Genomic DNA, 144,179 nt, shown 5'->3' with positions numbered 1-144,179 from the left:
TCGGGACCTGGATCGATCCACGGATCGATCCAGAGCGCCAGAAGAATCCGGATCGATCCAGCGATCGATCCACGGATCGATCCAGATCTTGGATTTTGCCCAAAACCAAGTCCCAAACCTCTAACCAACATCCGGTCAACCTTGACTGTTGGTACATCATGCCTCGCATCCGTCACCCTTGACTGCTAGGACTCCCCACCAAGTGTCCGGTCACTCCCTTGACCCACTTGGACTTTTACTCGTCGTGCCAAGTATCCGGTCACTCCATTGACCTACTTGGACTTCCACCAGATGTCTGGTCAACCTTGACCCATCTGGACTTCCTTCCTTGCCAAGTATCCAGTCAATCCTTTGACCTACTTGGACTTCCCAACACCAGATGTCCGATCATCCTTGATCCATCTGGATTTCCTTCCTTGCCTGGCTTCACTCACCAGGACTTTCACCTAGCTTCACTCACTAGGGTTTTCCATCTGCCTAGCTTCACTCACTAGGACTTCCCATCTGCCTAGCTTCACTCACTAGGACTTCCCATCTGCCTAGCTTCACTCACTAGGACTTCCCATCTGCCTAGCTTCACTCACTAGGACTTCCCATCTGCCTAGCTTCACTCACTAGGACTTCCCAGTCAAGTATCCGGTCACTCCCTTGACCTACTTGACTCTTCTTCAATCAGTATCTTATTGTCAAACATCTAAACCCAAACCAAGACTCAGCTTGGTTAACCAGGTCAACCTTGACCTGAGGGATGTTGCACCAACAATCTCCCCCTTTTTGATGTTTGACAATACCACAATAACACTTACAATCCCACATGTAAGTTAGGCTAATCCTATAGCCTCCTTCTTCATGCCACTAGGTAATGAACACATAAGTTAAGCTTTTCATTCTCCCCCTAAGAGGGCAAACTCCCTCTAGGTAATGAAAACCTAACTTACTTCCTTTCATTCTCCCCCTATTGGCACACATCAACCCCCTACTCATAAAACACATCAACCCGTCTTTGGACACACATCAACCTATGCTCCAATTTTGGGCACACTTCAACAACTTCATCTGTTGAAGACTCTCCCCCTGAAGAGTTGCTCATCGTGATCACAACTTCACTCATTGTGATCAACACAATAATGAAGGTCTCATACCCTTCATTTATCCTTAACTTCTCTCTCAATGTAGACAAATACCCAACCTTGAGCATTTTCTAACCACTTGAGTTCCCCCTTGAGTTCCCACTTGAAATAATGAGGATATCCACTCCCCATTTCAAGTTCAACTGCTCATCCATGAGCATTCTCTTAACAGAAGGTTAACCACCTTCCAAGGTTTATGAAAAATAATTTTCATGTCTTTAAAGAGTCCCTCCCCCTAAAGACATGGTGGTAACTTCTGTCATTGCACCAACAATGACTTGGAATCCCTAAACCTTTAGGAAACCCAGATTTAGAAGTTTTGAGGTTCAAATGTTCAAAATTTGAAACAAACCTCAACCTAAACTTCAATGAAGTCTTCCTTAACCATTCCATCCTTGTTTTCAACACGAAAACACCCTTTTTATGTATACAAATGTATTTTAAGGGTTTGGAATGAGTACCTAGACTAAAAATAGGTTTAAAGTGCTGAAATCAGGCTTTCCTAGCCAAAATCAGCAACTTGGATCGATTGGAGTTGGGTTCCAATCGATTGAACCTTTCTGAATCGATCCACTGATCGATTCAGAATACCTGGATCGATCACTGCTCGCGAGATTTGCCTTCTGAATCGATCCATGGATCGATTCAGGCACTCCAATCGATCCATGGATCGATCGGAAGTCTGATAGTTGCTGAAATTCCATTTCAGTCAACTTCAGAAACCCCCTAGAAAATTCTACAAAAATCGAAAAATTATGAAATTTCGTGTAGACATTGTTTAGGTCATATATTATCAAGAAAAAATAGTTTTCTATGAAAATACATCATATTTTCAAAGATTGACACAAACTTGAAAACTTGCAAAAACTTTAGTGTTTTCTTTAAGTTTGTGTCTAACTATTCAATGGTGATTACTATCAAAAGATAGCCTTCACCAAGGTTTTCCAAAATCATTTTGAAAACTTTTTCAAACCAATATCCCACCATATTCCTTGGGCTTAATGCACATGACTTGTACATTAGCTTTCCCAATGATGGGAAAACACATATCTATGTGTTTTGATGAAACTAAAACTCAAAAGAATGCACTAAATCAGCATCTTGAGTTTTGTTCATCATCCTAACATCTCACTTGTATCTAATGTGCACTAAAACACATACAAGTCATCTTATAGGTCTTTGTGAGATGTAGATTTTGGTTTTGCCCTAATCTAGGGATCATGCATATCTATCTAGGCATTTTGGAGATATTAGACACCCACCTAGGATGTCACTTGTTAATAAGTGTTGTTAAATGCCTTTTGTCCTTAATTACAAGGAATTAAACTTAATGCATGATAATGTTATGACATACATCAAAAAGAAATAATTTTCAAAAGAAAATATCCTATAATTACATGATGTATGAATGTCATGACATGGTATTTTTGGATTTTTCATAATAAAACATGAACGCAAAAATAGACATGATGTCATGACATATGATGAGCAAACAATCATGGCAAGATTTAGCATAAATAAAATATACCTAGATTAACTATCTAAGTATCCTTAAAACCTTAGCTAAACTTACAACTTAAACCTAGATTGCCCTAAAGTGCTTCAAGAAAATGTCAAAGCCTAAATTGGCATTTCTAATTCCCTTGATTAATTTATGCCAGTCGAAATTAAGCATATCCTCAAATGTTGGCATATTTCATTTTTCCACAAGAGTAGCACTTTAAAGTTAAGGCCCGGATTGCCTTAAATTTCCTAAGAACATACCAAAATCCCAACTTGGTAGCTCTTATGAATTTCCCAATATGTGCCTTTTAAGATTAAAATCAAATTTTCACCACTAGGCACATTTTACTCTTTCAAGGAGTAAATAATAGTTCCATTTCATTTTCAAAGGTTAACAAAAACCTTGAAAATGCTCCTTGAGTGTCAGTTTCCTCAAAGTTGGGTTAACTACCCTTCTAATTGGAGTTGACACTCTCTAACCCATCTATGGGGTAGAGAAGATGCTCCTAGGAACCCAACACCTATTGGTGCTCCTTGGATGCTCTAGGTACTCACTAGGGATAACTTCCCTAGATACCTTCCTAGTGACCTTGTTGGGCTTCTTAGAAGCCTTGGTCACATTTTCTAGGTCAACCCTAGGGATAGCCTCCCTTGTGACCTTGTTAGTGACTTTCTTAGACTTCTTAGAAGTCTTAGTCACTTTGGTTGCAAAAATACTCTTAGGGATGACTTCCCTAGTATTCTTGACTTGACCACTAAACCTAGGGTTTGTTCCATAACTATATGGAACCCTATGATAACTAGGCACATCCTTCTTAGCCTTTGGTTTGTATCCCAAACCTCTATTGCTATTTGATGGCTTTGACTTTCCTAGCCCTAGGTTTTGCTCATTTTCCCCTTTTAGGATATTTTCCATCCTTTTTAGGGTCTTTTCCATTTTATCAAGTCTTGATCTCAAGACTTGATTTTCTATCATTAAATCCTTAGAATTTGGTTTTTCATTAAGTCCATGAGCATTTTTGTTTCTAGGCTTGTATCTACAATCCTTAGAGTTCTTGCCTAGACTTTTACCTACATTCCTAGCCTTAGGTGTAGTAGTTTTGGCATGTAGGGCCACATGCTTTTCCTTAAAGCCCTCATGCTTCCTATTCTTATGGTAAATCGCATTAAAATGATAAAAATTAGAACTATCATGCTTTTTACCATAATGTAAAGGAGTAGGCTCAATAAATGTTACCTTCTTCTTTACCTTGGAGGCTCCCCCTTGACTAATGCCTCCTTGAGCCTTGACCATCTTCTTCCCCTTGAGGCATTGACTCCGGTAATGCCCCTTTTGATTGCAAGAGAAGCATATAATATGCTCCTTACTCTTCTTTGTGTTGGGGATGGTCTCCTTGGTCTTCACCTTGCCCTTTTGTGCCACTTGGCCCTTCTTCTTGGCTAATTTAGGGCACTTGCTCTTGTAGTGCCCATGTTCCCTACATTCAAAGCATATAATATGATTTTTATTATTAATTGAAATATTTATACCTTTGCTTGTAGGGGTGGCATCTTTTTCTTTGGATCCGGAGGTAGAAGCTTCCTCTTGATCGGACCTTGATTCTCCTCCATTTGATTTTTCTTGACTTGTGGAGGTAGAAGCTTCTTCCTCCTCTTCTTCTCTTGACCCGGATGTAGAAGCTTCTCCTTCTTCTTGATCCGGTGTCACCAAGGATTGCTCCCCCTCAATCCTAGAGGTGGAGGCTTCATCATCTTGAATATGAAACAAGGAGTATGCTCCCTCCTTGTTCCCTTTGTTGCATTCCCTTGAGGATGAAGCTTCTTGGATTTCCTCTTCTTCGGAGGTTGAGCATCTCTCAACCTCGGAATCCTCCTCTTGGTCTTGCTCCAAAGAGTCACCCTCTCTGGATTCTGCTTGCTCTTGTACAGTGGAGGGGATCTCTTCATGTAGCTTGGCCAATTTGCTCCATAAGTCCTTTGCATCTTCAAATTCTCCAATTTTGCAAAGGATGGTGCTTGGCAATAAATTGACCAAAAGCTTGGTCACTTTTTCATTTGCCTCGCACCTTTGGATTTTCTCCGAGCTCCATTTGCTTTTCTTGAGAAGCTTGCCCTTGGAGTTTGTTGGAGCTTCGAAACCTTCCATTAGAGCAAACCATTGCTCTATCTCCATCATAAGAAAGGTTTCGATTCTTGATTTCCAAGAATCGAAGCTTGTGGATGTGTATGGTGGAGCCACCCATGTGTCAAATCCAAGTCCATCTTGGAATTGCATCTTGAAGTTGAGCTTGATAAAATCTTGAACTTGAAGAATTTGCTCCAACTTCTTCACCCTCTAGCTTTTCTTGATATGCTTGACCCTTCCGGCGATGATTCCGGTGAAACCTCTGATACCACGTGTTAGGACCAAAAGTAGCTAGAGGGGGGGTGAATAGCTCGTCGCGTTCGCTCGGTGCGCTTCGTTGCTTGGCGTTGCTTGTTTCTTCTTGGATGTGCAGCGGAAAATACAGAAACAAACACAAGCACGCTAACACTAGGATTTTACTTGGTATCCACCTCACAAGAGGTGACTAATCCAAGGATCCACACCAATGCACACACCCTCCACTATGAATAACACTCCTTTATGGTAACTACCAAAGGCGGAGAAGCCCTACAACACTCTCAATACAAGAAGAAGAAAGGGAAATACAAGTTAAGCAAAAGCTTACAAGATGTGCAGTAAAAACCCTAACCCTAACTTCTTCCTCTTGCAATAGATCCGCCTCTTGACTTGGAAAGCCTCCAAGAACCTTCAAGAACTGGCGATCACGTGCTTGTAGAGAGCTGTGGAGGAGCTGGAATGAATCTGAGAAGAGCTCGTGAAGAGATGCCGAAGACCACGCTCGCCTGCGGCTTTAAACCCGACGCAACGGTCGGATCCCGATCGATTCAATGTTCCGAAGGATCGGGCTGGATCGATCCACGGATCGATCCGAGCCATTTCACGAGAAGCGCTGGATCGATCCACGGATCAATCCATCGCTTATCGCGCGAAGCCCCGATCGATCGGCCGATCGATCGGGACCTCTGATCGATCCATGGATCGATCCGAGCTTCTGATGAGAAGAATCTGGATCGATCCACGATCGATCCACTGATCGATCCACGGATCGATCCGGCACTTGGTTTTTGCCCAAAACCAAGTCCCAAACCTCCCTAACCAACATCCGGTCAACCTTGACTTGTTGGTACATCATGCCTCGCATCTGGTCACTCCCTTGACCTGCCAGGACTCCCCACCAAGTGTCCGGTCAATCCCTTTGACCCACTTGGACTTTTACTCGTCGTGCCAAGTATCCGGTCACTCCATTGACCTACTTGGACTTCCACCAGATGTCTGGTCAACCTTGACCCATCTGGACTTCCTTCCTTGCCAAGTATCCAGTCAATCCCTTTGACCTACTTGGACTTCCCAACACCAGATGTCCGATCATCCTTGATCCATCTGGATTTCCTTCCTTGCCTGGCTTCACTCACCAGGACTTTCACCTAGCTTCACTCACTAGGGTTTTCCATCTGCCTAGCTTCACTCACTAGGACTTTCCATCTGCCTAGCTTCACTCACTAGGACTTCCCATCTGCCTAGCTTCACTCACTAGGACTTCCCATCTGCCTAGCTTCACTCACTAGGACTTTCCATCTGCCTAGCTTCACTCACTAGGACTTCCCATCTGCCTAGCTTCACTCACTAGGACTTTCCATCTGCCTAGCTTCACTCACTAGGACTTCCCAGTCAAGTATCCGGTCACTCCCTTGACCTACTTGACTCTTCTTCAATCAGTATCTTATTGTCAAACATCTAAACCCAAACCAAGACTCAGCTTGGTTAACCAGGTCAACCTTGACCTGAGGGATGTTGCACCAACAATATACACCTATGCCAAGAGTATAATCAACGTAATACTTCCAACAATTCATAATAAACACCAGTGTACCCATAAACCAAATATAATCCACAAGATACTGTTGGTGCAACCTTAGGTCAAGGTTGACCTGGTTGACCCGACTCGAGGTGACGTGACTCGAGTTGTATTTTGATGTTTGACTTGGGAAGATTGTCGGTGCAACATTAGGTCAAGGTTGACCTAGTTGAGTTACATGTTGATGTTTGACACTCGTGAGAGAGTTCTATTCTTGATGTGAGACAAAAATAGATGTTTGGGAGATTATTGGTGCAACCGTAGGTCAAGGTTGACCTGGTTGACCTGATTCGGGAAAAAGTCCAAGTATGGAGACTTGGCACGGAGAAGTCCAAGTAGGGAGCTTGGCACGCGAAAAGTCCAAGTGTGGAGACTTGGCACGGGAAAAGTCCAAGTATGGAGACTTGGCACTGGAAAAGTCCAAGTATGGAGACTTGGCACGGAGAAGTCCAAGCAGGGAGCTTGGCACGAGGGAAAGTCCTAACTGGGATGTTAGGCAGGTGGAAAGTCTGTGAGTGAAACCAGCGGGGAAAGTCCTAAGCGGGATGTTAGGCGTGTGGAAAGTCACGTGAGTGAAGCGGTGGGAAAGTCCTAACTGGATGTTAGGCGGTTGGAAAGTCCCGTGAGTGAAGCAGTGAGAAAGTCCTAACTGGGATGTTAGGCAGTGTGGAAATCCTGGTGAGTGAAACCAGGTGAAAGTCCGGGTGAGTGAAGCCAGGCAAGGGAAAATCCAGATGGATCAAGGATGATCGGACATCTGGTGTTGGAAAGACCAAGTGGGTCAAAGGGATTGACCGGACACTTGGTAGAGAATCTTAGCAGGTCAAGGGAGTGACCAGATGCTAAGCATGAGATACCAATAGGTCAAGGTTGACCGGATATTGGTGTGGAAGGCGTGGGAATTGGTTTAGACAAAAACCAAGAGCTGGATCGATCAGTGGATCGATCCAGGTCATCTGATCGGTCTGGAGACCGATCAGAAAGCGATCAGTGTGCCTCTGTGAGCTTACTGATCGGTCTGGGGACCGATCAGGGTACGCACAGAAAGTTGGGCGCTTTTATATAGAACAGCTGGATCGGTCTGGAGACCGATCAGCATGGAGCCTGATCAGTCTCCACGACCGATCAGAGACGCAGCCACCTCTCTGTAAGAGAGGTGGGATCGGTCCGGGGACCGATCAGACTGAGGCCTGATCGGTCTCTCGGACCGATCAGGATAGCTCCAGACCGATCAGGGCGATGCCTGATCGGTCTGGCCCTAGCCGTTGAGAGACAACGGCTAGGCTATTTTTGGCTCCTGTGTTTCTGGCTTTTTGGCTTGCAGGTTCGCAGGTTATATAAGGGTTCGAGCGACTCTACAGACAACATCTCTCCGAACCTTCTTCTTCTTTCTGCTGCTGAGCTCTGCTGAGTTCTTGAAGCGTTGAAGCTTCGCGTGAGCTTCCCTTTGGCTGGGTCACCTGCTGTTGTAGGCGCTTGGAGCTGCTGCTTCTTCCAGTCGAAGAGAAGGCAAGCAAGAGTTCTCTTACTGTTGTATTTCTTGCTGTCTTTCCTTGTATTTCTGTACTCTCCTTACTTGCTGTTGCAAGAGTGTGTTGTGGCGAGGTTTCTCCACCCAGAAGGAGTTTGTATTAGCCGGTTCTCCGGGGACTCATCCACCGACGGATTGACTGGACTCGTCCACCTTACGGACACGCCGAGGAGTAGGAGCCCTAATCTCCGAACCTCGTTACATCCTTGTGTTAAGGTTTGGTTTTCTTCTCTTTCGTTTCTTTGTATTTTCCGCTGCGCTAACACGTTTTGTAGAAAGAAATGACAATTTGGGGTCGGCTATTCACACCCCCCCTCTCTAGCCGAGTACGAACGATCCTAACAAGTGGTATCAGAGCGAGGCCGCTCTTCGACGGATCAACACCCGGGGGAGCACGGGCTAGAGATGGATCTCTATGGAGAAGATGTCACGATTCAACCCTTCTACGAGTCTCACGACAACTTCACATATTGGAAGGTAAGGATGATGTATTTTCTTAGGACTAATATGTTAAATTGGTTTTGTGTACAAGAAGGGTTTTCCCCTCCGATGGATGAGGAAGGAAAACCTATCAAGAAGAAGGAGTGGACGAAGGAGCAAATCCACCAATCAACCATCAATGATGAGGTAACGAAAATCATTGAATTCTCTTTACCTAATGATGTGTTGTGTAGGATAGGTGGATACAATAATGCCAAGGAGTTGTGGAACAACTTGGCCAAACTCCATGAGGAGAGCCCCACTCCAAGCCATGAAGAGGAGCCTAGTGAGCCAAGTAGCTCACATCGTGGAGGTGAGAAATTAGAAGTTGAGGGCTACTCAACATCTAAAGAAGAAGAGGAGGTGAGTTCTTCTTCAAGATTGGAGCACGAAGAAGAAGCTTCTACCTCCGGGAGGGATGAAGAAGAGAGCATCCATCTATCCTCGACCCTAGGTAACTCAAACACTTTAAGTTCAAGTAAATTGCATATAATGTGTTTTGAGTGTAGGGAATTTGGACATTACAAGAGTAAATGTCCAAAGAAGACTAAGAAGACTCCACCGGCGCCAAAGATCAAGGAAGTCGGAGTCCCAAAACGCAAGGGGAAGGAGCACGTGGTGTGCTTCCAATGCAAGCAACGGGGACACTATAGGAGCCAATGTCCGAAGGGGAGGAAACCTCACAAGGACAAGGGATGCACATCGATAGGGGGAGCTAAGGCAAACCCTAAGGTATCTTTTAAGGCTCATTCGTGCAATTCTAGTAGGATACATGCTAGTAATTTTATTGCATTAGTCAATAATGATAAGCATGTTAACACTAAAAATCAATACATGTGCTTAGGTGCTAAACATGTCAACCTAGATAGGGATACTACTATGAATGCTAACCCTAGGATTAACACCTCTAAGGTTAAGGAAAACCTAGGTAGAAACCCTAAATCAACTAGACACATGCCTAGGAACACCTCAAGAAAGAATGACAAATCAAAACTTGAGGTATTAGAAAAGGAAAATCAAGTCTTGAGGTCAAGGCTTGATACCCTAGAAAAGGCCCTTAAAAATTTAGAGAAGTCAACTCTAGGGCCTAAGGGTCAAAAGTCCCAGGACAAGAAAGGTTTGGGTCACAAATCTAAGTCCCAAGTGGTCAAGCCCACTTACCACAATGTTCCATTCGATTATGGAACAAAACCTAGGGCTAGGAAGACCATTACCAAGGTTACAAGGGGAGTCACCCCTATAGTTGACCTTGATGAGACCCAAATGACCAAGGCTTCAAAGCCTAAGAGGGTTATTAGGAGGGTTGCTAGGGAAGTCATCCCTAGTGAATATTTAGTGAACCCAATGAGCTCAAATAGGTATTGGGTTCCTAGGAGCATCTTCTCTACCCCATAAATGGGTTAGAGAGTGTCAACTCCAATAAGAAGGGTAGTTAACCCAACTTTGAGGAAATTGACACTCAAGGAGCATTTTCAAGGTTTTGTGAACCTTTGAAAATGAAATGGAATTATCATTTACTCCTTGGAAGAGTAAAATATGCCATTATGGAAAAGAATGATTTTAATTGGCACAATTTGGGAAAATCTAGAGAACTCTCGAGGAAAAATGAAACATGCCCAGTTTTGAGGATAAATTTGATCTTTAAGTGACATAAATTAATCTAGAGTTCAAGAAGTGTCAAAATTAGGATTTTGGCATTTTAGGAAAATCAAGGGTTAAATTTTAGGTTAGCAAAGTGGTTAAGGATACTTAGATAGGTAATCTAGGTATATTTATTTATGCTAAATCTTGCCATGATTGTTTGCCCTCACATGTCATGACATCATGGTTAGTTTCATTATCATTTGAAATGTCATGATAATGCTTAGGCTAGTTTATATGTCATGCTTTATTTAAGTTTTCAAACTTTATGCCATGACATCATGACATTGGCACATGTTTTTACTTATGATATCATTATATGCCATGTCATCATCTCTTGCATTATAATCAATGAAATTGATTTAAGGACAAACATATAATTTGATATTGAGATCAAATTGGTGTTTAGAAAATGCATGAGAACTTAGCCTAAGTTGACCTTAATCCATATCTCACATCAAATTGACTTGAATGTGGTTTGATACACCTTAGATGTGTGTGAGATATTAGGATCATGAGTTAGGATCAAGGTGCATAGTCCTTGTACCTAGATGACCCTAATTCAAGAAATTAAGGTACATAGGGAAAGCTTGTGTACAAGTCATGTACATCTAGCCCTAAGATTATGGTCCTAAATTCAAATGGTTTTAAAAGCATTTTAAAATTGTTTTGAAAAACCTTGATGAAGCTTTCCTAGTGATAGCATTCATCATTGAACATTGTGATACAAAGTTGAGTTAAACTTGAACTATTTCAAAGTTTTTGAACTTTGTATCAAGATTGAAAAATGGAAACTATTTTCATAGAAAACTATTTTTCCTTGATAGTGTATGATATGAGGAATGTATCCTCAAGGTTTTATAATTTTTGAAATTTTCTGGAATTTGTTGTGAGTTTCTGAATTTCGGGAGAGAAGAAATCAGAAACCGCCTGATCCAAGGCTGGATCGGTCACTGGACCGATCCAGGGAAGGCTGGATCGGTCTGGGGACCGATCCAGAGGGGTTCTGATTGGTCCAGTGACCGATCAGGCGTGCTGAATTTCGACTGTGGTCTGAAATTTCAGCTGTGGGAGTTGAGTTTCGGGTTTCTAAAAGTTTGAAACTCTCCAAGACATTGTTGGTGCAATGGTCAAGGGGGAGTTGACCTTTAGGGGGAGTTTTTAACTAATTGTCAAGGGGGAGTTGACTTTTAGGGGGAGTTTTTACTCCTTAAGACTTTGAGGTTTAGTGATATGGGATTATCACTAAGTTGATTGTTGAGTTTAGTATCAAGGGGGAAATTAAGAGTTTCAATGAAAGGTATGGGACTTTCATTAGGAAGAAACTCTTGACCTTGATTCTCTCTTTTTGATGTGTGTCAAAAAGGGGAGAGTGTTCATTGGAGAATTATTGGAGAACCCAAGTTAGGTTATCGGGTTAACCTAAGCTAGGGGAAGAATGTCAAGGAATGTTCGAGGAAGAACATTGGAATTCTTTTTGATGTGTGTCAAAAAGGGGGAGAATTATTGGAGAACCCAAGTTAGGTTATCGGGTTAACCTAAGGGGAGAATGTTCAGAGAATGTTCAAGGAAAGAACATTGGACATTGGAAGATGGTTGGAAAACTTAAGTTAGGTTATCGGGTTAACCTAACTTGATTATGGGTTTTGTCAAACATCAAAAAGGGGGAGATTGTTGGTGCAACCTTAGGTCAAGGTTGACCCGACTCGAGGTGACGTGACTCGAGTTGTATTTTGATGTTTGACTTGGGAAGATTGTCGGTGCAACCTTAGGTCAAGGTTGACCTAGTTGAGTTGCATGTTGATGTTTGACACTCGTGAGAGAGTTCTATTCTTGATGTGAGACAAGAATAGATGTTTGGGAGATTATTGGTGCAACCGTAGGTCAAGGTTGACCTGATTCGGGAAAAAGTCCAAGTATGGAGACTTGGCACGGAGAAGTCCAAGCAGGGAGCTTGGCACGCGAAAAGTCCAAGTGTGGAGACTTGGCACGGGAAAAGTCCAAGTATGGAGACTTGGCACTGGAAAAGTCCAAGTATGGAGACTTGGCACGGAGTAGTCCAAGCAGGGAGCTTGGCACGAGGGAAAGTCCTAACTGGGATGTTAGGCAGGTGGAAAGTCCTGGTGAGTGAAACCAGGCAGTGGGAAAGTCCTAACTGGGATGTTAGGCAGTGTGGAAAGTCCTGGTGAGTGAAGCCAGGCAGTGGGAAAGTCCTAACTGGGATGTTAGGCAGTTGGAAAGTCCTGGTGAGTGAAGCCAGGCAGTGAGAAAGTCCTAACTGGGATGTTAGGCAGTGTGGAAATCCTGGTGAGTGAAGCTAGGCAAGGGAAAATCCAGATGGATCAAGGATGATCGGACATCTGGTGTTGGAAAGACCAAGTGGGTCAAAGGGATTGACCGGACACTTGGTAGGGAGTCTTAGCAGGTCAAGGGAGTGACCAGATGCTAAGCATGAGATACCAATAGGTCAAGGTTGACCGGATATTGGTGTGGAAGGCGTGGGAATTGGTTTGGACAAAAACCAAGAGCTGGATCGATCAGTGGATCGATCCAGGTCATCTGATCGGTCTGGAGACCGATCAGAAAGCGATCAGTGTGCCTCTGTGAGCTTACTGATCGGTCTGGGGACCGATCAGCATGAATCCTGATCGGTCCCCGGGACCGATCAGGGTACGCACAGAAAGTTGGGCGCTTTTCTGTAGAACAGCTGGATCGGTCTGGAGACCGATCAGCATGGAGCCTGATCGGTCTCCACGACCGATCGGAGACGCAGCCACCTCTCTGTAAGAGAGGTGGGATCGGTCCGGGGACCGATCAAACTGGGGCCTGATTGGTCTCTCGGACCGATCAGGATAGCTCCAGACCGATCAGGGCGATGCCTGATCGGTCTGGCCCTAGCCGTTGAGAGACAACGGCTAGGCTATTTTTGGCTCCTGTGTTTCTGGCTTTTTGGCTTGCAGGTTCGCAGGTTATATAAGGGTTCGAGCGACTCTACAGAAATATACTTCTCCGAACCTTCTTCTTCTTTCTGCTGCTGAGCTCTGCTGAGTTCTTGAAGCGTTGAAGCTTCGCGTGAGCTTCCCTTTGGCTAGGTCACCTGCTGTTGTAGGCGCTTGGAGCTGCTGCTTCTTCCAGTCGAAGAGAAGGCAAGCAAGAGTTCTCTTACTGTTGTATTTCTTGCTGTCTTTCCTTGTATTTCTGTACTCTCCTTACTTGCTGTTGCAAGAGTGTGTTGTGGCGAGGTTTCTCCACCCAGAAGGAGTGTGTATTAGCCGGTTCTCCGGGGACTCATCCACCGACGGATTGACTGGACTCGTCCACCTTACGGACACGCCGAGGAGTAGGAGCCCTAATCTCCGAACCTCGTTACATCCTTGTGTTAAGGTTTGGTTTTCTTCTCTTTCGTTTCTTTGTATTTTCCGCTGCGCTAACACGTTTTGTAGAAAGAAACGACAATTTGGGGTCGGCTATTCACACCCCCCCCTCTCTAGCCGAGTACGAACGATCCTAACAGATACCTCGAATCTTACACTAAACACATATGCTCATATCACAATTCAAATTAAATCGACCAAATACTTCCAATATGACACTCACACCCATGTGCACATACCACCACACAGATTTAAATCGATAAGATACCTCCAATATGTCAATCAGACACGTACAGCTAACAAAAAAAACTATAATCCACAAGGAACCTACAATAACCATATCTAGATGTGACTACTCACACTACCTGCATATGAACTATCATCATAGAACTCTTACAACTCATAATAATCATATGTACCTACCACATAGATATGCAAAATCAGCATATTTAATCCAATCCACCTTGCATTCTAAAATGGCAGGTTTACCTTCTAAGTTATCCAACTAGGTACATGCAGTTAAAATTAACGTACCCATGAAATAGGATACATCGATACTCTATCGACTGACCAAATCGTCAATAGTGTATGGCTAATTCAATCCTTTCACACGTCAGTATAAGCTAGGTACTCGATGTGCTCAAGATATCCAACTAAGCACGAATAACCCAAGATTCAAACATCTAAAAGTAAAGTAGGTCAATCCCCTACTAATCGGATCAACAAAACTAATCGGTCATCTACTAACTAATCCAGAATAAATAAAGCCTCTACAAGCATCTAAGGTAAATCGATCACGACTACCCAAGTCGACAAACGTCAATCTATCTTCTACTGACCGATCTAACAAGAGTAAATCTATTATCTACGGATGAAATTAACTAAGATAACATGGTATACTATTGGCTAGATCAACATAAAGATATAGATACTATCCACTACGCAGCTAATAATAGCAGAGGCAGGTATGTGCCTCCATCTGCTAACCAACTAGAAATAACAAAAACTAAAAACTACAGGTGTATGATATGAAAAATCACTAGAAACTGTAACCCTTAATCTCTATCAAAGTCTACCATAATCAGTGATTTACCTAACACATAAAATATATGTTATATCAACTAGATAGGTACTAATAAAGAATACTAATACATGTCATAGACTGTAATAGTGAACAGGGCATAAACTAATCAAAAAGGTAGGATAACATATACCAACATACCTCCTATAGCTTGGAGATGTCCTGCTGCTGCCAGGTCCCAAAACCCGAAAAGTCACATCGAGAAGATCAAAACACGAAATCCGAAATACAGGGAAAATAAGACTCATAAGTCGATCCCTGATACCAAATAAATTGATATCAGATAAATCTCAAAAATCCAGAACACATAGCAAGTATCGTAACCTGGCTCTGATACCACTAAATTGTCACGCCCCAGAGGAGTCCCTGTCCGAAGAAATTTCGACAGCACCTCCCCTGTACGGGTGACAATCTAAAGCATTTCTACAGGCATAATATACATCAGCCACAGGCGGCTGGAATATACACACAACCACGCAGTTATATATATATCATCAGCCTACACGGTTGAAACAAAACTAATACAGCGGATAAACATAAAATACAAGCCCATACAAAACCAAATAAAACACTGCTAGCCGGCTAGGCTTACACCACACAACCAAAACAACACTCCAAACACAAAACCGGAACACAATGCTAAGTACACAAATACATATACCAAAAATAACAATAAACAAAGGCAGAGACAGGTCTTCTGATGTGACGTGGGGACCGGCAGCCAGGATACTCCAAGCTTCTCCATAAATAACCTAGTACCTGAAAAAAGATAGTGTCCACGGGGGTGAGTTCAACAACTCAGCATATACCTAGTTGACATGTATAGTAACTATAACAAATAGTAGTAACTATGGAGTACAATCTCCTGAACAAAAGAAGGTAATGCATAATAAAAAAAAGGCTGAAGAGTACTGTACTCACCAGGGCCACCTATGAGAATAATCAGGTCGTCAGACCAGAAGTGTCATAAATCTTGTATGCATGTCAAACATATGCATCTATCCAAATGCAGCATATAAGTGCAGTAAACACAAGCAGTAAATGCATAAATGTGTATGATGCCAATGATGCGACCTGGTCACCCCTGACGCCAGTCAGTCATCTCACACACAATAGTGAGGCCAAGTGGGTAGGGCTGTGACAACCGTGAACTCTACCATCACTACACCTGATGAGTGAGTGAGTGGACGGGATGCTGTCGGAGTACTCTTGTCCTGTGACCCCAAATCATAAATGGGGGAGCTCAATGCTCTCATCTCCCGGTACACGATGACGGGGAGGTATCTTTGCCAGCTACCACGTTGAGTCACCTGACCAACGGAGCCAAACAGAGTCCACCGTCTGCCGGCTACTACGCTGCTACAATAGAGCGGAACTGTCTGCCGGCTACCACGCTGAGTCACCTGACCAACGGAGCCAAACAGCAGAACCGCCACACACCTGCCTGATATACCACTAATCCATGAGTGGTGGTGTGTGCAGTATATGTAACTGGCGATGTGCTCTACCATAGTGGAGCCGACAATCGTGCAGCATGCAATCATGATGCATGACACTAAGCATAGCAATAAACTGATCAGCATAACCATATCCATATATATAACATGAGTATCGTAGTATCGATGGTCAAATACGAAGAACTAAAGTACACAGGTCAGATAGGATATCAAAAACCTAAGTCCTGAACATAACAAGCATGGTATGTCACTACCTCATTGAGCATATATATAATCATATGGATACTAGCATAAAATGCATAACAAGTGAGCAAACAAACAGGTAACGAGTATCCGGTACTGACGTACCGAAATAAGGACGAACATAATTATTACTAAAGGTTATAACCTACTAGACATATCAACAAGACATATCAAAAAGATAAGTCAAGGTACCCGCCTCCAATAGCAGGTCCAATCCAATCAAATCCAACGTCGAGATGCTCATCTCGAATCAGAGTCCTGTAATACATAATATCCAGATTTAGCTAATTTCATATAAATAAATTAGCTAAATCAAATCCTCGAGAAACTATCATAAATCCAGATCCAATTATAAACCCTAATTGGATCATCTAACTCCTCAATTGAATTGACTAATCCATTCGAATTTGGACTTGCAATAAGCATAACCAATCATAGTAATTGACCCAATTTAGCCCTGATTCAACACATATATCAAATTCAAACCTGAATTCAAACAACCTTTAAACTAACTTACCCAAATCCAATCGACTTTGCTGTTGACTCACTCGAAGATACTTGCCGCCATATGATCGAGCAAGATGGTGTTTGTTGTCTTCCCAAATCAAATACCCAAAATCATCAATTGTTGGTCGGCATTCAATAGGTCCATAATGCTACTAAATGGATCTGCAAACCCACTGCAAATCAGATGAGTACAACCATCGATCAGGTAGGAAGGAAAACAAAGACAAAAGAGCCTCACCATACTTACTGAAAACCACCTACCTCACACTTACAAATCGGATCATGAAGAGGAAGTTCTAGCATCGATCCTTCTCCGTCGACCACAACACCCGACGACAGATACAGGTGTTGGTGTGTCTCACTGGTGGTGTCAGAAAGTGAACAGAATCTAGGGCACGACCAAGTGGAGGCTCGGATGAGGCATCGACGCCAGGGCAGAGCAATGGTGAGCCTCAAGGAAAGAAGAAAAATCGACCCTGCCGCCGGCTCTCACTCTAAACGTTGTTGCATGGCAATCAATAGAACAACCCCTCCACTACCGACCCGGTATCGCGTGGAGAACACCAGACGACGATCGGCCGAGAGGAGGAGAAGGGAAGTGACACAAATGCTTCGGCCTCACGAGGGCTTCACCGGCCGAGAAGATATGCCCCGGCAACGAAAGGACGAGAAGTGGAAGCAGACGAGAATCGGCAGAGGCTTGGACTCCTTGGCTGATCACCCTTGTACACGAAGGAGAAGGAAGAGGCGTGAGGCTTGGCCACCGCTCTTGTACCGGAGGGGAAGGAGATGAAGGCTCGGCGCCGCACAGAGGAGAGGATCGGGATGGTGAGGAAGGGAAGAGGAATCGGCGTCGGCTAGGTCACGCGGGAGAGAAAAAGAAAAAGCTAAAAGAAAAAGGAAAAACAAAAACAAAAATTAATTTTTCCTCATTAAAATAGGGTAGCCTAAACAGGCTTTCCCGGGACCCAATATCTATCCCCGTAACTTTTTCCATACGAGTTCCGAAAAATTCCCAGAAATTCCGAAAAATTCCCTTATCATTATTCGCCATTTTCCGGTATTTTACAATAAAACTCTCGTTTAAGACGCCTTGGAGCTTGTTTAAGGCGCCTTGAACACTGTTTATAAAGGGGGTTCGACCAGCAGCTCAAACCAACGAATTCCAAGTCTTCTTTCTTCAATGTGCTGCTCCGACGACCCAGAGCTCCAAGATTTCTCTTTTCGTCGTCGGTATAGATTTCCTGTATCGCATTTCTTGTAATACTTAGTTTGTAATAATCGAGCTTATAGTTGTTGCCCACCGGAAGCGATCAAGGATCGCGGGCCTTCGAGTAGGAGTCGCCTTAGGCTCCGAACGAAGTAAAAATCCTTCGTGTCTGTGTTTTATTTATTTTATTCCGCTGCATTGACTCTTACGCTTTTTACGATTCCGATACGAACGAAATAGCCGCGAGCGCTATTCACCCCCCCTCTAGCGCGTCTCGATCCAACAATTGGTATCAGAGCGAGGTTCTTTTGAATTGGCGCAACCACCATTCAAAACAGTTTTTTCTTCGTGGTATTTTATTTCGGAGTCAATTAGAAATTAGCTAATTAGCTAAAGTTCTAATTCTTTTCTAGTCAGTGTTGCTCAAAGTTGGTCAATACCACTTGAGCTCGTTATTTTTTCTTCTTCCACCCGCACTACTAATCCAAGACTCAGTCTTGGAACAGATCTCTTTGTTTTTTTTATTTGTTTAGGTCTAAAATGACTCAACAAGAAGGATATAGCACTATTCGTCCCCCACTATTTTTCGGAGAAGACTTCGGATATTGGAAGGGGCGAATGGAGATATATCTGAAGATCCAGTTCGACACCTGGATGATAGTCAAGACAGGACTTCAACTTCCAACTGATATAGACGGTAAGCCTACATCCTGTGAGAACTGGGAGCCAACCTTTATCAAAAAGGTGGAAGCCGACGCCAAAGCTACCTGCACCATCCAGTGCGGTCTTACCAAGGAGGAGCTCAACAGAGTCGGTCCCTTTTCAACCGCAAAGGAACTCTGGGAAAAGTTGATCGAACTCCACGAGGGCACCACGGACACAAAAGTAAGTAAAAGAGATTTATTATTTAATAAATTGTATAATTTAAAAATGCAGGAAGGTGAGACGGCGAGCCAGGACATTCTCAACTCTCTTCATGCAATTGGACAGAGAGTCAAAAACCGGGACGTCATAAGGTACGCATTAAATTCGTTTCCAAGGAGTACATTGTGGGCATCAATGGTAGATGCCTACAAGGTCTCCAAAGACTTATCTTCTTTAAAGTTAGACGAGTTATTTTCTGAATTTGAACTTCGTGAACAAACTAATGCACAGCCATCCGAGAAGGGTATTGCTTTGGTTGCAGGTACGAGTCAAACACGGGAATCAAGAGTACGGCGAAAAATTGAATCGGAATTAGAAGACGAACCCGACTCAGAAGATTCAGAAGATGAACTGACCAGCGAACTCGTAAATCTTGTGAAGAAGCTCTACAAGAAGAAGAAGGGCTTCAACAAGAAAGATCTGAAGAAGGCAGTTCAATCCAGGGAGGCCCAACCGAACTCAAAGGTAAAGTTCGAAGTCACTTGTTCCGGGTGCAACCAGAAGGGGCATATCAAAGTCAACTGTCCCAACCAAAAGGAGGCCAAAAAGAAAAGAAGAAAGAAGGCCCTGAAGGCAACCTGGGATGAATCTTCTTCGGAAGACGACGACGATGAACTTGATCAAACAAGTCTACTCGCACTGATGGCCCGGGATCAGATCATCGAGAGCGAGTTAGAAGCCGAGTCCGAGCAAAGCCACAGATCCACATCCGTTTCAGAAGGGCCAGACTCCACTGTAAGTATTCCAAGGCTTAATAATTTAGTTAATTACCTACTTTGCAAACTAGCTAAGTCAAACCTTAGAATTAAATCACTTCTAAAGGAAGTAGCCGTCCTTAAAGAAGTGACAAACACTAATTCTTTACCTGATCAAGTTCAAACTGGAAATTCTACTCAAGTTCAAAATCTTGAGGAAGAAAATTCCAGTTTGAAAAATCAGGTAAAAGATTTAAAAAATACTTTAGAACAGTTTTCTCTGGGATCTAAAAATTTGGACCTAATTCTTGGGACACAAAAAGCCGTCTACAACAAAACTGGGCTGGGATATAAAAGTAAAAAGAAATATAGATCTTATTTATCCTTAATAAACAAACAAAATAGTAAATCAGTCCAAGCATGGGTCCCCAAGTCTAAATTGATCAATCAAGTTGGACTTGGCCAATACTGGGTTCCGAAGGATCAAATACACTACCTCGATAGACCAGATCGAGGCTATGATCCAGGGAAAGCTAAAAGGAAAACGATCTTAAAAATTTAAAATTCAAAATTCAAAATCAAAATTAAAAATTCGAAATTAAATTATAAATTCTAAATTCAAAATTAAAAATCAAAATTAAAAATTAAAAATTAAATTAAAAATTAAAAATTAAAAATTAAAAATTTGAAATTAAATTATAAATTCTAAATTCAAAATTAAAAATTTAAAATTAAATTAAAAATTCAAAATTCAAAATTAAATTAAAAATTTGAAATTAAATTATAAATTCAAAATTCAAAAATAGATGGTGGATCCAAACTAGCTGGCACCTCCAACTGAACTACCCGACAGGGTAACTGAACCTAATTTACCCGAAATGGGTAAAACAAGAGTAGATTACCCGACAGGGTAATTAAGGCTAGTTTAAAAACGGGCTAAGTTTAACTTGAACCACAGTACCGGTGACATTTTTGGATGAAAGTACGTTAGGGAAACTTGGGCATCGCATGTTTAGGAAGATATGGCTTCGACCTGGTGCATTTGGCCAAGTGGAACTGACCGAAGCTACCCTTAAATGGATCCTAACTAGTTAGACCAAGGATTAGTATTAAGTTCAATGGGTAGGACTATTTGGAAAACCTCGAAGGCATGGTTACTTTAATGAGCTCCGTGTGACTCACCATAGCCCAGAAGTTTATCCAAAGAATGCTTACTTGTTGAAACCAAAGCTAAACCTGAATCTAACACAAAGTTAAACCAGAACCTTAAATTCAACAATAATTCATCTCACAACAATTATAGGATTCCTTGATTGACAATCTAGATCGGGTAAGATGACTAAGAAATTAAAATTGAGTTAATTATTTTAAAAATTAAATTTCAAAATTATTTTAAAAACTAAATTTCAAAATTATTTTAAAAACTAAATTTCAAACTTATTTAAAAAAAAAACTAAATTTCAAAATTATTTTAAAAACTAAATTTCAAAATTATTTTAAAAAAATAAATTTCAAAATTATTTAAAAAACTAAATTTCAAAATTATTTTAAAAACTAAATTTCAAAATTATTTTAAAAACTAAATTTCAAAAATTATTTTAAAAAACTAAATTTCAAAATTATTTTAAAAACTAAATTTCAAAATTATTTTAAAAAAAATTACCTTAAAAATGTTAATAACCATAGGCTTAAGTGTTTGCTAAATTACCTTGAATACAATAGATTAAAATAAGAAAATCTAAGGACTCTACTTCAATCACGCTATCTTTAAATCCATTAAAAGGAAACCAATTCAACTAATTCATGTGTAGGAATCGAATCAATGGATGTTGGATAGTGGATACTCCAGACATATGACTGGAGATAAGATGAAGTTTACCAAACTCAAGTACAAAAATCTAGGATCAGTTGCATTCGGCAACGATGGTAAACTTAAAGTAATCGGAAAAGGTAATATTGAACTTAGTTCCGATTTCATTATTCGAAATGTTTTATTGGTTGAAAATTGTAACTTTAATTTACTAAGTATAAGTCAATTGTGTGACAGCGGATATCTAGTTAATTTTGATAAATCTGGATGTCTAGTTAAAAATATTGAAAACCCGGAAATTAAACTTAAAGGACTTAGAAAGCATAACATCTACACAATTGACTTATCAATATCCTCAATAAAGTGTCTCCTGACACAACAAGAGGAAACTCAACTGTACACTCACACTAGACTCATTTCAAAAATGAGTCAAAATGGTCTAGTTAGAGGTTTGCCCAAATTAAAATTTATTGAAAACTCAATCTGTAATGCGTGTCAAAAAGGAAAACAAACCAAGTCAACCCACAAGTCAACCAATCTAGAAAGAACTAACACCATACTTGAGCTCCTTCACCTTGATCTATTTGATTCACATGGAGCCAAATCACTAAGCAAGAACCAATATTGCTTAGTAATAATTGATGACTACTCTAGGTACACATGGGTAAAATTTCTAAAAACAAAAGATGAAACCTATGAAATATTTAGTAATTTTTGTAATTTAATGGAAAATGAAAAAGATACTAAAATTAAAAGAATAAGAAGTGATCACGGAGGGGAATTTGAAAATCATAAGTTCACCCAATTTTGTAAAATAAATGGATACCAACATGAATTTTCATGTCCTAGAACCCCCCAACAAAATGGTCTAGTGGAACGTAAAAATAGAACATTACAAGAAGTCGCTAGGACTATGTTAAACGAATATCACTTAAATCATCAATTTTGGGCTGAAACGATAAATACTGCAAATTATATTCAAAACAGAATTTTAATTAACAAATTTCACAATAAAACACCATATGAACTCTACTATCATAAAATTCTCAATTTAAACTATCTAAAAGTATTTGGGTGTAAAGTTCACATTTTAAATACTAAAGATTACTTAGGAAAATTTACACCCAAGTATAACCAAGGAATATTCTTAGGATACTCCTCTACTAGTAGGGCCTTTAGAGTATATAATCAAAATACCTTGAAAGTTGAAGAAACAACTAATGTAATATTTGATGAAGAAAACAGTTTACCTTATATAAATGAAAATACTGATATTAATCCAAGAGCTATAGAAGATGATGAAATCCAACCTAATCTTAATGAGTCAGAAGAACCAGTTTCTGACCCACAGATAAGACCACCTAGAGTAAGTACCTCTCACCCACCTGACCAAATTTTCTGTGACCCAAACCTAGGAGTCAGAACTAGATCATCCTATAGAAATCTTAGTCAGATTGCCCTTATTTCTAAAATTGAACATAAGACTATAGAAGAAGCCCTGCCTGATCCAGACTGGATCATTGCAATGCAGGAAGAATTATCACAATTTGAGAGAAACCAAGTCTGGGACCTTGTATCTAAACCCATAGATAAATCAATAATAGACACCAAATGGGTTTTTAGGAACAAGTTGGATGATCACGGTGATATAATACGAAACAAAGCTAGGTTAGTAGCCAAAGGGTTTAGTCAAGTCGAAGGCTTAGACTATGATGAAACCTATGCTCCGGTAGCTAGACTCGAGTCCATTAGGATGTTATTAGCCTATGCAGCAAATAAAGGGTTCAAATTGTACCAAATGGACGTTAAGTCAGCCTTTTTAAATGGTTTTATCAAGGAAGAGGTCTACGTAAGCCAACCTCCAGGGTTTGAAGACATAGACTACCCTAACCACGTATTTAAATTAAAAAAGACATTATATGGACTAAAACAAGCCCCTAGAGCATGGTATGAAAGATTATCTAATTACTTAATATCCAAAGACTTTAACCAAGGACAAATCGATCCGACTTTGTTCGTGAAAACTATAGAAAAAGACATCTTTATAGCCCAAATCTATGTTGACGACATAATCTTTGGCTTAACTAATTCAAAATTCTTAAAAGAATTTGTCAAATTAATGGAAAGTGAATTTGAAATGAGTATGGTTGGGGAACTTAATTTCTTCTTAGGCTTACAAATTAAACAAACTAAAGATGGAATCTACATTTATCAAACTAAATATGCTAAGGAGTTAATTAAAAAATTCTGTATGGAAATTCAAAAATCATAAATACTCCAATGGCAACCAACATAAACATTGACTCTGACCCTGAAGGAAAACCAGTTGACCCAAAATACTATAGGAGTGCCATAGGTAGCCTACTTTACCTAACTGCAAGTCGACCCGACATATTGTTTGCAGTAGGTATGTGCGCAAGATACCAATCCTGTGCAAAAGAGTCACACCTATCATACGTTAAAAGAATACTTAGGTATATTAAAGGAACTCTAAATGTAGGACTTTGGTATCCACGAACTTGCACCTTTGACCTTTATGGCTATTCTGATTCAGACTATGCCGGGTGCAAGTTAGACAGAAAAAGTACAAGTGGTAGCTGTCAGATTCTAGGTCAGTGCCTAGTAAGTTGGTCAAGCAGAAAGCAACATTGTGTTGCTATATCCACCACAGAAGCTGAATACATAGCTCTAGGAGAATATGCATCTCAACTGTTGTGGATGATGCATACGTTAAAAGACTATCAGCTAGAATATAAAAATACACAAATCTTTATTGACAATATCATCTCAATTAATCTCACAAAAAATCCTATTCACCACTCCAGGACTAAACACATAGAGGTAAAACACCACTTTGTAAGGGATCATGTAGCTAAAGGTGAAATTGCACTCAACCACGTTGAGTCTAAATCAAACCTAGCTGACATCTTTACAAAACCCTTACCTGAACTTGAGTTCAGTGCACTTAGAAGGCAAATAGGAATGTGTTGGGTAGAGTAGGTATCTCATTTTGGTGTCTTGTTTTTTAAATTCTAGAAAAAATAATTTTCAAAATTCCCAATTTCCTAGATTTTTCAAAATTCTGGAATTAGCCTAAGCTTTCCTCTAGAAATCATGTTCCCCTAGAATTAAGCCAGAGCATCTCACAAACACCTAGGTTTACCTTGATTGTGTTTAAAAGACATAGAACGACGTGAGATGCATAGGGTATAGCCTGGACTCAAGAATGCTTATATCTGTGCATCGATATGAGTCTGGGCGTTAAATACGCAATAAACATTAATCAAGTTGAGTCTTCCAGCTCTAGTCAAATTTAACTGGATCAAATCAACTTGACTTGACTAACCATGTGAAAGCTGTTACCCTATAGGCAGTCAGCAAGTAGCTAAAGGTTAGACAGTTGGTAAAAGGACACTCAGTTTTCTGCTTAAGCATGTTTTGATCTTTAGGGCTCTGATACCTAGTAAGTTAGTCTACTGATTATAACTCATGCTTGGACTTAAGGACCAACTGAACTTGAATAAATAACCTAAACCAACTTTAAATATTGTTCAAACTTAAGTTTACTATTAACCTAAGTTTTCAAATTCAATACTTCTAAAGATCTAAGCCAAGTTACAATCTTAATGATCAAATCCTTGCTGAACCTAGCTAACTTTGAAATCTAAATACCTGCAAAGTTCTTTTTATTACCCTCAAAGATTACTTTTCTCCTAGCCTTTAAAATCCCTCAAAAAGATACATCTTTTCACTTAACTATAAATAAGAAATGAATGTTAAGTATCTAAGTTATTCAAAAGTCTATTATTTTTGATATATGGCAAAGGGGGAGAGTAGTAAAATTCAAATTTAAATAAAAAGGGAGCATCAGTTAAGGGGGAGCAATAGTTAAGGGGGAGCATATAGTTTAGCAAATTTGCTTTGGTTAATGTGTTCACCTATGATTAGCAAATTTGCTGCAAAGAATTCAAAGTTAAGGTGTTTTCTAACAAGTCTACTTGAGGATTTCAGGAAAGTCCTAGCTGCGGTTAGGCAAAGGGATAAACCCTAGGGGGTGGTAACCCTATGCGGAAAGCCTGGGCAGGTCGATGACTTCAGGCAAAAAGTCCTAGGGGGTGGTAACCCTAGGTGGAAAGTCCTGGTGTCGCGAACCAGGTGAAAGACTGGACTAGCCGGGAAGCGGATGTCCAGCAGAAAGTCCGGAAGTATCGAGTGCTGAGCAAAAGTCCAGTCGATCTGGAGGATCGTACTGGCAACAGGTAAATCTCCTGAGTGGAGTATGTGAGGACGCGTTCCCCGTAGAGGGAACAGTAGGCGCGGTAGGAAATCCGAAGTCAGACCCGGACAGTCCGGAGACTGTCTTAAACATTCTTTATTATCCATACTATTATTTTGTGCTAACTTTGTGTTGCGGGATGTTGTTTGGGACTAACATGTCTTGCAGGTACAAAATAACGAAGATTTGCCTCGGATGAACAGTGTCCGAGGTGCCTCCATGGGGCTTGGAGGCGCCTCGGGTTCAAAATCCTGAGCTGGCGCAAGGAGCAGGCTTAAGGCACCTTGGATGGGTTGAAGGCGCCTTAGACTGATTGGAGGCGCCTTGAAGAGGTTGAAGGCGCCTTCAAGTCGCGGCAGTCAAAGGGTTATCACAGCGAGCAGATCGGGATAAAACTCTCGTTTAAGGCGCCTTGAACATTGTTTATAAAGGGGGTTCGACCAGCAGCTCAAACCAACGAATTCCAAGTCTTCTTTCTTCAACGTGCTGCTCCGAAAGACTCCCGGAAGTGCTGCTACAAGTCTCTGACGACCCAGAACTCCAAGATTTCTCTTTTCGTCGTCAGTATAGATTTCCTCTATCGCATTTCTTGTAATACTTAGTTTGTAATAATCGAGCTTATAGTTGTTGCCCACCAGAAGCGATCAAGGATCGCGGGCCTTCGAGTAGGAGTCGCCTTAGGCCCCGAACGAAGTAAAAATCCTTCGTGTCTGTGTTTTATTTATTTTATTCCGCTGCATTAACTCTTACGCTTTTTACGATTCCGATACGAACGAAATAGCTGCGAGCGCTATTCACCCCCCCTCTAGCGCGTCTCGATCCAACAAAAAAGTCCAGATGACTGTAGTTAATTTGGGCGACTAGAGCATACGGGCAACCACAGTTGTTACCAAGAAACTAGGTGATGATGTTATCCAGTGATTCGAGTGAGTCGGGTCAAGATTAGATTTGACCCCTTTTAAGGAGATCGGAGGGTCACCAGGTGACCGAAGAACGTGGTTAATGTTATCTATCAGATAAATATTGTAGCCACATTAGTAACTCTAGGTGACCAGGAAGGTTCCAGTCAACTGGGGCTTATCGTGTTAGCCATAGAGAATGACTATATAAAGAATCTCTAAACATATCTTTCAAATCACTCATTCACTGAATTCATTTCATTCTTGTGCTCGTGTTTTAGTACTCTCGTGCCTTCTATGCTATCACAATAACACACTGCAACTCGTACTTCATTTTCAATTGACAACATCTAACATATATTCTTTAGTTCTTTTCTATTGTCATACTTGTTTAATTTTTGTACTTCTTTTTAGGTTTTTTTTCTGTAAAAGTTCTCCACCTTTCCAAAGTTTTTTTTAATAGAAAAATTAAGAAATAAGAATAACTTTTTATAATTATTGTGTATGTCTATATCTTTGATTTTGTTGATCAATTACTTACATCCATGTTGATGGGTTTGGGAACGAGGGAATGAAATGATAGTAAAAGATAATATTTGGAGTGTGGGTTTGAGAATGACAATTTGGGAATGATTTCTAGATTTATGGGAATCAACAAAACCTATATAACTAGGTGGGTTTCATTTCCATTTACATTCTCATTCCACCTTACTATCAAACTCATACCCATAATTATTCCTATCATTTAATCAAACACCACCTTAGTGGAGTTCTTTGCATGAGTATATTGTCTTGTTGCACTTGATTAAATTAATGTTTCTTATTTTTACTGTACTACTTAGTTTAATTTTAAATTATTTTTAATTATTAACTCATAAAATGTATAACGTTATTAACCATTCTAGCATCGTATTCGTATTCCATACTCTAGTTCTAATTTACTCTTCTCTTCCATGTTGCTCATCTAAATTATCTAGTGGATAGAAGGCGAAACCTCCACCAGTGTCCGTGAACATAAAAAAATTGATGGTGGCGGGCGACAATGGTCGCGTTTGAGCATCGGTAGAGCGTTAAAAAGTTGATGCTGGCAGATGGCAACGGTTGAGTCGGAGCATGAAGCCAACATTTGTGAGAATCGGTGGAGCTCCAATTGGGCGAGCATGCATTAACCTAACACGCTTTTGCAAATTCTCGCTCTCATACCTGGTCTAACACCAAACACATAAAAGTAGTCAGTATGATTTTATAACATTTTCAAAGTAATCTAGGATTTATATATACATATTTTTCCTTCAGCAGAATGAAGACTTTCAATTTGCAAGCTCTGACTTACTTAACGACTAATTAACCAAAAAAAAACAAAGAATTTCTAGAAAACCATCACATTCCAGACCCCGTCAATGTTTTTATTTGAAAAAAAGGGAGAAGACCCAATCAAAGAATAGAATGGTCTCCTTGTTCCGTTTAGCCCATCCATCTCCTAACAATTATACATCGAAAGGTCTCTAAAGTCCTACAACTGTAGAAATCCTGTGCTTTTGCAGAGACAGCCAGCATGTGGCGGTGGTGGTGTGGGAGAGGAAGCGTTAGGAGCATTGTCGTCAAGGAGGGTGAGATCGGATCGGCTCTCAACCTGAGCTCATTGAAGAAATCAAAGAAGAAGAAGAAAGCAGCGAAAGAGAATCCATACTCGAGCCTAGGCCTCGATAAGTTCTCCTCGTTACTTTCTATCCTCGAGGCTCGAAGGACAGGCATCGAAGCCGAATCAGAAGATACGCCGACGACGATACTTTGGTTCAGGTTCACTGAGTCAAACGATTGCGTGCCAATCTTTAAAAACTTCAAAAACGACACCAAAGAAACTGGTCGCCGAGAAATGCCGTCGGAATCGCAGCCAGCTCCTGCCGAGCACGCCCAAGACAAAAATGTCAACGAGGTTAGTAAAGAGATGGGGATCAAGAAGGTCAAAGCATGGTCATGGAAAGATTGGGCGTCCGAGTCTCATCCGTTTTTATTGCTAGCTCTGCTCCTTCTTAGCTTGATGTTCTCAAGGGTGTTTGCTATATACTGCGCTACGATATGGTGGTATTTGGTGCCAAGAATACAAGGCAAAGATCCAAGGAGAAAATCGAGAAGGTTAATGAGAAAGAAGAGTGTAATCGTGTAAATATAGTTTTGCAGAATACATCATTATGAGTTTGATTCGGGACAAATCTCCAAGCTTAGATTGTGTGTGTGTGTGTTTTTTTTTTCCAGTTGATTTGGAGCTGATTTGTTTCTCCCCTAATCCGATGAGATTCCAATGATCTAATTGAAAAGTTGACGTTTGAGAGTTGACTTGCACCAAAAAGAAAGAAAGTGATTAAGAGAAAACAGAAGGGAAAAAAACAAGTTTCAACAGTTTATGTGGTCAATCAACTGCACCCTCTCGCGATGATCTCAAAACAATCTCTCGATCAACTCAAGGATGCAAGTAAATCCAACTAAAGGAACAAAGAAATGTCCAAAAAAAAAAAAAGTGTGTTTCATGAGTGCCATTATGAATGTGCTTTTCCTAAAATATAATATTGAACTTGAGATAGCAATAGATGAGAAGTGGACTTGACCCTGTTGGAAATTAAAGTTAATTTTTAAAAATTATAAAATTGCTCTTTATCTTTCCTTCATTGTTTTAGGTAAATTAATTACCTCCTTTTTTTTTTTTTGTTGATTTCATCCTTTTTATTTTACAATTTTATGTAAAATATTCTCTATATTACATTGTATTAGAGTCATAGAACTTTAGTATATTTATGACAAGATCTTTTGGTGGATAATTCTACTGGCGCCTCAAAAATGGAATTGTGATTTGGTTTGGAGATATTAAAGCAATCCAACTACAAAATGGGAAGGACTTTTATGAAGTCTTACCTTGTTGGTGAAGATTTATGAGTTATTATCAATTGAGAAAATATTGTTGTTCCATCTACCAGAAAATGTTATTGATTTCAATAAGTGAAAATAGCTAACTGCAAAGACTTAATTAGATTTTCTCATGGCTTGTTCAATCAATATCATGATGTAAATTAAATAATGAAATTTGACAAACTCTTAATAGATTATTTAATAAAAAGGATGGGCTCGACTATCAATTTTGGAGAATGAATTCTCAAATACTGCACCAAGCAATCTCTTTATATTAGAGTGTTTTATGAAGATCAAATATGAATGTTTAGTGATTTCTCTAATCCGGAAGAAACAATATAGCCTTACATAAAGAGAAACATTATTCGGGATTGAAGTATAATATATCATCAAGAGTCACTAGCTTAGTCTAGCTACACAAAGGGTTAATTTTTCTATTAAAAGACATGGAAGCGCTCTTGTAGAAAAAAAAGTTTAAGGAAAGAAAAAATGTTATATTTGAGAGGTATCCTACAAAAAATTTAAGAAAAGAAAAAAATGTTATATATGAGAGGTATCGTAAGACAATACTACCTTAGATATTGTATTGTTTATTGGATAAACAAAATTCCTTATTTGAGTATGCATTTTATATGTATATGATATTGATATTAAACTCAATTAATGAAGTTCATAATATAATGTATAGTATGAGAGAAATTGTGATTAGATCATAATAAGTGGATATTTCTCCATGTATAATTATGTATGTATTGAAATATTTCTCAGTCGATGAATTGATAAGATTGGACATTATCAATTTTGAAGACTAGCATATGTTATGCTCCCTGATTTATCCAAGCAGTCAGTCCTCACTGTCTAGATACATTGGGATGTTGAGAGTTAACATATGGATGTTAGTTGGGGGTAACTAGTTCATTGGAAGTGACCTGCATGAGACTTCATATGATTTTCTACATGTCAATGAAGATCTCATTGTAACTCGAGTGTAAGTTTTCTTATACTTGAGATATTCAAGTCATCTTAGTCATGGATGCTTATACTTTGACATCTTGGCAATCATCTCCTTGAAGGTGCAAATCTCGGATGATTGGGTATAAGTCAATATATCCGAAGGTATTTGAATAGCCCATAGAAAATTTACCACTCTTTTTATAAGGAGACGTATACCCTACGATCTCTTATCAGAATTATTACCCGTAAGTCTTTTGCCAAAGCATTACACGTCAAGAGGATGGTCTTCTTAGATACGTATTTGAGCAATTTGAATCCACAGGATAAGGAACTACTACTTGGGCTAGGTGTGATGTAGTCATCCTAGTAGGGTCTGACACATAGACCATGTTCTATACCAAGTGGATATAAGATGAATGAAAAAAATATAGCACTGATAACCGTAGCTGTTGAAGGTTTCAGATTTAGTTTTGGAATCAACTATGATTTTTTGATTAATTGAGGATCATGATATACTACTAGGTGTCACTCATAATCGTTCCATAATTAATAGTTAATTATGTACGACCAACATAAATCGAGAACCTATTGGGTCACACACACTATGAATATATCCGAAAAACTTAAAATAAGTTTGAAAATTAGATTCTCATATTGAGAGAGACTAAGTCTGATAGGACCAGACGAGATGCAAATATGGAAGATATATGTTGGAACAGAAGCGATGGTGAACTATGCCTATTATAGATAAGGTTGGATTTCTTTTGGTTTATTTATGAACTAAAATTTGTTTAGTTTAATAATGAACCAAGAGTGTTTTGGTTTTGAACCAAATTGGTTTGGTTTTGAACTAAGCTTAATGATAGTGGATCGGGATACTAGTGGATTTTAGATTTGGAAGATGACTTGCTCTCAAGTCATTGTGAAGATGTATATATATACCCCCCTCCATGAGAAGAAGAGACAATTAATTAATCCAATGGAGAAAAACTTAATAGGATTAGACATCCCTCTTCTCTTCCTCCCTTCTTTCTTGCACTGCCACTAAGGAGGACTTTCACCCGCCCTTGCTTGCTGCCAATTGCACTCAATTGCTAGCCAACCTCCGGCGACCACCTAGCCACCTTTACAGCCATTGGGCAATAGCTGTGTTGTTGTACCACTGGATAGCAATAAGAAGAATTTGCCCTCTGGGTTACCACCACCCAAAACTCTGCTCTTACTGTTGTCGGACCTCTGGCTACCTACCAATAGAATTGACCACGGTTCAGAACCGATGGTTCGATGATTTAGAACCGCCGGTTCGACGGTTCCAGACAGGTCAACCCTTAATCTTAACCACTCAAGATGGTTACTGTTCACGGTTCGGAACCGCCGGTTCATGGTTCGGAACCGCCGGTTCACGGTTCGGTTCACGGTTCGTCACGGTTCGCCACGGTTCAAGATTATTATGTTAAAAAATTAAAAATTACAAATTACAAATTACAAATTAGAAATTAAAATTTATTGGAAAAAAGGGCTTGCACTTATTTAAGTTTCCTATGTATCCCTTTAAGAGAATCAAAACTCACGTAGTTCTTTTACATTTTTATCCTTTTACATTTTCACTCACTTCCATTTCTTGTTCCTGTTGTATTTGTTCATTCAGTATCAAAATCTTCAACTTTGACATCTGAAAGTTGCATTTTTTGGATTCTTTTCTCCGCTCTGGTCCAATCGTCCAGTAATGCTTAGGCTTCCAATGAGTCAGGAGATAAAGTTGATCGTCGTTCATCTAACATGTTGCCGTTGGCACTGAATGTCTGCTCCACAGCAACAGTTGACACTGGACAAGCTAATATTTCTTTGGCGATCACGGAGAGAACGGGAAAGCTTTGAGTCTTCTGTGACCACCACTTTAAGATATCGAAATTTTCGCTATATGCTTCATTAAAATCAAAAGAAGTCGTAAAATAATTCTCAAGTTCCTGTGTGGAACTTGAGGATCCTCGTGGACGTTTTGTCCGTTCTTTTAATAAGAGTTGTGTTTTTGTATGTTTTAAATTAATACTAGTAGTTTGTTGTATTTCAGAAATATTAATTTGTGTTCCATATTTTGCATAATATTAATTATAAATATCATATAAATAAATTTTAACATTATATATAATATTAAATGGATAAGGGGAAAAAGAATCTTTAATTGAAATTAAAGCGTCATAATATAAAGTTAACATTTCTTGTAGAACTTCTAATTTAAATCTAGGATCTAAAGCGAATGCAATTAAATAAATTTCAGGAGTTAAATAAAAATATTTTTCCCATTTAGTTTTCATAGCTAAGATGCAAGAAGATAAAGATTCATTTATTAATATGTTCATTTAAAACTAATACTATATTAGAAGAATTTTCTTAAACTAATTAAACAGTGGGGGTAATAAACACCGGAAAGTTGTTCGGTTGCATCATTAAATACTTTTAAAATTTCACAAATACTACTACAAATATTCCATTGTTGTGAAAATAAATATATATTAGTATTAATATTTTGTGCAAAAAATGAACATAATAATTCTTTATATTGAAATGAATCTTGTAATAATTGGTATGTTGAATCCCAATGTGTTGGTACATCACGTGGAAATTTTTTAGGTCTCATTCCATTAATTTTACAAAACCTATCCCATTGTTTCATTATAGATGGATGAGACCATAAATAAGAAATTGCAATTCTAATTAGTTTAATATAACTTTCTAAAAATTTTAAACCATCTTGAACACATAAATTTAAAACATGGCATACATAACGAATATGAAAAAATAAACCGCTAATAATAGGTTGACAAACAAATTTTAGATCATCTATACAAGCGGTATTGGAACTAGCATTATCTAATGATATTGAAAATATTTTATGAGTTAAGCTATATTCTTCTAAAATTAAACATAATAATTGTGCAATGTTATGAGCATTATGTGATTCATCAAAAACTCTATAAACTAACAATCTTTTTTGGAGGTTCCAAGAGTTATCGATCCAATGGCAAGTTACACTCATATACAAATGTGTTTGTCAATGATCACTCCAAATATCGGAACATAAAGAAACATTATTATCTAATTTACTAAATTCATCAATTAAATTCTTTTTTCCTTGTTTTACTAATTTTTTAATTGTACGAGTAAGTGTAGTCCTAGGAACACGTTTAGCACATGAATTAAGAGATTCTTTACAAAAATCTTTAAATGTGCATTTAGATCCAAAACTAAAGATGTTCTATGGAAACAAATTTAGCTAATGATCTTCTTAATTTATTATCCGAATATAAACATAAATCAGAATTGGTACTACCGCTAGTTGAAGAAAATCTTAATAATTATGTTTAAGAACGGTCGAGTCCATATTCCGTCCGGTGCTTCGTTTCTACATGTTGTTTTAACGACCCATAGCCACCGCCTGCTTGGAATTTGTAGGAAGCATTGTAGTGCTTACATTTTGCACGCATTTCTCCCGACGGAAGAGTAACATTCTCAAAATGTTTAGTGAAAATAGAAGACTTTAGCGGAGGAAGTTACCGAATTTTAGAAGTAATTGTATCGGTACTTCCTTGTGTTTCGGGTGTCGTATTCTGAAGATGCTCGATTTCATCATCGGTGGATTGAATGTTGGGGTCCTCCTCCCGCGGATTCATTATTTGCTTTCCCTTCTGAGCTCGAGATGATGCACCTCTGCTGCCTCCTTCCATTGTAATTAAAAATTGAAAACGAAAGCGTGTAGAGAATATGAAATTGAGATTAAGAGTAAGAGTAGAGAAGATATGTGTGAAAATGATGAAATGAGCTCTCTATTTATAGAGTTTTGATAGTAACGGACACTAAATCATAGTCATTGATCAAAAAATGATTAAATAATCCTAGCCATTTAAAAAAATACCCAAAAAAAAATCCCCCCAACGGATATGAACCACCGGTTAACCAGCGGTTCAAGCCGTTACAAAAAAAAAAAAAAAAAATTTACGGCTGAACTGACGATTCACCGATTTTACAGCAACTGAACCGGAACCGACTCGGCAACTTGCCAAGCCGGTTCCAGTTCGACCCAGCGAACTGGGTCAATGAGCAACTAACCCGTTGACCCGATTACGGGCCCGGGCCGGGTCCGGGCCAGATCCAGGCCGGGTCCGGACCAGACCCGGGCCGGACCCGAGCCAGACCCGGGCCGGGCCCGAGCCAAACCCGGGCCGGGGTCGGGTCTACCTACTAACCACCATCTTCCAATCTGCCAATCGCTAGATAATAGGCACAACTGCCTGACAGTGGGTAAGTGGCTACTGTCTCTTCATTGTGTGCTTTCGGCCAAATTGTTTGGTCAAACCTTGCTTGGTCAGAGCCTTTGGTGTGCCTTCGACCCTCTCCTTTTGACTTATGTCATAATCTATGCCATGTTAGATGATATGATTAATGTCATGATTTATGCCATGTTAATCAATGTAAATAGTTTATAACTTTTTGTATACTTTCTTTGCATGTGATTAATGAGATAGTGATATGAGTTATGATAAGTGGACCCTTTGCAGGAAAGTAAAGGGGATGATAAGGACAGGGAAGACTGAAAAGGGCGGGGTGAGGGGCCGCTTGGAAAAAGTATGACCAAGTAAGGGGGTCGCTACACGTATGACAGACAGAAATCGATCGAATGTAATAGACCGACCGAGCATATAAGTTCGACAGGCAAAGGCCGACCGAGGGAGGGTCGACCGAGCGAGAAGGCTTATATACGCCCGACTGATTAACTTCGACCGATAAGGCATGACCAGTCGAGCTCCCTAGACCGATCAAGCATAGTGGGTCTGCGGAGCATATGAGACTGGCAGACGGAGTCCGACTGAATATATAAGACCGATTGAGTATGTATGGTCGGTCGGGTATAAAGGATCGACCCAGTATAAAGAAAGTTTAACCTTAGGCGGTCCGAGGCATGATAGGGTCATTCGAGCATATGAGTTTGGTCAGCAAAGACCAATCGAACATGAGTGCTCGGTCGGGCATAAATAGCCGATCGAACATAGAGATTCGGCCGAGCATAGAAGTTCTTAACCTTGCGCACAACAGATAAGGATCGGACGAATGTAATAGATCGGCTGAGCATATGAGTTCGGTAGGCAAAGACCGGCCGAATGCAAGAGGAGGTGGTGAGAGTGAATAGTTTTATTCGCTTCTTTGATGATGATTTTCAGAGAATGCTCGAAGAGAAAACTCCACAATGATAGCACCTCCTATTTATGTGGTCATCACATCCTTGAAGTGACTAATCCAAGGATCTATACCGTGCATACAACTCCACTATGAACGCACTCCTTCTTGGAAACTTTTCAAACGCGGAGAAGCCTCGTACAATTTTGAACATGATAAATATACAAAAAATGAGTATCACAATAAAATTTTTAAAATAATAAAGAAATCTTGATATAAAAAATAGTAAACCTACAATTTAATTTCAACAAACCAAAGAGATAATAATAAGAATAAGAGATGAATAGTAAATATTAAATAACATTTAGTACAAACATTTTTGGGCTAGTATAAAGGTTTACAAAATAAAGGTCCTGTAAAGATTATCAATTAATTTAATAAAAACCTTAGTTTAAAACAAAATGCCACTAGTATTGTATACCATGTTAGAATATATACTAAAAGCTTAAATTTTTGTATAAACATTTATTTTGAAATAAGAATCACATTGGTCAAATGTCTGCATTTAGTTAAATGCAGTTGTCCATTTAATTTATATTATAGATAACATGGTGTGTGATGTCACACAGAAGATTATGTTATCAGTTCCTTATAAATTATAGATAGAAGCTCACAACCAAAATGGATTGGAGCAAACCATTGGAATGATTGTAGTGTAATTTGGTACTAATTTATCTTGACTATAAAATTATACTAGTACGCTATGTGTGTATAAAGCAAGACCATTTGAGATTATTCCTTTTATACTGACTGCATAAAAGAACAGAACCTCTGTTATTATAGATCTACATACTCTTAATCCCGATATAATAATAAGCACGTGTACTTAGTATTTATTTCTTTAATTTATCAAAGGGTGAGATTTATTCGTTAAATCAATAGACCCGATAAGTTGAAAAATAATATTATTTATATGGGGTGTTGTTGATTATAGAAGGAAACTGTATCCTATTTATTAGAATGATGATGTCCTCTTGAGAAGCTCATAAGGATTGTCATGTAAACCCTGTAGGTGGACTTAGTTCCAACATGATAATGAAGTTGAGTAGTACTACTCTTGGAGCTAGATATTAATTAAGTGAGTTATCAGTAACTCATTTAATTAATGGGCATTCGATATCTTAAACACAGGGAGATTAACGCACTCATGATAAGAAGGAGCCCGTAAGGTAATATGGGATTGATGCGGTAGTTCAATAATAACTCCTTAGTGTTATGAGTTATTATTGATGAACTTGAGTTGAGTGTTCGGGTCAAACACAGGAAGCGCAAGCTCATCAGGAGGTCAAAACCAATTCCTCCTCTAGGTCCCTGTTGTAGCCTCTATGTATAAAATCTCGCATCCACCCAAGTCATCCTTATGGCCGGCCACATCCTTACTTGGTGCCCAAGCAAGGGGTCGGCCACCCCTTGCTTAGTGCCCAAGTAAGGGGTCGGCCAAAATGGTTTTAAAAGTGGATTTTTAATTTTTAAAATCTTTCTTTTTGTAGCCATCTACAATGTTTTAAAAGAGGATTTTTAAATTTTAAAAACTTTTCTTTTTTTGAAGTCATCCACATGGTTTTAAAAAAGAGTTTTAAATTTAAAAAATCATTCCTTCTGTAGCCATCTACAATGGTTTAAGAAAGATATTTTATTTTTGTTAAAACTTTTCTTTTTTGTAACCATGGTTTAAAAGAAAGGTTTAAATTTTAAAAATCTTTTCTTTTTGAAGCCATATACAATGTTTAAAAAGGAGATTTTTAATTTTAAAATTTTCTTTTTATAGTCATCCACAATAAGAAATTTAAAAGAGAGATTTTAATTGTTGTTAAAATCTTTCCTTTTTAGCCATTACCAAGGATTATAAAAGAGGATAGATGGTGCCTTAGAGGAAATAATCATCTACACTATTTCTATTCCTCTTCTATTCTCCTTGTGGTCGGCCCCCTCATATTCTTATTCTCCCTTTGCTTTCTCACTTAAGGCTGGCGACATCAAGAGGCTTCAACCATCTTGTGGCCGGCGGGTTGCAAGGAAGAAAGAAGAACAAGAGGTGGTGTTCCTAGCTTTGATCCCTTGGTGGATGAAATTCTTGGAAGAAAGAAGGACTTGGGTGGTTTTTGCATCTTGGTAGATCGTCGCCCACACGACGTCCAAGAGGAGGAGAGAAATACAGCAGAAGATTAAGAGGTCTTTAAGCTACAAAGAAAGGTATAACTAGTTAATTGTTTCCGCTGTGTACTAGTTTATTTTTTCTTTGTATGGATCATGAAGTACCAACACAAGATGCTAGCGATCTTGTGCTTTGATTGAGGTCTCTGTAGTTTAATCTAGGGTTTACTGTAAGAAGTTTAAATATTCAATTTCTTTGAAAGGCTTTTACTAGAAAGTGGTGGATGATCACATACCCAAGAAGGTCGAGTGCCTCGCCAACGACCTAGAAGTCAATACTTGAAATAGATATTTAATCAACTTCTGTAATATGATTTAAATTCTGAGGAACACAAGAGTTGAACTTGGATTAATAATGTTAAGTTTCGTTTGCAATCCAAGTTTAACTTCTGAAAAGCACATGGGTTGTTAGAAAAAGTTCTGTGCTTGTATAAATTTTTGTATAGGGGAAATAGAACGAAATTCCGAGTAGCACCAACAATTGGTATCAGAGCTAGTTTTCTGCCTCTGTATGTTTAGTTTTCAGTTAAATTATGCACTTTTCATATATAAATTTAGGCAGGATAATAGTAGGATGTGCAAATAGATTAACTCTTTGGTTGCAGACATCCTAGTTCCAACTATTATGGCTCTATTGTGTTTGTGTGTGATTTGGACCCTCAGGCATGTCAAGGGCATTTTATGTGTGTGCATGATTGTAATTATTAAATACAGCAAGAGCTGTAATAGTTTTAGGATTTTACATTCTATTCGATCTAGATTGCATGTACATTCTCTTGTGGAATATAGGATCGATAAATATAAAATTTTATTTTTATCGCGGATCGTATCCTTGCGAGGCGTGGTGCTATTTGAGGACCAGAGGCGCAGCGAAAAAGGAAGCAAGATAGTCGTGACGACATAATCCATTAGAGATGGCTAGGGTTAGTGGCACACGGAGGACAGCTATGGATGAGGCCATAATAGTTGGAAAATTATTTTTCATATTTATTGTCTTTTATGCTGTTTATATGTGTTGTGTGTGTGTGCATGTTAAAATTCCTCATTTTATATAACTAAGTGGGAAAGGAATTTTATAAATGTCACAATCTCCATTACTAGTTTGTTAGTGATGCATTCAAATTTGCGCGTTGGCTTTGAGTGCCTTCCTCCACATCGGATGAGTTTGTTTATGGATCACTAGATCAAATTCCCTTTATGGATGATTATAGGAAATTATTTAGGTTTGTGTGATCTTCTCCATCTGAAGGGGGCACAATTCTATTTAATGGACTAAGTATTAAGTAATGGTATACACTTAGGCACATTTAATAGTATCCTCCCCATCGGAGTCACTGATATTATTTGTGTGACTGAAGAAAAATCAACTATTAATTTTATTTGTCATAAAGTTAGGTTGACAAGATAATAAAATTAATGGGTAAAACCCCCTCTTACAAATGTTTAAATTTGTATATGTCGACATTATCGTGACATACAAAATTCACGGTGTTTTGAGGTGTTGGTGAATTTAAATGATATTGTTTGAGGAATTAATATTATTTTAAATTCTAAAGTTTTGACCAAATATTTTATGATTATTAGGATTTCAAATGGCTTTCAATCCTCTTGCTGTTATATTGAAAGAAAACAAACTTACTGGTCCCGATTACATTGATTGGAAATGGAACTTGGACATTATCTTAACTGCTGAAGGTTACAAGTTCATACTTTTTGAGATCTGTCCTAACCTGCCTAATAGCGATTCTAGTGAAGAGGAGATTGAGTATCATAAGAAATGGGTCAGGGCAGATGAGATGACGCGGTGTTACATTTTGGCTTCTATGTCAAATGTACTGCAACATCAACATTAGGCCATGTCTACCACTTATGACATAATGCACAATCTCAAGGAACTCTTCGGACACTAGAATTGGGTTGCTGGGCAGGAGGCTATGAGAAACTTGATGACGACCACCATGACTGAGGGGACACCCGTAAGGGATCATATCCTCAAAATGATGGCTCTTTTGAATGAGATGGAAGTCCTTGGAGTAGAAATCGATGGGGAAACCCAAGTCGATATCATTCTCCAAACGCTGCCTAAAAGTTTTGAGCAGTTCCGCCTGAATTACAACATGAACAAAAAGATTTATTCGTTGGCAGAACTTCTGACAGAACTTCAAGCAGCAAAAGGGCTATTTCATCAAAGTTCTCAAATTCACATTTCTGAAAATATTTTTGCTTCTAAGCCAAAAGGCAGAAAGAAGAAAAAGAAACAAGTTGGTTCAGCAAAGAAAGTGAATTGATCTCTAGGGACTGGGCCGCATGCAGGTGTGAAGAAGCCAAAGGGGAAGTGCTTCACATGCAAGCAGTCTGGACATTGGAAATGTTGGGTTCTTCGGGCCGTGAAAATCGCTTTTCGCGTCGCAGAAACCCCGAAACCCCGAAACCCCTAGCCACGGATCCGTGCGAAGTAAAACTTTCGAAAAACTTACGAGTACGAGTTTCTAAATCTCGATCTATAGTAGATCTACAAAGGGAAACAAAGAATATACCCTTGATGCGCGCCCTACGCGAATCCCGCTCGTCCAATGGTACCGGATCTCAAGGTTGTCAAAATAGACAACCCTCTAGAAGTATCCACACGAACATAAGAAGGAGATCACCAAACTAAAGTGTGCTAGCACCTTAGTTGGTTTCGGCAAGATGAGGAGAGGGAGAGAAGAAAATAGAGCAAGGAAGAATATGAAGGAATCAATGAGAATAACTCACAAAATGAAACTCATTCCTCCAATTGATGTGGTCGGCTACATTAAGAGGATGTGTAACCTCCATGAAATGCCAAGAGTCACAATTCTTGGTAACTCCCATGAGATGGCATCCCACTTAAGCAACCATGATGATGTGGAGCATCATCATTGGCCCACTCAATGTCAACTCATCAATGAGGTGACATAAAGTCAAGTCAAACTTGACTCTTCATCTTTCTCTCAAGTCAAGTCAAACTTGACTTAATCTCTCTCATGGTTGATCTAATCCAACCATTTAATTCAAGCCAATTTAATATAATGAATCTAATTCATTTAATTAAATTGATTCAATGAGTCATAATCTAAATTAGACTGATTGAACACATGAATCAACTTGAGTCCAACTCAATTAGCCCAATTAGGATTACTCTTAATCCAATTTGATTCATCAAATGAATCTAATCCTCTTGGTTCATTATATGAACCTAATCTCCATCTAATTATCCTTAGTGTGTGACCCTATAGGTTCTTGTAACGTTGGCAATGCCCCTAAACCCATTTAGGGGCATAAGTAATGAGCGGTATCTAGCAACACATCATTACTACCCAATGTTACAAGAATGTTGAGATCCAACATCACCTTGTAACTACTAATCGTGACTCCTCACAATATATGACAAGTGTCCTTCTATCCTAGACATCTAGATTGATCAATGTGAGGTATAGACCGTGTCATCCTCTGATCAAACTAAATCTTGAACTGTCACGCCCCCAGAAGAGTCCCTGTCCGAGAAAATTTCGACAACATCTCCCCTGTACGACGGACAATCAAAAATTTTCTACAAGCACTAAATACTCAGCCACAGGCGGCTGGAATCATAACAATAATAAAAATCAATCACCACGCAGTTTATATATATATTCAGCCTCTGGCTGACACAACCACGCAGTAATAATACTCTGACTCAAAAACAACCCTACTCAACTACACTCGTAAAGCTCAAAACCGACGAACTCACCTCTTCTGCCATCCAGGCAGGCATGTAGTAGAATAAAAACCAAATCCAAATCCATCGATATAATAAAAATCTATACCATGTCCATAAGTAAATAAATCCAGAACATAACAAGTTCAAATAGTCTAGAACAGAAAAGGAAACCAAAACGAAAAACCAATCACATCCTCGAGGTCTGCAGGGACCAGCAACTGGAACTCTCTCCTGACAGCATCAACCTGAAAATATCAACAATGGAGGCGGGGTGAGTCCAACACTCAGCAGGTACAATTGATATGCAAAGTAAAGAAATAACACCTAGCACTAATCATGCGTACAGTCTCCTGATAAAGATAAAAGTAACTACAAACCGAAGAAGACAGGAGAGAATCTGTACTAACCAGGACCCGGTAAAAGGACAAACAGTCCGAAAGGTATAGAAGACCTGTATGCATGTCAATCAAGGTATCCAAGCAAATAGCATATAAGTGCAACAAACACAAACACAACAATAAATGCATCATGCATATGATGCCAATGTCATGGTCACCCCCGACCAACTCACAACAAAAGTGGGACCAAGTGGGTAGGGTCGTGACAACCGTGCACTCGGCAACACTACTCGATGAGTGATCGAGTGGATGGGATGTTGTCACATACACTCCTACCCCAAATCATAAATGGGGGCGAATGCTCTCAACTCCCGTACATTGTGACGGAGGAATCTCTAACGCTACACGCGTCACACTACCCCGAGCGGATCAACGGAGCAGGAAGAGTCAAACTGACGTGCTACTACGCTGTATCTCGCTACCCATGAGCGTCACAACGGAGCACCGAACAGTGATGAAACTGGCAATGTGCTCGACAATAATGGAGCAATCTATCGCACAGCATGCGATCATGCAAATGGTGCATGTCACTAAGCATGGTAATATACTAATCCAACCTCTGGACATATCATAATGTGCACCAAAGCGAATGAATCATATCAAGATATACTGATCAATAAGGTATCAAACCTAGGTCCTGAACATGTGAAACGTGGTTATATCACTACCCATGAGCATGATAGATCAGGTATATATCCATACAAGATGTAAACAAACAATCAATCAACAGGTAGCATGTATTGGGCAGTGATTAACCGAAACAAGTAAGAAACACAATTAATGCATCTTGTTAATTTAATTACTAAGCATATCAAAGACAATAAGTCAAAAGTACCCGCCTCCAATAGGAATGTCCAAATCCGACATCGAGATGCTCGTCTCGCGTCAAAGTCCTGTGGTATCAAACATAATATCTAGTTTAGCTCATTTCTATCATACACCCATTAGCCAAACTAAATTCTAATCCATCGTCCAACTAGGGTTAGCTTCATTAACCCTAATTACACCTTTAGATTTATTTCTAAACTTAAGTTAACAACTTTTGCTAATACTACTAGAAATCATCTACAACAAAGACCACAACCCCAAACCTTACCTTAAGTTCCACAGCTTATTCAAGAACAAGAAGATGCTGGAATGAGGGCTGCCGTTAAGGGCTGTTGGCTGCCGAAACTCCTCACTGTTCGGATCAAAAAGACCAAGAAATCAACTTCCAAACCACAACCAAATTTCCAAAATAACTTGAGCACTTTACCTCTTCCTTTACTGCCTGAAATGACCAAAAACCGGACAAAGCTGCCACTGGAAGCCCTAATGCCAGAAACTCAAGCCGATAACAAGGTGTTTTGCTGGCACTCACGGCTAGCCGACCGACGCTAGATCACAAGGGCAGCGGCGAGCGAAAGACACTGCAGGAGGGCAGTGTCAGTGATGGCTAGGGCAGAATGGGACGGCGGCGCTGCAAATCTAGGGCGCTGTGCAGAGGCGCTCGGCGTCGCTGGCGGCAATGGCGGCGGCAAATCTCTGCTAGGGCACGACCACGACTGGCTCCGTGCGTCGGGGTAAGGCGCTAGAGTCGGCAGTAGCCGGCGATCTGCGTCGGCGCGCAGGAAAAGAGGAGCCGGCGGTGGTGACTTCGGTGTCGCGGGGTGAGGCGATCGGCGCAAAGAAGATGAGGAGAAGAAGAAAAGGAGGAGCCGAGGGGTTTAAGGCTTCGGCCTCGGAGAAGAGGAAGAAACCGTCGGGCCGGCGGTTAGGGCTCGGCGTCGGGCTTCGGCACGCGCGGGAGAGGAAAGGGAAATGGCACGAGTTCGGCGTCGGGGAAAAAAAAAACAGAGGAAAAGAAAAATAAAAGAAAAAGAAAAAGAAAAGGGAAATTAAAACTTTTCCTCATTAAAACAGGGTATCCGAAACAGGCTTTTTTTTTCCGAGCCCCGTTTTTGTCCCCGTTAACTCGTCCATACGAGATCCGAAAAATTTCTGAAAAATTTCCAAAAATTCCAGAAAATTTCCTTAGTAATATTCGCATATTTTCCGGTATTTTACATGAACTCCAAGTAGACTCACTAAATCAAATGAGCTCAATATCTCATATTGACTCATTTGGGCATGGCCATGCACTTTGTGGTCTCACTCTATCAAGAATATCGATGTCGCTCCCGTCATATAGGAGGGATAGATCTCATCTACATCACTCACATCCCTCTGCATAATTCGTTACATACCCAGTAATCGCCTTTATAGTCCACCCAGTTACGAGTGGCGTTTGACGAAACCAAAGTACATAACTCCTTATGTAGGGATCCATGGTGACTTTAGGTCCAATGACTAGTAGTCATACTAATAGCCACATGAGAAAGTATATGACACTCATATAACGATCCATGATACTTTCTCATGGCGGGTCATTCAGTATACATTCTCCAATGTATACCCATGTGTCAACTTGATATCTCTATATCCATGACTTGTGAGATCAAGTCATCGAGTTGACATACATGCTAGTCTTATTGCATTAACATTGTCCCTGAATGTTAATACTCGACTAGGAATGATTAAGAGTAGTGTTCCCTATATCATCTCACTATCGGTTCAATTAACCGATTGATATAGGTGAGAACCTTCTACTCAAGGACGCTATTATACTTAGTTTATTTGGCACCAATACAAGTAAGTATAATAACCAAAACAATAAATGTCTTTATTTATATAAGAATATGATACAACAAGTCCATAATACAATTATCAAATGATTGGCTCTAGGGCTCTAACTAACAGGAAAGTGGGCTGTCCTTGCAGAAAGGAGAACAATAAAGGTATATCTTATTCATTAGTTGTCGAAACATGTTTAGCGGTGTTATCTATCGGTACCTGATGTGTAAATACGGGAGCCACTGATCATGTCTGTAATTCATTGCAAGGGTTCCAGGAAACTTGACGACTAAATGAAGGAGAGATTACCGTCTACATGGGCAATGCTTCAAAAGTGACGGTTGTTGCATTGGGAGATGTTTATTTATCTTTTGATAGAAATAAAACATTGATTTTGAGAAATTGTTTTTACGTACCATGTTTTAGAAAGAACTTGATTTCAGTTTCTAAACTATTTATGGATGGATATTCTGTTTCTTTTGATGACAAAGTAGTTGTCAAGAAAAATAGGGTAGTTATGTGTTCTGGTAGTTGGTTAGCAATTTGTATATTCTAAATCCAATAACTCTCATGCTACAACAAATGAAAATTAATAACACATCTTCTAATTCTAATAAGAGAAAGAAACATTCGGAAATAAACCAAACATATCTTTGACATCTAAGGCTTGGTTATATTAACTTGAGTAGAATTCAAAGGCTAATAGTCGATGGACCTTTGGGTTCATTAGTGATGAAAAATTTTCCAACCTACAAATTTTGCTTGGAAGGAAAAATGACCAAGAGATCTTTTAAGACCGAGGGGTATAGAGCCAAAGATGTGTTGGAATTGGTTCATTCTTATTTGTGTTGACCTACGACTATCAAGGTAAGAGGTGGTTTCGAATATTTTGTCTCTTTTATAGACGACTATTCGAGATACGAGTATATTTACTTGATGCACCGCAAGTCTGAGTGTTTTGATAAGTTCAAAGAATACAAGGTTGATGTGGAGAAACGTCATGGTAAAGGTATCAAGGCACTACGGTCTAATCGTGGTGGAGAGTACCTCTTAGGAGAGTTTAAGAGTTACTTATCAGAGGCCGGGATTCAATCCCAACTATCTACACCTGGTACACCCCAACAGAATGGTATGGTAGAACGAAAGAATAGGACTCTTATGGAAATTGTTAGATCAATGATGAGTTATTCAGAATTACCAAATTTGTTTTGGGGATATGCTCTGGAAACGGCAGTGTACATTCTGAACTTGGTACCTTCTAAGTCAGTAACCTCTACTCCCACAGAATTGTGGAATGAGCGTAAACCTAGTCTGAAACATATTCAGATTTGGGGTAATCCAGCACATGTGCTGAAGGGAGACGCTGATAAGTTGGAATCACGTACAGAAGTTCGTTTGTTTATGAGTTATCCTCAAGGAACGAAAGGTAGTTTATTTTATAGTCCTAAAGATCATAAGGGCATTGTTAGCACCAATGCCCGATTTTTAGAAGAGGACTATGTAATGAACCACAAGTCCATGAGTAAATTTGCTCTGGAGTAAATAAGAGAAGACACGTCTACTTTAGTACCAACGGTACAAGATGAGATACCACAAGAAACTGCAACACATGTCACAAATGATGCACAATTACAAGTAGTGTCTCGTCGTAGTGGGAGGGTTGTTAGACAACCTGATAGATTCATATTTTTGGGAGAATCTTTGGACTTGATCCCTGGTAAACATGAACCTGATCCCTGAACATATGATGAAGCACTTCAAGATAAAGATGCAGCATCTTGGCAAAGTGCAATGAACTCTGAAATAAAATCTATGTACTCTAATCAGGTTGGGAGATTATAGAATCACCAAATTGTGTAAAAGTCATTGGATGTAAATGGGTCTACAAAAGAAAAAGAGGGACAGACGGAAAGGTGGAAACCTTCAAAGAAAGGCTTGTTGCAAAAGGGTATACTTAGAAAGAGGGAATCGATTATGAGGAAACCTTTTCGCCGGTAGTCATGCTTAAGTCTATCCGGATTCTTTTATTTATTGTCGCTCATATGAATTATGAGATTTGGCAAATGGATGTCAAGATAGCTTTCCTTAATGGAAGTCTTGAAGAAAATATCCATATGAAGCAACCAGAGGGATTCATTGCGAAGGGCAAAGAGCATCTTGTATGTAAGCTCAATCGGTCTATCTATGGACTGAAGCAAGCTTCGAAATCTTGGAACATCCGGTTTAATGAAGTGATCCAATCTTATAGATTTATTCAGTGGTCGGATGAGTCTTGTGTATACAAGAAGAGTGACGGAAACGTGGTGGTATTTCTTGTACTATACGTAGATGACATTTTGCTCATTGGCAACAATGTCAAAGTATTGTCAGACGTAAGGGTATGGTTGTCCAAGCAATTTTATATAAAGGATTTGGGAGAATGTGGACATATTCTTGGGATCAAAGTAATAAGGGATCACAAGAAAAGAATGTTGTGCTTATCCCAAGCTTCATACATCGATACTATTTTAGCTCGTTTTAGCATGCAAAACTCCAAGAAAGGTTTTCTACCTTTTCGGCATGGAGTACCTTTATCTAAAGAGATGTCTCATAAAACATCAAAGGAAATAGAGGACATGAAGGCGGTTCCTTATGCTTCGGCTGTAGGAAGCCTAATGTATGTGATGTTATGTGCGAGACCGGATTTCTGTTTTGCCGTAGACATGGTTAGCAGATATCAAAGTAACCCAGGTTAAAGACATTGGACTATCGTAAAACATATATTGAAGTACCTGAAAAGGACTAGAGATTATATGCTAGTTTACCAGGCAGACGATTTGTTCCTTGTGGGTTACACGGATTCGGACTTCCAATCAGATAGGGACAATAGTAAATCGACCTCAGGGTATGTGTTTACTTTGGGAGGTGGAGTCATAGCATGGAGGAGTGTTAAGCAGAAATATGTTTCGGATTCCACTATGGAAGCTGAGTATGTGGCAACCTCTAAGGCAGCCAAAGAAGCTGTATGGTTCAGAAACTTCTTGATGGACTTAAATGTGATTCTTGGTTTGCCCAAAATTATCACAATTTATTGTGATAATAGTGGTGCAGTAGCAAACTCGAAAGAACCATGAGCCCATAAGGCAAGTAAACACATTAAGCGCAAGTACCACCTGATACAAGACATCATAAAGCGAGGAGAAATTGTTGTCGCCAAGATTGCATCAGAAGATAACCTGGAAGATCCTTTCACTAAGGTCCTTCCTGCGAGAGCTTTTGATGAGCATGTTGAGAAGATGGGGATCAGATATATGACAACATATATGGCAACATTGTCTTTTAGTATAAGTGGGAGATTGTTAGAATGTATACTAAAAGCCTAGCTTTTTGTATAAATATTTATTTTAAAATGAGAATCACATTGGTCAAATGTCTGCATTTAGTTAAATACAGTTGTCCATTTAATTTATATTGTAGATAACATGGTGTGTTGTGTCACACAGAAGATCATGTTATCAGTTCCTTATAAATTATAAATAGAAGCTCACAACCAAGATGGATTGGGACAAATTATTGGAATGGTTGTAGTGTAATTTGGTACTAATTTATCTTGACTATAAAATTACACTAGTACACTATGTGTATAGAGCAGGATCATTTAAGGTTGTTCCTTTTATACTGACTGCATAAAAGAACAGAACCTCTGTTATTATGGATGTGTGTACTCTTAATCCCGATATAATAACAAGCACATGTACTTAGTATTTATTTCTTTAATTTATCAAAGGGTAAGACTTATTCGTTAAATCAATAGGCCCGATAAGTTAGAAAATAATATTATTTATATGGTGTGTTGTTGATTATAGAAGAAAATTGTGTCTTATTTATTAGGATGATGATCTCCCCTTGAGGAGCTCATAAGGATTGTCATGTAAATCCTATAGGTGGACTTAGTTCCGACATGACAATGAAATTGAATGGTACTACTCTTGAAGCTAGATGTTAATTAAGTGAGTTATCAGTAACTCATTTAATTAATGAACATTCGATATCTTAAATACAGGAAGATTAACATATTCATGATAAGAAGGAGCCCATAATGTAATATGAGATTGGTGCGGTAGTTCAATAATAACTCTTTAATGGTATGAGTTATTATTGATGAACTTGAGTTGGGTGTTCGGGTCGAACACAGGAAGCTCAAGCTCATCAGGAGGCTAAAATCAATTCCTCCTCTATGTCCCTGTTGTAGACTCTATGTATAAAGTCTCGCATCCACCCAAGTCATCCTTATGGTCGGCCACATCCTTGCTTGGTGCCCAAGCAAGGGGTCGGCCACCCCTTGCTTGGTGCCCAAGTAAGGGGTCGGCCAAGATAGTTTTAAAAGTGGGTTTTTAATTTTTTAAATCTTTCTTTTTGTAACCTTCTACAATGTTTTAAAAGAGAGATTTTAAATTTTAAAAACTTTCCTTTTTTGAAGTCATTCACATGGTTTTAAAAAAGAGTTTTAAATTTAAAAAAATCTTTCCTTTTGTAGTCATCTACAATAGTTTAAAAAAGATATTTTATTTTTATTAAAACTTTCCTTTTTTTTGTAATCATGATTTAAAAGAAAAGTTTTAATTTTAAAAATCTTTCTTTTTTGTAGTTATCTACAATGTTTAAAAAGGGGATTTTTAATTTTAAAATTTTCCTTTTATAACTATCCACAATAGGAAATTTAAAAGAGAGATTTTAATTGTTGTTAAAATCTTTCCTTTTTAGCCATTACCAAGGATTATAAAAGAGGATAGATGATGCCTTAGAGAAAATAATCATCTATACTATTTTTATTCTCCTTGTGGTCGGCCCCCTCATATTCTTATTCTCCCTTTGCTTTCTCACCTAAGGCCGGTGACATCAAGAGACTTCAACGATCTTGTGGCCGGCGGGTTGCAAGGAAGAAAGAAGAACAAGAGGTGATGTTCCTAGCTTTGATCCCTTGGTGGCCGAAAGTCTTGGAAGAAAGAAGGACTTGGATGATTTTTGCGTCTTGGTAGATCGTCGCTCATACGACGTCCAAGAGGAGGAGAGGAATACAGCAGAAGATTAAGAGGTCTTTAAGCTACAAAGAAAGGTATAACTACTTAATTGTTTCCGCTGTGTACTAGTTTATTTTTTCTTTGTATGGATCCTAAATACCAACACAAGATGCTAGCGATCTTGTGCTTTGATTGAGGTCTCTGTAGTTTAATCTAGGGTTTACTGTAAGGAGTTTAAATATTCAATTTCTTTGAAAGGCTTTGACTAGAAAGTGGTGGATGATCTCATACCCAAGAAGGTCGAGTGTCTCGCCAACGACCTGGAAGTCAATCCTTGAAATAAATATTTAATCAACTTCTGTAATATGGTTTTAACTTCTGATGAACACATGGTTGAACTTGGATTAATAATGTTAAGTTTCGTTTGTAATCCAAGTTTAACTTCTGAAAAGCACATGGGTTACTAGGAAAAGTTCTGTGCTTGTATAAATTTTTGTACAGAAAAAATAGAACAAAATTCCGAGTAGCGCTAACATACCAAAGATCCACTACAACAGATAAAGGTTTGCATGTATGTTAAAGTCTTCTCCAAGGTAAAGCTATCTGCATTCCATATTTGTACGGTGTGATCAGATGCAGTAGTAGCAAGATACTTGAAAGTAATATAACACATCACATGTCAAGATTTAAATCATGAATCTCTTAGAAATGGTGCTTAAATTGACTATTGATAAATAAGGCAACTATTTCAATGAGAATAATATTATCGAATCTAATAAGAGTAATCATAAACAACCATCATGGATTTATTTAATAGTTAATAGCAGAGTAATGACAACTAGTAGTTACTAATTGGGACTACAAAATTTTAGGGAAAGTAAACACTTCAAAATATAGTCATTATGTGCTTGTAATTTATGTAGTGGTTCATAATAGGTCATTGTCTACAAAAGAAATCCTAGACTGATAAATTAAATGACAAAAAATGATATCAACTATTGAAACAAATAAAACTTGATACCTGGGTTCCTTTTAGTAAGCGTTAGACATAACATCCATGATTATTTACAGCAACAACCATGCTTCCATCCCACATCACAATCAGACTAAACCTACAACCATGTAATATGTGTGGGTGAATTTGAGTCATATCCATTTTAATTTATTACTAAATAATAGTATTTCAAGTAAACATTTAAATACCTTTTTTTCAACCATATCTCATAACAAAACAAGTGTACTTACTAACTCACAGTTGTAAGAATTTGTAGTGAGATCCCATACTCTAATGTTACCATTTTGATCACCAAATTTTAGTTACGTTCCTTCTGCAAGATAGTTAAACTTGAAAGTTTGTAAAATAGTAACCCAAAATTGGTAGGAGGATCCGTTACAAACTAATCAAATCTTCAATTGAACAACAAGCATTGAAAACTCTAAGCATTTTATTTTCAAGAATAATGAATAATCGAACCTTGTTGAATTTTAAAATGATTGCATACTAAATTTAACACTCATAAATAAAGAACTATACCACAAGTGAAATTCTAAGTATAATAAGAACTGTAGACTACAAATTCAAGTATAAAAAAAATGCAATATACTATTTCAATAAATATGTGAATCCACAAAGAAAGTATACTTTCCGAAACTTCTAGTAAAGCTGCTACCTTAGCTTCATGCCCGAAGATGGTAATCTGTGTTGTTCTATGAATATTTATGTTCATATTACCAATTTCAACCAATAAATAGTAGTAAATAAGTACATAGTAGAAACAAAAAGAGCGAGAACTACTTGAGATAAAGCAGTAGGTAAAAGCAAGACCTTTAAAGAAGAAAACGAAAGGGTAACAAAAAGAGTGAGAACTACTAATTCTGTTTTTCCATGATTCACTTCCTATTACCTAATTAATTTTGTGCAAGAATTAGGCAAGACCTTTAAAGAAGAAAACGAAAGGTAACAAGGAAAGACCTTCAAAGCATGCATCAGGACAGAGAGAGGCAAATACAATATTTTTTTATTTACTCTCTTGAATTTCTAATGTAATAATTTTTTCTTACCAATAAAATTTAAAAAAATAATAAAAAGGATGAGGCTAATTTTAAAGTTGAAAACATCAAAGCCCTAAGTGTCAACCCGATTGAAACTTCTTCCAAAACGCTGAAGCCCCAAGCACCAGTGGCGATTGAAGCTTCGTCCAAAACGCCAAAGCCCCAATCGACGATTGAAGCTTCATTCAAAACACCAGTGGCCAGTGGCACAACCGAAGCCCCAAATCGCGATTGAAGCTTTGTCCAAAACGGTGAGAAGGAAAAAAAGGAAACCCTAGATCAAATTTCTCCTCTCAAATTTCATCTCTATTCTCAAATTCCTACAGTTGCAATTTCAAATTTCGATGGATAGTAGCGGAGATTGAGGAACACAAGGAGACAAGGACACTAGAAGCCTTAAATCAAAGTTTTCGTCTCTATTTCTCAAATTCTTGGTTTTGCAATTCAATACCGTCTTCATCTTGGATTCTTCATAAGCTCGACAGTAAGTTTTATGTTTTATCAATATAATTATTTTATCGATTTATATATATGATATTTTCTATACCAATTGATTACTTATCAATATTTTTCACATAAGTTCCTTATGAGTAAGAAAAAAAATTGATTTCTATTCCAAAAACAAGTGTTCAGAAGATAGTTCTTCTAATATTGGTCATGACAATATTCAGTCTGAGGTTCTCAATCTTATTGAAGATAAAGCTCCAACAATAGAACTTTCTCCAACTAAGTTTCAAAAGATTGATAAAGATGATGATATTGATATTAAACGAGATCCTGGTATACGTAAATCCATATGGAGTTATCCACCTGATAAAAGAGATGAGATTGGGTGTGCTTATTTGATTGTTGGTCCTTATCAAGTAATCCCAGATAAGTCTCCTATCAATAAAAATCAAAGAAAATTTTTACCTGCTAATGAGCTTGAATCTGGAAGAGGAAAAAAATCAAATTGGGGCATTACAATGTTCAAGAGATACACAATGGGGTTCTCACTTAAGGGCACTTCGTAGTTTGCTTATTTTGTTTGATCCCGTTCTACTTGTTTTAAGTGATATAATCAACGACAAAAATAGTTTATCTGGTAGGGCAAGAGTTGATGAGCTTATGATATAATGATATCATTTGAATTTGTGTTTATATTACATTTTGTTCTTGATTTGTTAGAAATGACCGACAATCTTTGTCAAATTCTACAATACAAGTGTCAAGATATTATAAATGCTATGGATGTAGTTGGTAATACAAAGGAACTTATTAGAAATTTAGAGAGAATGGATGAGATCAATTATTTGACAAGGTGAAGAGTTTCTATGATAAACATGAGATAGATGTACCAGACATGCAAGCTCCTCGTCGATCAGGTAGAGAGCGACTGAGTAAAGGAAATGTTATCTTAGAGCATCATTATCGAATTGATATATTCACAAACACCATAGATTCAATATTACAAGAGATGAATTATCAATTTGATGAAAATATAATAGAATTGCTTCAGCTTAGCTCAGCTTTGGATCTAAGAGATGGATACAAATCATTCAATATCAATTACATTTGCAAATTTGTTGAAAAATTTTATCCGGATGATTTTACAAGTCAAGTTACATATAAAGTATCAGTTGGAGCTTTTTGAGATCGACATTCAGCGTAATCAGTGTTTTCAAAATGTGTCAACACTTTCATAATTGTGTCAATTATTGTCAAAGACAGGAAAGAAAGAGAATTACTATCTTGTGGATCGATTGATTAGACTTATTTTAACTCTTCCAGTTTCTACTACAATTACGGAACGTGCAATTTCATCTATGAAGATTGTCAAGACACGATTGCGAAATAAGATGGAAAATGATTTTTTGGTTAGTTGATTGCTGATTTACATTGAAAAAGATATTGCCTAAACTTTCAATGTTGAATCAATTATTGATGAATTTGAGACAATGAAAAAACATAGAGTGCGACTTAAAATGGATCAACATAATAAATAAATTGGTAAATAATTATTTTTTTTATCTTGCTAATTATATTTTAATGATTAAAGTAAATTTTTTTTGTCATTTTTGTAGGTTTTATTGCTATCGAAGATGCTATGGATGAAAAATTGAAAATTTTGAAATTGCACATGCTCCTCTTTTGTGTAAGTAATTTTAAATTACAGCTTTATTTTAGAATAGTACGTGAGTTATTTTACATTATTATTTATTTTAATATTTTTCATTATAGTAAGTTAAATTATCATTATTTTTTTTAAAAAAAATAAAATATATGTGTCTAAAATCTAAATATTAATTGTTATTATTTTGTATATTCATATCAATGACTATATTTTTTTTATAATTGATTATCTAAAAAAAATTTCGCCCCCTCATATAATTTTCCGCTTCGTCCGATCAGGGAGTGCTGCTCTTTTTATACAAAACGTTTACATTAGATGGGTGTTTCAGAAATTCCATCTCAATCATGTAATACCTAAGACACAAGTAAGAGAAAAAAAATGCAATATACTATTTCAATAAATATGTGAATCCACAAAGAAAGTATATTTTCCAAAACTTCAATATACTAGTCAAGCTGCTACCTTAGCTTCAATCTCGAATATGGTAATCTGTGTCATTCTATGAACATTTTTGTTCAAACTACCAATTTCAACCAATAAATAGTAGTAAATAAGTACATAGTAGAAACAAAAAGAGTGAGAACTATCTGAGAGAAAGCAATAGGTAAAAGCAAGACCTTTAAAGAAGAAAACGGAAAGTAACAAAAAAAGTGAGAACTACCAATTCTGTTTTGCCATGATTCACTTTCTATTACCTAATTAATTTTGTGCAAGAATTAAGCAAGACCTTTAAAAAAGAAAATGAAAGGTAACAAGGAAAGACCTTTAAAGCATCAGGGAGGGGTGCTCTTTTTGTTAAAAAAAAGTTTATATTAGATGGGTGTTTTAGAAATTCCATCTCAATCATGTAATACCTAAGACACAAGCAAGAGAAAAAAAATGCAATTTACTATTTCAATAAATATGTGAATCCACAAAGAAAGTATATTTTCCAAAACTTCTAGTAAAGCTGCTACCTTAGCTTCATGCTCGAATATGGTAATCTGTGTTATTCTATGAACATTTATGTTCCAATTACCAATTTCAACCAATAAATAGTAGTAAATAAGTGCATAGTAGAACAAAAAGAGTGAAAACTACATTTGAGAGAAAGCAGTAGGTAAAAGCGAGACCTTTAAAGAAGAAAACGATAGGTAACAAAAAAAGTGAGAACTACTAATTCTGTTTTGCCATGATTCACTTCCTATTACCTAATTTATCTTGTGCAAGAATTAAGCAAAACCTTTAAAGAAGAAAACGAAAGGAAACAAAGAAAGTCCAGCTTCAAGGAGTGCTGCTGAGGAATCGTGGTTGAGACGCATGATGGAGGCCGACGGCGACGACAGGGACAAGGATGCGTGAGCGTGTGTGGGAGCGGCGACGGCGAGAGCAAGTTAGGGAGGAGAAAGGGAGAGGAGCGGCGACAATGATGTGAACGTGGGTGAGAATAATAGCGACAGCAAGAGCAGAATCGACGAGAGTAGAAAGAATCGGCGGCGTGTGTTATAGCTAGGGAGGAAATCGGCGTGTATGGGAAAAAAAGTATCGGCCCTTAACATAATTAGATTAGGGTATGTAAAGCATTCACATCAATTTCTTTATTACTATATCTAAAATTTAAAAAAAATAATTCACTATATTAAATTTAGACAATCATTTTTCACTACACATTATATCAATTATCCTAAAATTTTCATTATCTTTAATTTTTTATTATTTTCTTATCTTTCTTCTATTTTTTATTATTATATTTATAGAATGAGTGAAAGGAAAGAGATTGAAAAGAAATATTATTATATATTTAGGATAGAGTTTCATTCCCTAAATTTAGAGAATCATTATTCATCAAATCTAAATTTAGGGAATTAATAAAGTAGCATGCAAAAATTTTTTAGGTATCCTATCCAAAATTTAAGATAAATTTTTTGGATAAGATAACTATATGCACTTATAATATGGTGACATTAATTAAATTTGTCATCATAAATTATCTAATATGATCTTTTAACATTTAAAATAATCCGTTTGGATAAATATCATTAAAGATATTTATAATAACATTTTAAAATAAATGTCATTTTAAAAATATCGATCATATTTGTAATAGTGGAAGAAATAAAAAATAACTAAGGGTACTTTGAGCTTCTCCGTACTTGCTACCATGAGGGATGAACTCTTATGGTTGCGAAGAGGAAAGAAAGAAGGCGGGACTACGGAGAGGAATAATCTTGGTGCTGTAGCAGGGAGGGAAGCAAAGGATTAGCGGTATGAAAGAAAAGTTTAAGTTATAAAAGAAATAATTTGATTGATTAATGTGTTTATATATTATATAATAGAATGATATTTATAAAATATAGTCTAATTTGATATTAAGTTTTAAAAAATAATTAGATTTAATAAATGTCCTGATATTTATAATTACATTGTGAAATAAGTATAAGAAAAAATCAACGGAAGAAAATTTCATCGTTAAAAGTATGACATTAATGATCAAAATAAAAAAAAAATATGATTGTTGATGACAAAGTATATATCAAGGACAAAATAAAATTCCATTATTAATGTGTATATATATCAATGATAAACTCTAGCTCATCTATCAATCTGTCCCTATATTCAATTCGTCTCTAGATCAACACGGAAGAGATAAATTGTGAATCACTACTAGTCATTAATATAGATGGTAAGGTATAAGGAGAAGACATCTTCAGACACACCGAATTTTAACCTAAAACTATATATGATAAGTCTTAATCATTGCACTACCAAGGGGACATTGTTAGTTTGATATACGATCCATAGAAAGATGTAATTAATTTTCAGCTGATGAAAATTGAGAGGAAATCCAATCACGTCATTGTTAGGACGACTAATTAAGGGGCGGTTGATTTGTTTTCAAAATTTTAAATATCAGGGTAGATTTTATATGATAGATTCGACCACAAATTATCGAATCACGTTGATGGAATTACAAAAATATCTAAATCACATGTCCATTTTATCATTCCGCATTTATCCTATAGACATGTCTCCGAAACTATGATATCATGATAAGATATTCGGATTATCACCTGGTATTTGTAGTTTGAACTCTAAGTACAGTATATTTATAAAAAAAATTCTTCCAAATAAGGAGTGTAACCAAAGGATTCTGGATTTCTGGGCTGATAGCTGCATGCACTTCCTGATTTACCCTAGTAATCGGTGAGAAACTTCCGTGAGACCGGACAAGGTTGATCACCCGAAAGATAATCAATGAGGTTAACTGAGATTATCATTTATCCTAGTAGATCTGGGTTTTTTTTTTTAAAATTGTTTTTTTAAATGATGGATTTTATTTAAAAAAAATATTATTCTCAATATATTTTAATAAATTGATATTTGAGGCATTGATATAATAAAATAATACATAAGATGTAATTTTATGTCACTTTTTAAATCCATTAACTGATTTTTGATTAAAATAGACTTATAGAATTTTGAATGACATAAAATGAGATTATATGTGTTCATTTAATTTTCTTAATTATATTTATGCTCTTAAACATTAATTTAATAAATTATTCTGAGAGTAATAATTTTTTAAATGCAAATTGATCTCATAAAAAATTAATTTTAAAAAAAATATTATCCAATCAGTTTGAGACCCTATTTGTTGATGAATAGTATCTTAATCTATTGTTATATGATAGAAATGGATTAAAAAGTTTTATTTAAGTTTTGAAAATCATTATTTTCAATATAATATGTCAAATTGATGTTTAAGAGTATAAATATAATCAAGAGAACTTGATAAATATATATGACTTAATTTTATATCATTATGAATTCTTTAAGAGAATTAACTGATATCATTATAAAGCTTAAAATGACATAAAATTATATCCTATTTATTTGTCTGATTTTTCTATTATATTCATGTTTTTATATATCAATTTGAATAATTTTTTAACACAAATTAATTTTTTTTAAAAAAAAATCCTTCGTTAACAAAAATTAACCCCAATTAATTGCGACACAATTGGAGTAAATACTGAAGGCTAAAATAAATATGAGATTAGTAATTTGATAATTTTAAATTTTAAGTGCATGATATAAATATTTGGAAACTTCATCACCTTGATTTGGTAATTTGCCTTACATTCAAAGATGCATACAGAAATAAATTAAGATTGTGATAGATCAACAATAGATTTTGATACTCACATTTAATGTGCTTAAATTAGGTATTGGACCGCTACAAAGAAAATGAAGTAATTTATCGCCGCCTTGCAATTGTACTGTGGGGCGTCTACTTAATTGTTGAGACATCAATCACAATTTTACTTAATTTTGAAATACCAATCAAAAATTATTAAATTGATAAATCATCCACTATGAGTACTTCATGATTTATTTTAATAGAGAGTAAAATTTTTTATGAAATCGAATCAATCAGAGTAGAATTAATCGATGTAAGCTAATGATCAATTTAAAAAAAAAATTATCAAAATATATATTTTATAATTTAAATTTTATTTTAAAAATATTATTAATCTTCTCAAAATATTTTAGGGTATAATAAAACAGTTTACTATTAAATTTTTTAATCAAAATAAGTTTTAAATAAAAACATTAATATTCTTAATATTCTGATTAAAATATTTAGGGGTTTATAACATTTTTATTTTAAAAATAAAAGTTGATTTATAAATTGATTAATATTTTAAAAATTAATTTACAGTTAAATTATCCATATTCAAAATAAAATTTTCGGACATAAAAATCGAATATGTTTTAGTCTAAAAGCTCGTGAAAATAAAAATTTATAATTTTTAGTGAAAGTTGATTAAAAGCTCGTGAAAATAAAAATTTATGTGATGCATGTGTAGTGTAATCGTAATTAGGTCCTTTTAATATGCCTATCAAAATTCGGTACTCACTACTATCTCGATCAATTGTAGTCAAGTTTTGTTAAAATAAAGTGACTCAATTTATCTTAGTAGAGTGTGATAGGAAAATTGTGATGTCTGACTATTAAACTTTGGGTTCAACTTAACTAAGTTACATTAATTGGATTAAGAACTTAGAGGCATATCCCATATGATGTTATTCAAATTATACTAGTCTTGGGTGATTAGCCAAAACTAACTCAAAATGAGTTATAGTATGGATTTCATACGATGGACACACAAACAAATAGTCTTATTCACCTCATTGAACAAGAGTTTCATATGATGTAATTGGTAAATATTGTGTACCTAACTTATATAAGTCTTAAACAATTAGTCAAAGTAAACTCAAGATGAGATATAATATAAACTTTGTCCCACTTGAATGTCATTACTTTGGGGTTTGAAACTAGTAGTGTGGGTAAAACCATATCCATAACTTATTCCTAACAAGCTTTATAATTCAGTGGGAGAATCATTTGTAAGTACCCCCATGATCGTTTTGATATAATCAATCAAATCAAGTTAGGTCCTGTTGTATTTTGATGCCCTGTGTCTAAGTGTGCAGGAACTTAGGAGCATAGGAGGTTGAGCGAAAGAAGCAGCTAGTGAGAAGGACGACATGAGAGAAAGTTGACGGGCTCGGTGCATCAGAGGGACGAGGCACAGCGGAAGAGTACGCTGGCGGATGAGAAAGAAGCGCGTGACGGTTCCAAAGGATGAGAAGCCAGAGCGGAAGGTTGCTCGAGAAGACAGGAAAATGGGTTCCGGTGAGCCCTATTTCGGATGGTTGAAATCACTCAAACGAGTAGAACTGGAGCAGAAGAGCCAGATAAAAGTCAATTGAGAGTTGACTCTAGTCCGAGCGCCCGGATCACCCGGGGCAACTAGGGCACCCCAGGTGCGAGCCATGGTTGCGGGCTAGTTCAGCTTGGTCTGGGTGCTCGGACCTGGTCCAGGCACCCAGAAACCCTTCAGGCACTTGGATCAGACTGATCCTAGTAGTTCAAAACAACATTTGTAAACGATTCTCTTTTTGTTCTACTACTTTGTTTGTGAGCTGTCAACATCGTAAGAGGTTACTCCACCCAAAAGAGATTTTTAGTGAGCTTTAATTGCCTTAGATTAATAATCCTCTGATTATAAACCAAGTAAAAGATCTGCCTCTACTTCCTTTTAATTAGTTTCTTAATTCTTTTATACAGGTGTTTTAATCAAGCTATAAGATCGAGAAAGGTATTTGGTTTCTTTTTACAGGATAATTCACCCTTCTCTTGCCGGTCGCAAGGGACCAACAAGTGGTATCAAAGCCCAACATGTCACGCCTTGGAGGAGTCTCTACCAACGAAAATTTGGCAGCATCTCTCCTGTATCGATGACAATATGAATCCTGAATACATAGCTCTCAGGGCCTCACAATCTTCAGCCAACACAGCTGGAACATATACTGTAAAGTAAATAAAACATTCCATGCAGTTTAATGAAAACAGCCTTCGGCTGACAACACAATACGAAAAGAAGTGAAACGGTATTAAAACATCGCAGATATATATAACCTACTCCACTACAACGAGGGAAACACAACCCGCCAAGAGAAACATTCGCAGCGGAAAAACAAGGGTAGCATACCTAAACTCAACATAAAAATCCATGAGCGTAAGAACTACACATCACCAGTTACAAGTCACATAGCAAGGAAACAAAAGACCAAAAATAGAAACCATTGCAACATGGGGAGGGGACTAGCAGTTGGAAGCTCCTAACGGCTTCAACCTGAAATAGATATAAATCAACAAAGTGAGTTTAATGAACTCAGCAGGTATCTAGTAGACATGTATAGTAATATAACTATCAGTAATAATCATGTTGTACAGTCCCTTGAACAATAATAGGTAAAGCAAACTAAACAATGGAAGAATTGTATTAACCAGGACCTCCTATCCTGACATAAGGGTGGGAACCATATAAACAGATGCAGGTGTTGGTGCGGGTAGCACTAACGGTCTAACCCAGGTTTTGATGAATGACAAATAGGTTAAGTTAGTTGTGTTGTTGTCTGACACTTTGATCAAGTGTGCAGGAAAAGTCCAGCTAGGTCGACGGGCTGACCGGATAGCTGGCGAGAAGTCCAAGCGGGTCGACGGGCTGACCGGACGCTTGGCGAGAAGTCCAGCTAGGTCGACGGGCTGACCGGATAGCTGGCGAGAAGTCCAAGCGGGTCGACGGGCTGACCGGACGTCTGGCAGGTAAGTGAGGTAAGTCACTGGAGGGGAGTGACTACGAGGACGCGTTCCCGGGAAGGGAACATTAGGCGTCGATCCGACTTTGCTAAGTCAGATCGTGACTAGATTCCGGTCTCGGAAAGACTCCATCTGTTGAACTTTAACTGTGCTAACAATCTGTTTTACAGGATGTATATTTGCCTCGGACTAACTTTATTTTGCAGGAAAAGAGAGTTTTCTGGGACAAGGTGGTCCGGGCGCAAGGCGAATTCTATCCAGCCAAGTCGTCGCCACGTGGAGCATCTCGATTTGAGCAGTTTCGTCACATTCCAGGCGCCCGCAGCATATAAAAGAAGCCCCAGACAGGAGCTTCAGATCAATCAATCAAGTTGAGAACTCTTCTACTGCTGGACGCTCCTGCGACGCCAACAAAGCTCCGACACTACGCCCGCTCTTTTCCTTTTGTCGGTATTTGTTTTTCAGTTTCATTCCTGTACGATTCTTTTGTAATTATTATTCGAATTGCTAGTGATTGCCAACGAAGTGGTCAAGGACCACGGCCTTCGAGTAGGAGTCGTCACGAAGTAAAACCATTGTGTCTATTTTACTTTTCCACTGCAACTCTTGTTTTTCAATCGATATTCACCCCTCTATCGAATCTAACGGTCCTACAAGTGGTATCAGTGCCGCCTCGATTTGGTGCAACCACCAATCAGGTGAATTGTTTTTTTTTTTTCAATAATTAATTTTAAAACTGGTGTTTTTTTAACTTAATATTTCTCTAATCAATTTAAATTAGTGCAGCACTAATCAAGATTTTTTTTCTTTGTTTCTCTTCCCGCACTACTAATCCAAGACCAAGTCTTGGGATATTTTTTTGGTTATTTACCTGTGCACAGAATGTCCCAACAAGAAGGATTCAGCACAGTGCGACCTCCACTCTTCAACGGGGACGACTTCCCTTACTGGAAGAAGCGCATGGAGGTCTACCTCAAAACAGACTTCGACCAGTGGATGAGCATTACGAAACCTTACAAAAATCCAGTGGACAACGCCGGGAATCTAGTGGATCCTGAAGACTGGACAGCAGATCTCAAGAAAAAAGCATCAACAGAAAATAAAGCGATCAACACTCTACAGTGCGAGAAACTGAACAGAGTCGGTCCACACAAAAACGCTAAAGAGCTATGGGACAAGCTGATCGAACTGCACGAGGGAACGAGCGACGCTAAGGTAACAAAACGAGACCTGCTTCTAAATAAAATTTTTAATATAAAAATGCAGGAAGGAGAAACAGCGAATCAACTACACGCGAGGATCAAGGACATCCTCAACGGGCTTCATGCGATAGGCCACCAAATGGAGAACAGAGACTTAATAAGGTACGCATTAAACGCCTTTCCACGTAATAGTTTGTGGGCATCAATAGTGGATGCCTACAAAATTTCTAAGGATCTTTCTAACTTAAAATTAGATGAGCTTTTTTGTGAATTAGAATTACACGAACAAACTAATGCTGGAGCCGAGAAAGGTATAGCTCTATTTGCAGGTTCCTCCAAAGAAAAGAAAAGCAAACCTGAACTTGAAGAAGACTCCGATCAAGATTCTGAAGACGAAGAACACCTGGTGAACTTGGTAAGAAAGATGTTCACCAGGAGAAAGAGGAGACCTTCAAAAGATCAGCTCTCCCTCAGAACAAAAGAACGTGACTTGCTACGGCTGCAACAAAAAGGGACATTACAAGAACGAATGCCCAAAACTGAAGTTCGACAAACCAAAGCCAACCAAAAAGAAAGCACTCAAAGCAACGTGGGACGACTCCTCGGACGAATCGGAGGAAGAAGAGCAGAAACATCAGAGCCACCTCGCACTGATGGCCCGCGAAGCCGAAACTGAAAATGAGTCGGAAGATGAAGACGGGTCCGAACCCGAAACAAGCCACGAGTCCGTACTCGTTTCCGAAGGCTCGAATGAGGTATATTTTAATTTAAACAAAAAGTTTTTTAGAATCATTTCTTGTTTAAACAGTAAATTAACTAAATTAGAAAATGAAAACAAATCACTTCTTGAGGAAAATCAAAACCTCAAGGAACAATTAAAAAATTCGAATCCAACTCAAGATCTAACACTTGAAGAGGAAAATCTATCGTTAAAAAATGATGTTAAAGATTTAAAAGAAATGCTAGAAAAATTTACAACAAGATCAAAAAATCTAGACTTAATCCTAAATAATCAAAAAGCATGTTATAATAAAACCGGACTAGGATATAAGTCGAATTCAAATAAAACCTTCAAATTATTAATAACCCAATACAAGTCAACCAATTTAGCTTGGGTTCCGAAAGCGTGTCTGACCACGCAAGTAGGACTTAATCAATATTATATACCTAAAGAAAAAATACATTATATAAATAAACTAAACCAAAATCCAAAATACAAACCTAAATCAAATTCAAAATCTAAACAGTTTAAGAAACAACAAAATTATCACCAAGTTAACTATAACTATAAAAAGAATCGACACAAGCCTAAAATTAAAACTTAAATTAATGGCCAATAATTCAGGGGGAGGCTCCAACTAACTTACCCGACAGGGTAACCCAAAACTAACAAACCCGGCAGAGCAATTAGAATTAGAGACCAAGTTTAACTTGAATCATGGTATTGGTGAAATTTTTGGATGATAGTACGTTAGGGAAACTTGGGCATCGCATGTCTAGAAAGATATGGTTTCGATCTGGTGCATTTGCCCAAGTAGAACTGACCGAAGCTACCCTTAAACGAATCCTAACCAGTTAGACCAAGATTTAGTACTAAGTTCCGTGGATAGGACTATTCGGAAAACCTCGAAAGGTTGGTTACTTCTAATGATGTCCTTGTGACTCACCAAGCTTAGAAGTTTATCCGAAGAATGCCTATTTGTGGAAACCAAAGCTAAGTCTGAATCTAACACAAGTTAAACCAAAAGTCTGTAATCAAACAAATTTCATCTCACAAAATCATAGGATTCCCTGATTGATAATATAGTTCGGGTGAGATGAATAAGGCTTTAAAAATTAATTTCAAAATTTTAATTTTAAACTTAAAAATTAATTTCAAAATTTTTAATTTTAACCTTAAAAATTAATTTCAAAATTTTAAATTTTAACTTAAAAATTAATTTCAAAATTTTAATTTTAACTTAAAAATTAATTCAAAATTTTAATTTTAACTTAAAAATTAATTTCAAAATTTTAATTTTAACTTAAAAATTAATTTCAAAATTTTAATTTTAACTTAAAAATTAATTTCAAAATTTTAATTTTAACTTTAAAAATTAATTTCAAAATTTTAATTTTAACTTAAATTAATTTCAAAATTTTAAAATTAAAATTTTTTTAAAATAATATTAATTAAAAATTAATAAAATTAATTTTAACTTAAAAATTAATTTTTTAATTTTAACTTAAAAATTAATTTCAAAATTTTAATTTTAACTTAAAATTAATTTCAAAATTTTAATTTTAACTTAAAATTAATTTCAAAATTTTAATTTTAACTTAAAATTAATTTCAAAATTTTAATTTTAACTTAAAAATTAATTTCAAAATTTTAATTTTAACTTTAAAAGTTAATTTCAAAATTTTTAATTTTAACTTAAAAATTAATTTCAAAATTTTAATTTTAACTTTAAAATTAATTTTAAAATTTTAATTTTAACTTAAAAATTAATTTCAAAATTTTAATTTTAACTTAAAAATTAATTTCAAAATTTTAATTTTAACTTAAAAATTAATTTCAAAATTTTAATTTTAACTTTAAAAATTAATTTCAAAATTTTTAATTTTAACTTAAAAATTAATTTCAAAATTTTAATTTTAACTTAAAAATTAATTTCAAAATTTTAATTTTAACTTAAAAATTAATTTCAAAATTTTAATTTTAACTTTAAAAATTAATTTCAAAGTTTTAATTTTAACTTTAAAAATTAATTTCAAAATTTTAATTTTAACTTAAAAATTAATTTCAAAATTTTAACTTAAAAATTAATTTCAAAATTTGTAATTTTAATTTAAAAATTAATTTCAAAATTTTAATTTTAAACTTAATTTCAAAATTTTATTCAAACTTAAAACTTAAACTTCAAACCTAATTTTAAAAAAAAAAAAAAACCAGGGGCGGGCGCCCCTGGTATTCCCCTCTGGGGCGCCCGGAGTCCCCTATAAATAAGGGGCAGCAGGCGCCCCCAACCTTTGCCCCACTACTTCTCACTTTTGCCAAGGTTCACTTTGAACCTCAGTGCGAAAGTACTCTAAATCAAAATTTTCTTGCGGTGAAGACGCTGTTGCGATTCAACCGAAGTCGTCAAATCTATATTTTTCGATGGCTCCTCGGTAAAAAATTCTTCCCCTCTCTAAAATTTTATTTTTTGTCTTCTAATTTTTTTTTTGAATATTCTTTTATTTATATACAGTAGGAAACGAACAAATACTGGTGCTGGACCCTCCAATGCTAGTACAGACCCTAGGTTTCCCACAGACGAACTTAGGATTAAATTTGAGTCCACCATTTACAAGGCCATTAGGACTACCTGCATAGATAGATCATTCTTTCTAAGGTCATGTCCCTCTGCTTTAGAGGTTATAGGCCACTATAATTTAAGGAACCTTGTCGAATGTACCAGTCCAATAAACATAAGTCTGTGTGCCGAATTTTGCAATAACCTAGCAAAAGTAGACGATTTCACCTATACCACTAGGGCAGCAGGCACCGATATCGTATTTTCCCCTACGACCATCCGAGAGTTTTTAGAGTTGCGTCCATCTACTTGCTCCTTTTTGTGCTATCCTCCGAGGGATCTACCGTTCGAAGATCCCTACTCACATATTACTCTCGATACGATTTATTCGTATTTTTTCGGGGGAGAGAGAGATCCCACGGTGACACAGTTTAGGTCAGTAGAACTTCGAGTCCAGGACTACGCTCTTTATAGGGTTGTAGTCCTTTGCATTTTACCACTGACTACTCGAGACATCGCTGTGATGCGCCCTTTCCATTCGTTCTTACTTTATGCCCTGATTCATAGGTTAGAAATTGACATCAGCCTACATATCTTCTCCACCATCATCTACTCAGCTGGATTCGTGACTGACAGTCGAGTCCATATGCCATTTGGTCACATTCTGACAGCCTATATGTCCTCGTTGCACATTGATGTCACTAGAGGAGACGTTGCCCATATGACCGAGTTCGATGTTATATCCTCTCGGAACTTTTCCCTAGCCGGCATCCAGATAGATAGAGATGACGGGACTATGTCTTGGCGGAGGGGGGCACAGCACCAGCCCGATCCAGACCCACAGATGGACGAGTTCATGCTCGCACTATTTCCAGAGGAAGCCGCACCGGCTCCACCACCACCCCCAGCTCGAGCACCACGACACGCTCCCCGCACTCTAGCCGACCGTATGACCGGACTAGAGAGAGCTATGGCGAGTCTCCAGCAGGAGAACTCTGATTTTCATCGGGACATACGGCGAGAGGTTGCCGAGTTACGAGCTGCCGGAGACACCCGACACACTGAGCTGATGGCACTTCTTCGATCCTTGGGATCTGGACCACCCCCTTCATCATCTCAGTAGCTTTAGTGATGACCTACTTCTGTAGCTACACTACTTGTAAAATATTTTGGATTTATCTAGTAATATTTCAGACCTACATTGATTATGTTATATCTCAATAGACTAGGAATTTTAAATTTCAAAATTGTTTTCAAAAATCACTATTTCAAATTATAAGTCAAATTTGGTTGTTTTCAAAACTGTCCATTTTTAGATTTTCAAAAACAGTTTTGGCCTTAGACTAGTTTTGAATCCTTAGAAAGCATGTACCCATAGGACTAGTTTTTGAGCATCTCACCAACACCTTAGGTTTATCTTGCTTGTGTTTGACAAACATAGAAAGGGGTGAGATGCATAGGCCAACTGTCTGGACTTAAGATGCTTATTTCAGTGCATCAACATAAGTCTGGACGTTAAATACAATTAGACATTAATCGATTAAGTTCATCAGTCAAGTCAAACACTGACTGGTTATAATCTACTATCTTCTGATAGTCAGTTAGTAGCTAATTGGTTAGACAGCTGGTTAGAGTAAGTATCAAGTTCAGGGGGAGAATAAACTCAAATTTTGTATGTTTGAAAAATGCCTTTTAAAACCTAACCTATGTTTGAAAATTGATTTACAAAAAGTTAAATTTAACTAAGTATTTGAAAAATGTGAAAGTTTAATCCCACCTAATTTTCAAACCTGATTTGAAAAATTAACTATTTCCAAAATTAGCCTTAAAAATTAATTTTGGCAAAAATTTTATTTCTTGAAAAGTTTAAATCGAAGTTGAAAATTTTACCTTTTTGAAAATTAAATGTTACTTAAACATAAAAATTTACTCAACTTGTCTACCCCAAGTCAACTTGACTATTTTTTAAACTTGGTGTTAAAAATTGCACTTTTATCTTTCAAATTTTGAACCAAACTTAGCTATCTTTCAAAATTTGATTACCTGTTACAGTAACTCTTCACTATGGTTATTTACCTGTGTTCATTTTTTTTTATGAATGCCAAAGGGGGAGGAGGGTTAGGTGGTTAAGTTAGTTAAGTTAGCTAAACCAATTTGAAAATACAAACTAACAAACTTTACAACCACATAAATGCATGTTGTTTTCTTGCATATGTTTTCACTAACTTAACCAGGTTGTCATTCCATCAAAAAGGGGGAGATTGTTGATGCGGGTAGCACTAACGGTCTAACCCAGGTTTTGATGAATGACAAATAGGTTAAGTTAGTTGTGTTGTTGTCTGACACTTTGATCAAGTGTGCAGGAAAAGTCCAGCTAGGTCGACGGCCGACCGGATAGCTGCATGAAGTCCAAGCGGGTCGACGGGCTGACCGGACGCTTGGCGAGAAGTCCAGCTAGGTCGACGGGCTGACCGGATGACTGGCGGGAAGTCCAAGCGGGTCGACGGGCTGACCGGACGCTTGGCGAGAAGTCGAGACGGGTCGACGGGCCGACCGGACGTCTGGTAGGTAAGTCACCGGAAGGGAGTGACTGTGAGGACGCGTTCCCGGGAAGGGAACATTAGGCGTCGATCCGACTTAGATCCATTTCGGATATCTAAGTCGAGATCGTGACTAGATTCCGGTCTCGAAAGACGGAATCTAAGTCATACTTTATCTGATGATAAACTGTGCTAACAATCTGTTTTACAGGATGTATATTTGCCTCGGACTAACTTTGTTTTGCGGGAAGGAAGTTGTTGGAAACAAGGTGGTCCGGGCGCCCGGAAGGGATCCGGGCGCCCGGAAGGCGAATTCTATCCAGCCAAGTCGTCGCCACGTGGAGCATCTCGATTTGAGCAGTTTCGTCACATTCCAGGCGCCCGGAAGGAATCCAAGCGCCCGGAACAGCATATAAAAGAAGCCCCAGACAGGAGCTTCAGATCAATCAATCAAGTTGAGAACTCTTCTACTGCTGGTCTTGCTGCTCGACGCTCAGTGCGACGCCAACAAAGCTCCGACACTACGCTCCGTTCTTTTCCTTTTGTTGGTATTTATTTTTCAGTTTCATTAGCATTCCCTGTACGGTTCTTTTTGTAATTATTATTCCGAATTGCTAGTGATTGCCCAACGAAAGTGGTCAAGGACCACGGGCCTTCGAGTAGGAGTCGTCACAGGCTCCGAACGAAGTAAAACCATTGTGTCTATTTTACTTTTCCGTTGCGTTTAAACTCTTGTTTTTTCAATCGATATTCACCCCCCCTCTATCGAATCTAACGGTCCTACAGCAGGATCGTCAGACCAAATACATAATGTCTCCTGTATGCATGTCAATCATATGCAGTCACCAAAATGCAGCATCTGAAGTGCATCAATCACACACAAATAAATGCAATCCATGTATATGGTGCAAATGACATGGTCACCCCTGTATACATGTCAATCATATGCAACCAGTCAGCCACCGTCATCGTGATGATGAGGTCGAGTGGGTAGGGCTATGACAATTGTACACTCTGTCATCACTACTCCTAAGTGACCGAGTGGACAGGATGCTGTCTAAGTACACCTATCCTCCTACCCAACTAAATGGAGGAGTCGAAGCTCTCATCTCCCTGTGTCATAATCAAGAGGAGAGATCCCTGTCCGCTACCATGCTACGACACCACTACCCATGAGTGGTCCAGCGGAGCCCTGACAGAGCAACTGCACACACCCTACCTGATGTGTCACTAACCCATGAGTGGTTGTGTGCGCAGATCATGTAGCTAGCGATGTGCTCAACTACAAAGGAGCTGACAATCGCTCAGCATGCAATCATGCAAGCTGGTGCATGGCACTAAAACAGTAACACTTGACAATATGCACCTCCATATAATATGTACCAAAAAGAATAATGAAAACCATAACAATAAACTAGATATCATAATGTCTATGTACACATGCCAGGTATAACTAGTAGCTAGCCCTGTGCCTAGGAATGCATGGTATATCACTACTTCTATGAACATAAGTGCACATGGTAAGAATCAAGATGATATAGGCCTAAACGCATATCAGATAGAATAAAAGCATATCTCAGGTATCAAGTAGTGACATACCAAGACAGATATCAACATAACAATTACTACTAGCTATAACATACTATGCATATCATAATGACAATATCAAAAGAAGATAAGTCAAAGGTACCCGCCTCAAAACGAATATCATATCAGATAGATCTCACATCGTGATGTCGTCTCAACAGAGCCCTGAATTAAAATATTTTATTTAGCTAAGTTCTTATGAATTAAATAACTAAATAAAATCTCCAAAACTAATTAGGGGAAACCCTAATCGATATGATCATTAACCCTAACTATTGATTAACCCCACTAATCTAATCCATCGATCAACTACCAAATGACCATCAAGAATCAACTACCAAATGACCATCAAGAATCAACACCAAAACTTACCCAATTCCATTTCCCTCCACTGTTGATTCACTGTCTGAGGAGATGGCTGTCGAAAAAATAGTGGCCAAAGTAAACTAGTGTTGTTGTCCTCCAACTTAAAACACCTCAGATCTGTACAGAGCAAAGATCTGGCACATCCCCGAGTATAGATCTGGCATAAGGGAAAAGAATAATGGCATACGGTGAGGAGATTCCAGTTGTCACCAGTGAAAGAGATGAAGGAAGGTTGTGGGTGGTAGACCTAGGGCACCACAGTGTGTCCCTGCTCATACCTGAGGGTCACCGGCTCGAAGTGGACTGACGACAATCGTCTGGAGATAGGTTGAGTGACAATCTGCCGGAAAAACTCCTCGGGTGGTAGCAGCTGATGCTCTACCTGGATCTGCAAGGGAAAGGGTCAACACCAGGGATCCGAAGATAAGAGGAGGATCATCGACTCATACTTGTTGCGAGGAGTGGCTCGGCACTATGGCTCGCGACAATCAGGAGAGGAGATGGAAAGCTCGGTCGCTCCAGCGATGGTCAGCGCAGCCCTCGCAGCGGCGGGGGCAAATCAAAGCTAGGGCACGACTCTCTGCCCTTGGTCAAAGGTTGTCCCGTGTAGAGAGGGTGACTCAGAGAAAGGAAAGAAGAAGCTTGGCCAGCGGTGGCTCAAACATCACCGGCGCAATCGAGACCTAATAGTGTCGGGCAAAGGTGCAATGTATAGGGGGAGTCGGCGCTGCTCGAGCGGAAAGAATGAAGAGGAGATGGAAGAGGAATGAGGGAATAAAGGAAAACCTAGGTTTTTCCCTTTTATACTTTAGGTTTAATCAATTAAACCTTAAGTTTATTCTTTAATCAACGCCCACTTAAGTGGGTACTACAAATAGGCTTCCTCCAAGCCCAATAAACTCATCCCCGTAAAATACATCATACGAGCTCCAAAATATTTCCAAATTTTTTTTAAAAATTTTAAAAAATTCCGTTAAGGTTATTCATCTATTAAACCTTATTATTTTATTATTATTTTGTTACGATAATTTACATTATCGTCCACTAATAAAAATTTGGTCCTTAAATTTTGTTACCTACCATCAACATATACTAGCAATAAATAAACAGTATGAATGCTGAACGAAAATCTAACTCACATACCTCAAGTAAAAAAGATGGAGGTATCGAGCTCAGATTGTATCCTCGAGCGCCCAAGTAGCCCTCTCATCAGAATGATTCTGTCATTTGACTTTAACCAGCCAGATAATCTTGTTCTACAGCTGACGATCTCCGTGGTCTAGAATCCGTATCGGAACCTCATCGTCGTAATGTCAGGCCGAATGGAAACTGATATATCTGACAGAACATGTGCTGGGTTAGGTACATATCTCCTCAGCATGGACACATGGCATACATCGTGAATGTCTGCCAAAGATGGTGGTAGCGCCAGACGGTAAGCTACCGCTCCAACCCTCTCCAAGATCTGGAAAGGTCCAATGTATCGTGGAGCTAGCTTACCTCGAAGGACAGATCTCTTTGCCCCTTTCGTGGGTGAAACTCTCAGAAATACATGGTCGCTAGTAAAGAACTCCAGCGGTCTTCGTGTTTGATTAGCATAATTCTTCTGGTGGTCCTGCGTCTCTGACATCCTCCGTCTGATAGTGCGGACCAATTTTACCTCCTACTGAGCTCTATGTGGTCCTAGCAGCTGGGCCTCCCCAACCTCCTCCCAGAGGGTGGGTATCTGATAAGACCTACCATACAATGCTTCAAACGGTGCCATCTGGATATCCGAATGATAGCTGTTGTTGTAAGCGAACTCTACTAATGGCAGGTGGTCCTCCCAGCTGCCTTCGAAATCCATAACGCAAGACCTCAGCAAGTCCTCTAATGTATGGATGGTCCACTCTAATTGTCCATCTGTCTGTGGATGGAATGTTGTACTGAAACGGAGTTGTGTGCCCAAGGTCTGCTGCAGACTCTGCCAGAACCGGGACGTGAATCGTGGGTCTCTATCTGATATAATGCTCAAAGGAACTCCATGCAATCTGATGATCTCCTACAATATAGCTCTGCCAATTGATCCAGAGAATCAGTCTTTCAAATTGCTAAAGGCCGAGTTAGAGGCATCCTGAGCAACCTTCAAAGCTTACCAAGAGGAAGATCTCAGCCGGTTTGAAGTTCTTAAACGTGACTATCTCCGTTCAACCCCCTTCAATGATCAGCTCACGAATCGGGAGCTTCGTCTATTCAACTTTGGCATCAATGGGACCATCCAACAGCTGAAGGACGGTGGTTATCTCCCTCTCACGTTGACCAGCGAGATCATAAACTGGGAGAAGCTCACCAAGTCCCTATCGGATGATATACTTGACTATCTCAGCTAGTCGTTTGACTAGACTTTAAGTTGCTTCTTGTGCTCCTTTCTGATGTCTGTAAAAACTTTTCTAAGTGTCAATGAATGCACACCTGTTCTGCGCTTCTCCACTTTTGTTAAATTTTGTAAGTGTCCTTCCATGCATTATCAATCGGCTCCCATGAGGCTGTCCAGTGTTTTAACTATCTTATAACGCTATGTGAAAAATTTTCTAAGTATGAATCCTTACGCTTCTGCTCGTCTATATAACTAGTCGTCGAGACATTCGATAGCTCATTTCAACATATGTCAAATGACCTGGCCTTTGTAATCGAAAATCTTATCTGCCAATCAGCTATAGAACCGAGGTTTATAGTCACCGCTCACCTCTCCACTAACTTTATTCTCGAGTTTATAGCCGCCACTTAGCTGTAGTCGTCGACTCCTGAGTTTATAGTTGTCACTCGGCTGTTGATTCGTAGACTCAAAGGTTTATAGTCGCCGCTCGACTGTTGAATCTGTTGACTCAAGGGTTTATAGCCGCCGCTTGACTCTTGAATCCATCAACTCAAGGGTTTATAATCTCCGCTCGACTGTTGATCCAGAGTTTACAGTCACTGCTCGACTGTTGATTGGTAGAGTTCAAGGTTTACAGTCACTGCTCAACTGTTGATTTCGTCGGCTTGAGGTTTTATAGTCATCGCTCGACTGTTGATCCAGGGTTTATAGTCGTCGCTTGACTGTTGATTCATAGAGTCCAGGGTTTATAACCATCGCTCGACTATTGATCCAAGGTTTATAGTCGTCGCTCAACTGTATAGTTGTCGCAGAACTGTTGATCCAGGGTTTATAATTGCCGCTCGACTGTTGAATTTGTCTACTCAAGGCTTTATAGTCGCCACTCGACTGTTGAATTCGTCGACTCAAGAGTTTATAGTCGTCACTTGACTGTTGATCCGGGGTTTATAGGCGTCATTCGACTGTTGAATTCGTCGACTCATCGCTCGACTGTTGATCCAGGGTTTATAGTCACCGCTTGACTATTAATTCGTAGAGTCCAGGGTTTATAGTCACCGCTCAACTGTTGATTCAGGGTTTATAGTCGCCGCTCAACTGAATAGTTGCTGCAGAACTGTTGATCCCGGTTTATAGTCGTCGCTCGACTGTTGAATTCGTCGACTCAAAACTTTATAGTTGTCGCTCGACTATTGAATTCATCGACTCAGGGATTTATAGTCGTCGCTCGATTGTTGATCTAGGGTTTATAGTCGTCACTCGACTGTTGAATTCGTCAACTCAAGGATTTATTAATTTGTATTTTGAGTTCTGATTAGTATGATTAATTTATATTTTATTTTTTTTTTAAAAAATAATTTATAATTGTTGGTGCAATCGACCTCAAAAATTTTAATGTCCGACAAATATGTTTAAGTATATTTAATTGAGTTTGATCATGAGAAGTCCTAGTCATGGCTAAGCGAATGTGGGAAGTCAACCGAGTAACTAGTCCTAACTGCGGTTAGGTAAGGGAAGTCCTAGTTGTAGGCTAGGCAAGAGAAATCTCGGTATATCGTGGAAGCCAAGTAGATTCAATAGGTCTGGAGGACCTGATTCCTGGGTAGCTGAATACTGAGGCAAGGAAAATCTCGGTAGATTATGGAAGCCAGGTGGATAGGTTTGGAAGACCTGATCCTTGGGTAACAGAATACTGAGTCTTGGTGAGTAAAGCCGGGTGGAGAAAATCCTAGGGGGTGGTAACCTTAGGTTCTGGTAAGTAAAGTCAGATGGTGAAAATCCTAATGGGAGATAACCTTAGGTAGTGAGAAGTCTTGGAGGAGTGAACTCCAAGAAATGTTTATCGGATGATTTCTGGTCGACCGCGCGGTGTCGACCGGACCAGCGAATCTTGATGATTCTAGGTTTAGTTTTACCATATCATTCTATATTACTATTATTGCTGCTAGCTGATATAGTATTGCAGGAAAGACCTTAGTGGATCAGATGATTAGACACTGAGCAGAGAAAGTTCAAACAAGTCTTGAAGACCAATGTTTGGTAGGTAGGTTGAGGTAAACAATTAGAGGAGCGACAAAGATGTTGAGTTCCTGAAGGGAACAACCTAAGGTCGCTGATCCAACCGAAGAAACCGAGAAGGTTTCCAAGTTGAGATCAAGACAGGTTCTACTGTCTAATATTACTCATGCATTATATATTACTGTGATAATCTTTGTGTTGCAGGGATATTTTGTCTAACACTGTTTTGTAGATTATGACCTGATTGGTCGACCGAACGAAGGGATCAGTCGACCGAACCAGGTTGACTCAACACAGATCAATCCAATCAGCAACGATCAACAACGAAGGAAACTACACTGATCGGTCGATCGAACCAGAGCATCGGTCGACCGAACGATCAAATTAAAGGCACAGTAAATGCAAAATCTCGGCAAATCTCGATGAACAAGGAAGGAGCCTGTTCGGTCGACCGGACAGAGGGATCGATCGATCAAACCCTTAATGGACATTAATTGTTGAAGATCGAATCAGCATCGGATTTCAGCCAGGAAGGAAGAGAGCTGGTTCAATCGACCAAACCTAGGGATCGGTCGATCAAACATCGATGATTCTTATAAAAGAGAGCTCGAGGTCCGAGGCTAGGTAACGCTGATTGGTTTGAAGTTCATCTCTGTGCAAGCTACAACTCGTGCTACTCATCTACTGCTTCAAGAAGTGCCGACCGAGCCTCAACTTTTATGTACTGTCGGTAAAACTTACTTTTGCTTACATTGTACTTAGTTCAAGTAAGATAGTAGGTTGTTACTATCTTACTCATCTTGTTGTACGCACTGCTTCTTTCCAAGGCTTTCGGAAAGAAGGGTTTTAGTGGATTGCCCATCGGTGTGGTCAAGTAACCGAATTGTTCTTTATTTTTTCGCTGCACGACTTTGTTTTTATCGAGTAAAAGAAAAGTTTTAAAAGCGCGATATTCACCCCCTCCTCTATCGCACTTATTCAATCCAACAGATTCGAGGTTTATAATCGTCACTCGACTATTGAATTCGTCGACTCAAGGGCTTATAGTTGTCGCTCGACTGTGGTTGTCGACTCCGGAGTTTATAGCTGTCGCTCGACTGTTGATTCGTAGACTCAAAGGTTTATAGTCGTCATTCGACTGTTGAATCGATTGGCTTAAGGGTTTATAGTCACCGCTCGACTGTTGAATTCGTCGACTCAAGGGTTTATAGTCGCCGCTCGACTTTTGATCCAGGGTTTATAATCGTCGCTCGACTGTTGACATAGACTCTCGAGTTTATAGCCGCCGCTCAACTTTTAGTTCATTTACTCTAGGGTTTATAGCCGGTACTCAACTGTTGATTTGTAAGCTCAAGGGTTTATAGTCACCGCTCGACTGTTGAATTCGTTGACTCAAGGGTTTATAGTCGCCACTCGATTGTTGATCCAGGGTTTATAGTCGTCATTCGACTGTTGAATTCATCCACTCAAGGATTTATTATCGTCGCTCGACTGTTAATCCGGGATTTATAGTTGTCGCATGATTATTGACATAGACTCTTGGATTTATAGCCGCCGCTCGATTATTGGTTCGTCCGCTCTTGGGTTTATAATTGCCGCTCAGAAATCCCTGAAGCTATAGATTGATCTGACCGCCAAGCACCTAAACTACCTTTGTGCCGATCCAGAAAGAGTGGTAAAGAAGACTCGGCACTTCACCCCATCGGTATATTGGTGGAGCGTGGACGTGTTATCGAACCGGTTCAGGTGGTCCTCTGGGTCGGCCGCCCCATTGTACTCTCTAATCGTTAGTGGAGTATAGTGTCGGGATAGTGAGTCGTCTAGGATCTCTTGAGAGAACTATCGGTTGATCCTCTCGGGTGAATCATCTGTTCTTGGCACTTTTCCTTTTCGCACATCCCGGACAGGTTTGTCATCAAAAGAGGATCCTGGCTCTCTGTCCGCTCGGCCTTGTTCCTCTGAAGGAGTGTGAAATAATGCCCGATGGAAGGGGATCGGCGCATTGGGCGTGCCCCCGTATGTATCAGTCGGCTTCTTATTCTACCCTCGATCGGAGACATGTTCCGCTTGGTCTCTATATCCGGCCTGCTGCCCCACTACTGATGTCGCGGGCTCATGTACCTAGCACTCGACCAGCGCTTATTACTGCTGTTCTTCCGCCATTTTTACTGCTCGGGCTTGTAACAGCATATCTAAGTCCTCCTTGGTTAGTGTCACAATCATGAGTCGTCTAGCGTTTTCCATCTCCACTTCTTGGATACATGCTATGTTTCCACAAATTGTGTCAATATGATCCTGTCTGAAATTCGTAAAGAAGGCAAGTTAGGGATGTGACTTCTTGGTTGACCGCGTGTAGAGTCTGCTCCGCTTTCCAACATAAGAAAAGTTAGTGTCGGACCAGGGAAGGAGTCCCCGGCATTGACTCTCTGATGCTCAAGTCAGTCACAGGAAAAGTACAAGAAAGCGGAGCAACAGTGAAAGCACAAGCATGAATAGTGAATAATGCATACTTTCGTTGGTCCATGGACCCCCTTTTATATAGTGCTACAGGGGACAACGTGCAGGCTTCTCAAGGCGTAGGCACGTTCTCCAAACTATCCTATGAAAGGGCATGTCAAAAAAGTATCTCTGACACCATACCTTAACATGACATGCAAATCCTTGATGAAACAGTAGAAGCTTCCGTCATACAATCCACCCGTTGATCATGTCATGTTGTCAACGACCTTATCTCCCAATGGGATATTAAGAGATATGAGAGGGGTTCCACTGTTTAGCCAAGAGGGGGAGTCACTCGGTAGGGGATCCCCGCTCAGTCGATCTCAGTCGTTCTTCTTCGTAATCCCTTAGCTCAGTTAATTGTTTCCGCCCTACCGGACCAGCGCTCTGGTCGCGTTAATTAGTGTCCTCTAATCCGTAATGAGCGTTTGATGTTCTTGTTGTAGTGCTCCTGGCCAAACGGCCGCTTGGCAAATCAGACACTTCAGGCCCGATCGGCGGTTGGAGTCGATTTTCGTTCGGCCAACTTGGATGAGACTGTTGACCACCGTTGACTGCCTGGACTTTGATTTTTCATGTCGACTACTATCTCTATATTTGACCTGTACTTGGTGGGCCCCTTTTATCGCTGCATCAACATCCAAAAGAAATTTATTTTCATAAAAAAAGATAAAAATAAAATAAAATAAATTGATTGCAGGCAATTTCACAAATCTGTTTACACTCATTGTATATTATTTTTTAAAATGGAAGCTATTTTGCAAATAAGCTATAAGTTCATTGCGGAGATGGTTTGGATCACCCATTGTGTATTTCTTTAATTTTTAATTTTTTTAAAGTGGAACAATAAAACATTCAAAAATAAAACATTAACAATCTTGCTCTTATGTTGCTTGGTAGCACTCTTATGTTGCTAATCTATGAATTTGATTGGTCGTGTCCATGTTGTATGCACAATATAAAATGAATTAAAATAATAAAGTGTAAAATAATGCTAACACAATGAATTTGACAATATTCTGAATCTTGCTCTTGCTCCATGGGTTATTAATTTATCAAATAAATTATGCTCATAAATCCATTAACAGAATCTCCTTTAATAGAGAGCTAGCCATTCCCGGGACATGATGCTATGATAGAACATTCAAGTTATCATCCAGATATTTATAGTTCGATCCATAATTATGACATATTTGTAAGAATTTTTTTCCAAATGAGAAGCACAATCAAAGGATGCTGGGCGTCTGGATTGACTGCCACGTGCGCTTCCCGATTTATCCTGGTGGCCGGTGAGAAACATCTATGGGACCGGACCGATCACCCTAGAAATAATCAATGAGATTAATTAGGATTATTAAATTTTTTTTTTTTTAATAAAGAGCTAGCCTCAAGCACAATCCAAATGCAATAATAAAAATAAGGTAATACATCCACGTATGGTAAAAACACAATTCGCTTATCCGATAAAGTATTATATATTCATTATAGCAAAAGATGAATACGCTCGCCTTCAGCGCCGTCAACCCATCCCAAGAAAAACACGGAGGAGGTAAATCACGGGCGATTACTAGCCTTTGGAATAGTGACTATCACATAAGGGAGGTATTTATCTCGATTTTATCGAGATTCGAATTCCAGACCTCATTATGGTAATACTTTATGCGCTAGTCACTAGTCACTAGACCCATCCGAAGGAACAAAGAATTATATATTCAAGCACTTAAGGTTTAATTTTCAAGCAGGGCAATATTACATTTATCAGGTTTAAATTACTGGAATGGCTAGACAATCACATTAGGAACCACCGTTGTACTTCCGGATTTAATGGAAGGGAAGATCGTGTATCTTCGAGATTAGTTGGACCAAAAGTTTAAATATTTTGATTAACAAAAAAAATTTAATAAAGATGGAGAACTCACTCTTTATCTAAATTCTACCTAAAGCTTGTAGAAGCAAATCTTCTGAAATCCCAAATATTCAAGTTTTATTTGAAAACATTACACTATAGCAAAGTCAAACATCCTCCACGCTTATTTACACTTATTTTAGTACACCCTAGCCGAATCAAATAACTTTCATGAAGTAATATTTGTGTAGCTAATGACTAGTTGAACAATAGACTAAAAAAAATTCTATCAATTGTTCAAGCTTTCAATAGGTGAGAATGGATCTTTTGATTCGTAAATTACGGATCAGAGGATGATCCATTTTTTTAAAATTTTAATTTGGATGAACCTCACCTATTTAAAGGTGGAGTCTATCCAAATTAAGAGTCCTCATACAATGGATCATCCTTTGATCCATAATTTGTAAATCAGAAAATCCCTACTGTCAATCGGTTGAAACAGGAATATAAATATTTTATTTTTCAAACCCTAGTATTCAATTGACTTAATTGATTTCTAAGCCGACTAAACATTTCTATCTATGGACGCTCACATACAGTTAATTGAATATGCTTGAAGATATTTCACTAGACATTAAAATACATTTTTATTTTAGCTTATACCTAACACCATTTTAATCTTCTAAATACCCTAACTAGATTATTTATGCTTTTCATTAAAATATTATTTTATAAAGGCATTTTAGCAAGAAAAATATCTTATATATTTATATTTCTAAAATACTCTAATCAAAAGTTTTTTTTAACAATTTTTTTTTAAAATTTATGTATTCAGACTTTGGTCCAATTAATTTAGGTCTTTTCCCAATTTATTCATTAATGATTGACTGCTCAGCAGTTCAGTAATTCGAGAACTATCTGCCTGATAAATCTAAATTATGAAGAATTTGTTTCGATAAATTTCTTTAAATTATTTAGTTAGGATAGTTGTCGCCGTCTCAGCAGATTAAAGACAGGATAAAGCCGGGGAAGTGAGGCAGCTCTTATCCAACACCTTTACCTTTGCTAGGCACTTTCTTCTCCTCAGTAACCGGCGCTTCCGATTTAGATAATTTTTTAATTAAGTCTCCTATTTAACTTTTTGTTAATTATATATATATAATCTTAAATAAGTTACAATTCCAGAGCAATTCACCGGTCGAAAGCCACGTGTAGATTCTGTCGTCAGCTGTCACCGATTAATACGCATTCCCAGTCGGAATCGGAATCGCAAGTAAAAAAACAGGAGTGACCCAAATACCAAGCGATCCCCTTCTTTTGCTTTATGCTTCCTTCGACTCATCGCGACCGTCCGATCCCTTTAACTTTCCATCTTCCACGTTGGCTTTCAACTTGGGCATAATAATACATCGAGGCTGGGGGGTTACTGATGGACGCCGTTGCCGTATTACGCCGTTGATGGGCCCGGCGGATCGGCACGTGCACGATTGCGAGACGGGAGGTTAGTTGAGTCGATGTCGCGCAACTCGCTCTCCACTCTCCCGCCTCCCCCTTTCTTGCTTGTTGCTGCATGTTCATGAAGGAAAATAAAAAAAAAAAATATAACCGTGGGAATAAACAACAATAACGCAGATCTGTTCATTCTCGCTCGCTGCCATTTCCGAAGCTTCTTTTTCTCCTCCTTCTATCGACCCACAGATTTCAAGAGGTTTCGCCTCTATGGCACTGCCACTGATCGCAGCTCTCCTCTTTTGCTCCTCCTTCGCCGTCCCTGCGGACGGCGATGCCCGGAGGGACCTTCACCAGCCTCTGTATCCCATCCAGTGGACCCCGCCCCCGCCGCCAATCGTTCAAGATTTCACTGACTCACCGACGGTGGACTCGATCGGCTTCACATCTGGGAGTACTCCCTCCCCTCCCGCCGCTGTCGCTCCGGCCCGGTCCCACTCCCAAAGGGTCGTTGCCGCCGCGGTCTGCGCCTCCGTTGCCGCCCTCGCGGTTCTGCTCTTATCGGGGTTCTTCCTTTACCGGAGGAGGTTGTCTACCTCGCCTGACGCCAGGAGGCTTATCGGCCGCGACGACAGCGGCATCCGGCAGGAGGGCGGAAGAGCCCGCGCGATGGCGCCGGACGTCCTCTACCTCGGCACGATGGAAGCAGGAGCAGGGGGCAGGCGGCGGAGCGACGAGGTGAATGCTTCCCCTTACCGGAAGCTGGGGAAGGAGCGGGTACTGTTCGAAATGCATCACCCGAGCCCCCAGCTCCAGCCGCTACCGCCGCTGAGCGCGACGGCCTCACGGAGGGGAATGGTTCCTCCGCAAAGGCTGTCCTACGATGGGGATACTTATTATACTACGCAGCGGTCGGGGGCAACCGCCACCGTCGACAGCTCGATTAGTTCTGTCACGCGGTGGAGCCTCAGCAGCGGAGGGGTGGAAGTACTGCCCGTGCCGCCAACGGACTCTACTCAATCCCGGAGATGTTTCTCCAAAACGAGACCTAGCTCTTATTCGAATTCCGATGTGAAATCGATAATTCAACCTCCGTCAATGCCCGCTACAAAACCACCACCTCCACCACCACCACCACCACCTCCTCCTCCTCCTCCTCGCAGGATGTACGAGACCATAGAAGTTCAAACAACCACTCCTCCGCCACCACCACCTCCCCCGCCGCCACCACAATCAGGAGTGTCAATTAATCAAGTAATGGCCAAAACCGAACGCCCAATTACAGACAGAATGACTCCGTCGTCAAGGCATAGATTGCTAAATCCACTTCCCGCAGAAGCTTCAAGGTTCAACCCACTCACTACTGGGAAGCTTGGCAACGGCAGCACTTTGCAAGTCGGCAGCGTGGTGGAAGATCTGGAGTGCGATGCCAAACCCAAGTTGAAGCCCCTTCATTGGGACAAAGTCAGGGCAACTTCCGATCGAGCAATGGTTTGGGACCAATTGGCATCGAGTTCATTTGAGTAGGATTTCCCCTGCATTACTCTTTATAGTTTTCACTCAGCATTCTGAAGCCTCTAATGCATGACCTTGATATGATTCCTTTGAATTCTCAGGTTAAATGAGGATGTGATCGAGACTCTATTTGTCAACAATGCCACAAGTGCTCTTCCCAAAGATACGGGAAGAAAACAGGGAATCCTGCCTTCCAAGCAAGAGAACAGTTTGTTGGACCCTAAAAGATCGCAGAACATCGCAATACTTTTGAGGGCCCTGAATGTGACAAGAGATGAGATATCCAGGGCACTTTTGGATGGTAAGAACTCTAATATTTGCAGTTTTATTCTTAACCTAATTTATGCTATTTATTTACTTCATAATCCATATCGACACAGTGTTATCCTAATTCGCTATACTTCTACTGCCATTTTCTTTTCTTCTTTTTTTAAAAAATAAAATAAAATAAATAAAACTTCTGTTTCTGTCAGCTATAGCTTGCATCTTTTATGATGGTTATTTTCAAAGTCATCACCAAGTTCCTAATTGCTTATGGATGATAATTGGAACAGGTAACATTGATTGTTTAGGAGCTGCGATTTTAGAAACTTTAGTGAAGATGGCGCCTACTAAGGAGGAAGAACTAAAACTACATAATTATACGGGTGATGTAACAGAATTAGGTTCAGCAGAGAGCTTTCTGAAAACAATTTTGGACATACCATTTGCTTTCAGAAGGATTGATGCAATGCTGTATAGAGCTAATTTTGAGTCTGAAGTTAAATATCTGAAACAATGTTATGGAACATTAGAGGTAAAACTCTCAGCTTCATCATTCTATCACAATAGAATTTCCTTGATTAGTACAACTATCATTTCTTGGGAATATTTAATGTATGTTATCCCTCTTCTTTAGAATTATTTTCCTTTTATTTCAATATTCAAACTTGCATTACTGGTTTAAGGTTTTCATGTTTCATCCTATTGCTGTCTACCAAGTCAGTGGTTCAGTGCATTTTAACAACCCAACTTATTGTATCTACCTAAAAGTTTTCCAAATGGTCCTTGATCTGCATCTAGTTTTGGTAGAGTTACTCTGATTATGATGTTAAAAAGTTAACCATAAGTATCGTGTTGCTTCACAGGGATTTGTAATTTTCCTATGATAATGTGTCCTATATTACCTAGTTTCATGTTTCCCTCAAACTGTCTACAGGCAGCTTGTGAAGATCTAAGAAGCAGTAGGCTATTCCTTAAGCTCCTGGAAGCCGTTCTGAGGACTGGAAACAGGATGAATGTGGGCACCAACCGAGGTCAAGCAATGGCCTTCAAGCTCGATACTCTTCTAAAACTTGCTGATGTAAGAGGGACCGATGGAAAGACCACACTTCTGCATTTTGTTGTGCGAGAGATTGTTCGTTTAGAAGGATCAAGTAGTGAATCTACTGCAAATGATTCTTCTAATATTGCTGAAGGTCAGTTTAAGAATCAAGACTTGAAAGTGGTGGCTGAGCTGAGTAGTGAGCTTAGCAATGTCAGGAAGGCAGCTGGAATGGACTCGGATGTGCTAATCAGTTACGCGTCGAAGCTAGAAATTGGGCTTGAGAAGGTAAAGTCCGTTCTACACCTTGAGAAGTCTTGCACACAAGGCATGAAATTTTTTGAAACGATGAGGATATTTGTTCCACAGTCCGAAAGGGAGATTGACTTTGTTAAGGGAGACGAGAAAAAGGCAATGAACTTAGTTAAGGAAACTACAGAGTACTTCCATGGCGATGCAACAAAGGAAGAATCCCACCCACTTAGGATCTTCATGGTGGTGAGGGACTTCCTCTCTATGCTTGACGGTGTATGCAAGGAGGTGAATAGATTACATGAGAGGACAATGATTGGATCAGCTAGATCCTTCTCAATACCTGCAAGTACTTCTCAACCAGTCCTCCAAAGATATGAATGGAGAAGAGGCTCAGAGGATGATGATAGCTCATCATCATAACACCATTGGAAGACTGTCAATTCATAAATTTAACAATACCGAAAGAAGATCATGCGAAGAATGTTATAATCTTGTCACTTATAAAGATGATCTACAAACATGAAAAGAAGATGAAGGTTCTTAGTTGGCCCACTTATTCCTGAGGAAAGAAAATAATTAATGCGTTGGAGAAGCCACACAAGATTGAAGTGGCATCAGATCAGAGGTGTGATCATAAGAGTAGAGATCGGCAAAAGGGATAGTGCGTTCAAGATGTTCTTGTTGCAAGAATTTTCTTAAGAGAAGCATGCTGATTCTGCTCCAATACCGAAGAAACTAATGTTTGGATTGAATCGCTTCCAGGTAGAACCAAGACAGCAACATTATTCCTCATAGAGGATTTCCTGCTGTTTTTGTTTGCATGTGTCATAATCAAGAAAGAATGATATTTCTTGGCATCATTTTAGACATCGAATTGTTTTAGATGTTTTTTCATCATTAGATTCATTCTTCTCATACTTGTAAGATGTGTTCTTTCTTCTCACTCACAAAGGCGAGTTTCACATGGTGCACAACACAATGTCGCGCGCCTCTCTCAATAACACAAAAATGGCTTATGTACAATGGTTAATTATCAAAGCTTTCTATTGGGCCACAAACCAATTTAGGTGAATAAATGCATTAGCTTAATTTGATTAGTGATTACAGTTGGTCACTATAATAAAGTAAGAATATATAATGACTTATGGACGATAATGGGATAAAAGTAATTTTTTAAATTTTATTTTCGATCAATATAAGAAGTGGGGCAGGTTGGGGGCAGAAAAGAAACTCCCAAACATTCTTATTTTATTTCTTACGTGGTCGTATTGGAAACTAGACAATAAAATATATAATAAATTATATATTTAAGGTAGAATTGAGCAAGACAATAAAAAAATATAGAACTGCCCGGTCTACGCATGCATTCTCTATTGAAGAGTTGCATTGGAGAAGAAGATTAATAAAGTCAGCATCGACCCATCAGGGAAGATAGTAGAAAAGGTATCATCTGCACCTAATTGGTCAATCTAAAGTCTTCTCTGTCGATTCCGGCCACTGTTTTAGGTCCGTCCGCTGGTGGCCGATGATAATTTCTGTAGTATTTTTCCCCTTCTGTTTTTCGGAGCAAACATGAAAGTTAACGTACATAACGTTTTCTGGCATATTTCTACCGCAATAAAAATTTTCAAATAACATCTTTAACATTATAGAAAATATTTATTTGCTATATTTAAATTACAAGACGAGCTTCGAGGACTGCACGATGTTGGACGAAGACTACGCCACAGGCGACGTGCGAAGTGGACAAGCAAAACAGGGCGGCCTGGTTCTCGAGATGCCACCCAAATAGTCAGACAAATCAAGCAGTTTTTAGCGAACCGTTTTCATCATATTTTTCTATTACAATTAATATACTAGATTTCAAAATAAACGGCTAACAAACGAAGCTGATTTCAACTAGAATTCCATATGATTTTCAAGTTCAACATTAATCATTGAATTGAACGATCTTATTTTTAAAACTGAGATGTGAAAGTTAAGGACCACATCTCAATCATATAATCATAGAAAAATAAAAAATGAAATAGTAGAGATTTTTTGCAAAATGCTCTAGCTGCATTGCAAATGTTCTAGGCACATGGAATAACCTATAATATAGACCCGATCCCGGGCCAGGTCTGGCCCGGACCCGGCCCGTAATCGGGTCAACGGGCCGGTTGCCCGTTGACCCGGTTCACCGGGTCGAACCGGAACCGGCCCGGCAAGTTGTCGGGCCGGTTCCGGTTCATGGGCAGTAAACCCGACGAACCGCCGGTTAACCGGCGGGTTGAACCGGCGGTTCAGCCGCAAACAAATTTTTTTTTTTTTTAAACGGTTTGAACCGCCGGTTAATCGGCGGTTCATAGCCGTTGGGAGGGTTTTTTGGGTATTTTTTTTCAACGGTTAGGATCATTTGACCGTTTTTTGATCAATGGCTATGATTTAGTGTCCGTTACTATCAAAACTCTATAAATAGAGAGCTCATTTCATCATTTTTCACACACATCTTCTCTACTCTTAATCTCATTTTCGTATTCTCTAATCTCTACACGCTTTCGTTTTCAATTTTCAATTACAATGGAAGGAGGTCGCGGAGGTGCATCATCTCGAGCTCGGAAGGGAAAACAAATAATGAATCCACGGGAGGAGGACCCCAACATTCAATCCACCGATGATGAGATCAAGCATCTTCCGAATCCGACACCCGAAACACAAGGAAGTACCGATGCAATTACTTCTAAGGTTCGGGAACTTCCTCCTCTAAAGTCTTCTATTTTTACTAAACATTTTGAGAAGGTCACTCTTCCATCGGGAGAAATGCGTGCAAAATGTAAGCACTGCAATGCTTTCTACAAATTCCAAACCGGCGGCGGCTATGGGTCGTTGAAACGACATGTAGAAATGAAGCACCCGACGGAATATGGACTCGACCGTTCTCAAACACAATTATCAAGATTTTCTTCAACTAGCGGTAGTACCGATTCCGATTTATTTTTATATTCGGATAATAAATTAAGAGAATCATTAGCTAAATTTGTTTCCGTAGAACATCTTTCTTTTAGTTTTGGATCTAAATGCACATTTGAATATTTTTGTAAAGAATCTCTTAATCCATGTGCTAAACGTGTTCCTAGTATTATACTTACTCGTACAATTAAAAAATTAGTAAAACAAGGAAAAAAGAATTTAATTGATGAATTTAGTAAATTAGATAATAAAGTTTCTTTATGTTCCGATATTTGGAGTGATCATTGGCAAACACATTCGTATATGAGTGTGACTTGCCACTGGATCGATAACTCTTGGAACCTCCAAAAAAGATTATTAGCTTATAGAGTTTTTGATGAATCACATAATGCTCATAATATCGTACAATTATTATGTTTAATTTTAGAAGAATATGGTTTAACTCATAAAATATTTTCAATATCATTAGATAATGCTAGTTCTAATACCGCTAGTTTAGATGATCTAAAATTTGTTTGTCAACCTATTATTGGAGGTTTATTTTTTCATATTCGTTGTGTATGCCATGTTTTAAATTTATGTGTTCAAGATGGTTTAAAAATTTTAGAAAGTTATATTAAACCAATTAGAATTGCAATTTCTTATTTATGGTCTCATCCATCTATAATGAAACAATGGGGTAGGTTTTGTAAAATTAATGCAATGAGACCTAAAAAATTTCCACGTGATGTACCAACACGTTGGAATTCAACATACCAATTATTACAAGATTCATTTCAATATAAAGAATTATTATGTTCATTTTTTGAACAAAATACTAATACTAATATATATTTATTTTCACAACAATGGAATATTTGTAGTAGTATTTGTGAAATTTTAAAAGTATTTAATGATGCAACCGAACAACTTTCCAGTGTTTATTATCCCACTGCTCAATTAGTTTTAGAAAATTTTTCTAATATAGTATTAGTTTTAAATGAACATATTAATAATGAATCTTTATCTCCTTGCATCTTAGCTATGAAAACTAAATGGGAAAAATATTTTTATTTAATTCCTGAAATTTATTTAATTACATTTGCTTTATATCCTAGATTTAAATTAGAAGTTTTACAAGAAATGTTAACTTTATATTATGACGCTTTAATTCCAATTAAAGATTCTTCTTCCCCTGATCCAGTTAATATTATATATAATATTAGAATTTATTTATATGATATTTATAATCAATATTATGCAAAATATGGAACACAAATTAATATTTCTGAAATTCAACAAACTACTAGTAGTAATTTAAAACTTACAAAAGCACAACTCTTATTAAAAGAACGGACAAAACGTTCACGAGGATCCTTAAGTTCCACACAGGAACTTGAGAATTATTTTTACGACTTCTTTTGATTTTAATGAAGCAAATAGCGAAAACTTCGATATCTTAAAGTGGTGGTCACAGAAGGCTCAAAGCTTTCCCATTCTCTCCGTGATCGCAAAAAAAATTTTAGCTTGTCCAGTGTCAACTGTTGCTGTGGAGCAGACGTTCAGTGCCGGCGGCAACATATTAGATGAACGACGATCAACTTTGTCTCCCGACTCATTGGAAGCCCAAGCATTACTGGACGATTGGACCAGAGTGGAGAAAAGAATCCAAGGAATGCAACTTTCAGATGACGAAGTTGAAGATTTTGATACTGAAGGAACAAATACGACAGGAACAGGAAATGGAAGTGAATGAAAATGTAAAAGGATAAAAATGTAAAAGAACTACGTAGGCTTTGATTCCCCTAAAGGGATACGTAGGCAACTTAAATAAGTACAAGTCCTTTTTTCAATAAATTTTAATTTCTAATTTTTAATGTTTTGTTTAATTTTTAATTTTTAATTTTTTTTAACATATTAATCTTGAACCGTGACGAACCGTGACGAACCGTGAACCGAACCGTGAATCGGCGGTTCTGAACCGTGAACCGTAATCGTCTTGGGCGGTTAAGGTTAAGGGTCGACCTGCCTGAAACCGTCGAACCGTCGGTTCCGAACCGTCGAACCGACGGTTCCGAACCGTGGTCAGGTCTACTATAATATAAGCCATCTGATTCTGATATACCACATCTCAATCATCCATATCATTTGTCTTTTTTATAAAAATAATAATAATAATAACAATAATGAGTGAAAAAAAAAACACACACACAATAAACTAAACCAATTGATCGGAGATTAGCTACAAGCAGGGAGGTAGGAAATAAGGAGTTCTTTAGAGTCCGAGAAGAAAAAAGGCATAATATATAACAAGCCATCTGAAGCTCATGGTATTTACAAAATCCCAAATGAAGAAAAGGAAGCAGGTGGTTAATGGACAGTGGCTATGCGATTCTAGAACCTTCGGCAGAAGCAAAAAAGTAGGGCCCAACCTTGCCTCCCGTTGCTCCGTCGACTCTTCCTCCTCGTCGGCTCCTCCGCCGCCGTCGTCGCCGGGCGGAACGACCCAGCCCGTGCGGATTCCGTCAGCAGCTCCCACATCACGCGCACGTCCTCGTACTCGCACGTGCGCACCTCCCGCCTCAGCCTCATCAACCCTGCGTGAAATCAAGAGGTGGAACGAGATCGAGAACAGTTAACTCCTCCGACAACGTCGGGTTGGGGATCGGGGAAGAACTCTCACCGGATTTGCGAAGCCCGAAGCGGAAGGCGACGCCGTCACATACTCGCCTCGCCGGAGAGACCATTCGAGCCCACCACGCCATCTCTCCTCCGGCCGTCGCCGCCTGACCGCCGAGAAATAAATAAATAAATAAAAGAAGAAGATAGAAAGAGACGGAGGAGGGATGAGGGAGTTTCTCGTTCGAACCCCGTTTTAAAAAGGGTTCCAAACGCAATCTCGATTCACCGGCTGATCCCCTTCCTCCACCGCCACGTGACGGTCCCACCGCGCACAGATATTCACACTACCGCTCCCAGCAGCAGACGCGTGTTCGGTAATGTAAGATCGTACGGTGCAGGTCGATCTGACACCGACAGGGTCCACTTTCATTCAGCAGGCCTACCCGCTTGGTTACTCACGTGAGGATTGGAAGTTTGGCTTAACTGGAAGTGGGTCCCGGTGCGCGGGGAATGAGACTTAGGAACCTGCGGTTTGTTGCGGTGGTTCGAGCCGTTGAGAGGCAGGATATCTACAAAAGCACGAGCCAAGAGACGAATGGGGACCACTAGTATCGGCATCGTGGTCCATTCATTCATCATTTAAATTTAATCTCTCAATTCATTAACAAATGTGATTATTTAACTAATTACTTTATCTCTCAATTCATTAACAAATGTGATTATTTAACCAAATTTGTCAATTTTGTTGAGCTTAATTTTGATGTTGTTATGAACCGATATCATCTACTTAAATTTTGACATAGTTTAAAGTTTGTCTAGAGAGGACTTCATAGCCAACATTTTTTTAATTGTGTTGGGGACCAGAAGACACACTTGATAATTGATTTTGTTGATCGCTAGACTAGACTCCATATTTTTTTTTAATGGAAATAAAATAATAATAATATGGGTACAATGGTTCGATAAAGATATTTCAAGTGCTTTCTTTTATGATTTTTTTTTCTCCTTACGTGATTTCAACGCAAATAATTGGAGAGCAAAAATATAGCTCTGCAATTCACACCTGGCACACATTAAAAATGACTATTAAAAATGTGAAACTTAACTTAGAGTGAAGGATAGCAAAATAAAAATATATTAGAGGTAAAATAATAAAATTTCTAAGTTCAACAAAAAATAAGATGAATTATATCACAAAAGAAAATTAAATAATTAAACTATGAATAAGTCTTAAGTAGTAGGGGTCAAAGATTGGGAAATGGAAGTTGAGCTAAATTAAACCACCATAACATCCACGATATATCCTTGTCAGTCATCATCTAATGTATATTTTATTGTTAATTGGTTTATCTAGGAGTATTATAATTCACAATATTTATAATTGTCCAAAAATATAAAAATTGTAAAATACACATGTACGATCAATATACATTGACAATTACCACATATCTATTTAGTCAAACAATATTTGTCCATTTCTCTACTTTTCCCTCAAACTACTTCTAGAAAGCGTTTTAAATTACTAACTATGAATGAGTTTTTATTTTTATTTGGCTTTAAAAAGAGCCTATCAAATTAATATAAAATTCAACATATGATACTTTTGTTTCGATCAAATATTAATATACAATTGGAAAATCAGTTGATTAAATATAATGCGCATGACGTATATAGATTTAATAAGAAAAATCATGCGCCTCGAGTTAAGTTAGGTCATTCTTTTCTATCCATCAAATGAATTAGGCAGTGTTCCAACATAAACGACAAATCTTGTGCTTGAAAACTGCATGCCTATGACATAGACAATTCTAAATTATATATACGGTTTAAACTATCTGAGCTGAATAATTTGTAAAACAATATTTTCTTAAAAAAAATGTTAACACCTGCAACACACTTTACAACAAATTATTTACTCATCGTTAAAACGTTAGACGTCATTGAAGAAAGGGAGAGAAAAAACACAAGTAATTTATTTGACATAAAAATGCGCTCACGGTGGTAAATATGCACAGTCTGTTATTGTTCTGAAGTTTGTCATTTTGCTTCAACTTTTTTGGTATATATACGTATATATATAATCAAATTAACAACAGCAACTCGCATGAAATGGTCGTAGAAAACTGGTTGGCTCAATCACAATGATCTGCCCATTGCACATGGAGCAAGAGTTCAGGAACAGTGTAACAAATATTACAACTTCTCATAACACACGAGAATTGAAATGAATAAAAGTAGAGGCCGCTTCACTTTAAATTCATGAAATAAAAAGATGGAATGTAAATATAATATTAGAAGAGCTGTTCCATTGCTGCAGCTATTGCAAACACCTTTGTACGTATCATTCCTTGAAACTAGAGGCTGCGAAGCTACCAATTCTAGGAATTGTTTACCCTTAATGCGTAAGGAAATTGCATAACCTCCCTGCAAAAGTGGATAGTAGAAGCCAAAAGACTAGGAAAAAAAAAGGTGAACTTACATCAATGCAGATATCTTTGAAATAATTGTCTCTCGTTGAATTGCTACACAGTCGATGCCAACATTCATAATATTAATTCTAAAAGCTCAACATAAAGAGTAAAAACAAGTAGGAGAAAGAAAAAAAGAAAGGAGGATGAATCTCAGATATTGCTAAAAGTTACACAAGTTTAACTTTACATGTACAGGATGGTAGGTAGGCTTGATCATTACGAGGAAAAAGGATGAAACTTTCCCTACCATGTTGACCAGGATCTCCGAGTGATTTTGCAGGGTAAAATTATTCTGCTGTTGCAATCTTGTGATCCGATAACAGAGGGTTAATTTCCCTGCTTGATGCAATAAATGGTGTCACGTCAGTTGGATGACTGTCGATCAATAATATAATAAAGCATTAAATCATTCACTTGATCCAATCTGAGAAGTCCTAACTTTCACACAGCAAACTTTCAAGGAAAAAAACTGATCTCAACCATCTGTTATCCAGTTAATTACTAAATCAATCCAAGAGGCTAAACAATAAATGCCCCTCTTGAGAAACAGATTCAAATAATTCACAATGAATATTTACACAAAAAAACATGTGATAATTCAGAAACAACCTCCCATATTTTATCTACAAGCAGCATACATGTTAATCAACAGCCAAGTACAAACATCAGCAAACCAAAAGAAATAATGAGAAAAAGGAAGTTTAGTATGATATATTCAAATAGTTGCATCCTACCAGGAGAAATAAATCAAAATTCAAATTCATTATGGCGAGAGCAAAACAATAAGTTCAATAAGTATTAGTGGTTCAAAGCAGCATTTCAAAAATGGTTTAATGCAGATCCAAATGATCTGTCAGATCAGTACTTTGTCTGATGTACCAGAACAATTATTCGTCATCAACATACCATGTTTGCTCCAACTGTTTATAGCCAGTTACATGGACTTTATCCCCAAAGAAACTCAGCAACATTCAGATCTCTCAATCCCTTCTGACTTCTGGCCCAACCATATCAACAATGAAATGATCTAAAATATTTTTTTTTAAAAGATTATACCACACCCATACTACAGCCTACCGGAATTAGTTGGCACAAACATGGCTTGATGATGATAACCGCCTATGTGATACTAAATCTTGTATACCACTTGCACGGTTGCACCATCATAAAAAACATTCTTTACTGCAAACTATCTGAAATTGGCAGTTCATGCACCTAACAGGACTAGTAAATTTCAACCATATTGAGGTTTGCAGTATGAAATTTAAACCCTACTATGAAAGGAACATCAAAATAACTTCCATCCATAATGACATGAGTTCGTATGATTCATTTTCAGACAACTACAAACACACATTGGATGCCAAAATATATATTCATAAACCAAGCCAATTTTCAATAATACAAATATACAGATCTATTCCATAACAACTGAAAAACAAAGTATATGCAATTAAACACCTAATAAACGTGGCACGGGCCATCACATTAAAGATTTTTTGAAAAGTGCAAAAGAAAAACAATTTGTAACTGAAGTAGAAGCAGTATTTTGCTATGTTCGTTGTGCAAGGAACTATAACAAATATACAGGCAGGGTAATCCTTAGTTCCCTGATTTTTTGACTCCAAGTTTTGCTAAGGGATGTATTTGATGCAAATCCTACTTCCTCCTGGGTGTTTTAGTCATTGGTGTATGGTTTGCTTAACAACACTCCTTGACTTTTGTATATTTACTTCCCCATATAAAAAAAAAAACATATCTTCAAGTAGAATTGATGTCATTCTTTGGTCTAGCACAAGTGCTGTTAAGCTTATTAGGACAGCTATATGTACCTTTACTCAACATCTTTTGGTTTCGCACAAAGCATAGGGAAGTAAAGTGAGAATCTGGTCTTTAAAACTTAGTGTGTTCGTGAAATCTATACAGTAAGCTTTATAGACATCAAGAAGCACACATAATCATCTAGAATCTCAAAAAAAAAAAAAAAGGCAGATGGAATAAAATTCCAGTGCTCATTATCCTTCATTATTGATATAGAGCACTATAATAATATAATGTCAAAATAAAACAAAAAAAAAAAAAAAACTTACCCTCTATGATTGTCCAGATTCATTAGACTCAGATCTGCACTTAGCATGGACAATAGGACCCAGTTGAGACCTATCTAATCCTTCAATATATCCATCTGGGGCATTCAAATACACAGCCCCTTTATACATCCATTCCTCTGTCTCATCACTGTAGAAATCCTCAAAGGGCTCCCCACATAACGCACAAACATTCTGATTTTCGTCTGCAGGAACTGCCATCTCTTTTTCTTCCTTCTTCTCTGCAACCGACTCAACTGGAAGAAACCCAGGAATGACATCATTTCCCAGTATTTCTGCACCACTAAGCCATTCTTTTGCACTCACAAACCACTTCCGAGAGGGTTTTTGTTTACGATTCCTTGATATTCGATTCTTAGTTACATGCCAATCCATGTGGCTACTATGGTCTTCTTGGCACTTGAAACGCAAACCACATGTTGTGCATTGTCTTGGAAGTTCACCATACAAGGAATTGATTGCAGACTCATGTCTCACCTTCAGAAGGTCCAGATTAAACTCAACACCCAAAGAATCCTACAAAGTTACACTAAAGAGATGAAAAATGTAATATCATTTTCCAACAAAAAAGAAGTTGCACATCTAATAAGAGAAAAAGATGTTACTAAGAGTTTGAAGTACCTGAGGTTGAGAATTTGAATTCAATGATATTAACCCCTGTGCCATGAGACTGTTGATAAGGCCTGAAAATGCACTAGCAGGAGAACTTGACATTGAGGAACTTATACTTTGAGATATAGGTCCGGCTTGAGACGAGGCAGGAGGTGGTCCACGAGGCAAAGGAGGTAGAAGGCCACCCCTAGCATGTAAAGATGCATCAGATGCACTATATGTTTTAGAAAATGGAAAAGCAGAAGCCTTAGCAACCCCATGACCTAGTGTTGGTAACAACTTCAAGGGCTGGCCAACTGAGTAAGAAGAAGCATTAGCTTGCCGAGGTGGAAGAACGTTTAGGTATGTACCCTGAGACTGTAGAGGTATAGGGAAACCCTTTTCCTTACCTTGCTGACTCAGATGGGGTACACCAGGAGGTTGGTAACGCAAAGTAAGCACCCTAAATGGATCTGAGTCCTTACTGTCAGCTAGGTCATATTGCTGCTGGGGCACAGATGAGTGGGATCCTTGAATCAGTGATGGCCTATTAGGTTCTGGAACATCAAGTGAACTTCTGTTTGGACTTTGATTTTGCGATATAGGAAGCAAAGGCAGGGACTGTGATATATGACCAGAAGTCAAGACTGTTGGAGCAGGTGAATATGGTCGTTGGACTGAATGCCTATCTATGATAGAATTATCTATTTTAAAGGAATCAGCATGATCATTTGATGATCTAAGCATTGGAAATTCAATATCAGGCAAGGTGTCATTTGGAATAAGAAGTCTCTGACCACTCATCGGTGTCAGCCCTCTTGCAGCAACAGGAAGCATTTCAGCAACCTTGCTTCGTGACCTAGGGCTCAGGTTCTGCTGTGAAGGTGGTGGTAACATGTAATTCAATTTCCCACCATCTCGAATATGGTTGGACTCCTGATAATGAGGCAACATGTCCATCTGATTTATCGTAGCATCCCGAGATTTCACTAATCCAGGTTGGGACTGCAACAGACACAAACCCAAACCAGTCAACAAAAATAGTGAATAAATAACAAGTGAAAAAACTAAAGGAGCATTGCTATTAATTGATAGCGATAATATGACAAGAAATTAAATATTGAAGGTTTTATCAGTCGGAATTAGTGTCTCATTCTGCATAAGCTATTGTAGATTTCACTAGTCCATGTTGGAACTGCAATAGATACAAACCCAACATAGTCAATTAAAATACTTAAATTCATTATCAACAATAACTAGTGAAAAAAGTAAAGGAGCATAGCATCTATTGGTAACAATAAAAATGACAAGAAATTTTGATATTTCAAGGTTTATCAGTTGGAATAAGTGTCTCAATCTGCACAAGTTATTGTAGAAATTTAAATAAACTATTCCTGTTTGTTCCTGAATAATATAGTACAGGAAACAATAGGCAATTAGAAATTGCCCAAGCACCTTCTACCTTAATAGACAGAATACTTGAAGGTTTAGAAATTTTCAAACAGATCAATTCTTAATCACAACCCAAGCAAATAAACCACAAGCTATACCTCAAAAAATGTGAACAGCCTAATTAAAGTGTGTATTCCTATTAAGCAATTGTTCAAAGAGCAATTTCTATTTAATTTTAGATAAAAGCCATATCCAGATTTTCATCCATGCATCCATATTCTTGGGAACCAGATGCTAAGGATGCCGCCATGCTTTTGCCAACATACATATGCATACTTCTGCCACAAAGATTAAATGGGATGTAGGAGTGGAACCTGCAGACATTTTCAAAGCAAGTTTTTCTGAGACATGTTTGGATTATGACAAACCAATCTGATAAGAGCTATGATAAGTAACTTGGTAGATCTAAGAGCGTGAATCCAAAATGCTTCAACCTAGGTTAACAATGGTAGTAGACCAATGCAGCATATAGATGTCAGCTAACTAACTATTCCCCCACTTATGTTTGGGGGCAAATAATTTTCGCAACACAATTACTAGGGTTAAGAATTAATACAAGATACATGACTTGGAACTAGTTTTTCCAATAATCAATTTTACTGAATACCAAAGGAAACAGAACAAAAAGAAAAGATCAAGGGCCATACTCCAATGGAAGCAATCCTATCGTCATTATAAGAGGGATCATCAGCATGAGACAGCTGGGCATGGCCAGGCCAACTACGCCTTGAAAAATCTGATTCTAACAGTGCAGGATTAGGTTTTGAAAAGCCCTTTCTGATGCTAAAGTTTCCAGCATTCGGCTCAAATGCTGTTAAGCTATTTCTCCTGCTTCGATCAGATAGAGTTGGACTCATATCCTCCCAAACATACTCCTCTTCATCAGTGTTTTTCCATTTTCTCGTGGCTGCTTCACTTGCTATGTCATTCATATCAAGGTGCCAAACCTTTGAATACTTCTCAAGAGCAGATACTCTTCCTCTAGGATTTCCATATGCATCAATCAAGTCTCTAGGATTCTGTTTAACGTAGCCATTACTTAAGTTGTAAAGCCGGGGATCTTCACTCGATAGTCTTTTCCTATCCATCCAACCACTCGCGTCACTGACTCTTCCTGAAGCATATCCACCAGAACGAGATGAAGAAGCCCTTCCACCAATCACCTTTGAAGCATCAACATGGGATCTCAGAATAGGTGGTGATATGGGTCTTTTCAGACCAATTCTTGGAGGAGATCCAGGAAATGCTATTTTATTCTTCAAATGGGCAATTGATTCCCCTTCTGTATCAAGGTGCTGAAGTGGCAATTCAGGTTGATCAAAATCATATTCACTGTGGCGTGCAATAGGTTTCTGTCCATAAACTTGTATACCAGTAGGAAGTCTTGTTTGTGGTATATCCTGCCAAAAGATTGAACCGTGATGAGTTCCTATCTATAGTAGAAAGGTTTACAAGAACACATGTTCAAGTACATTAAAAGAGCATATGAAAACAATGAGAATTCCAAATCTTAGAACTTTTAAGGACTGCATTCAGATAAGACCACAAGCTCTTTAGGGATGACTATATTGGAAACCACAATAGTCTTTCTTTACACAACAACAAGAAGTCTTATCTCACTAGGTGGAGTTGTCTATATGAATTTTTCTACGCCTCTATCCTCTACTTATATAATCATTTATATTTAAATAAATTTTATCTTGTTTTCTTATTACTAAATCTTTTTTGGTCTTCCTCTTTTTGATGTGCACATGTCATTATTTCACATCGCCTAACTAGAGTATCTATTGATAACTTCCCCAGCCCTTTCTTTCTTTGCTCTTTGCCCAGATGGGAATGCATTTGCTTTGGGGCCCTGCTCTTCTGTCAATAAACTAGCCTTTCTTTACACACTAGTGATAATTGAAATATGGAAAGTTATAGGCAACCACATTATTATGTTTCAAGTTTACTCCAATGAACTACAGAACCTTCCTATACTTATCTAGAAATGCATGTCCAGATTATCATTTCCCAAGACTAAGCGATTACTATTTGTTGTAGTTATTATATGGCTTCTGAAAGTTCACCTAGACTCAGTAAAATCAATCGAGAAGGGAGATAAAACATATGTTAAATAAAGATAATTGTTGAACTCTAATCTTCAATTTCACCAAAAAGTTAATCCATATTAAAATAGTAATATAACAAAGTTTTCCCTTTAATAGGCTAGAACAAATAATGATAATGTAGGAGGTGAACCACACATGAAATTTATGAGTTACCCCAGACCATCCATCAGAATTTTCTGAAACACGTCCTTCCAAGTGTTCAACTTGAAGATCAGAAACCTGTGTACGGTTACTTGTGTCCACTGCATGTATCTGTATTGTGACAAAAATCAGCTGAAGGAAATAATGGACAAAAAAAATTTACAAATAATATCAACACCAAAAAACTGAGGGATAAAAAAACAATCTAATTTCTTTAGTGATAATATAACTTCTAGATCAAGCGACCAAAAGGGGATGCTTTACCAATTATCTAACATTTTCCGATGATTTCAAAGAGATACATTTATAGGATAGTTCAATGATACATGTCTAGTGCATCCTTATGAAGTATTATGGTGAACGATGGTCAGCACCTCATTTTTAGGCTGTTTTGCCTATAGGGTTTCTGTTATTGCTTCCTTAAAATAATAAAAAAAAAAAACAGCCCGGTGCACATGCTTCCGCCAATGCAGTGTGAAGGGCCTATTGTATGCAGTCTTATCCTACTTTGCAAAAGATTGTTTCCGAGACTTGAACCCGTGACCTCCAAGTTTATGTTATTGCTTCCTTATCCCAATATAATTTGTGAAAATTTATATTAGTTGCTTCCAACAGATCTTCAAACTCAGTTATCTTGGATGTGATTTATATGAAGTTGCATCTAAGTATTAGACAAGTAATTTCATAAGGATTATTCTCCAAAATGAATTCCTTACATTCTGTAGTTTCCTAAAGAAGTGCTGAAAGTAATTTCACAAGGATTGTTGTCCAAAACAAATTTCTCATATTATGCAGTTTCCTAAAAAAGTGTTGAACGCACCTTCAAATGCTGAAATGTTGTGAGCATTTCAATGCTAGTTCCGAGTGATTAGGGCATTGTGGCTTGAATGATACCAATGTAAGAATAAGAAACGAGTTATTCCTTTTGAATCATTCCACACAAAGTTGACTATTAAACAGGAAATAATTTATGGAGTAAAATATGCCGGTGTAATCAAAATCATGCAATTGGAAAAGGTACAAGGGTGATAAAAATTGTGGGGTTTATTATTAGAATCACACAATTTGATTTGAATCAGACACTAAACCATTCAAAACAAATGGATGAATCAAAGTGGATTAAAAACGGTTTAATTTGATATGAACTTGGCAGATTCACAAGTCACATACAGTGTAAAAACATGGACATAAACTTGTCTATAATTGAAAAAATCACTCCCATAGTTTTCTAGGGTTAAAAGATTCACTTTGTTGCTTTCTATTATTCAATGCTGTGCTTCATAACTCTTCATCTCTTCGAGCACCAATCTTCCATCTTGGAACATCTTTGGCTCTTCAAGAAAGTTCAGCATCCAGCATAACCTCAGACCTCATCCTCAACCTCAGCAACCTAAGCCAAAGAGCGGGCATGTTCTCTGTGAGCATAAGGATGCCAACGGGTACACAATTCCAAGGGTACCCTATCCATTCAAGTTGGCTTCAAGTACCCAGTTACGCCACTTGAAATTTTAATTTGGGTCAAGTTCAGGTTTACTTGAAATTGTAGCTATGGGTGGGTATTCACATATTTTACCCATTTAAGTCCAGTACCCACAGGTCCAAATAACTGCTTATCGTATGTAAGTAAACCAATTCGGGTAGCGGAAATTTACTCGGTTACGGATAGGGTACTACACAAAAATGCAGTTACTAAACCCACTGTCATCACCTGGTTGTGCATGTCCTCTATAAAGACTAAAGAAAATTTAATCCATGACCTACTGACCTTCCTTAGTTGAGCACGTAATCAAGGCATTAACATGGTGGCACATGGGAAAAGCTTCCAATTTCATAGGTGAGTGCTTCCAAATTACTATATTGTCTTTGGTATGGTTTATTGAGTTTTAATAAACCGTGATTGTCAAGGTTGTTGAGATCAAAACAGCAAAACCCAATGTAGGAATGGTAAGCAAACATAGAATTTGTGGGTCCACAATACCCTAGCCAAATCCAGATCCTAGTTGGAAACTAGACCATTTAGGCCAATCTAGTTTGTAAGACCATAAGATCCTTAAATCCAGATCACAATATTGACTATCATAATGTGATACATATATGTCTTTATGTTACTTTTTTCATATATTTCAGAAGATAACTACAAGTTTGAGTGATATTAGACTAGCAATGTCTTTAGTTTTTTACACTTTACACTTTGATACTCGTAACCATGTGCTTTTGTATGAATAAGATTATTCATATGCATCATTAATACAGCAGAATATTTTTATTTATTTATATTTTTACATGAAATTTATGATTCACAACAATACAACTCAGGATTGCAAAATCACCAAAATGATCAACGATATGGACGTCAATTAGACAACATTGACATGCACCTAGACAAGAACATTTAGATAAGATGCATGGAACATAACAAAGAAAGTAAAATGACATCATCTGGATGCTAAAAAAAGTTGTGTACTTAAACATAGAAACAAATTGAGTCAGCAAATGTTACAGACAAGGACATGGATAGAAATGTAACTAGGTAATTAATCTTACAGCAGATTGTTGTTGTCGCGCTTCCAAGTACTTTGGATTTACATGAATGCCATGAGAAGGGCGAGGTGATGGGGATTTCATTGGCTTGTTGCTTATCATTGGTCTTTGATTGTCAGATGGAGAAAACTGGAGCTCGTCCTCTATTTTCTGAAGTACAGAAGATGGGAAGACTTGTGACCAGGTCCCAAAAAGGTGGCGCATAGACAGATGCTGCGAAGAATCAACTCGCTTGTATGCAACACAATACACCTTCAATAAAGATATAATATCCACGTTAAATAAAAAAAAAGCATAGCTATTTCATGTTCATCACTTAATATAAGCAAGCAATAGCTAAGTTTCACAGTATAGTTTACAAGAAAATACATATGAAAGAGGGTCTTCGCACAGAATCAGTAGGCAAGAAAACTGGAACAAACACACAGATGTTATATCTTATGTGCGACAATTCATTTATCACCAAATCATAATTTTCATTTCAATTTATCACAATCTTAAATAAAAATGGTGATCACGGAGCAAGAATGTCAAGTCACCATGATGCTCACCTTAGGAAGCTGTGTAGCAAAAATTTTCACATAATCACGTCCTATGTTCTTCACAATGCTATCAATAAGGTATAAGGAAGGTAATTTTTGCTCCGTTGGGACCTGCACGTAATGAACAAGTATAAATTCCTTTGTGTTCAAAGAGCACAGTTGTAGACTTAAGTGAAATAGATAAACCATGTTCGATATGCCATGAAATATGAATAAATGGCCAAGAATTTCTGGATATCAAACATTCACTGATATTTTTAATAGTTGAGACAAGGTTACACTTCCCTTCATATTATAACCAAAAAAATCAAGAAAGGACCATGCCAAATGAACTATCAATGCATTCCATAATTACTTAGGCCTCAGTATGAGTTCTAAACTCAAAAAAAAAAAAAAAACAAATACAAAGTAGAACAGAAACCACACCACAAGAACACGAGTGCATATAGCTTCCGCTATCTCCTTGGCAAAATGAATTTTCTGCCCCGCAATCATTGTCAGTTCCGTGATGATGGGCTTCGAGTTGAAGGTAAGCTCCGAGAGAACGTCCTCGTAGCATCGCACCACGTCATCTGCTGAAGGAGGCGGGGGCGGGTCCTCTCCAGTAGCTTCCATCAGCTCTTCCTGCCTCTCCCGGAGCAAGGCATGGAACCGCTCCATGATCAGGGGCGCCGACGCAGCAGGCCGAGGAGGGCGGTCCCCCGCGGCTCTAAGATCGCGTGCGTAGTCCTCCATGCCTAATGCTGGAGGCCCTCCCGCTGACGCCTCTCTTCGCTCGAAGGTGGAATTTCAAGGGCAACGGTTAGGGTTTGGATTAGGATGACCCATGGGGAAAGGAAAACGAAAAGAAAATGGAACTCGAGAAGCGAACGGATTCATCCTCCGGTGCGATCCTCCGGTTAGGGTTTGGATCGGGATAAACCATTCCAGGGAGACGTACCTGATGAGTTAAATTGTGCCTTCTTGAATTCTTTCGCCAACGCCTCTTTCTTACTTACTTTCTTACCCAACTCCAACTATTGGCTAATTGATGTAGGACCACTATGAACCGGATTTACTGATCGGTATTAACATATCGTTGCTACAAAGGGATTAATTAACGTATCGTTGAAATTTGATTTTACAACTCTACAAGAGGAGTCAAATCGGATTTTTTTTTCCCACTTCGGGTATATATGGTTAATAAATTAGAGCCTATTTTAGGGAAAAAAAGAAAAAAAATAGTTGGGCAATCTATTTAACTAGGGCAATTTCCCAAACGGCACACATAACTTTTGTTTATTACCCAAAATGCATGCATATTCATTTTTTATTGACCAAATCGAATTTCTTCCTCATTCTCTTTTTCTATAATAACCCTCTTCATTGTTGAGGAAAAAATATTCTGAGCCACTTTATTTGTTTCCTAAAAAATATCTAGTCTTCGTCGAAGAGTTCACTTTCGAGGGGGGTCAATGGGTTTCTCTCCCACGTGTCAATCTCTGTCTCAGAGGCTGTGATCGTCATGCAAAGTAGGTAACCAATAAATTTCTTTGATTCGCTCGTCCCAACATTCTCATCAATTCATCCATAAGTTAACATGGAGGAGATAAATCACGGGTAGCTACTAGCTATTAATGCAAATGGTCAAGACATGGGGGAGATTATACTCGGTCACGCCGAGTTTCGACCCCAAAACCTCATGTGGCAACACTCCATGTCTTAACCATCGCACCGCCCCGAGGGAACCCTTCGTAGTACTATAAAGGTCACATGAATTGTTGATATCATCTTTTTTATCGTCATAGTTCCCTTTATTATCAAAATGAACCATGAACAGCAACTAAATGAGTAGGAGATGTAGCAATTGACCCTCCTCAGGGCCCCCACCATCCCAACGCCCTTTTACACAATCATCGTGTCATCCAAGTGAGAAAAAAATGAGATGATTATCATCTAATCCTATGCTTAAATAGATGGTAGTAGTAATTCCTGTTTAAGCTAGTCGCATTAAATTTGATAAGTTAAAAATAATTAAATTTTGGATTTCATAAGTGATCCGGTGGTAAGACGGGACCCGTACGATAGGAAGTCAAAGTGGTCAACACCCAGGGTAGGCGGCCAATCGGGTGAGATATCTTCCAGAGCGGCAGGAAGAATAGCCGACTCGGCATCTCGACAGCTCGGCCTGGCGTCGAGTTTCCGACGCTCATAAGGCAAAGCGAGAAGAGGCAAAGGTCGAGCGGACATCCCGCTCGGCTAACCAGGAACGTAGCATCGACACGGCAGCTAAAGCTCCCTCGCTCGATAGGGCGGAGTCGGACATCAAATCAGCGGCCGAACGGACATCCGAATCGGTCTGACCTACCGAGAGGCCGTTAGCCAAGCGGTCCCTTCTCCCGGTCAGGGAAAGGTGCTAGCCGAGCGGTTCCTACGCTCGACCCGGTAAAGGACAAAGGGAGCAGTTGGAGATATCTTCCTAGGAACCAGTGCCGCCGACAAAAGGCATGGTCGGCAGCATGGTCATACAGAGAATCGTACGGGGGAAACTTCCACTGTTACGTCAGAGATATGCTCGTGCTATTAAAGCACGGCGCCCTGCACAATTTCTGACACATCCATTCCAGTTATGCTTTAAGGAGCGTGCACGTCTCGGGGAGCGTGCACATGCCTCTGGGGAGTATATAAAGACCCCCAAACTTCGACGGAAGTATGCTCACTTATTCACTGTAGCTACAGTTCTCATTTGTTCTTCGCTCTACTTCTTTCTGCCGGATATTTGACTTGAGCGTCAGAGGGTCATCGCTGGGGAACCCCTCCCCGGCTCGACACTGTGTTTGCAGGTTCACGGCGGCAAAGGATCTACGTCTTTAGAATCTTCGACTAGTCAACAGGAGCGTCACATCACCAGCGTCCATCGACTCAGCACTCGAACAAGATATAGCAGCACATTATATGTCGATTCGGAATTCTGTGTCGGCTCGCCTCCGACAATGGGAGACAGTTCGCCGGGCAACGTCTCAGAGAATGGTGCGAAGGCTACGGGATTCAGCAGACCTTCACTTCCGTGGCGTATCCCCAAAGTAATGGACAAGCTGAAGTCGCCAATCAGGAGATTCTGCGAATTCTTCGAGTTCAGCTCGACCACGTCGGGGGTAGTTGGGCCGACAAGCTTCTAGGCGTGCTATGGGTAATCCGCACGACCCCAAAGGAGGGGGCGGGAGTGACACCTTTTCACTTGGTTTATGGAGGTGAAGCGGTCGTCCTTGTTGAAGTTGGAATTGAGTCTGATCGTCTACAGCAGTATAACGAAGAGAACGTCGAGCGGAGACTCCTGGAGCTGGACTTGGTAGATGAAGCACGTGCCAAAGCAGCCGTTCGGCTGACGACCTACCAACAAAGGATGCGCCAAAACTACAACAGGTAGGTAATACCTAGATCTTTTCAGGTCGGGGACTTCGTATGGAAGAAGGTGAAGCCAGTCGAGAATGTCACCAAGCTAGAGGCTCCTTGGGTCGGACCCTTCAAGGTCGTGGGAAAGCTCCAGTCGGATGCTTATTACCTAGAAGACAAGAACGGGCGGAGGCTAGAGCGTCCATGGAGTGCAAACCACCTTCAACTGTACCGAGCTGGGTGAAAGGTACACTGATATAACTAATACCATGTAATCTTTGTTCTCTGCGTCCTTCGGTTACAGGATTAAAAGCTAAAGCAAAGGTTTATAAAGTTATCGCCGAGCGACCACTACCGTTGGAGCGACGACTATAAAAACCCTAAAGTCGGAGCAGCGACTATAAAAACCCCACCTTTAAGACCGTCGAGCGACGATGTTAAACCCTAGAGTCGGAGCGGCGATTATAAAAACCCCGCCTCGAAGATCGTCGAGCGGCGACGTTAAACCCTAGAGTCGGAGCGGCGACTATAAGAACCCCGCCTTACAGACCGTCGAGCGGTGACGTTAAACCCCGACCTTAGAAAATCGTCTAGCGTATACGTTAAAATTGAAGTTGAGCGGCAACTATAAATCCCAGAGGGATAATCCTAAACGAATATTTTAATAATAGCATGGGCGCCACAGCCGAGTGGGACTACGCATCCAAATACTTAGCAAGCAAACAACATATGAAAAGGGCGCAAAATGCTTTCATTAATAAACGCTGCCGAGCGGCAGGATTACAGTCAAGACTTACAAAAAAAACTCTACTGACCCCTTGCTCACTCAATATGTTCAAAGACCTCGTCGAGGATGGATTCAAGGAGTTGAACGCGGTTCACGTCTTTATCAGATAGGGCCTCGGAGACATGACCGTTCGTCTTCAACTGGCTGAGCGTCGCCTCGATTGCCAGCTCAAACGATCGGACGATCCAATCGGCCGCCTTCCCCATGAATTCGTCCGAGCGGAGATATTGTTGCTTCAGGACCGCGAAGTGACTCGGCTCGACCTCCTGGTAGGTCTTCAGAGCAGCACGCGAAGCCTCCAGTTCCTCTTTAAGGCGCTTCACTTGGCCTTGAAGTTCAGTCTCCTTTGCCGAACGGCTCTCCCGCTCGGCCGATAAGGAGTCCTTTGCTTTCTTCAAATCTTCGGCCAACTGTTGGGCTTCTTTGTTCTTTTCTTCCAGATCGGCGATGGCGCGTGTTTCCTTATAGTGGCCAGATCGAGTTTCTGGTCGTAAGTCTTCAATTAAGCCTCAATCTGACTCAACCTACTGGCATGCTCGGGCGATTTCTGCTGCTCCTCCGTCAGAAGTTGTTAGGCCCTCTCCAGCTCGGTTTTCAACCAAGCGGACGGTGGTCCCCGGGAGGAAGAGCCTTCTCCAGAAATTTTGAGCTTCTTCAGCTCATCTTCCACCTGTTGGTGCAACATCCCTCAGGTCAAGGTTGACCTGGTTGACCAAGCTGAGTCTTGGTTTGAGTTTAGATGTTTGACAATAAGATATTGATTGAAGAAGAGTCAAGTAGGTCAAGGGAGTGACCGGATACTTGACTGGGAAGTCCTAGTGAGTGAAGCTAGGCAGATGGAAAGTCCTAGTGAGTGAAGCTAGGCAGATGGAAAGTCCTAGTGAGTGAAGCTAGGCAGATGGAAAACCCTAGTGAGTGAAACTAGGTGAAAGTCCTGGTGAGTGAAGCCAGGCAAGGGAAAATTCAGATGGATCAAGGATGATCGGACATCTGGTGTTGGGAAGTCCAAGTAGGTCAAAGGATTGACTGGATACTTGGCATGAGGAAATCCAGATGGGTCAAGGTTGACCAGACATTGGTGGAAGTCAGGTCAAGGGAGTGACCGGATACTTGGCACGACTAGAAAAGTCCAAGTGGGTCAAAGGGATTGACCAGACACTTGGTGGGAAGTCCTAGCAGGTCAAAGGAGTGACCAGATGCTAGGCATGATGTACCAACGGGTCAAGGTTGACCGGGTGTTGGTTTGGTAGGCTTGGGACTTGGTTTTGGGCAAAAACCAAGTACTGGATCGATCAGTGGATCGATCCAGGAGCTGGATCGATCAGTGGATCGATCCAAGCCTTTCCTAGCGAACAGAGAGTCTCTGGATCGATCCAGATGTCCCAATCGATCAGTGGATCGATTGGGACGTGGCTGCTTCGCGCGATAAGCACTGGATCGATCCGTGGATCGATCCAGGCATTTTTCCAGAGCACAGAGGCGCTCTGGATCGATCCATGGATCGATCCAAAGCCTCCCCGATCGATTGGGAACATTTGAATCGATCGGGTTCCGACCGTTGGCGTCGATTTAAGCTGCAGGCGTGCGATGGCTGCGGCATCTCTTCTCCGATTCACTCCAGATCTTTCGCCAACTTCTCCACAGCGCTCTCAAAGATCAGATCGCCAGTTCTTGAAGGATCTTGGAAGCTTTCCAAGTCAAGAGGCGGATCAAAGGCAAGAAGAGAAGCTAGGGTTAGGGTTTTCTGTACTCATTGTAAGCTTTGCGCTTGTATTTAGTTTCCCTTTCCTTTCTTCTTGTACTAAGAGTCTTGTAGGGCTTCTCCGCCCTCGGTAGTTACCGAAAAGGAGTGTTTTCATAGTGGAGGGTGCGTGCGTGGTGTGGATCCTTGGATTAGTCACCTCTTGTGAGGTGGATACCAAGTAAACCAACCTTGTTAGCGTTGTGTGTTTGTTTCTGTTATTTTCCGCTGCATATCCTTGAAGAAACAAGCCACGCCGAGCGACCACCACCCCCCCACCCCTCTAGCTACTTTTGGTCCTAACAAGTGGTATCAGAGCGAGGCCGCTCTTCACCGGAATCATCGCCGGAAGGGTCAAGCATATCAAGAAAAGCTAGAGGGTGAAGAAGTTGGAGCAAATTCTTCAAGTTCAAGACTTTATCAAGCTCAACTTCAAGATGCAATTCCAAGATGGGCTTGGATTTGACACAAGGGTGGCTCCACCATACACTTCTACGAGTTTCGATTCTTGGAAATCAAGAATCGAAAATTTTCTTATGATGGAGATAGAGCAATGGTTTGCTCTAATGGAAGGCTTCAAGGCTCCAAGAAATTCAAAGGGCAAAGTTCTAAAGAAAAGCAAATGGAGCCCGGAGCAAGTCCAAAGGTGCGAGGCAAATGACAAAGTGACCAAGCTTTTGGTCAATTTATTGCCAAGCACCATCCTTTGCAAAATTGGAGAGTTTGAAGATGCAAAGGAGCTATGGAGCAAATTGGCCAAACTTCATGAAGAGATCCCCTCCACTGTACAAGATCATGAAGAATCCAGAGAGGGTGACTCTTTGGAGCAAGACCAAGAGGAGGACTCCGAGGTTGAGAGATGCTCAACCTCCGAAGAAGAGGAAATCCAAGAAGCTTCATCCTCAAGGGAATGCAACGAAGGGAACAAGGAGGGAGCATACTCCTTGTTTCATGTTCAAGATGATGAAGCCTCCACCTCTAGGATTGAGGGGAGCAATCCTGACGCCGGATAAAGACGAAGGAGAAGCTTCTACATCCGGGTCAAGTGAAGAAGAAGAAGATGGTGCCACCTCCGAAATTCAAAAAATAGCAAATGGAGGAGCAAGTGTCATCCCTACACAAGAAGGTATAAATGTTTCAATTAAAAATAAAAATCATATAATATGTTTTGAGTGTAGGGAAAGTGGGCACTACAAGAGCAAGTGTCCCAACTTGGCCAAGAAGAAGGGCAAGTGACGCAAAAGGGCAAGGAGAAGCCGAGGAGACCATTCCCGAACAAAGAAGAGCAAGGAGCATATCATATGCTTCTCTTGCAATCAAAAGGGCATTACCGAGTCAATGCCTCAAGGGAAGAAGATGGTCAAGGCTCAAGGAGGCATTAGTCAAGGGGGAGCCTCCAAGGTAAAGAAGAAGGTAACATTTATTGAGCCTACTCCTTTACATTATGGTAAAAAGCATGATAGTTCTAATTTTATCATTTTAATGCGATTTACCATAAGAATAGGAAGCATGAGGGCTTTAAGGAAAAGCATGTGGCCCTACATGCCAAAACTACTACACCTAAGGCTAGGAATGTAGGTAAAAGTCTAGGCAAGAACTCTAAGGATTGTAGCTACAAGCCTAGAAACAAAAATGCTCATGGACTTAATGGAAAACCAAAAACTAAGGACTTAGTGATGGAAAATCAAGTCTTGAGGTCAAGACTTGATAAAATGGAAAAGACCCTAAGAAGGATGGAAAATATCTTATTAGGCCAAAATGAGCATAGCCTAGGTCTAGAAGCACAAAGGTCATCCAATGGTCATAGAGGTTTGGGATACAAACCCAAAGCTAAAAAGGATATGCCTAGTTATCATAGGGTTCCATATAGCTATGGAACAAACCCTAAGTCTAGAGGTCAAGTCCAAGATACAAGGGAAGATATCCCTAGAAGTATATTTGCAACCAAAGTGACTAAGACTTCTAAGAAGTCTAAGAAAGTCACTAACAAGGTCACAAGAGAGGCTATCCCTAGAGTTGACCTAGAAAATGTGACCAAGGCTTCTAAGAAGCTCAACAAGGTTACTAGGAAGGTATCTAGGGAAGTTATCCCTAGTGAGTACCTAGAGCATCCAAGGAGCACCAATAGGTGTTGGGTTCCTAGGAGCATCTTCTCTACCCCATAGATGGGTTAGAGAGTGTCAACTCCGATTAGAAGGGTAGTTAACCCAACTTTGAGGAAATTGACACTCAGGAGCATTTTCAAGGTTTTGTTAACCTTTGAAAATGAAATGGAATTATTATTTACTCCTTGAAAGAGTAAAATGTGCCTAATGGTGGAAAATTGATTTTATCTTAAAAAGGCATAAATTGGGAAAACCTAGAGAAATACCAAGTTGGGATTTTGGTATTCTCTTATAAATTTTAAGGCACTCCGGACCTTGATTTATGTGATTACTCTTGAGGAAAAATGGAATATGCCAACATTTGAGGATAAGCTTAATTTCAATTGGCATAAATTAATCAAGAGAATTAGAAATGCCCATTTAGGTTTTGGCACTCTCTTGAAGCACTTTGGGCAATCTAGGGTTTAAGTTTTAGGATTAGCTAAGATTAACGATACTTAGATAGGTAATCTAGGTATATTTTATTTATGCTAAACCTTGCCATGATTGTTTGCTCATAATATGCCATGACATCATATTTTATCTTATTTGTATTTTGCATTCATGACTTATCATGAAAAATACAAAAATACCATGTCATGCCATACATACATCATGTAGTTATAGGAATCTTTCTTTTGAAAGCTATTTTATTTTGATGTATGTCATAACATTATCATGCATTATGTTTATTTCCTTGTAATTAAGGACAAATGACATTTAACAACAATTATTGACAAATGACATCCTAGGTGGATGTCTAATATCTCTAGAATGCCTAGATAGATATGCATGATCCCTAGATTAGGGCAAAACCAAAATCTACATCTCACAAAGACTATAAGGTGACTTGTATGTGCTTTAGTGCACATTAGATACAAGTGAGATGTTAGGATGATGAACAAAGCTCAAGATGTTGATTTAGTGCATTCTTTTGAGTTTTTAAGTTCATTAAAACACATAGTTATGTGTTTTCCCATCATTGGGAAAGCTAATGTACAAGTCATGTGCATTATGCCCAAGGAACATGATGGGATATTGGTTTTGAAAATGTTTTTAAAATGTTTTTGGAAAACTTTGGTGAAGGCTATCTTTTGATAGTAATCACCATTGAATAGTTAGACACAAACTTGAAGAAAACGCTAAAGTTTTTGCAAGTTTTCAAGTTTGTGTCAATCTTTGAAAATATAAAGTATTTTCATAGAAAGCTATTTTTCCATGATTAAGTATGCCCTAAATAATGTCTACACGAAATTTCATGATTTTTGGATTTTTGTAGAATTTTATAGGGGTTTCTGAAGTTGACTGAAATGGAATTTCAGCAACTATCAGAACTCCGATCGATCCAAGTGGTATCGATTGGAGTGCCTGAATCGATCCGTGGATCGATTCAGAAGGCAACTCTTGCGAGCAGAAGCTCGCTGGATCGATCAGCCGATCGATCCACACATCCTGAATCGATCAGTGGATCGATTCAAATAGGTTGAATCGATTGGAACCCAACTCCAATCGATCCAGGACGCTGATTTTGGCTGGGAATGTCTGATTTCAGCACTCTAAACCTATTTTAGTCTAGGTAACCATTCCAAACCCTTAAAATATATTTGTATACATAAAAAGGGTGTTTTCGTGTTGAAAACAAGGATGGAATGGTTAAGGAAGACTTCATTGAAGTTAAGGTTGAGGTTTGTTTCAAATTTTGAACATTTGAACCTCAAAACTTCAAAATCTGGGTTTCCTAAAGGTTTAGGGATTCCAAGTCATTGTTGGTGCAATGACAGAAGTTACCACCATGTCTTTAGGGGGAGGGACTCTTTAAAGGCATGAAAATTATTTTTCATGAAGCTTGGAAGGTGGTTAACCTTCTTTAAAGAAAATGCTCATGGACGAGCTTTTGAACTTGAAATGGGGAGTGGATATCCTCATTATTTCAAGTGGAAACTCAAGTGGTTAGAAAATGCTCAAGGTTGGGTATTTGTCTACATTGAGGGAGAAGTTAAGGATAAATGAAGGGTATGGGACCTTCATTGTCGTGTTGATCACAACGAGCAATGTTGTGAACAACGATGAGCAACTCTTCAGGGGGAGAGTTGTCAACAAATGGATTTGTTGATGTATACCCAAAATTGGGGCATGGGTTGATGTGTGCCCAAAGATGGGTTGATGTGTTTTATCAGTAGGGGGTTTGATGTGTGCCAATAGGGGGAGAATGAAAGGACTTGTGAATGGGAGTAAGTTAGGCTTTCATTACCTAGAGGGAGTTTGCCCTCTTAGGGGGAGAATGAAGAGTCTAACTTATGTGTTCATTACCTAGTGGCATGAAGAATGAGGCTATGGGATTAGCTTAACTTACATGTGGTATTGTAAGTGTTATTGTGGTATTGTCAAACATCAAAAAGGGGGAGATTGTTGGTGCAACATCCCTCAGGTCAAGGTTGACCTGGTTGACCAAGCTGAGTCTTGGTTTGAGTTTAGATGTTTGACAATAAGATATTGATTGAAGAAGAGTCAAGTAGGTCAAGGGAGTGACCGGATACTTGACTGGAAAGTCCTAGTGAGTGAAGCTAGGCAGATGGAAAGTCCTAGTGAGTGAAGCTAGGCAGATGGAAAGTCCTAGTGAGTGAAGCTAGGCAGATGGAAAACCCTAGTGAGTGAAACTAGGTGAAAGTCCTGGTGAGTGAAGCCAGGCAAGGGAAAATTCAGATGGATCAAGGATGATCGGACATCTGGTGTTGGGAAGTCCAAGTAGGTCAAAGGATTGACTGGATACTTGGCATGAGGAAATCCAGATGGGTCAAGGTTGACCAGACATCTGGTGGAAGTCCAAGTAGGTCAAGGGAGTGACCGGATACTTGGCACGACTAGAAAAGTCCAAGTGGGTCAAAGGGATTGACCAGACACTTGGTGGGAAGTCCTAGCAGGTCAAAGGAGTGACCAGATGCTAGGCATGATGTACCAACGGGTCAAGGTTGACCGGGTGTTGGTTTGGTAGGCTTGGGACTTGGTTTTGGGCAAAAACCAAGTACTGGATCGATCCAAGCCTTTCCTAGCGAACAGAGAGCCTCTGGATCGATCCGTGGATCGATTCAGATGTCCCAATCGATCGGTGGATCGATTGGGGCGCGAGCCAAGAGCTGGATCGATCCGTGGATCGATCCAGCGTTCCAGCGAGGCATGGATCGATCCATGGATCGATCCAAAGCCTCCCCGATCGATTGGGAACATTTGAATCGATCGGATTCCGACCGTTGGCGTCGATTTAAGCTGCAGGTGTGCGATGGCTGCGGCATCTCTTCTCCGATTCACTCCAGATCTTTCGCCAACTTCTCCACAGCGCTCTCAAAGATCAGATCGCCAGTTCTTGAAGGATCTTGGAAGCTTTCCAAGTCAAGAGGCGGATCAAAGGCAAGAAGAGAAGCTAGGGTTAGGGTTTTCTGTACTCATTGTAAGCTTTGCGCTTGTATTTAGTTTCCCTTTCCTTTCTTCTTGTACTGAGAGTCTTGTAGGGCTTCTCCGCCCTCGGTAGTTACCGAAAAGGAGTGTTTTCATAGTGGAGGGTGCGTGCGTGGTGTGGATCCTTGGATTAGTCACCTCTTGTGAGGTGGATACCAAGTAAACTAACCTTGTTAGCGTTGTGTGTTTGTTTCTGTTATTTTCCGCTGCATATCCGTGAAGAAACAAGCCACGCCGAGCGACGAGCACGCGACGAGCTATTCACCCCCCCTCTAGCTACTTTTGGTCCTAACACCACCTGTGCCAACCGCTGGCACATGGCGATACTCTCCACCCAGTGCTGCAAACAAATATTAGTGACGATCAGAGATAATTTATGAAGTGATAGCTGAGAGAACTAACCCCGGTGGACATCTCCAGATGACTGTCGGCCAGCGCACCCGGGGACTTTATGGCTGCTCGCGCCCTCGCCTCCTCCCAGACGCGGTCAAGCCGACCCCAGATGTAGACTTGATGTTGAGGAGAGTTGGGCTGGTCGCCCGATGCGCGAAGATCCTCGGTCGGGAGACGAAGGGTGGCGGTGATGAATCGTCTCCCGCATAGCGCCGATTGGGCAGAGGCAGACAGACCGGAAGATTGGGCAGGATGAACTGGATGAATGGTTGAGCGGGTTATCTTCCGCCCGACCGTAGGAAGGGAGGTGAGTGGCTGAACGGAGAGCGGCTCTTGTAGCTCAGCCACGGACGACATCCAATCGGAGGAAGTAGCCTCCATTGTTACGGGGGTTGGGGACGGGGCGCCTCCCTCCGCAGAAGCTTGAATGGCTGAAGTAGCAGATCGGGACGGCGCCTCCGTTCGGTGCCTCTTGCGGGAGAGCGGTACCTCGTCACTCGAGGACCCCGATCCCTCAGCAGGAATGACAGGTGGCACGCCACGAACTGAGCCTGGTTCGGTTGCCGCTCCCACGCTGGGCGTCCGTTCGGCGGTCCCATCGCCCGCAGTTATATTTTCTCTAGCTGTTGTGTTTTCCCCAGCCATACCCTCTTGCGAGCCGACCAGGGTCAAACCGAGCCGCTCCATCTCCTTGGCAGCAGCTGCCTCTATCTCAGCCTGCTTAGCCTTCATTATACCCGCTGCTCGGGCACGCATCATGATGTCGGCTGCAAGAGAAGAATAGAATTAGTTAGACTCAAAGGAAGAAAATTAAGAAATTTCATACCTAGGCTGCTCAGGAGCTTCACTCGGCTCGAACTCAGCCCGAAGATGTACATTAATTACGCCCTCTGGTAGCAATTTGTGAACGTTGAACTTCAGCCCGGCCAACATATTAGCGACGTGGAGGTAATCTGGCTGAGTCTTATACCTCTTCAGCTCGGGCGGAGGTGGTAGGGTGGTCTGCCATTGAGTACGAAAGTATGGCCGCTCAGGGAGTCTCAAATAAAAAAAGTACTCCTTCCAGTGTTTGTTGGAGGAGGGCATCTTGTCAAAGAAGACTAGGCCGATGCGGGATTAAAATAAGTAAGTGCCCAGCTCAGATTGTTTCGGGTAGTAGAAGTAATGGAAGACCCGAGGAGTCAGCGGGATGTTGTGCACTTTAAATAGCACGATTACATCACATAACAAGCGAAAGGAATTGGGGACGAGCTGGGCGAGCGAGATTCAAAAAAAAAATACAAACTTTGGTTATGAATGGATGGATGGGAAACCGAAGACCGGCCACGAACTGGTCTTGAAAGAAATAAATAGTGTCGGTCGGCGGGTGGTGTGGCCGATCGGATGGTCCGACCAGGACAATATAGCCTCCAATTAGGTCTTTCCCGGTTGAGTAAACATCCTGCACACTCAGTCAACTTGTTAGATCACAACAAGACTTAACTTGAACCTTTGCCAACATCAAAACTCAGGTTTGATTCTGGTGCAACTTACACCAACAGAGGGAATAATAGATGTTAGGTTATGAGGTGAGGCACCTCTACCCTCTCTTTTATATTCCTTGGTCTTGGCATATAAGGAAAGTTTTAATAAAAACTTTCTTATTCTCCTTGCCAACAAAAGGAAAATTTAAACAACAATTTCCTTTTTAAACTTCAATGGCCGGCCACCACCTTGAGCTCCAAATAAGGAAAGTTTTAAATACAAAATTAAAACTTCCTAATTTGTTTCAGAAAATTTTTAAAACAAAATTTCTCTTTAAAAATTCCCTTCATGGTTGGTTGTAAAAGGAAACTTTTATAAATTAAAATCTCTCTATTAAAACATGTGGATGATTATAAAAAGGAAAGTTTTCTCCAAAATTAAAATCTTCCTTTCAATCTACAAATAAGGAAAGATATCAAATCTTTCTTTTAATCTTTTGTAGAAAGCTATAAAAGGAAAAAATTTATAATTTTTAAAACTCTCTTTTAAATCATGAGCATGGTTGCAAAAAAGGAAAGTTTTACAAAAAATTAAAATCTTCCTTTTAACTACAAATAAGGAAAGATATCAAACCTTTCTCTTAATCCTTTGTAGAAAGCAATAAAAGGAAAGATTTAAATTTTTAAACTCTCTTTTAAAACCATGGTTTCGACATAAGAAAAGATTTTAAAAAATAAAATCCTTTTATTTTATTTTAGCCGACCCTCCTAGCTTGAGCTCCAAGCAAGGGCCGACCACTACCTTGCACCCATTAGCCTTGTTTTGGTGGATATAAAACTTTATAAATAAGAGGCTACGATAGGGACCGAGAGGAGGAATTGGTTTTAGTCTTCCGATGAAATTAAGCTTCCCGTGTTCACCCCGAACACCCAACTTAATTTCATCAATAATAATTCATACCACTAAAGAATTATTATTGAACTATCGCACCAATCTCAAATTACATTTTGGGCTCCTTCTTATCATAAGTGTGTTAGTCTCCCTGCATTTAAGATATAAAATGTCCACTAATTAAATGAGTTACTGACAACTTACTTAATTAATATCTAGCTCCAAGAGTAGTACCACTCAACCTTATCGTCATGTCGGACTAAGTCTACCTGCAGGGTTTACATGACAATCCTTATGAGCTCCTCTTGGGGACATCATCAACCTAGATTACTATGACACAGTTTCCTTCTATAATCAACAACACACACTATAAATAATATCATTTCCCAACTTATCGGGCCTATTGATTTATCGAACTAAATCGCACCCTTTGATAAATCAAAGAAATAAATATTAAGTATATGTGCTTGTTATTGTTGAACCCCAATGTGTTTTGATGTAATCAAACAAGTTAAGTTAGGTTATATTTTGTCTAATCCTTGTGTCTAAGTGTGCAGGAGCTTAGGAACACAGGAAGTCAAGCGGAAGACGCGGCTAGCGAGAAGGACAACACGGGAGAGAGCCGACGGGCTTGGTGCGTCCGAGGGACGAGGTGACCGCGGAAGAGTACACCGGTAGACGAGAAGAACGTGCGCGATGTTCGAGGGACGAGAAACCGGGAAGGAAGGCTGCTCGAGGAGAAGGTCGAAACTTGGGTTCGGGTGAGCCCTATTCCGGATGGCCGAGATCACCCAAGCTAGCGGAGCTGGAGCGAAAGAACCGGACCGAGACGAGCTGAACTGGAGCAGAGGTCCCGGACCGAGAAAAGTCAACTCTGTTGACTTTCCTGGTCCGGGCGCCCGGACCCGGATTTTGACCAGGATTGCGTCAAACGCGATCTGATCATTGGGGGATAAAATTTTATCCCCCCTAGGGTGCCCGGAACCCCTTCGGGGCGCTCCGACCAGTGTTATAAATATAGCACTGATCTGCATAGTTAAATCAACTCACTTGTAATCAGTTTTCTCTGTGCTTTCATTTCTATTCCTTTTATTTGTGCTGTCAACGCTGTAAAGAGGCTACTCCGCCCAAAGGAGATCATCAGATAGTGCGCTTATTTTCCTTGGATTAACAATCCCCTGATTGCAAATCAAGTAAATCTCTTGTGTCTGATCTTTTCATTTAGTCTCTTCTTTTCATATTACAAGTGTCTATTAATTAGTTGAATATCCGAGAAAGGTTTTTGGTTTAATTTTTGTAGGGTAATTCACCCCTCCCAGTGATCGAAATTGCGCCCTAGGCGGCCGCCTAGGCGCTGTGCGGCAGAGGCGGTCCTCCGTAGGCTTCGGCTGGATCGGCGGGTCTAGCTTTTTAAGGCATTTAAACCTTTTTTTTTAGGTATTTGCCAGGCGTTCATTTGTTTCATCGCCCTGACTCTTCGCCGACTCTTCGTCTTCCCTGATCGCGTTGCTTCCGGTAAGTTTTTTTTTCTGTTAATTTATGTTTTTTTGTTTCTCAAATCTTCGTCGCGGCAACACCAGACGCATCACAGGTGTCAGACGCTGCCTGAAGCGTCGCCGGACGCGCCGTACGTGTCCGGCGAAGTCCGACATTGCTTTGAGCAACATCGGACTTCGCCGGACGCATCGGACTCGTCCGGCGAAGCTTCCGGCAGCGCCGGAGACCTCTCGCGAGCCGCCGGTGGTGGCCTGTGGTGTCCGCGCCGTCGGGCGAGTCACGAGACTCGCGACAGAGACGCGTTTTTAGCGTTTTGTTTGCTTTTTGTTTTTTAGATTTAATAAATTAAAACAATTCCTAACTTCTAACGGGGATAATTTTAATAATAGGGTTGAGTTCATAAAGCCTAATAAAATTAAGATCCCAATTAAATATATTTAAAATTTATCTTTTTTATAATAAATATTATTAATTTATATAAAACAAATTTAAATATATAAAATTATATATAAAATTCTAATAACCATTATTAATTTATATAATCATATTTAAATATATAAATAATATATTTAATTTATTTATATAAATAATATTAAATATTAATTTATATATTAACAGATTTAAAAAATTATAATAAATATTATCATTTATCACTTTATCAGATTTAAAAATATAAAAATATTTAAAATTAAAAAACATATAATACATATTAATAAATCATATTTAATTATTTATAAATTATAAATTTTATATATTATAAATTTATATTAATCGGATTTATACATATTAAAATTATATTAAAATTTTAAAATTTTTAATAAGTATTATTAATTTATATAAATCATATTTATAAATTTTATATATTATAAATGTATATTAATCGGATTTATAAATATTAATTATTAAAATTTTAAAAATTCTAATAAATATTATTAATTTATAATTTATATAAATCAGTTTTAAAAATATGAAAATTAAATTAAAATTTTAAAAATTCTAATAAATATTATTAATTTATATATAAGTATATAACAGATTTAATAATATAAAAAATATATTTAAAATTAAATTTATTTAAACAAATATCTAATAAATTTTATTAATTAGATTAAGATATATAGAAAAATATTCTCAGACTTGTTAATGACTTAATGTTATATTTCATATTTTCATTATTTTGTATTATATATTTGTATGGTATAATTAAATTTTATTATCATATTATGTCTTGTTATATATAATTTTTTTCCTTCAGATTATCTATTATCAATGACAAACAATCCATCTTCGACAGCATCTGTCACTCAACCCGAATCCGGAATTCTTTGAAGAAAGTCAAATGACATCGGATGGAAGTTTGGGATATTGATTGATTCTAAGAACCTCGACAAAATTAAATGTAAGTTATGTGGAAAAGCAATGTCAGGAGGAGTGTATAGGATAAAGGAGCACATTGGAAATATACCTGGAAATGTATCCGGTTATCGAAAAGCATCTCAAAAAGATAAAAATAAGTGCAAACAGACTATTTTAGAAGGGAGGAACAGAAAGAAGAACAAAATAATGGAAGAACAAAGTTGTAGAGCAGAGGTGGCTATTTCCGTAGATGAAGAAGAAGGTCTTGAAATTGAAGGGATAGATGGAGTTAAAAAACCTCTTCCACTTGACCCCATGGATAGATATGCATCGGCAATTGCTCCAGAAAATGCAAGCTCCAGTGAAAGTAAAGTGCTTCGCCAAAAAAATATAAATGAGACTCTTTTCAAAGAGAGAACTCAACAAGTTCAACAATATGTTGGGAGATGGGTTTATGAAAATGGAATCTCATTCAATGCTGTCGATAATGATAACTTCAAGCAACTAATGGAGGCAGTGGGTCAATTTGGACTAGGATTCAAGCCTCCAACTCAATATCAACTTAGGGAGCCACTATTGAAAGCCGAAGTTGAAAGAACAAAACAATTACTGAAGAAACATGAAGAAGAATGGACAAAGAATGGATGCTCGATCATGACAGATGCATGGAGTGATAGAAAAAGAAGAAGCATCTTAAATTTGTGTGTTAATTACAAGGAGAGTACTACATTTTTAGAGTCTAAGGAGTCTTCAGAGGAGGCGCATACAGCTGAACTTATTTTTGAGTATGTTGACAAGTATGTTGAACAAGTAGGAGCTCAGAATATTGTTCAGATTGTTACAGACAATGCCACCAACAATATGGCTGCAGCTAAATTGATGAGAGAAAAACGACCCGGGATCTTTTGGAGTTCATGTGCAACTCATACTATTAATCTCATGCTTGAAAGTATTGGCAAACTTCCACGATATAAAAAGGTGATTAAGCAATCCAAGGCTTTTACCATTTTCATCTATGCTCACCATAAGACTTTATCATTGATGAGAAGTTTCATGAAGAAGAGAGACATAGTCCGACCAGGAGTTACCAGGTTTGCATCAAATTTCCTCACATTGCAAAGTTTGATTGTAAATAAAAGCTAGTTTAAGGGTCATATTTACAAGTGATATGTGGGAGAAATGTAAATGATCAAAAACAAACAAAGGAAAATTGGCTTACTCTACAGTGATGAGCATGAGTTTTTGGAATGGTGTGACATTTTGTTTGAAAATATTTGCTCCTTTGGTAAGAGTTCTTCGATTGGTAGATGGAGATAGAAAGCCATCGATGGGGTTTTTATATGGGGAGCTTCTTCAAGCTAAAGAAGATATCAAGGTGGCTCTGAATAACGTGGAATCAAATTATCAGCCTATCATAGTCATTATTGAGTCAAAAATGAAGGATAGACTTGATACATCATTGCATACCACTGCATTTTTGTTGAATCCTTATTTTTACTACAAAGATAGTTCGATTGCTCTTTATGAGGAGGTCGCGATGGGGATTTTTGAATGCATGGAAACTTTGCATGCCAATGAGTTAGATCTACAAGATACAATTATTAACAAGGAATTTCCAAAATATAGAAATAAGACTGGGTTATTTGGAAAAACATTGGCAGCAAAAGCATGTGAAAAAAATGATGATACATTTGATCCATGTGCATGGTGGAGTACATACGGTGCTCACACACCTAACTTGCTAAGGGTGGCATTGAGGATACTTTCATTAACTACAAGTTCATCTGGGTGTGAAAGAAATTGGAGTACATTTGAAGGAGTAAGTTTTAAACTTTCAGTCTACTCTTTAATTAAATTAGTTATAAATTTTAACGTCTATACTCTATATTTAGGTACTAACTATAGTATTTACTTTCTCTATTTTTTTTAGATTCACACAAAGAAAAGAAATAGGTTGGATGTCAACAGGTTGAACAATCTAGTATTTGTCCAATTTAATGCTAGATTGTTGAACAAACAAAAAAGAGAAAAAGAAAGAAATGTTGATGTCCTTCTTGCAAAAGATGCTTCAAATGCACAAGGTTGGATTGTGGATGGTGGGGAAGATGATGAAGTTGAACTAGGTTCCGGACTCACTTAGCAAATGGTTGATGAAGCAAGTGGAGCAGATGAAAATCTACAACCCCGAAGAAGCTCTAGAGTGAGAGAACTTCATGAAGATGATTTTGAATCCGAAGAAGAAGACGAGGATCACAATAATGATATTGAGTTTGTGTCCGATGAAGAACAAGTTATTGAAAATTATGGAGAAGAAGAAACAGAATAAATATGAGTCTATGAGATATTATTACTTGTGTAATTTTGAACTCATTTTGTTAAGACATGATTTATGTTATTTAACAATTATATTTTGCTTAGTGGTTACTAGTTCACAACGCATTGTAATATTGAATTAAACTATTGCTACTATTTTCCAATGTTCTACTGTTTACTATATGATTATGATAACTTACTGCATGTTCTACTGTTTAACTATTTCTTTTACTCATATTTACTGAGCCTAGTATATTTCCTTTGCACAAAACTATTAGTTTTCTTTTATAGGTTTTCATTTTTTGGTATTGGAAAGTATGTATTTATTTCAGCATGCATAGTTAGATCTTCTTTGCTATGAAATTGTTTAAGACAACATTTAGATTTGCATATGACATTGTCCACAGTCCACATGAAACAAGGGATACCGAGGAATCCGCCTAGCAGCGCCTAGTCCCCGCCTAGGCGCTAGGCGCTGGTCTGCCGCCCGACTAGCGCCTAGCGAATTTTAGAACCTTAACCCCTCCCCTCTTGCTAGGGATGGCAATTTTCCCCGTGGGTTTGGGGCCCCGCGGGGAAAATCCGAAATGGGGATGGGGATCCCCGATTTTTCGAGGATGGGGCGGGTTTGGGGCGGGTATGAGAATACTATCCCCATCCCCGAACCGCCCCGAATATTATTATTATTATTATTATTAATAAATAATAATATGATTTTTTAAAAAAATATTAATAATAGTGTTAATATTAATATTAAAAATTTTGAAAATATTATTAATAATAATATTATTGATATTGATATTAATATTAATATTATCATTAATAATTATTATTAAATAATAATAATAATAGTATAAATTAAATTTAGAAATGGGGCGGGGATGGGGAATCCCCGAACCCGTGGGTTTAGGTTCGGGGAATCCCCGAACCCGAAAAAATGAGAACGGGGCGGGGATGGGAATGGTAAACCCGTCCCCGCCCCGCCCCGTTGCCATCCCTACCTCTTGCCGGCCTCCAAAGGGACCAACAGTTATTATATTAGAATTAAGAGCACACACTTCCATAATAACAGAGGTCTTTGTTCTTTTATTTAGTCAGTATAAAAAGAAACTACCTCAAATGGTCCTGCTCAATACACTCAGAATGTACTAGTGTAATTTTAAAGTTAAGATAAACTAATACCAAATTACAACTAAATATTCCAATGGTTTGTTCATTTCCATTTTAGTCGCGAGCTACTTTTTATAATTTATAAGGAATTGATAACATGATCTTCTGTGTGTGACACCGCACACCATGTTATCTACAATATAAATTAATTGAACAACTACACTTAGCATATAAATGTAGACATTTGACCAATGTGATTCCTTTAAATGTTTATACAAAAAGTTAGGCTTTTAGTATACACTCTAACAGAGCGCCCTGGTTGGCTCGGCTACGTCATATTCAAGGTGCCCTGGAGGTTCCAAGCGCCCCAAACCTCCTATATAAGGAGGGTAAAGGCTGGAGTCATAACAACAACTCACGATTCGCTCTCTTGTGCTCCTGCGACGCTGCGAAGACACTCTGACAACGCGCTGCTCTTTTTTTATTTCCTTTTGTCAGTATTGTCTTTTTCTATTAGCATTCTTATACTTTAAATTGTAAACAATTATTTCGAATTGCTAGTGGATTGCCCATCGAAAGCACCCTTGCGTGCGGACCTTGGAGTAGGAGTCGACACAGGCTCTGAACCAAGTAAAACTACTTGTGTCATTCTTTTCGCATTTATTATTCCGCTGCTTACTCGAGAATTTTTTTAATCGATATTCACCCCCCCCCCCCTCTATCGAATTCACGATCCAACAATGAGCATGTCCTTAAGGGGAGTTACTTTTTAAGGAAATGAAAATTAATTTTTCATAAACCTTGGAAGGTGATCAACCTTCCTTAGCGTAAATGCTCAAGGTTGAGCATTTAAACACAATGGAGAATGGATATCTTCATTGTTTAGTTGCGTATGCTCAAGGATGAGCATTAGATATAATGAAGGGTATGAGACCTTCATTATGGTGTTGAACACAACAAGTGCAGTTGTGAACAACGATGAGTAACTCTTCAGGGGGAGATTTTTTGATGTATGCCAATAGGGGGAGAATGTAGGGCTTAAGTTAGGCCTTCATTACCTAAAGAGGGAGATTGCCCTCTAGGAAAGGGGGAGAATGAAAGAAATCCTCATTCATGCCTTAACATGAAAGTAAGTTAAGGTTATGGGATTACCCTAACTTAAAGGTATTGTCAAACATCAAAAAGGAGGAGATTGTTGGTGCAATATCGCTAAGCTTGAGTCTTAATGTTTGAGTTTCGATGTTTGACAATACATGGAGATTGCAGATGCAATCGTCCGTTTGGGGAGATTGTTAATACAATTCCCCTTTGGTCAAGGTTGACCAGTTAGATATAAAGAAGAGTCAAGTAGGTCAAAGAGTTGACTGGATACTTGACTGAGAAAGTCCTAACTGGAGGTTAGAAAGTTGAAAATCCTAGTGAGTGAAGCCAGGTGAAAGACCTAGTGAGTGAAGCTAGGCAGTTGGAAAATCCTAGTGGGTGAAGCTAGGTGAAAGTCCTGGTGAGTGAAGCCAGGCAGGTGAAAGTCCTGGTGAGTGAAGCCGGGCAGTGGGAAAATCCTAGTGAGTGAAACCCGGTGAAAACCCTAGTGAGTGAAGCTAGGTGAAAGTCTTGGTGAGTGAAGTCAGACAGATGGGAAATCCTAGAGAGTGAAGCTAGGTAGATGGAAAGACCTAGTGAGTGAAGTCAGACACGTGGAAATCCTAGTGAGTCAAAGTTGACCGGATACCTGGTATTGAGAAGTCTAAGTAAGTCAAGGATTGACCGGATACTTGGCATAAGGAAATCTAAATGGGTCAAGGGTGACCGGACATCTGGTGGAAGGAAGTCCAAGTGGGTCATGGAGGACCGGACACTTGACACAAGATGGTAAATCTAAGTGGGTCAAGGAGGACCGCACTTAGTGATCAGAAGTCCAACGAGAAGTTGGCAAAGAGAAATCCTGATGGGTCAAAAGTTGACTGAACACTTAGCGGTCGTAAGTCCAATAGGGAGTTGGCATGGAACTAGAAAGTTCGGACGTAGTAAACTTCCGAAGGCCATAACTTTTGACTCGGATATCGGAATGAGGTGATCTCGGATGCAAAACAAAGCTCATTTCAAGCTCTACACAGTTTTCTACTTTCCAATCGATTGGCCAATCGATTGGCCAATCGATTGAGGGAGTTCAATCGATCAACTAATCGATTGGTTGACACAATTTTACGCAGAAACTGTCTTGATTGATTGGGTAATCGATCAAAACTTCCCCCAATTGATTGGTTAATCGATTGGGAGAGTTTCTGAGCGAACAATGAGCTTCTAAATCGATCAGTTGATTAATTGAAACCTCCAATCGATCAGCCGATCGATTGGGGAGCTGGAAATCACGAGATAGAGGCTGAATCAATCAGGCAATCGATTCAGGCATTTTCCAGAGAGCACAGAGACGCTCTGAATCAATCAGCTGATCGATTCAAAGCCTCCTCAATCGATTGAGAGACATTCAATCGATTGAGATCCGGCCGTTGCTCAGGTTATAGCCGTTGGCAAGCGTTTTCTTCGCGCATTCCTCTCCAGTGACTACAATGAGATCTCAGCGACGATTCATGCAAATTCTCCACTGCTCACAGCTGGTTCTTGGAGGCTCTTGGAGACAAGTGCTGGTGCACTTTCAAGGTTCAAGAGGCAATAACAAGCAACAAGTAAGTAAGAGGAAAGAGTTCTCATTTGTATGCTTGTATTTTTCTTCTTGTGTGTGTTGTATTTTGTTGTGTGGGTTTGTACGAGGCTTCTCCGCCTTCGGCTGTGACCGAAAAGGAGTGTTTTACTAGTGGAGAGTGTGTGGTGTGTGGATCCTTGGATTAGTTACCTCTTCTTGAGGTGGATACCAAGTTAATCCTTAGTGTTAGCGTTGTGAGTGTGTTTCTTGTTGTTTATTCCATTGCACATCATCGAAGAAGCACATCACCGAGCGCGATGAGCTATTCACCCCCTCCCCCCTCCTAGCATATTTCGACCCTAACATTAACTTTCTTGTAGGCTTGATGAAACTAATTGAGTACTTGGACTTTAAGACGATACCATTTGATAGGACTAGAAGGGTTTCCCAAGATTAGGGATATTGTTCACATGTTCTTTTTATATTCATATTTGCTTGAGAACAAGCAAAGGTCTGGGAAAATTTGATAAGTGTGAAGTATATAGGGTTTTCATCATATTTTCACACTACATTCGACATACTTTTATATGTATGATTTGAGATGTTTTGTTTCTATGCTTCATTTTTATGTTTTATTACCCCTAGATACGGCTCTCGTGTATTTGGATGACAGGAATAAAGGTTAGAGTGAAACAGGGAGCTAAGAGATCAAGTCAAAGAAGCACTACTCTGCCATGAGTGATCGTGCCCAGTGGCATGGTCCATGCCCAGTTCAGGTGCCTCACAATGGATTACTGTGCCCAGTGACACATTTCATGCCCGAAGGGCACAACCCGTGCCCAGCTCTGCCTCCTTGCCACGACTTGGCCATGCCCATCTTGGCCAGATTTCCACGGGCACCCATGCCTAGTGACACAAGCCGTGACCCGCCAGATCCAGCACCTCCACTCCCGACATGGGCACCCAATCTAAGTGGCATGGCCCATGTCGGCGCCCAGTTTTCTAGTACTATAAAAGGGATCTTGCCCATTTGATTGGGGATCTCAATCTAGGTCATCTAAAGACCCCAAGGAGGCTAGAGGAGTGGTCTTGAAGGTGTTCTGGATCCATCTACGCATTAAGGATAGATCGGGAGCGACTAGGAGGAAGATTCACAAGCAATCCTAAGCTTTTCTTCCACTTCTCTATTTTTCTGGATTAGAATATGTTTGTTTAAGATTGTTGATCATATATGGTGATTGTAACCCCTTGTTTATGGGGTAATTTCCTGGATTCTAGGATTAGGGAGTAACTTCCATGTGATGTAGACAGTAATTCTTTGATCTATACATATTTTCTTACCTTGTTTCTATGATGTATTGGATTATAGTCCAGATCTACTATGTTAACACAATCTTGGCGTCAAAAGCATGAGATTCATATCCCACGAGGGTTTTGGGATGAACCGAAAGGAGAACTTGACCTTCCGACCCGTAGAAAATCGAGATGCGGAGAGTTTGATATGAAAATGTGACCCAGTATGTCATGAGGAACCCTAGGTCGTCATAGAGTTTAATGGATCAAACCTAATTCGTCGCCACGTAGTAGGAAAAGAGGGTAATTAGAAGTTGTGGGATCTAATGACAGGGCCCCCCAAGTTACGATCATTAGTTATGATCCTTCCGAAAGTAGACGAAGATTATGGTTGATACACCGTTGTAGAAGCAAAAGTTCACATCGGATTACCATAGAATGGTCTACCTACATAAGTTAATATTGAGGACAAGAACTAAAAGAACTGAGACATAGATCCAATGTTTATTAGCATAGAGGTGAAATCGAAATCCCAAGATCATTTTCTTTGATTATCTTTCTTCTGCCTTATCTGTCTTCTCTGCCTCCTAGCCTTCTCTGACGTTCGTTTAGATCACACTCTGATTTCCTATTGTAATCTTTCTGACTTCCTTCTCTCTCGCTCTCTTCGTTCTCTTTTCGCATCTAGATTTCAGTAATTGCATTCATGACACTCGACATTCTTGATTTTGTCTAGACAATTAAGCCTGATTAGTAAGTTAATACTCGATCGCCAGTCCATGTGGATTCGATCTTTGTATTACTTGACGATATTTCTATACACTTACGGATTTGTATACATCAGTAAACATGTAGGAATGTTGTTTCATAGTTTGCTGCTTCTTGTTTCGTAGATACGTAGTTGATCCCATACTCTTAGTTTGCAGAATAAATATTATTAGTTAGTTTAGCGTTCCTCAGAGCTTATAGTTCACGGCATGGATATTGTCATTGTAGTTATATGGCCATCAAGATTATAAATGGAACAAAATAATCAATATGAACTTATTTGTTGACGAAGTAGTTAATGAAAAGAATATTTAGGTTGAGTAGTTGATTGAATGTGGAATATCTATTTACTACTAGTGAATAGTTAATAAACATTCGCAGACAATTAACCAACAGCAGTTTTGCAAGGAAAGAAAGAAAGCAAATTCAAATCTTGTTTTGTCATAATAAAATAATTAGCCAACAAAAAGTATCTGTTCTTCCATGTAATGCAACAGAAGGCTTTAAAAAGTACAACAACAGAAGCAGGGCAATAGCGTAATCACCATATCCTTTGAAACAATTAAGAATTCTTAATTCTGAACCATGAAAACTAACATCATGATCTCTGAAGAATCCACCATGTCTCCGGATCTCCCAATCAGGCCACAGCAGGCATATCCTTGAGCCATGGGTCCAATGGTTTTCCAATTGAGTAAACGATGAAGCCAATCTCCCTAAGCTTCTCGGGGTCTACAACATTGCGACCATCAAAGATAAAGGCAGGCTTCTGCATGTTATCATAGATTTTTGCATAGTCCAGTTTCTTAAATTCATCCCACTCAGTCAGGATGCAGACTCCATGAGCCCCCTTGGTGGCCTCATATGCATCCCATGTCACGGACACCTCCTTGACGGCGGTTGGGCTCATTGGTTGCAGGTGGATCGGGTGATCCCAATCAAATTTGTTCATCGCAAGATTACGTTGTATCTGGTCCTCAGTCACCTGCGGATCATAGATGCTGATCTTGGCCTTGTCGCCTATAAGGCCCTTGCAAACGTCAATGGCTGGAGTCTCCCTGGTATCGCCAGTGTCCTTCTTGAAGGCAAACCCAAGAATAGCAATCTTCTTTCCTGAAACTGTATTGAACATGGAAGCTACGACACGGTTCACAAACCTGCTCTTCTGGTAGTCGTTGATCTTGATGACTTGCTTCCAGTAGTTGGCTACCTCAGGGAGGCCATTGCATTCACAGATATAAACCAAGTTGAGGATGTCCTTCTGGAAGCATGAGCCACCAAATCCAACGCTTGCATTCAAGAACTTGGGCCCAATTCTACTGTCCTTGCCGACAGCATAGGCCACCTCAGCCACATTTGCCCCTGTTGCCTCACAGAGCGCTGAAATGGCATTCACCGAAGAGATCCTCTGAGCTAGGAAGGCATTAGCAGCAAGCTTGGATAGCTCAGCGGACCATAGGTTGGTAGTGAGAATTCTTTCTTCAGGAACCCAATGGGCATACACATTTTTTAGCGCCTGGATAGCCTTTTGACCCTCTGGAGTTTCCCGACCACCGATAAGGACACGATCAGGGTTGAATAGGTCCTGAATTGCTGTACCCTCTGCGAGAAACTCTGGGTTGGAGAGGATCTGATAGTTGATGCCTTTGCTGTTATGGGTTAAAATCTTCTCAATGGCCTCGGCAGTCTTGACAGGAACGGTGGACTTCTCAACCACAATTTTATCAGATTGTGAGACGTCGGCTATCATCCGAGCAGCACTCTCCCAGTAGGTGAGGTCTGCTGCCTTGCCAGCACCAAGGCCACGGGTCTTGGTGGGTGTGTTCACTGAAACAAAGACGATATCGGCCTCACGAACATACTTCTCTACATCAGTGCTAAAGAACAAGTTTTTTCCTCTGCACTGCTTCACAATTTCATCAAGTCCAGGCTCATAGATTGGGAGTTGTTCACTATTCCATGCGGCAATACGAGTAGCGGAAATGTCAACGACTACCACCTCAATGGAAGGGCATTTGAAAGCAATGACAGCCATTGTTGGCCCACCGACATAGCCGGCACCAATGCAGCAAATCTTCACCATATTTGTTTAGATGGACTGAATCAATCAAATGAAAAACAACACCTAATCAGAGAATGAAAGCATGGTGGAATTGAGATATAATAAGTAATGAATCTAATAGTCGTGGTGATAGATCTTCAACGCATATAAATTCCAAAAAAAAAAACAAACACAAACAATAATTTGTTCTTTTTATATCAAGAGTGAATTCAAACATTTTTCTACAAAAACGAACATCTATTTTTAAAAACAAACAATATATTGATGTTATAAGACAACGCATGAAGAAAGATTGAGAAGTTAAAGGTGGAATGCATGAACGGAGAACTCTTTAGTTTTCAAGGAGTACCGGGCGTAGTCTAATAGTATGTATATGATCTGACGAAATTTTTAGTAAAATAGCAATAAGAGGCGAATTTTAGTCTTAGGTCCATTATAGATCTTGTAAAAATGATAAAAGAATTTTACAACTCCAATGTTTCCAGAACAACTGACAGGAAAAGTTCCAATCTGTAAATTAGAGATGATATCATATTTAAAGATCAAACAACAGACAGATGAATCTGTATACCGGTAAAATCTTCCTAAAGGATCTCACTCAATCCTAAACATCCTTCATTATCTGGCCGCTAATCAAGAAAATTATGCTAATAGTCAAGAAAAATCCTGGACACGATTTAGATCGTCGCGAATCTCGCAAAGGGTAGACAGATCTAAGGCTTGCGCATTTCAATCACAGAGCGGTAAACCAGAAAATCGCGAAACTCAAATCGACAGGAAAAGGAAAAGCTTCAGATCAGACGATAGAATTACCTTCGGAGATTGGCGCACCTCCTCTTCCACAATGAAGAGATAGCAAATCGAAAGAGCGAGATCTGAGAGACGGAAGAAAGAGGAGGGAGCTCCTTGTAGACGAAAGAGGCAGGTGAACCGAGACTTAAATAGCAGCAGGCATACCCGTCACCGCAAAAAAGTCAAAGGTAGGTTTCATGACCTACCAAACCTAAACATTATCTTTTATTATATTATATTTTATTTTATTTTACTCCTTTATTCTTTTCCTAATATCAAATTTTGGTCTTAAAATATTATAATAATACTACGTAACTGTATAGTTCAGGAGGGAGGGTGATAAAATGTGTATGTAAAAAAGTCTTGCATTTATGAACAAATTAATACAATATAACATATATAATAAAAATTGTATATTATTTTCATATATTTTCACAATTTCATGTTTTAAAAATACTAAATAATAGTTTTATTATCACCTATATCAACCACATTTCACTCAATATATGATATTAAATAATTATTTATCATGTCATTTACCAACTAAGAAATGAGATTTTGATTTGTTGGACAAAGAGGGGGTAATACATCTAAACATCTAACACGGAAGAAGAGTAAGAGAGAAAAAGATCGCGCGAAGCAACGAGATAAAGACGCATAAGAAAGAGCAAACACGAGAAAGAAGAAAAAAAATGGTTACCATGGTTTGATGGCATGCCTACTTAAAAAAAACATCTGAAACTTTATTAGAATTCTCTCTATATAAGATAATCACATTCAATGATTCTCATAATACAATAGGTTTAAAATGATCCCTATAAATAGTGTATAAACCTCAGATCCGGTAAAATCGTAACAGAATTCTGTTATGAAAAATCGTAACTGAATTTTGTTATAAAAAATCGTAACATAATTCTGTTATGAAAAAACCTAAATAGATTTTTCTTCCGTGATGTTCCTCGCATTGACCTTCATTCAGATATGAGTCATCCATCAACCATTTTCACCTTGGCGAATATTGACTCCTTCGAAAAACATAAGTATCTAAGCAATACTCCACCTGGATCTCTAGGTCTGGGTTTCCTTCCTCTAGTATCTAGAGATATGGATCAAGTTCAAATAATGCTTGAACTTCTCTGTGGTCACTGATTTTGTTAATATGTCTGCAACATTATCTGTAGTGTGAACCTTCTTAAGTTGAATTTCCCTGGAAGCAATCAGTTTTTTGATCTTGTGAAATCTCAAATCAATGCCCTTGGATCTCGCATGATACACCTGATTTTTCACCAAATAGATAGCACTCTGACTATCGCATAACAACTTGACTCCACCTTGCTTAACGCCTAGTTCTCTGACCAACTCTATAAGTCATAAAGCTTCCTTCACTGCTTCAGCTGCTGTCATATACTTCGACTCTGTAGTGGACAATGAAACAATAGCTTTAATTATAGACTTCCAACAGATAGGTCCTCCCACCACAGTGAACACATATCCTATAGTAGACCTCTTGTCATCTAAATCTCCTGTACAGTCTACATCCACGGACCCAGTAACTGAAGGATTTTCGAATTATCTACTAAACATGATGTCATAATCTATTGTATTTCTCAAGTATCTAAAAATCTACTTCACTGTATCCCAATGTGATCGATAAAGATTTGAGAGAAACTTGCTCACTAAACTAACTGCTTGCGCCAAATTTAGTCTTATGCAAACCATGGTGTATATTAGACAACCAACTGCACTGCATAAAGAACTTTTAACATCTTTTGGATCTACTCATCCATCTTTGGACATTGTGTACTAGATAACTTGAAGTAATGCGCCAAGGGTGTGCTTACTAACTTTGCATTCTTCATGTTGAACATATCCAGCACATTCTCTACATAGTTATATGTTGAGACAACTATAATCTCTCTGCAGCTCTATCCCTGTGAATCTTCATTCCAAGAATCTTCTTGGCGCCTCTCAAATATTCCATGTCAAATTCCTTACTCAATAGTCTTTTCAATTTCTTGATCTCTTTCATCTTCTTTACAACAACCCGCTTGCACTCTATAGCTCATTTTTCCTCAGGAAGTTCCACTAGCTCTCATGTTTGGTTCTCATATAGAGAGTCCATCTTCTCTACCATATCACTCATCCACTTGTCCTTCTTAGAGCTGGTAATGCCTCCTAAAAAGATGTAGGGTCTCCGTTATTGGTGATAAGTGCATAAGATACCAAGTCTTCGAATTTGTATCTAGTGTGTGGCTTTACGACTCGTCTCATTCTATCACCAACTATAGTGAGCAGAATCATCGGAGTCATGAGTCTCTAGCTCCACCTGCACAATATCTTTCTCCTTGTTACTATGTGGTATTTCCTTTCCTTCTTCCTGAGTACATTGTAACATGGTCTTCTCGTCAAACACCACATCTCTGCTGATCATCACCTTATTTGTCTTAGGATCCTAAAGTTTGAAGCCTTTAACTCCCTTCTTGTTAGAGTCGATTTGTAGCTAGAGGGGGGGGGGGGGTGAATAGCTCGCCGCGTTCGTTGTCTTGATGCTTCATGATGATGTGCAATGGAAAAGAACTCGAAGCAAACACTCACAACGCTAACAAGAGGATTTACTTGGTATCCACCTCAAGAAGAGGTGACTAATGCAAGGATCCACACACGATGCACTCTCCACTAAGAAAAATACTCCTTCTCGGTAACTATCGGAGGTGGAGAAACCTCGTACAAACTCACACAAGCATACAACTCGAAACAAGAAGTAAATACAAGATAATACAAATGAAAAACCTTCTTGCTTGAACCCTTGTAGCTTGTAGATGCCTCTGGACCCTTTGGAAAATGCAACAACACTTCTCTTCTAAGCTCTTAGTCCGACGATGAGTCGTAGTGAAGAACCATGTAAGCGCTGCAGAGAAGAAAGCTTGCCACAACTTTATACCCGTCGCTTCTAGGACTCCCAATCGATTACTACGTAAGATCCCAGCGATCTCAGCTGTCCAAAGCCTGCATCCTGCACAAAGGTTGTTTCGTAATGATTGACCAATCGATTGGGGAGGCTTGAATCAATTAGCCGATCGATTCAACCTCCATCGCGTCCATGCGTGAGAAGCAGCTCCCAATCGATTGTCTGATCGATTGGTGTTCCCCAATCGATTGACCGATCGATTGGGGAGCATTCTACGCTCGCGATTTTACTTCCCAATCGATCGGTCGATCAATTGGGTCAACCTTCTTCGCAGCACACCCTCAATCGATCGGCTGATCGATTAAACCATGGTTCAATCGATTGACTGATCGATTGACCTCCCTTTGACTTACTTAACTCAATTCCAATGTTCCCAAACCCAACATCCGGTCAACCTTGACTTGTTGGGAGGACTCATTCCTAGCATCCGATCAACCTTGATCAGCTGGGATTTCTTCACCAAGTGTCCGGTCAATCCTTTGACCCACTTGGATTTTTATCCTCATGTTAAGTGTCCGGTCAACCTTGACCCACTTGGACTTACCATCTCGTGCCGAGTGTTCGGTCCTCCATGACCCACTTAGACTTCCACCAGATGTCCGGCCACCCTTGACCAATTTGGATTTCCTCGTGCCAAGTATCCGATCAATTCTTTGACCTATTTGGGCTTCCCAACACCAGGTGTCCAGTCAACTTTGACCCACCTGGATCTCCACATGCCTAGCTTCACTCACCAGGTCTTTCCATCTGTGTAGCTTCACTCACTAGAACTTTTCATTTGCCTGGCTTCACTCACGAGGACTTTCCATCTGCCCGTCTTCACTCACCAAGGCTTTCACCTAGCTTCACTCACTAGGATTTTCCCACTATCCGGCTTCACTCACCGAGACTTTCACCTGCCTAGCTTCACTTACTAGGTCTTTCACCTGGTTTTACTCACCAAGATTTTTAACTTCTTAGCTTCACTCACTAGGTTTTTCACCTGACTTCACTTATCAGGACTTGCCTTTGTCTAACCTCTAGTTAGGGATTTACCAGTCAAGTATCCAGTCAACCTTGACCTACTTGACTCTTCTTTACATCAAATTGGTCAAATCTTGACCAGAGGAGAATTGTACCAATAATCTCCCCAATCAGATGATTGCTCCTACAATCTCTGTAAAAAATATCGAAAATAGGCGAATATTAATAAGGGAATTTTCCGAAATTTTTGAAAAAATTTCGAAAATTTTTCGGAGCTCGTATGGACCAGTTAACGGGGATAAAAATAGGGCCCGGGAAAATCCTGTTTGGGCTACCCATTTAAGCGAGGAGATGTTTATTTCTTAAATTCCTTTTTCTTTTTATTTTATTTTCTCTTTTCCTTAATTCCTCCGCTTCTCTCCCTCGCGCACCCGAGCCGCTCCCTTCTTCTTCCCGACGCAGCCCTTTTTCTCTCCTTGCCCTAACCGCCACCCTCTCCCTCGCGATTAAAGCCTCACCGATCATTTCCTCTACTCCTTCTTTATCACCGAGCACTTCTCTTCTCCTTCCTTTTTCTTTCCTGAGCCGCCACCACAGCCGACGCCGAGCATCAGCCACAAGAGCTCCAGCGACTGCCTCTGTGCCCTAGCGTTGGCCCGTCGCCGAGCCCTAGTCGCGTCGCCGCCACTCCGACCCGCCGCCGTGCCCTAGATCCACCGCCGGCTGCAACTCACAGAGCCGACACTGCTCTCTTCATCTTCTTCCCGAGACACAACCGGCCACCGCGAGCCCTATCTCCGATCGCCGACCTCCATCTCGAATGGCCTAGCCGGATCTCTTCCACCGCCGGCCAAAGCCCTGAACAGTGCCGATCAATTGACAACTTCCCTGCCCAAGTGTCGTTGATTTTCTTCCCTTGTGCCCTAGCACTGCCGCCGGCACAGTGTGTGCATCCCAGCCGTGCCCTAGGTTATGATCTGTGATTTCAGAGGGTATTCGGTTGCTTCGACGCGAACTGGTAGCAACTTCCATTGGTTTGCAGTAGCCGGTAGCCTGATCCGGCAGCAAATCCATCCATCAGTTGCTAAGAAATCAAGGTAAAGTACTTGGTTTTTGGTCTTCGTTGTAGATGATAGCTAGTGGTGTTAGCAAAAGTTGTTAACTTAAGTTTAGAAATAAATCTAAAGATGTAATTAGGGTTAATGAAGCTAACCCTAGTTGGTCGATGGATTGGAATTTAGTTTGGCTAATGGTTGTATGATAAATTAGCTAAACTAGACATTATGTTTAATGCCACAGGACTTTGACGCGAGACGAGCATCTCGACGTCGTATTTGGACCAGATTAGACTATTTGGTTGGAGGCGGGTACTTTTGACTTATTGTCTTTGATATGCATAGTAGTGAAATTAACAAGTTGCATTAATTATGTTCCTCATTTGTTTCGGTTAATCACTACCCGATTACCTGTTACCTGCTTGATTGATTGTTTGTTTTGCATTTCGTGTCGTTATGTACCTGATTACACATGCTCATAGGGGTAGTGATATAACCATGCTTCACCATGTTCATGACCTAGGTTTGATACCTTATTTGATCAGTGTACTTTGATATGATTTATTTACTATGGTGCACATCATTATATGTCCATAGATTGGGTTAGTATATTACCATGCTTAGTGTCATGCACCATTTGCATGATTTCATGTTGTGTGATAGATTGCTCCATTATTGTCGAGCACATTGCCAGTTTCATCACTGTTCGGTGCTCCGTTGTGATGCTCATGGGTAGCGAGACGCAGCGTGGTAACACGTCAGTTTGCTCTTCCGGTGCTCCGTTGTTCTGCTCATGGGTAGTGTGACCCAGCGTATAGCACGTTAGGGACCCCTCCCCGTCATTGTGTACCGGGAGATGAGAGCATTGCGCTCCCCCATTTATGATTTGGGGTAGGAGTATGTGTGTACTCCGACAGCATCCCGTCCTCTCGGTCACTCATCAGGAGTAGTGATGCAGAGTGCACGGTCGTTACAGCCCTACCCACTCGGTCCCACTTCTGTTGTGAGTTGGCTGACTGGCGTCAGGGGTGACCATGACATTGGCATCATATGCATGATGCATTTATTGCTTGCGTTTGTGTTTAATGCATTTATATGCTGCACATTGTTTGGAAACCTATGTTTGACATGCATACATGATTTCTATACCTCTCGGATTGCTTGTCTTTATACCCAGGTCCTGGTTAGTACAGTATTCTCCTGTTTATTTCAGTTTGTATTCACCTTTATTACATCAGGAGACTATACGCATGATTAGTGCTAGGTGTTATTTCCTTACTTTGCATATCAGTTGTACCTGCTGAGTGTTGGACTCACCCCGTCTCCATTGTTGATATTTTCAGGTTGAGGCTGTCCGGAGCAATTCCAGTCGCTAGTCCCCATCTGCACGTAGTGCTAGTCCTCTGCTGGTCTTGAGTTGTTATTTTATCTTAGTTTCTCTATCAGACTTTGTTTTTAGTCTTGTATTGTTTTACTTATGGATATTGTATGGATTCTTATCATTTGCTGGATTTTTGGTATGATTTGGATTTATTCTACTACATGTCTGCCTGGACGGCAGAAGAGGTGAGTTCATCGGATTTGAGCTTTACGAGTGTAGTTGAGTAGGATTGATTTTGAGTCATGGTATTACTGCTTTGGTATGCTTATATTTATATAAACTGCGTGGTGATGGTTTATTTACATATTATTATTTCAGCCGCATGTGGCTGAGGTATATGAGGATGTAGAAAAGTTTCAGATTGTCCGTCGTATAGGGGAGATGCTGCCGAAAATTCTTCGGACAGGGACTCCTCCGGGGCGTGACAATTTAGTGGTATCAGAGCTTAAGTTTTATGATCTTTGTTTCCGTATTTTGGATAGTTGGTATAACCTGATACCAATTGATATGGTATCAGAGCGCCAAAGTTTGGCGATACTTGTTTGATTTCCGTGTGTTGGATTTTCGAGATTTATCTGATACCAATTTATTAGTATCAGAGCAGGGTGTGATACTTCCTTTTAGTATTCTGGATATGTTATGCTAGCCCTAATTTGCGAGTTAAACTGGGTAGTTATTTTGGTTGCACGGGTTTTCCATTACGTATATGTTTTGGACTTTCATTTCGGATTTTATTATGGATTTTCGATGATTTTCTCGTACGTAATTTCGATGTCAATTTGGGGACTGGACAGCGACGGAACATCTCCAGACAGCAATTAGGTATGATGTTATTTTGGTAATTGGTTATACTGGTAGTAATATCTGTAATATAATTTAACAGATATGAGGTGATCTACGCGTATTGCTGCGAGACGTGGTGCTAGACGACCACGTACGAGGACCGCGGGATCTCTGGATACGCTAGAGATGCCTTCTGTTGATGAGCCTGTCAGCCAGGGACAGACTCAGTATGCTGCGGGCGCGTCGGGCTCTCAGACCCCGATGGCTCCCTTAGAGGTACCTACCTCAGCTGCACCGACAGTATCCACTCCTACTGTATTTCCGGTACCACCAGGGGTACCATTGGCATTCCCGACACCAGCTCCAGCTCAGCCTATGGCGTATTCGGCACCACCACCACCTGGGCCTACCGTGTATCCGGCACCAGCAGCACCTGTGCCCCCAGTTCATACAGTGTACCCAGCAGCACCTGTATTAGGGATATCGACTACTTCATATCCTGTACCATTGCCTACCGTACATCCAGCCGCGACCACCTATGTTCATCCTACAGTGCCACCGACGACATATGCTCCAGTTTACCCAGCAGCACCGGGAGTACCTCCTCCGGTATATGCACCGGTACCACCTGTAGCACCAGATCCAATGGTTCCGCCAGTCCCGACAGTCGTTCCGACATACCTCACTGACATTGTTGCGGCACGAGCCAGGATTCCAGTGTTGGCAGAGTCGATGAAGAGTCGATTTACACTCTTCCGAGGAGACCGTGATCCGAGTGTGGCCCTGTCTTGGATTGAGACTATGGAGCGGACTTTCTTCTATATGGCTTGCTCCGAGAGGGAGAAAGCAGAGCTGGCTACTTTTCATTTATGGGACGTGGCTGACACTTGGTGGATTACTCAGCGTTCCATCATCGGTGAGCAGAACATCACTTGGGCCAGATTCAGAGAGGCTTTTGAGAGCCGTTTCTTTCCACGAGCTTATCAGATGTCTCGCCGGCAGGATTTTCTGAGTTTGCGACAGAACAATCGATCGGTGACAGAGTATAGTACAGAGTTTGACAGATTGGCCAGATTTTGTCCAGAGCTAGTTGCTGAGGACAGTTCACGTATGCAGCAGTTCATTCAGGGGCAAGATGGACATTTGCAACTAAGACTTGTCGGTCTTGGTATCACATCTTATGCGGAGATGTTGGACAGAGCCCTCATTATTGAGTCAGCTCAGCAGAGAGTTTTTCCGGATAGGAAAAGGAAGCAGCCGAGTCAGACATCTGGACAGATCCAGCAGTCACAGGCTACACCACAGCAGAGCAGGCGCAGTCGGTCAGATCAGGGTACTTATGGGGTATCTCATAGGCCTCAGAAATCAGGGCAGTCTTCTGCAAGACGTTTCCGGTCTCCACAGCAGAACCGGAAACAACCCGCCAGCGACATTCGGTGTTTCAGATGTGGGTCCCGAGATCACATCACCACAGCCTGTACTATGGGACAGCCAGTTTGCTTTTATTGTAAACTGCCTGGGCACCAGAGTCGAGATTGCCAGCTGAAGGCTCAGCATACTGCTCCCGGAGTTACTGCTCAGGGAGGACAGCACAGTCAGTCAGGGTCTCGACGAGGAGGGCGGAGATTCCAGCCCTCACATCATCAGTAGGGGACAGCTTCACCTGCAGCAGCATTTGGCATGCATGGACAGGAATACTCCAGTGCTTCCATAGCACCCCAGAGTTCTATTCTGGGACCTTATTATCCGACGCAAGGGCAGTATCAGACTATCAGATGCAGCCTCAGCCTTTAGGCCAGTACCAGACTCAGTCCCAACCATCGGCACAGTATCAGTCGCCGCCTTCTCAGTCTTCTCTGGCACATTATCCAGCACCGCCTCAGTGGCAGGCTTTTGCCCAGCCGCAGCAGCCGCTGGCAGTGTTACCACCTCCTCCTCCACCAGAGACTGGACGTATTCATGCGATTACCAGGGAGGATGCACAGCGGGCTGACGGATCCGTTTTCCGCGGTATGATTTCCATTTATGCATTTTTCGCTGATATATTGATTGATACTGGTAGCTCGCATTATTTTATATCCCGTACCTTTATGCGGGAGATTGGTAGATTACCTACTTTCAGACCCCAGCGATTGACTGTCTCTCTATCGTCTGGTGATACTTTGGGCGTCACTCAAGAGGTCAGAGGTTGCCCGTTAGATTTTGGCAATATGATACTTACGGTAGATCTTTTAGTGTTGGAGATGGTCGAGTTTGATATCATTCTTGGCATGGATTGGCTGTCAGCATATCATGCCGCAGTTGATTGCCAGACGAGGGTGGTCACCTTCCGACCTCCGAGCCAACCCTCATGGGATTTCACTAGCATAAGAGATGATGGCATATCGATCATTTCGGCGATTCAGGCTCAGAAGCTGTTGTCACATGGCTGTCAGGGTTTCCTATTATCTTTGATTAGTACTGAGGACAGCAGTAGTTCGCAGCTCTCCGACGTTCCGGTAGTCCGGGAGTACCCAGATGTATTTCCAGAGGAGCTGCCAGGTTTGCCTCCTAGAAGGCAAGTGGAGTTCGCTATTGAGCTGATTCCGGGGACCGCACCGACATCGAAAGCTCCATATCGTTTGACACCAAAAGAGTTGAACGAGCTGAAGGTTCAACTCCAGGAGCTTTTAGACAGGGGATTCATTCGCCCTAGTGTTTCTCCATGGGGTTCACCGGTATTATTTGTCAAGAAAAAGGACGGCACTATGCGGCTATGCATTGACTATAGACAGCTGAATGCAGTGACCGTCAGAAATAAATATCCTTTACCCCGGATCGAGGATTTGTTTGATCAGCTCAGAGGTATATCAGTGTATTCTAAGATTGATCTACGGTCCGGATATCATCAGTTGAGGGTCAGAGACTCAGATATCCAGAAGACAGCTTTCCGTGCGAGATACGGTCATTATGAGATTTTGGTAATGTCATTTGGGCTTACCAATGCTCCAGCGGTGTTTATGGACTTGATGAACTGCATTTTTCTGGAGTATCTGGTTCAGTTTGTTATCATTTTCATTGATGACATATTGGTCTACTCGCATTCCGAGGAGGAGCATACACAACATCTTCGTATAGTCTTGGAGACTCTTAGACGACATCAGTTGTACGCGAAGTTCAGCAAGTGTGCATTCTGGTTATCCTCAGTCGGTTTTCTGGGACACGTGGTTTCTGATCCTCAGAAGATCGAGGCTGTCACCGGTTGGGAGCAGCCGAAGTCAGTTCAGGAGATCCGCAGTTTTCTGGGATTGGCCAGATATTACCGACGTTTTGTCAAAGGTTTCTCGTGTATTGCTATGTCGCTGACACGCCTTACCAGGAAAGGCGTGAAGTTCACATGGTCCGAGGATTGCGAGACCATCTTTCAAGAGCTGAAGTGGAGATTAGTGTCGGCTCCAGTTTTGGTGTTACATTCTGGAGATGACGGATTTGTACTCTACACCGACGCTTCTCTACAGGGTTTGGGTGCTGTTCTGATGCAGCACGGCAGAGTAGTCTCTTATGCTTCCCGTCAGCTGAAGGAGCATGAGAAGAACTACCCAGTTCATGACCTAGAGTTAGTCGCCATCATATATGCTTTGAAGATTTGGCATCATCATCTGTACGGTATTACATTTGAGATTCTTACTGATCATAAGAGTCTCAAATACATTTTTACTCAAAAGGAGCTTAATCTCCGACAGAGGCGATGGATGGAGTTCCTGAAGGACTACGATTGTACCATTAGCTACCACCCGGGAAAAGCTAATGTGGTTGCCGATGCACTCAGCAGGAAGTCCAGAGGGACTTTGGCTTGCCACCGGACTTCAGTCACGTACTTGATTCAGAGTTTCTCTGAGTTAGACCTTGAGGAACAGGGACTGACAGAGCAGGGTATTCTGGTTACCATGGTTGCTCAGTCGTCGATCAGGACGAGGATCCGAGAGGCACAGGCTGGTGATCAGCATTTGCAGTTCATTAGTAGTCAGATAGCTTCCGGGTAGCAGACCGAGTTTACACGAGACGAGGAGGGTATTATATACTTCCGAGGTAGATTGTGTGTACCTCAGTCTCATCCGGTCTTACAGGAGCTACTTCAGGAGGCACACCGTTCTCGATTTGCGATCCATCCAGGCGGGACCCGTATGTATCGAGACTTGAGGCGTTCCTATTGGTGGAACGGCATAAAGAAAGACATCGCGGATTTCGTAGCTAGATGTCTTGTTTGTCAGCAGGTGAAGGCTGAGCACCAGAGACCTGCAGGATTACTTCAGCGGATTCCTATTCCTGAGTGGAAATGGGAATATATCACTATGGATTTTGTGGTGGGTTTGCCGAGGACACGAGAGGTCATGACGTGATTTGGGTAATCATTGATCGATTAACCAAATCCGCGCACTTCTTAGCGATCCGGAGGACTGATTCCCTGGATCGATTAGCAGATATGTATTGTCGGGAGATCATCAGACTACATGGTGTTCCGCTGAGTATCATTTCGGATAGAGATCCACGATTCACGTCTCATTTCTGGCAGAGTCTGCAGCAGGCCTTGGGCACACAGCTCCGTTTCAGTACAGCCTTCCATCCACAGACAGATGGACAGTCAGAGCGGACCATTCAGACTTTAGAGGACCTGTTGAGGTAATGTGTTATGGATTTCGGAGGCAGTTGGGAGGACCATCTGCCGTTAGTAGAGTTTGCTTATAACAATAGCTTTCATTCGGCTATCCAGATGGCACTGTTTGAGGCGTTGTATGGTAGACCTTGTCGGACACCCGTCCTCTAGGATGAGGTTGGAGAGGCCCAGTTGTTGGGACCTCATAGAGTTCAGCAGGATGCAGAGTTCCGCATTCATCGACGGAGGATGTCAGAGGCGCAGGACCGCCAGAAGAGTTATGCTGATCGGAGACGCAGACCACTAGAGTTCTCTGTTGGCGACCATGTATTTCTGCGAGTTTCACCCAAGGGGTGAAGAGATTTGGCCTCAGAGGTAAGCTAGCTCCGCGGTACATTGGTCCTTTCGAGATCTTGGAGAGGATCGGAGCGGTAGCTTACCGACTGGCACTACCACCATCCCTGTCAGGCGTTCATGATGTATTCCACGTATCTATGCTGAGAAAATACGTACCTGATCCGACGCATGTGCTGACAGATGTCCCAGTTCCAGTTCAGCCTGACATTACCTATGAGGAGGTTCCGGTACGGATTTTGGACTGGAAAGAGCGTCAGTTGCGGAACAAGACTATCCGGCTGGTTAAAGTCGGATGACAGCATCATTCGGACGAGGAGGCTACTTGGGAGCTCGAGGATACTATCCGAGCTCGATACCCCCATCTTTTCACTTGAGGTATGTGATTCAGTTTACCGTTCAGCATTTATACTTTCTGTTTATTATTAGTACTTGCTGATGGTAGATAACGAAATTTGGGGACCAAATTTTTATTAGTGGGGGAGAATGTAAAATACTAAAAATAGGCGAATATTAATAAGGGAATTTTTTAGAATTTTTGGAATTTTTTCGGAAATTTTTCGGAGCTCGTATGGACGAGTTAACGGGGATAAAAATAGGGCCCGGGAAAAGCCTGTTTGGGCTACCCATTTAAGCGAGGAAATGTTTATTTATTAAATTCCTTTTTCTTTTTATTTTATTTTCTCTTTTCCTTAATTCCTCCGCTTCTCTCCCTCGCGCACCCGAGCCGCTCCCTTCTTCTTCCCGACGCCGCCCTTTTTCTCTCCTTGCCCTAACCGCCGCCCTCTCCCTCGCGATTAAAGCCTCACCGATCCTTTCCTCTTCTCCTTCTTAATCACCGAGCACTTCTCTTCTCCTTCCTTTTTCTTTCCTGAGCCACCACCACAGCCGACGCTGAGCATCGGCCACAAGAGCTCCAGCGACTGCCTCTGTGCCCTAGCGTTGGCCCGTCGCCGAGCCCTAGTCGCGTCGCCGCCACTCCGACCCGCCGCCGTGCCCTAGATCCACTGCCGGCTGCAACTCACAGAGCCGACACTGCTCTCTTCATCTTCTTCCCGAGACACAACCGGCCACCGCGAGCCCTATCTCCGATTGCCGACCTCCATCTCGAATGGCCTAGCCGGATCTCTTCCACCGCCGGCCAAAGCCCTGAACAGTGCCGATCAATTGACAACTTCCCTGCCCAAGTGTCGTTGATTTTCTTCCCTTATGCCCTAGCACTGCCACCGACACAGTGTGTGCATCCCAGCCGTGCCCTAGGTTATGATCTGTGATTTTAGAGGGTATTCGGTTGCTTCGACGCGAACTGGTAGCAACTTCCATTGGTTTGCAGTAGCCGACAGCCTAATCCGGCAGCAAATCCATCCAGCAGTTGCTAAGAAATCAAGGTAAAATACTTGGTTTTTGGTCTTCGTTGTAGATGATAGCTAGTGGTGTTAGCAAAAGTTGTTAACTTAAGTTTAGAAATAAATCTAAAGGTGTAATTAGGGTTAATGAAGCTAACCTTAGTTGGTCGATGGATTGGAATTTAGTTTGGCTAATGGTTGTATGATAAATTAACTAAACTAGACATTATGTTTGATGCCACAGGACTTTGACGCGAGACGAGCATCTCGACGTCGTATTTGGACCAGATTAGACTATTTGGTTGGAGGCGGGTACTTTTGACTTATTGTCTTTGATATGCATAGTAGTGAAATTAACAAGTTGCATTAATTATGTTCCTCATTTGTTTCGGTTAATCACTACCCGATTACCTGTTACCTGCTTGATTGATTGTTTGTTTTGCATTTCGTGTCGTTATGTACCTGATTACACATACTCATAGGCGTAGTGATATAACCATGCTTCACCATGTTCAGGACCTAGGTTTGATACCTTATTTGATCAGTGTACTTTGATATGATTTATTTACTATGGTGCACATCATTATATGTCCATAGATTGGGTTAGTATATTACAATGCTTAGTGTCATGCACCATTTGCATGATTTCATGCTGTGTGATAGATTGCTCCATTATTGTTGAGCACATTGCCAGTTTCATCACTGTTCGGTGCTCCGTTGTGATGCTCATGGGTAGCGAGACGCACGTGGTAGCACGTCAGTTTGCTCTTCCGGTGCTCCGTTGTTCCGCTCATGGGTAGTGTGACGCAGCGTGTAGCACGTTAGGGACCCCTCTCTGTCATCGTGTACAGGGAGATGAGAGCATTGCGCTCCCCCATTTATGATTTGGGGTAGGAGTATGTGTGTACTCCGACAGTATCTCGTCCTCTCGGTCACGCATCAGGAGTAGTGATGCAGAGTGCACGGTCGTCACAGCCCTACCCACTCGGTCCCACTTCTGTTGTGAGTTAGCTGACTGGCGTCAGGGGTAACCATGACATTGGCATCATATGCATGATGCATTTATTGCTTGTGTTTGTGTTTGCTGCATTTATATGCTACACATTTTTTGGATACCTATGTTTGACATGCATACAGGATTTCTATACCTCTCAGATTGCTTGTCTTTATACCCAGGTCCTGCTTAGTACAGTATTCTCCTGTTTATTTCAGTTTGTATTTACCTTTATTACATCAGGAGACTATATGCATGATTAGTGCTAGGTGTTATTTTCTTACATTGCATATCAGTTGTACCTGCTGAGTGTTGGACTCACCCCGCCTCGATTGTTGATATTTTCAGGTTGAGGCTGTCCGGAGCAGTTCCAGTCGCTAGTCCCCATCTGTACGTAGTGCTAGTCCTCTGCTGGTCTTGAGTTGTTATTTTGTCTTAGTTTCTCTATCAGACTTTGTTTTTAGTCTTGTATTGTTTTACTTATGGATATTGTATGGATTCTTATCGTTTGTTGGATTTTTGGTATGATTTGGATTTATTCTACTACATGTCTGTCTGGACGGCAGAAGAGGTGAGTTCATCGGATTTGAGCTTTACGAGTGTAGTTGAGTAGGATTGATTTTGAGTCATGGTATTACTGCTTTAGTTTGCTTATATTTATATAAACTGCGTGGTGATGGTTTATTTACATGTTATTATTCCAGCCTCATGTGGCTGAGGTATATGAGGATGTAGAAAAGTTTCAGATTGTCCGCCGTACAGGGGAGATGCTGCCGAAATTTCTTCGGACAGGGACTCCTCCGGGGCGTGACAATCTCCATATATTGTCAAATATCGAAACCCAAACATCAAG

The 144,179-nt window shown here is 39.6% G+C and overlaps 5 protein-coding genes and 1 long non-coding RNA gene across 11 annotated transcripts; 3 read left to right on the top strand and 3 right to left on the bottom strand.

The window, feature by feature from the left end:
* Positions 1–28,278: 28,278 nt before the first annotated feature.
* Positions 28,279–28,890, top strand: LOC122026632. The gene has a single exon (XM_042585364.1). The coding sequence runs from the start codon at positions 28,279–28,281 to the stop codon at positions 28,888–28,890; it is 612 nt and encodes a 203-aa protein (XP_042441298.1).
* A 22,964-nt stretch (positions 28,891–51,854) lies between these two features.
* LOC122026243 lies at positions 51,855–53,950 on the top strand. 3 transcript variants are annotated; one of them, XR_006124078.1, is made up of 4 exons: positions 51,855–52,041; positions 52,117–52,274; positions 53,561–53,646; positions 53,854–53,950. It is a non-coding gene; the product is annotated as an uncharacterized LOC122026243 (long non-coding RNA). The 3 variants fall into 3 exon arrangements; XR_006124077.1 differs by lacking the exon at positions 53,561–53,646; XR_006124076.1 differs by lacking the exons at positions 53,561–53,646; positions 53,854–53,950 and adding an exon at positions 52,462–53,538.
* Positions 53,951–80,299: 26,349 nt separating this feature from the next.
* On the top strand, positions 80,300–84,146 carry LOC122028255 (formin-like protein 8). The gene is made up of 4 exons (XM_042587280.1): positions 80,300–81,715; positions 81,809–82,008; positions 82,262–82,503; positions 82,906–84,146. Exons 1-4 carry the CDS (start codon positions 80,463–80,465, stop codon positions 83,683–83,685), a joined length of 2,475 nt encoding a protein of 824 aa, XP_042443214.1. The 5' UTR covers positions 80,300–80,462; the 3' UTR covers positions 83,686–84,146.
* A 4,304-nt stretch (positions 84,147–88,450) lies between these two features.
* LOC122027489 lies at positions 88,451–89,077 on the bottom strand. The gene is made up of 2 exons (XM_042586481.1): positions 88,877–89,077; positions 88,451–88,790 (listed from the first exon to the last, which is right to left on the bottom strand). Exons 1-2 carry the CDS (start codon positions 88,956–88,958, stop codon positions 88,588–88,590), a joined length of 285 nt encoding a protein of 94 aa, XP_042442415.1. The 5' UTR covers positions 88,959–89,077; the 3' UTR covers positions 88,451–88,587.
* A 2,199-nt stretch (positions 89,078–91,276) lies between these two features.
* LOC122026326 (polyadenylation and cleavage factor homolog 4-like) lies at positions 91,277–101,721 on the bottom strand. Of its 4 annotated transcripts, none has more exons than XM_042585000.1 (8): positions 101,199–101,720; positions 100,782–100,883; positions 100,234–100,482; positions 97,684–97,800; positions 96,085–96,837; positions 94,016–94,990; positions 93,377–93,910; positions 91,277–91,661 (listed from the first exon to the last, which is right to left on the bottom strand). In XM_042585000.1, exons 1-7 carry the CDS (start codon positions 101,505–101,507, stop codon positions 93,380–93,382), a joined length of 3,036 nt encoding a protein of 1,011 aa, XP_042440934.1. In that variant the 5' UTR covers positions 101,508–101,720; the 3' UTR covers positions 91,277–91,661; positions 93,377–93,379. The 4 variants fall into 4 exon arrangements, with proteins under 4 accessions (XP_042440934.1, XP_042440933.1, XP_042440935.1 ...); XM_042584999.1 differs by having other exon boundaries at positions 91,277–91,622; XM_042585001.1 differs by having other exon boundaries at positions 91,277–91,622; positions 97,702–97,800.
* A 24,690-nt stretch (positions 101,722–126,411) lies between these two features.
* On the bottom strand, positions 126,412–129,000 carry LOC122027278 (UDP-glucose 6-dehydrogenase 4-like). The gene is made up of 2 exons (XM_042586202.1): positions 128,871–129,000; positions 126,412–128,093 (listed from the first exon to the last, which is right to left on the bottom strand). The coding sequence occupies exon 2, from the start codon at positions 128,076–128,078 to the stop codon at positions 126,636–126,638; it is 1,443 nt and encodes a 480-aa protein (XP_042442136.1). The 5' UTR covers positions 128,079–128,093; positions 128,871–129,000; the 3' UTR covers positions 126,412–126,635.
* Positions 129,001–144,179: the final 15,179 nt, after the last annotated feature.

This window comes from Zingiber officinale, chromosome 10A (genome assembly GCF_018446385.1).
Source record: "Zingiber officinale cultivar Zhangliang chromosome 10A, Zo_v1.1, whole genome shotgun sequence".
NCBI classification, from domain to species: domain Eukaryota; kingdom Viridiplantae; phylum Streptophyta; class Magnoliopsida; order Zingiberales; family Zingiberaceae; genus Zingiber; species Zingiber officinale.
The sequence above is the reverse complement of the archived record's forward strand: the minus strand, read 5'-3'. Positions and strand labels throughout refer to the sequence as shown.

Coding starts and splice junctions, on each gene's coding strand:
- LOC122026632 (XM_042585364.1), top strand. CDS start 28,279: ATGTGGCGGTGGTGGTGTGGGAGAGGAAGCGTTAGGAGCATTGTCGTC.
- LOC122028255 (XM_042587280.1), top strand. CDS start 80,463: ATGGCACTGCCACTGATCGCAGCTCTCCTCTTTTGCTCCTCCTTCGCC. Junction 82,009..82,261: donor ATCCAGGGCACTTTTGGATG/GTAAGAACTCTA, acceptor TAATTGGAACAG/GTAACATTGATTGTTTAGGA. Junction 82,504..82,905: donor AATGTTATGGAACATTAGAG/GTAAAACTCTCA, acceptor AACTGTCTACAG/GCAGCTTGTGAAGATCTAAG.
- LOC122027489 (XM_042586481.1), bottom strand. CDS start 88,958: ATGGCGTGGTGGGCTCGAATGGTCTCTCCGGCGAGGCGAGTATGTGAC. Junction 88,791..88,876: donor CTTCGGGCTTCGCAAATCCG/GTGAGAGTTCTT, acceptor GATTTCACGCAG/GGTTGATGAGGCTGAGGCGG.
- LOC122026326 (XM_042585000.1), bottom strand. CDS start 101,507: ATGGAGGACTACGCACGCGATCTTAGAGCCGCGGGGGACCGCCCTCCT. Junction 94,991..96,084: donor ATAGGATTGCTTCCATTGGA/GTATGGCCCTTG, acceptor TGTCTGTTGCAG/TCCCAACCTGGATTAGTGAA. Junction 93,911..94,015: donor ATTCAAATTCTCAACCTCAG/GTACTTCAAACT, acceptor GTAACTTTGTAG/GATTCTTTGGGTGTTGAGTT.
- LOC122027278 (XM_042586202.1), bottom strand. CDS start 128,078: ATGGTGAAGATTTGCTGCATTGGTGCCGGCTATGTCGGTGGGCCAACA.